Source organism: Salarias fasciatus, chromosome 1, assembly GCF_902148845.1.
Source record: "Salarias fasciatus chromosome 1, fSalaFa1.1, whole genome shotgun sequence".
In the NCBI taxonomy this organism is placed as follows: Eukaryota; Metazoa; Chordata; class Actinopteri; order Blenniiformes; family Blenniidae; genus Salarias; species Salarias fasciatus.
The window spans coordinates 21026002-21156977 of record NC_043745.1 but is presented as its reverse complement, the minus strand read 5'-3'; the positions used below and the strand labels follow the sequence as shown (position 1 = coordinate 21156977).

Genomic DNA, 130976 nt, shown 5'->3' with positions numbered 1-130976 from the left:
TGATCCATCCTCAACCCCCCACCGGGGCTCTAAAACCCCCCTTTCCTTTCCACAGAGGTTAGAGCAAAGGTCACACTCGATTCAGGCCAGCCTTTTTGGACAATTCCAGGGTCAGTGGGGCTGGGCCCGCATGGTAGTAGGAAGGCACGGGGCTCAGCCAATGGCACTGGGTCTTGGGAAAGCTGGTTCCCCTTTACCCACAACCTCTGCAGCATTCATAGCCTGATAATGACTTTTGGTCCATTGATCCGGCCGCAGAGCTTGACCCCAGTTCACACACGGGCAAAGCGTCAGTCCACCCACAAACTGTGGCATATTGAAGCCGAATTCTTGATTAATTGAACTCCTTGGGGATGGACCAGCTGACCAGGAATGAGGTCAAGCTTGCACTTTCTCACATTATGTAAGAGAGGAGTGGTGCACTTAAGCCCAGGTGATCAGTTATTGGATTATGTAATGCAATAGAAAGACTGTAAAGGATATAATATCAAACATGAGGACAATCAGGTTTGGTGTGTCTGAGAGTTTAGCCATTAGTCAAAACCATTTAACAGCACGCGGTGGACATTTTCATGCTTTTGATTTTTATTGACCGGCAAATGTGAGCAATTTATCTTTTTCAGTTTATTCATATTCTGTAAGGCATTGTATTTTATTTTATTTTTTTGCAGATTTACTATTTTTCAGTATCCATATTTATGGAATACTCACTGTTTCTAAAAAATCACTCATTTTTATATTTTTGTCAACTAAGAAAGAAGGTGTCCTCCCTACCCAGCATGAGGCCCACACCTGATTTAACAAAAACATCATCCAAAGAATAAATAATCAACCCAAACATGCATATAGGAGAAACTCTAAAGCACATTTAGACTTTCAGAGTATTGTACATCTTGTCACATTATTGGTTTCATATGTACACTCAAGGAAACAGTGTTCATTTTCTTGAGAAGGAGCAGGAGTGATCCACTTCATGCTGAGTGCAGCTCATTACATTAGATTTGTGTCTGTAGTTGTAGAGAGGACATCAAGTCTTTCAAATGAGACTTCTGTGGAGGCCACAGACAGAAAAGCAATAGATGAACTCTCCAAAGTCAAAAAGCTGCAGACCAGATCCAATAAACTAGTTCACAGAAATATCAAATCAGTGAAATTATATCTAAGGTATAAGTTCAAAGATAGGAACTTTAGGAATAATTATCACAGAACTTGATCCTTTCTCTCTTGTATTTATGTTATCATAAAGGGATCATTAGTGCAGAAAATCTGCTGACTCATATGGTAAAGCTGAAGAGTATTTGTTTAGTTACTGAAGCAGTTTGAACTTTTCACTCTCAAATCCTTGCATTTAAATGCGTTTATTTTGAGTGTTTTGCACTCAAAATATTAGTCACGTTACCCAAGTATAAGCCTCACTGATCATTGAAGCGTGCACTTTTTTCTGACCCCCTTTGTCCTTTTTTTGTTTTCCTTTGGACATCACAGCTGGGCAGCGGTCCGGCCACTGAATAATGGCTCACAGAGGGAAGAAGGGGGAGGACCTATAGGGGGGCAGGGAGTGTGATCTCCCCTCACAATAAGTGATGGACATCTGATCAATATCGGCACTGACACAGCAGCTGTCCTGCTCCTATCAATGCGGCCTCGTGATTGCAGGCCCAGTTTTAAAGGACAAACTCATTTCCATTACCGATATTTTTTTTTTTTTTTCTCAGTCTGTGGAAACCATTTGGCGTGCAGCTGGTCTATATTTCTGAGCGATCTGCTGTCATCAATATAACTGACTGGTATTGATAAGGAAAAAGTGAAAGGTTTCCTCTGGAGCGTGTGATGGAAATATGGATGCACCAGACACGTGGATAACTTGCCGATAGTGCTCTAAATGTAGTAAGCATTGATTATTAAAGAGGTATGAAACATTTTTGGGGCAATAAAGTGACAATGAAAGCATCTAAGCTCTACAGAGACGTCTGACCCTAAAATACCCACCAGAACCACCATGACCTGCTGCTGTTCTTATATTGTTGCACTGATCATCCAACTAAGCTGTTGTCGGTGCTGTACTCTGTGCAAAGCTGTATTTATTTCAGTTTTTTTTAACTTAGTTTATTCTAGTTATACTTTAACTTAGTTCATTCTATGTCATCGTATTTGAAATGTGTTTTATCTTAATGTTTATGTATTTTTGCTGTACACCGTGACCTGGGAAACTGGCTTTCCTTCTCATTATGTCACATGAGTCAGAGGTTTTCTCCAGTTACTCCAGGTCACGTCCTGTGGCCTTGGATTGGACGCAGCAGTATAAAAGATGGACAAATGGTCAAAATAGATGCATGAACCTCCATATCCGCATGCAAGTCCACCACGAAGTGTCATTAAACCTCTACAACTAAGTTGCCAGGTGTAGTGCTGCGTTCATATCTGCAGGTTTGTTAATGGTTGTGATGAGCACGAGTCCGTTCTGGGTGTCCCACAAACGCGTTTATGCACTGCGCCGGCAGATGGCGCTGTCCCACACTGTCCCAGGCTGACCAGAGGCGTGATTGATGGCCTGGATCCACCTCAGAGGAGGGAAACCTGCAGCCCTGCTCCAGTGGCCGGCGGTGCTGCGGTCCTGCGGTCAGTCCCAGCGCAGTTCTCATGGAGGCAGCAGCCAGCAGAAGAGCTGGCATGCACCACAGCTAGAGTCAATGGAGCCTGCCGAAAGGAAATTATATCAGCGTTTGCTGGTTTGTGCCGTTTTTCTTCCAATCTCAGGTAAGAGTCGCTTTGTTTGTTTGTTTGTTTGTTTGTTTGTTTTTTGCTTGTATTTCACGTGAGAGTAGACATCAGTGAGCTGCAGGTCTGAGGACTCCTAATCCCTAAGCTTCATGTAATGTTTAACAGATTCACTTCAAAGTTTATCCAGATATTTCTGAATGATTTAACAATATAAACAGTAAGAATCGTCTTTAAATCCTCTAAAACCTGATTAACCTGCTTTTACTTTTAAATGTTCTCGTTGACCAAGAATAAACATTTTTCAGTAGTATTTTCACCAGTCTCCTCTTCGTGGACCAAAATTCCTTAATGTCAAAACCAATGTGGTTTTGTTACTTTATACCATTCCTGAACAGCAATATAACAACATACTGTCAGAGCAGAGTTAAACTTTAATATCTAAACATGAAAGTGGCTCTGATTATTTCTTTACTGTCAGTCTGTGATTTTACAGTAGTAATCAGAACTGAGATTTCAAATCAGCATTGACAACCCAACCCCCCTCCCCCGCCAACAAAAAAAAACAAAAAAACTTCATAACAGAGTCATGAAGAAATGATTTCCTCCCGATGAAGTAAATCAGTGCTATTTAAAGGGATCCAGTGCAACAGAGCATGCTTTCAACCGCATCAGCAGCTGTCATAGATTTAATTAACCTTCAGTTTTACAGCTCAAATCAAAATTCATTGTGGGGACTGTGAATTAAATTTCACTGATTGTTATACATGTTTGAAGTATTTGGCCAGTGACCATGTAACAAGGTGTTTACAATGTCTGTTCCTATGTTTATACTGGAGAAAAGTGAAAGCATTATGTGGTTTAACAATAGAGTGTTTTTTATTTTTTATTTTACTTTTTGCTTTAAATGCCTGACCCAGGAGTTCTTCAACTTCAAATGGTGAAAGGCTTTGTATCCTTATATGAGTGGAGCAGATGCTCCAGTGTTACCCAGAGGTTGCTGAAACACCGTTTTCACAACTGTTAATACCTGCTATAAAGAAAATACCACATACAAAGTTATTCAATTGTTATAAATCATGTTACCTTTGGACTTTTAATGTGTTTGTACATCAGATTATTTGACTGGTCTTACTCCTCTGGCCTGATCTCCTGTAGACTCCCATCCTCTCTTCTCTTGTGCTTCTCTGACTTGTTTTGATCTTCCTCTCCCTTTACCTACAGGTGTTTTATGCTTTAGTGAGTTATTTTTCGTCAAGGAGCCCCATGATGTCACCGTCATGCGGAAAGAAGCCGTTATTTTGGACTGTCAGGCACGTGGAGAGGCACCCATTGATGTCAGATGGCTCAAGAATGAAGTGAAAGTCGTGGAGAACGAGCGGGTTTACCGGCTCTCCAACGGCTCCCTCTATATTGCAGAGGTGGAGAGCAGAAGAGGAGACAAATCAGATGAAGGGCTCTATCAGTGCCTGGCTCAGAACAAGTATGGAGCAATCCTGAGCCAAAAAGCCCGTCTTACAATCGCAAGTGAGTATCATGTTAATCATGTTAATCATGCTCAGGCACATTCTGATAGTTTGTGTTATGACTGACTGCTCAACTCCCCAAAAGTGTTTCTGCTGATTGTTGTTGTTGCTGCTCCATGTTGCAATCGGAGAAGCTTCAGAGGTTGCAGGACTGAGGACAAAGTCTTCAAAGTTAAAAATGATGCTGCTTGGACAGGGGGGAAATGTCCATTGGTGTGGTAATGAAGGAGCAGGAGATTTGAAAGGTTAGGAGCTGTCCAGGATACCGGCTCACCAACGCTAAAGAGCAGATGACCCCTATTCACTGGCTGGGGCTTTCATGTTATTGCACCCTGGTCGCTTGAGGAATTGTTCCTTTGGAATGCTTTCTCCCTCACTGCCATGCGAGCTGGCCTCGTATTTTAAGGAGGGGGAGGTATGGAAGCTGCAGGCAGGGTTACTCTTTTGGGACCTTATATCCCCCTCCTCCTACCTACAGGCGTGCATCTTGTTGTGGCACCATTGTGGTGTGCATGTTAGACATTTATCCCTGCCAGAAACGCCTTCCTATCTCCACTGAAACATGTGCTTTCCATGCAAAATGCTAACGATCAATTTTTAAACTGACTTTAAAAAGGCAAGTAAAGCTGTCAGTGTTGTGTCCTCTGTGATCCTTGTTTTTTGTGTAACTAGACGATCCAGCCGAAGACAACTGTTTCACTCTGAAGTGGTTTTCTTCTGAGAAGGAGAGAACTCATTGACTATCATTGCTTAATTCTTGAAAATTGGCTTCATAAAAAAGCTGGGTCATGCCTGTGAAGCCATTACACGGAGGGCAGCTACCTGTCACTTTTCCTATTTGATTTTTGAGTTGAATCGTTCTACATGAGCTTTTCTGATCCAGTGAACAAGCTCAGTCCCATGGCCGCTATTGCTGGTACCTAAAGACTGTCTGCAGTTTTATTAATTGAATGAGTAGTTTTCCTGCTTTATAGCTTGATGTTAAGAGGTGATAAAAGCTCCCAGTAAGCTTTACTAGTTTGTTTTAAAATGGCACTTAGAGCTGCTGGAAGGTCTATCTGGAAGCTCATAAAATTTTCACGTACCTGAGAAATGCTCATTTGAAGGGCAACAGGGATAGCAATGGGGGTTGCCACACACACACACACACACACACACACACACACACACACACACACACACACACACACACACACACACACAAATTGCTGTTTCCCAGTACTGTGGCTTTACCCTGAGTGTCTAAATGACCTCAACTTTATTGCAGGCCTCACCGGGTCAGTTGGGATTGCAGTCTTTGCACACAATTGTTTTCTGCCTCACTACTCTGGTGAAAGAGTGAAAAGCTTTTCACTCTGTTTTTGTCCACATTGCCTCCCATGCTCACACAAGAAAAGGGAATCTCTGGGGGCAATTGTTGGCCCCTGAAATCAGGGCACAGAACAGCTGGACCTGGTCATCACAGCAAGGGCTAATTACATAAACTGTAAAAGTTAAAGATTAGTGAGTCTAATGTTGGGTCTCAGGGTGCCAGCACGCAACGTACAGTGCAACCTGAGAGAATACATCGGTTGTGATTTGTGTTGGCATGGACATTGAAGTTATGAGTAAATCCAGTCTGAATAGTGTTGTTTCTTGAGACATTTTATATCTGGAGGCTTTGTCTTCTGTGGCCTAATTACCTACTTTCTCATGCTGGTTAGAGGTCCCTACTACTCCTCTTAGGTGTGACCTTCAGAAGCAGCGGACCTGCTGGTGGTTGTTGTTGTTGTTGTTGTTGTTGTTGTTGTTGTTGTTGTTGTTGTTGTTGTTGTGATGGATGTGGTGGTGATGAGAGGGCAACCTTAAACGTCGTGTGATAAAGCATATAGGTGAGAAGGGATTTGGCCTTATGAAAAGGAATGTGACACCTGAACCTCATCGTGTGACTTTTGTCAACAGAGTTTAGATTGATGGTGGTTTCTGCCTCCTGAGTTCTCCGTCCCTTTTGTCTTTTTTTTTTTTTTTTTTTTTTTTACAATCACAGGTACACTTTGCATAAAACTGAGGACATTGTCTTCTGTTTTTTACCTGTTTGAACAGGTGGTGACCATTACTGGACTTCCTACATTTAAATAAAAAAAAGGCACCGGAGTTATTCCATCAGCTGTATAGATGTGTCTCAGTTGGTAGAACGAGTCACCTTCTGGTCTGAAGGATAATGGTTTGATTCTTTATTTTATCCCTACTGGACCGAAATGGACCATGGATTTTCCACTCAACTGGTTTCACTTATGTTAATGAATGAAAACAACGCTGATTTCATTTAATATTTTCAAATGACTATAGTAGAAGAAAGCTGTTCTGGTTTCTGGTGCAGTTTTTTTTTTTTTTTTGCATTTTCAGAAGTATTCACTTTTTTTTTCAGATTGTCCTCTGCATATTTCAGTCTATAAAACCGATTTTTCTCATTTCTATGACTGGCATCCTGAAAATAGGGGTCGGTTGGCCACCGTGACTTGATGGCAACAAAATACTGAAACTCATCTTTACAAAGATATAAAGACCAACAAATTGCATTTATTGTTAGTGAAATTCATGGTGGCCAGTGCATCTGCATAATTAGACTGCAGTCAGGATGTCAGATACACCCACTGTCCAGTGAAACTAATTACATAACAGCACTGAAATGAGACGAGTGGTAATAGGGATCTTTTAATCTGTTTTTGAAACTGAGAGCAGAACCAGCCTGAATGAGGTGTTTGAAGGGGTTGCTTCAGTTAACTTGCAGAGATGTGTTCGAAGTCAGCCAGGTCAGGACCGCAGCATTAGTCTAGGTTGTGCAGGAATGCATCTGATTTGCACAGGCTTGGCACAATTAGAGGCTCTAATATGACGAGAGCAAACCTTACAGAGTGTGAACGGTGACGTGAATGATTGAAACGCCCTTAAGTGAGTCGACTCAAAGCCTGGAATCTTGTTTTTCTCCTCCGCTGGGTACGAAAGGTTACCATGGTTCCCCTGAACGGCAGGCCCGGAGGTCAAAGGTTTCTTTAAACTGCTCAATAGATGGAAGGCAGCAATACCTAGAATAGGACTTAAATCTTTCTTGCAGTCATAGCAGCTCAGGCAGTTTTATCAGTTATTTTTGATTAAAAGCCATCAGTGGTTTTGCTTCATGTTCACTGGCATCACTCCTTAGATTTCCTGCTGCATATTCGGTTATGTTTTGTTGACCAGCAGTCCTGAGTTTCCCTTGCGGTGGAAAATGATAACAGTGTTCCTAAGAACAAAGTATAGGTAATTACAGATTGACTTTTTTAAACCCTCTGCCCTGATAGAGAGGTTAAAGACAATGACGCCTCTGTCTGAGTGCAGGGGAGCTGTTGAGTGATTGGAAAACTTTGCAGTGGAGATAAGGGATTGGAGGAGTAGATGAATGCTCTTTCCAACCCTGCTCCCCCACCGCCTGTCCGGTACTTTGAGAGGTCACGCTGCTCATGGGAATAGCTCTTTGTTTAGCCAGGCCACTGGTCACTTGACTGTCCTGCAGCCTGTGTGGAGCAGCAGCACATCTGCCAGCCAGCTAGTGATTGATTTGGGTTTTTTTTTTTTTTTCAGCTTTGGCATTCTTTCTTCTTCTTGCTTTTCCCAGAACTGTTTTTCCCAAGGCCCTCTATTACTGCTCGGTGGGGTCACTGAATGCTGTGAAGCATTCAGCAATTCAACTATGATTTCAACAGTGATGCTTTTCAGTAGCACTGATGGATTTGATAGTAAAATAAGTGTTTAGGGGTGAAGCGTGTAGAACACCACAGTTTAGAAGCATCTAAGCTGTAAGAAGAGTGAGAGTTTTGAAGGTCGTTCAAGTGATTCAGTGAAAGCCCGGTGCTTCATGGGCCTCCTGATGGCCATCAATTCAGGATGCAGCCTGCAGGATCAGAAGAGGATGATCAATTTTAATGCTTCCCCTAAAGATTGGACCCTGGAGGGTGGGTTGGGTGAGGGATGGTTGTCGATAGGGGAGAAAACATCATTGTCATCCACATAACTTAACAACTGAACAGAAACTGCTTTCGTTATCCACAATGCTCAAAGCAGGTTGCGGTGAATACTCTCTCACTGAATGGTAATTACATCATTACTTGTTGTAATCTCACATTCTGCTCTTGGATGAGTGCTCCATAATATAATGTTGTGGATCCTATCAACAATGGATCTTAGAACAAATATCCTTCATCTCCATCTTTGTGTTACTACGTAGAAAGTTATGTAACATTTTATCGCATTATCACGCTAATATTATGACATGAAGTTGAAATTTTTAAAAGCAGCTTAGAGCAAATTACCATCACAAGGGATTGTGCCACTTTTTTTTTTTTTTGCAAGAAGTTCTGATTTGTTTCTAGAAATATTTTGTTATTGTGCAGCAGTGGTAGAAGTCTAGTCTTCCTGTCACTTATAGCCGGTAAGGCTCGTGCTCTGCTGTGTCCTGCTCTGGCTGAGAAACTGACCACTGCGGCCAGAGGACAGAGGCCTGAACTAATTCCTGGCATTTGTAAGGGAACCTTTGTTTGGGCCCGACCTGTCCTCTGACCTTTAGTTTGTTGAGCTGCTGACATCAGAAAGATCCATCTGCTGCAGGCTTCAGTGTTACAAATATAGATTCACGCCTCTGATTCAGGTTGGACCTATAGGATAAACTGTTCCAATAAACTAAGAAAAGCAAATAAACAGAAACCTTTTTTAGATTTTGAGCTACGCTGAACACTTAAGACACCTTTTGCTGCATTCCTCAGTCTACTTTTTTTATAAGTTTTTTTTCCTCTTGTCCTCTGTGTAACATGATAATAAGAGTATGAAGATTAAAAGCTAATTTAAAATTTATAATATTGCAATCTCTCATCTTGCAAGAGCCACACTTTGCGTGAATTTTTTTTTCTTGTTGTTCTTCTTGTTCTTAGAAACAGTGAAAAGTCACAGGTATGATGCCACAGATAAAGATGTCGTTTAGGAAACCTGATTTTAAAGCCCCACAGCCAGAAAGCGATCTAAATGATTTCTGCCCTGTTTGTCTGACAACAGTGGGCTGTTGCAGCTCTGGTTTGGGGTGGTCACACAGCGCTCGGGCTGAGCCGGGTGCTGGCCAGGATTTGTGGAGGTCAGAGGTGAAAGGTGAGAGGTGAGAGGTGAGACTGCTGGGAAGGGCAGATGGTCGGAACTGTTTCTTCAAGCTTTCGGGGAATAGGCCAAGGTATTTACCCCGTGTTTGAGTTAGGCGAGAGGCCAAAATGTCACCCTGAAGGTTTTATGTTGATATATTTTGCTGTTGTAAAACATTTGACACACATTATTCACTGTGAAAGTTGAAAAGTTATTTGCCCATTTTTCTTGGTCAAACATGGGTGATGAATGTAATTGGGTAAATCACAAAGCACTTGTTTTGTTGCTCTGTTCGTCTCCCCACACATGAGATGTCCCTGGGCAAACATCATAGCTCAAAGCAGAAAGTCAGATTCTTATTTTCAGCTTGAAGTCTCCTGGTCAGTGACAGACAAACCCGAGCATTTATAGATTTTCCACCTTGTCTCAGTAGTTTACCAATAATCAATGATCATCCCGCTGTTTGTCAATACAGAAACACATGGGTAAATTTAAAAAGAAAAGGCAGGCCGAGGAAAAGTGAAGCTCATCCCTTTATGCCCTGCAGTCATATCACTTCAACACATTAATGGCATTTTTGTAGGAGCTTCCCACACGGGAGGGGCAGGATCGGGTGGGTGTTTGCGTGTGTGTGTGTGTGTGTGTGTGTGTGTGTGTGTGTGTGTGTGTGGGAGGGGGGGGGGGGGGGGGGGGGGGGTTGAATGCCTCTCCCTGCCTCTGTCTTCACATCAAACACCCAGAGAGGAGCTGAGGGAGTAACAGCTCAAGACTAATTTGATTAAACGTGCCCATGGTGAGGAGAACTGATCCTAACAGCAGTTTGCCTCTTGTTCAACAAGAGTAGACAAATGGACCGTCTGAAAATGAAATCCATGCTTTTATTCTGAATCCAACTTTCTGTCAAATTTGACTTAACAGTTTCTGAACAGCTGCTTTTTCTGAAACTTAAAGAAATATATTTTGAATAAATGGTTTCAAGAAGGCTTTTGTGTAAACTTTTTCTCATTTATAATAACTTAGTTGTTCCTCGATTCCTGTCAAACTGAATTAAAGAAGAACCGCAAATGAATTTGGACATTTCTGTCTTTGGAATGAGATCCTTCGTTTGTTCTTGGTCAAAACGAGGGACTCTTTGCCAAAGCAGATGTCAGCTTGATTTGCAGACGAGTTGCTTATTAAATGTGTAAAAGTCATAATTCAAAGTCTGAGCTCTCCTGCTGTTTAGCACCACAACACCTGGCAGCTCCGCTCCCACACAGCCGTTCATCATTCTTCTCATACACACCACCGTGTGTTTATTGCAGTTCAGGGATTTCCTGTAGGCTTTTCTCGAAAGCTGAGTTTACCACAACATGATGGTGCTTTTTGGTCAAACCAAAAAAGATCGATATGTTATACTGCCATGTTTTATTTTTATTTTTTAATCTTTGATTTTATTTGTCAAAATTACAAGTAAAACAATGGTCTTTTTTCCTATTGATTTGTTGAGTTAAAAGTAGATTGTTTACCTTGTGTACCTGCTGGTGTGGATTACGTACAGCTTATAAAAACTGTGGAAGATCATTCATATTTTGGATGTTTTTTCAAAATGCTTATCACTTGTGACAGCAGTGGCTGCAGCTTGATTCCCTGTTTCCTGCTCCGCTGTGCTTCTTTGATGTTTCACTGCAACAGATGCAGCTTTGTGGTGTGTGTCACTCCAGTTAAAGAGCACTCACACTGCGTTTGTTGGTCCCTCACTTAGTGGTGGATTTTTCTCTACAGCGTGAAAATAAACCTACTGACATTAGAATGGGTTTTTGGTCAGCACAGATAATGTTGTCATTATACTGGGTTGTGAAATCAGTTCAGGCTCTGTTGACTAGATGGTTTTGGCTTGCCACTGATGATTTCATGTCTCTACCATAGTTAAAAGTTAGCCTGCTGCGAGTCTGACTGTTTTTCTATCATGAACAGCAGTTCAATTGATTTCTCTTAACAAATGACTGACCTCAGGCTTGTTTAGCTTTCAGAGCGGAGGGGGATGGGACCACGCTGGCTGACCTTAATGTCTTTCATTTTATGGCTCAAAAGAAACTACTGTCAAAGAGGACACTCACTGACAAAAAAAGGTTTAAACAACTGAAATCATTCTAAAATGCATGCAGTCCCGGTGTTGTATAAAAGGTCCTATTGTCGGCCGCGTTGGCTCTTATTTGCTGTCTGCTCAGCTGGTGGCTGACAACAGCTCAGTTTCAGGGAAACTCTATCCACCCAGGATGTAGCTGTTCCACTCCAGTCATCACCTTCCTGCAGCACTCAGCGTGTCTCCAGCTTTAGGTAATAGGTATCTCTGTTTTCTGACATCCACTGGATATGACTGAGATGGATGAATGTCTGAAACCCATTGCAGTGTTTGAATGGAAAACTAGAGAGTAGCTGTAAGAAACATATTGATCATTTGTTACACTTCTTATCGATGATGTAATAGTTCCTCATCGCTGTCTTCTTTTGTAATTGAATATTTAATTCTTTATGCTGACCTTGTGGCCTGTTGTAAAAGGTTTTACACACTTTATATAATTTGTTTGAACCCAGTGTGCTTCAGTTTTGTGTCCAAGCAAGGTTTGAGACCAGTCATGGAGTGAAATTTAACACTGTCTTTTACAACAAAGAACGACTGGTGGGGGGTTTCCTGTGAATTTATTTGAAAGGGCCTGCATGTCAGGGACAAAAACATGACGACTAACTTCGTTGTACAGAATAATGCTGCTTTAGAAACTTCCTAACTGGCCTACTTCTCTTCTTTTTGCCTTTTGGCCAAAATATAATCTTCATATGGGGCTGAGGCTGTGTGGTGATGCAGTGGTTAGGGTATTGTATTGCAGTGTATTGTATGTCTTTTTATCTTGTTCTGTACAGCACTATGTGATTTTATCTGTGAAAACCACTTTATAAATAAATCTTTCTTACTTATCATCCCTACGGTGGGACCTTATGTGTGGTGTTTACATGCTGTTTTTATGTGTGCAGTTATTTTCATGGATACACTTGTTTCACAATACCTCAGATATGCGAAAACATATGTTTGAAGCTAATATGAGAGTATGTGATTGTCTGTGTTTGCTCTGCGATGGGGTGGCGCCCTGTCCAGGGTGTAGAGTGCCTTTCCCCATAATCAGATGGGATCGACTCTAGCTCTCCACAACCAAGTGCTATTGAAACTAGATGGCTGGATCATATGAGGCTAAATGCATTTGTATGTGTGGCAACAAACCACTTATTACTCCATTTATTACTATTAGAATATCTTTTTTTGTTTGGTGAACCTCAAATGGCTTTGACACTTTCTTCTTTGTATTTCTACTGCAAGACACAATGAAAAGTGCTAAATTCATATTATATTCACATCTCACTCTGTTTTTGCTGCAGGTATCTCCTCTTTTGCACTCCAGCCGATGTCCATTGTGGTGACTGAAGGCTCAGTTGCCAGATTTTCATGTAAAATCAGCGCACATCCTCCTCCCATCATCACTTGGGAGTTCAATCGGTTAACATTACCCCTCACTACTGAAAGGTAGGCCTCCTGTTGATTCCACTCCATGGTATCGTTTACATATCTTTTTAAAGTATGTTACTTGATTATAATCAAATGTTTAGTATGTGAAAGCAATGTGTTATGAGTGATACATGTTGTATTGTACTGTTGTGTGCTTTGGACTTCCAGAATCACAGTCCTGCCCAGCGGTGTTCTTCAGATTTACGGTGTGCAGCGATCAGATGCCGGAAGTTACCGCTGCATCGCAACCAACATTGCCAGTCGCCGCCGGAGCACAGAAGCCACCCTCACTGTTACCCCAGGTGGGTCAACAAGCTCTCTCGTAGACAAGTTGTATATCAAATGATAGCTGTGCAAGTTTAATAACGTAGTGTTAAATCAGATCGATGTGAAGGCGAATGGTGAGTGGAGTGACTTAATTATTTGTGTGTCTTTAAAGCAGTGTGCTGGTCATTACGGTCGTTCACTAAGGCTGTTTTCCTGTGTCTCTGCAGCTCCCAGCCCCCGACTTCCCCAAAGACCCCAAATCATCGTCGGGCCACAGAACATCTCAGTGCCGCTGCACCAGAGCGCCATCCTGGAGTGCATGGCCACAGGCAACCCTCGACCCATCATCTCCTGGAGTCGAGCCGACAGCAAGTCTATTGACGTCTACAACACCAAAGTGTTAGGAAATGGCAACCTCATCATCACAGACATCAAGCCCCAGCATGGAGGAGTGTATATGTGCAGAGCCACGACTCCCGGCACGCGAAACTACACCGTTACTTCAGCCAACGTCACTGTGCTCGGTAAGGACTCCATACAGCAGTTTAGATCTGGATGTCTTGAGTTTGTTTGTTTTTTTCAGTTATTCAAGTGCCACTCTCCTTCCTCTAAAGCCCCTCCCTCCTTGATGGAGTGGCCGGAGAGCCTGACCCGCCCTCGTGCTGGCACGGCCCGCTTCGTGTGCCACGCCGAAGGGTTTCCAACGCCTCACATCACTTGGCTCAAGAACGGAGAGAAAGTTCACTCCAATGGTCGGATCAAGATGTACAGCAGGTACATTTCTTCCAGACAAATTCACTTGATCCCATAAATGTCTTAACGGGACCTTCATTACACATTAATGCATTCGTATTCACAGACGTTGTAAAGTCATATCCTTTAACCACGAGACGCTTGCTTAATGTTGGCTGTTGGCCAATTTAAAACTATTTGAATAAATAAATCAATACACTTCCTACAGTAGAAAGGAAACTGAATAATTTACAGCTGTGTAAATGGGATTTTAGTTGGTTTACCTATAATTTGCTCCTGCTCCTTATTCAACTGTCAGTGCTTGTTAAGGTAATTATAGAAGGGAAGCCGAGCTTCAGGAAGAAGCTGTCTGGGTCTATAATCTGTATCTGCGTGTGTGTGTTTGTGTTTTCTAGCAAACTGGTCATCAACCAGATCATCCCTGAGGATGACGCCATCTATCAGTGCCAGGCAGAGAATGAGCAGGGATCCGTGCTCTCCATGGCGAGGCTGATTGTGGTCATGTCTGAGGACCGACCGAGCGCGCCCAGGAACATCCGAGCGGACACGGTGTCCAGCTCCGCCATTCTACTGGCCTGGGAGAGGCCTCTGTACAACTCCGATAAAGTTATTGCTTACTCCGTGCACTACATGAAGGCTGAGGGTGAGTGATGTGCAAACAAACACTACGTACATGTGAGAAACGAAATTTCTTTATAATTTTTTTCCCCATTTGAGCAGGGGTCACTTAAAGAGGCTGTTAATGCATTTATACTATTTGTGTTTATTGTATTTGAGAAGTGAAGGAAGCTGGACAGGAACCCTTCAAAATGTTTTTTTTTTTTTTTTTCACACCAAGTGGAAGTGTCATGAGTACAGTCCCGTCTTTTATTGGCTGAAATGAAGAGAGGAAGACAATGCTGTCCACAAAAAGCACAAGAGTCGTAGTGTTGCGGCTGAAAAGCCTCAATGCCTTTCAGCTTTCCCTGGGAACTCTTGCTGTTGACAACAAGAGTCACAATTCATCATTTCAGGGAAATGCGCAGCCTGCACATTCAAGCACTGCGCTTAATTATAATGCCGCTGACTTCCACTGAGGGGGGGCGAAACGTTCGACATTTAACGAGCAAAAAGGGAAACACCTGCTGGACTTCATTGGAGGTCAAAAAAGGAAAGGAACGAACTCAAGAAGCTCTCAGTTTTGTTCGTGGGTAACTTGCGTCTGTCAAGGATTTTCTGCACTCGATACAGACTTTGTGACACAGTCTCCTCGTTCCCAGTCGGACAGAAGAGTTTCTTATTGACGCTGACAGAGTACCACACGGTACGCTCTGCACCTGAGGTTGCTGACAGGGTGGCTTGGCACCAAATCGAGGCTCGTCTGAAAGGAGGAACTAATTAGTCAGTGTGATGGAGTGTCCAAAAGTGTGCATTCTGTGAAGTGTGAATTGGACACGAAGACAAGCTTTGTTAAAGTCTTCAGAGAGGCTGAATGAGGCATTCAGAGTTTGGAGAAAGGTTTTTTTGTTTCCTCTGAAGTACCTTGTTTACAAGGTCAGAAATCAGGCTGGATAATTAATTCGGTACACATATATCTTGTGGAAAGCTTCACTAAACTCAAATTAAAGGGGTACTTGGAAAAAGCTATGGCAACAAGCTATTTGGCCTTAAATAGCAATAAATCTCTACATTTTACAATGCACTGTTAATAAAAGTGGTTAAAAAAGTATTTTGAGATTGTTTTCATGGCAACTACAAATTCATGACACCTTTTTGTTTTTTCATTTTTTGTGAACCAGAAAATGGAGGAGTTTTCAATAACCTGCCTTCAGCTTTTATATGTTACATGACCCTCCTCCAAGGAGATCTTATTCTGTCTTAATTCGTCTTGTTTTCATTTCCCCAGGATTGAACAATGAGGAATATCAAGTCGTTATTGGAAACGATACAACTCGCTATATTATCGATGATCTGGAGCCAGCTCACAACTACACCTTCTACGTGGTGGCCTACATGCCCATGGGAGCCAGTCGCATGTCAGACAACGTGTTCCAGCACACGCTCGAGGATGGTGAGGCCTGCACCCTGCAAAAATAGGATTTGTCAAAATAAACGTTGAAACATGTTCAGAATGAATACTTCATGAGAAACAGATGAAATATTGAATAGAACAGTTCCAAAGAGTTTTGTAATTAGATTTTTCACAGCAATGCACACAAGATCAAGATGTGAGACTGTGATTTGTGTCTGTTTGCGTTCAAGTAGGTTATGTGAAACATCTATGTGCAAATTATTTTCATATTGCATGACTGGCCCAAAATCTGGTACAACTCCTCAAAAGATGATGGAAGAATAATTCTTAAACTTCTTATTGATATAGTTACCAGAGAGGAATTCCTCTTATGGCTATTCCAGCCAATAAAAATGAAAGTAATTTAATAATTTTTAAAAATTATGGGCGCCACAGTGTTGCAGTATTTAGCAAAGTTTTTTTCCCCCAACAAAAGCACCCGGCTTTGACCGGTCTGTGTGGAGCTTGCATGTTTACCACGTGCCTGTGCAGGTTTTCTATTGATGCATCTTCCCACAATCCATAGACAGACTATTAGCGTAATTAGCTGCTCTATTTAGCCAGTGTGCAGGAAGGTGCATGTGTGTAATTGTGCGTCCTGTGGTGGACTGGTGACCTGTCCATGATGCATCCTGCCTTCTGCGTAATGTCAGCTGGCACTTACTCCAGTTCCCGCTTTATAACACAGTTATAAGAAAAGAAAAAGGAAGAAAACTCTTTGAAAAGTGAATGTTTAGCATAACATTAGCCCTGTTTGATTATTGTAAATGCCAATTATTTGGCAAAATCCAAGATTACTGTCAGTAAATTCTGGTGGCCCTGAACATCAGTAGTAGTCTCTATTTGGTTTGATTTGACTTTTACAGTTTTGCAGTCAGCCATTTTTCTTTAATTTTGCTATTTTGAGTGAACAACATTTTTTCTGCTCAGTCCTGAAATACTTTTCTGATCTGATATGAACAAACATCTGTCCAAATGATTTAAGCTGTAAAGCTGATTTTAGTTTGGGAATCTGTCTGTCATTAGAGATTAGTGCATGCTGAGGTACTTCGATCACAGTTAACGCTCCTCTCTTGTCGGCCCACAGTTCCCCTCCGTGCCCCAGAGCTCAGCCTCACCAGCCGCAGCCCCACAGACATCCAGGTGTCCTGGCAGCCGCTTCCCGACAAGCTGAGCCGCGGCCAGATCTCCGGCTACCGCTTGTCTTATCGCACCACCTCGGATAGCGCCGCCTCACAGATAGAACTGCCCGGAGGAAAGACCCAGCATCTCCTGGAAAACCTTCAGCCTGACACCATCTATCTTTTGCGTATTGCTGCTGCGACCGCCGTTGGCTGGGGGGAGCAGTCCGCCTGGACATCTCACCGCACACCAAAAGCATCCAGTGCACGAGGTGAAGCATTTTATGGAATAATACTCTCAATAAAATAAAATGATAACATGAAAGAGCATGAAGATGAACTACAAAAAATGTGCAAAGTTTGAAGAGTGCTTGCTCTTTAGATGGTTGACCTGAAAAGATGAAATATGACTGGCCTCTTGGGTTCAGTTGGCACCATGTGACAGAGCGAGCAATAGAGAAGCGCTTGCTCAAATAATCTTGTTAAGGCATTGCGTTTGTTACTCCGTGACCTTTGCCCTGCACTGTCAGTAACATTGGAAGGGCTTCAGTCATGGGTCATAAAGGGAGCGACTCAGGCCTCCGGGTGGGAAAGAGTATATGGCTGTGTGGAGCTACATCTGAAGCTCTCAGCGTGGAGGAGGGGAGCTTTCATTTTTTTTCTCCGACAGTCTCTATTGCCCTCAATCCGAATCATAAACTCACACGAGGACCTTTAATTGACAAACTTCGTTCCCCTCATGCCTAAAATGAAAATGTGTGAAAAGGCTCCCGAGACTACCGGTGTGCTTCGTCTCTGATCTGCACTGAGTGTGAAACAGCTGGTGAGGTAGTTTCACTTTTCAAAGTAAACCTGCTCAGGAAGCTCCCACGTCTTTCATGTAAACACTGGAAACCAGAGAGTGGACAGCTCTCAGTTCTCTAAGAACAAATCCCCATTTTGAGAAAAACTTGAATGACAAGTTTTACATTAAGACCAGTGAGGTCTTTCTTAGTTTGATATATACAGACAATGAATATTAAGAAATTGACAAACCTGTCAACGGTGATTTCAGTGTTATTGTAAGCCATTTAGCAATACCGGTTTCAATATGAAAATATTTTTCATTGTCATTTTCCCTGCAGTTCCTCTGGCCCCTGAACTGTACTTGGAGCCTTCGAACTGCACCACCATTTCAGCGCGATGGATCTTGTCACCGAAAAATTCGGCTGGCGTGCAAGGCTTCAGACTCTTCTACCATGAGGAGAGCCAGCCTGAGAGCAACCCGCTGCAGCTGCGTGCCGCTGACAATGCTCACACCATCGGGGGACTCGGTGAGTTCTGTCTGTGGAGACCTTGTGTCGCAATACCACCTGGTATTTGAGTCACACTGCTGTATTTTCTGTGCTTTATGTTCGCACCGCTGAATCGACATTTAGTGAAGTTCAGTTGCGTAAATGAGCTAGTTCAAACTAATTTCCCACAATTATTCTTAATAACTTTACTCATGTTTTAATGTGAACAATAACACACTGATACAAAAGATTGTATTCTGACTCAGGTTTCTGTAGTTTGGTGATAGTAAATTTGCTTGGATTGATAGTTTTCATGAATAGGATTGATCTATAAGCAGCTCCAGTATTCTTGACTTGTTAAGCTAGAAAAACACTGCATAAGAACATTACATGTTCACACAAAGAACAAAGACATTTTCAAACATTGTTCAAGTCAAACCACTGGTATTCACTGAAGTCATCCACATCCACAAAGTCTTAAAAGAAACAGTTTGTGTAGGAAAGACTTGGTTAAAAATTAGCATCCATTCACAACTTGAGTGAATAATTATCACATGTCTTGCAGAAGTCCAATAGGGGTGAAACAGAGCGCCACCACATCCCTCTTCCGTGACCTCTCAAAGCCTCTGAGCAACAGTTCTGTGTGACTTTCCTGCGGCTGCTGGCTGGCGTTTGAGCTGTATCACTGCTTCTCTGGCCTTTAGGTCAGATTCATTTTGGCCTTTTTTTGTGTTCTGCGAGAGGGTGAAGGGGGCTCCGGCCAGTGCAGCAGGACAACTGACCATCTGTGGCCGGTGGGGGTCAACCAGGTGGTCAGCAGCTGACTTGTAAATCAGGAAGCCATGCTTGAATGAGATGAAGGAGAAAGAAAGAAAGGGAGAAAGACGAGGTGGCTCTATAAATTACTGTAGGTGTTAACTCGAACTGCTGCAGGCATTGAGTTGGTTAGATATTTACTTCAATGAATAACTGTTAATGCTGCAGTGCAGCTGCAGTGAAGTCAGCTCGCCCTGCTGTTACTGAAACCGTTCACATTGTTAGGGATGAACCTCAGTTATACCACAAACCTCCTAAACTTACACATTTGATTATAAAGTTGTATCTGGAGTAATGTTGGCCAAGAAAATGTTTTCAAAAGTTTCCCTTTGTCTATTTCATCATGAGTTTTACTCCATTGGGGTTTTTTTTTCTTTCTTTATTGCGATTGTAATCGTGGTTAAAGTGTGTAGCCTTATTTTATTTGGAATAAAAGATATAAATAAGATAAAAGATTGAGGTCAATAGGAACCAAAAAGGATGATCTTTTTGTTCCTCTTGGTTAGGGGTGGGGGGCTGCAGGGCTGCTTTTAAAGAGAGGAAAGCTGTTTTGTGGAGCCTGATTTATCATGTGTTTTATGACTGCTCTGAGCAGTGTTGCTGGAGGAGCATTGACATCAAAGACACTCATTGTGTTTAGCTTCGAGAGCCACAAAGATAGTTTATTAGCCAAGACGTCAAGGAAATGCGGGCTCTGACCAACTGAGCTGCAGGCCAAACAATGAACACATCTTGTGGGCTTGCGATCTCGTAGCTCTGAGATTTCTTTCCCATAAATTATGTGTAGCGCTTGAATGAAGTAAGAGGTATAAAAGTTTTTGAACACCCTGTGTTGTGACACTTCCTGAAGAGAAAATATTGACTGGCAATGCCAAAACTTAAAATTATATGCCTACAGTCAACTAAATTTATTAACTTTATGCAAAAGTTATGTAGGAATTTATGTTTTAAAGGAAACTTTTAGAATCTAAGTCAAATTTGAAACGTATCCAAATGAAGAGGTACTCTACATGTAAATCTGTTTGATGAAGAAACCTGCTCTCACAAAAGCACAAATGGCAAAGAGTTGTAAACTCAGCATGCTCACACTGTAACATCAGTTATAAAGCAATTTGCATTATGTCCTCACATGAGCCTCCATAAACTGCTGGTCACACTAAGCCGAGTAATGCTAATGAAGCAAAGCATCGACGTAATGGACTGTGTTGGGTGAGGTTTTTCCAATCAATTTTAATTTCATTTTAAAAGGGAAATATTTAGCTTCTTTTATTTGAAAGGCAATAGTTCTTTACTGTGAGTATAAAATGAGCGTAGGTCATGATGATGGCACCAGTGAACGAAGAGGATCAACCAGAAGTAACTCCACGTGCTGCATTTATGCATTGTACCGTTTGAGTGATTGAACTAAGAATCACTCTGTTCTCTACTTAGAATTTATTGATGCTGACATCCCTTGGCTGCTTTAAGTAGCTTCCAGACCACAGACTATGAAATGCTGAATGTTGATTTTTCTCAGCCTTTGATCACTACAAATTAAATCTCCTTGTACTGTAAATGGCATTTCCTATAATCCACTTGGTGTCGTACACCACAGCCATCCTCTTTTTGCCAATAACATTGATCCCTGAACTGTCAGCTCTGGCAAAACTGGGTCCTGCTGATTCAGCTCCCTGGGCAGAGCGGCAGCACAACATGCTCTTAACAGGACGGCTGTTAAATTATCACTTATAACGATCCGGATGATTGAAGGCCCACCGTGAGAGACGGGAATGCGTCCGTGGCTCCGGTTGGGTAAAAATGGCACAGTGATGTGACCTTTCCTCGTGAGTGTATTCCTTCCTCTGCCCATGAAAAGAACATGTAGTCATAGCCGAAGCTTAAATGCCTCTCATAGCTGTTGGCACCAGACAGCACTGCATGCGCTGTAGATTTATCTGTGAAAACTGCAGATTGCTCTTGCAGTCGTAGGCCGTGTCGCTCTTCATCCACTTTTTCTATCAAGCGTGATTCAGAATGCGCGTGGCGTGAGAACAAGGCCCAAACGGCCGTCACCTTTAAAGGGGTATTTTGTGTTTAATCTGTTTGTCTGTCAGTGTGTGTCCGTGTGTTGATTTGTGGTAGGAGGGTCTGAAGAGAAGGAAGAGAGGGGCGGCTGGAGGGATGATAGATGCTGGTGTGAAGCTTCATGCAGGAGTTGACATTTACAGCCCCTGTTCAGGCCGGGCCCGCCACGGCCTGGGGGGCCTTTCTCAAAAGAACAAAACTTCAGGAGCCAATGGAAATGCTTTTTAGCTGGAAGAAGGAAAAAAAATAAGAGAGAAAATGAGGTGACCACAAATGGCTCAAATCTGCCCTTTAATACAGACAATAATTTATGGCTGCAAGGTCATCCCAGTGGCAGGGACGGAGAAAAGCCTTCACAAGAACGAGGTTCAAAACACAAAATGAAGTCACAGCAAGTCGTATTGCATCCATTTGTATTTTTTTTTTTTTTTTTAAACTTTGGTGTATAAGAACTGTCAACAATTTGGACGGATTGGAATTTTTGGTCTTTGCCGTGTCCTCTTATGAAACAAGTCACTGTTATACCTAAATATTTATCAACCAGAAACTATAAAAAAGTTTAAGCTGAAGCCAAAAATATCAGAAGTAGAAGGCCTCATGAGTCACTGCATAGTTTTTTTTTTCCAATTTGTGTTACCTAGTTCTCACATTGGAGTATTGTGGAGATTTTTCTGGATTGTTATGTAACAACTCTGCTTTTATCTGACTTTGTTGCTCTTTGTCGACGCGTCATCCTGTTGTTGTCGAGCGTGTCTGATGGTTGCACCGGGGAACAAACCTGTTTGCTGCGTTTCCTCTTATCGGGACACTGTGACACCCCTTATTAAAAGACCATTTCATTTGACTCGTGGTGTTTCCCCCGTTCCTCCGCTCACTTCCTCCGCTCTACCCTCCCCCTCCCCTCCTTTTGCAGGATTTAGCTTGCCCAGATTCCATGTCAAAGGTCGTGGCCCAGATGTCACATCCCCCCAACCCCTCTCGGAGCTCCTCTCTCACATAATTACGGCAGGCCCATTGTATAAGGGCCTGGGTAGAGGTGCATACTGCATGCCTGCTCCTGAGGTGGACACTGGGGTTTAACAAACTGCACAAAAACTCAGCAGAACAAGGTGGACATTGTGCCTAAATGTCGCTTCTCAAAGTAGCAGAGAGACAGACTCTGCTTCTTTTCATATAAATGAGCCTCCTGCTCCATCTTGACACAGTAAACATTTATCTCCGCCTTACAAAGTCCAACAACTCATAATAAGGCATCACCGTGCTCATAGCCGGGTCATCTTTTATCCTAAATGTCTCAGCTCAGAACTTTTCAGATGACAAATCCCCGAGTGGGGGAAAAAAAGTTCATTTCGTATTCCACACCCGTGACCTGAGATTCTTTTCAGAGTTTTATCTCGGCCTGACCTGCCGGCCCTGATGCGGCTCCAGAGAAACTCCTCAGGGCTGCACGGAGGTGCAAAACGCTCCACCCCTCCTCAACTCTGCTCAGCTCCATCAACACAATTTCACCTCCTGTGGTCTCCTTGTTCTCTCAAGCCACTGAAAACCTGAAAGCACAAAAGAGAAGTGTGTTTGTCCAGCAGGACACAGAGGACTGAGATAGCAGTAGCTGGATCAAGAATGATTTTGTCTTCTATCGGATGTTGTATTTCATATTCAGTCTACACATTTGTGAATGCGTTCCTTAAAACTAACCAATTCGCACAAATAATCGTATCTCAATAACAAAAACGGACAAAAGCACGTTCATTCAACCAGTCCTTTATGGCTCAAATTAAATGTAACACACTAACACATTAAATGTTTTCAGCAAAAAACTATTTTGTTCCTCAATACATTGTGTCAAGTTGTTGGAAAGAAACTGTTGGAAAATGTGTGCATCTCATTTGCATCTTTTATACAGAAATATCTGTAATGAATGCAACATTTAAATTGAAACTTGATTATTATTTCTTTTAGAGAGTAAAAGGGACATTTGGTCAGATGGCTATTGTTTTGCAGAGGGTCTTTGGGGTCACTGAACCCTGCAACTTCTGTTGACCATCAGCGCCTCCCTTCCCAGGGGAGGTCATCCCTAGATTCAGGTCGTGAGTCGAAGCGGCCACTGATCACTGACCAGCAGGCCTGACCGGGGCAGGGCAAAATAGGGGGTTTCTTATTTGCATCAAAAGAATCGGGGTGACAGGGTGATGGATCTGTCCTGCTGCCCCTTGTCCTGTGGAAACTGACCAAAGGACTCGCACCAACACGCATCTGTTCCCACCACACCACCAGCCCAAAGAAAACCCCACTGACCCCACACCCACACGGTCCAGCTTCCTTTCAGATAGCACCTCTGTTCCTCAATGGTTTAGGGTTAGCCGTACCCCTCCCCTAATGGCTGCAGGGATGGCAGTGTGATGTGACACAGTGCTGATGCCCCCAGATTTACTGAAAGCTGAGTATTAGTAAAAATCAGCCCCGGTAGGTGTTAACTCACTTTTCTCTTTGTTTTCTCCTGAAGATCCAAGAAAGAAGTACCACGTTAAGCTTCTGGCCTACAACGCTGTGGGAGACGGCTACCAGGCAGACCAGACCATCAGCACGCCTGGATGTGTCTGTGAGTCCCGCCGCGCTCCGGGGAGATAACCTGTTCTCAGTGCTTCCAGCGAGCTAATTCAGTCATCATTCACTCAGCTGTTCGAGATCGCCTCGTGCCGCCGCCGCCTCCTCCGCACAACGTGAACGCCAAGACCAACAGTTCAACCACAGTGTTTCTGCAGTGGGGCCGACCGGCCTTCACCTCCAGCCACGCCATTAACTACACCGTCCGCTGCAACCCGGTGGGCCTCCAGAACGCCTCCCTGGTGCTCTACCTGCAGACGTGAGTAGTAATAGTTTAACCACACGTTTCACACAAGACTGACCACCTGTAAATAGTGCAACACAGGAGACAAATGCTTAATTTTTTTCAGGCTGAAATGAGATCCATGAGAAAAACACTGATACCCACATCATGATCCTCATGATCACCTCCACCAAATCACCTCTTCCTCACTGTTTCTTTACAACTCTTCACATTCAAAATCTTCCTCCCACATACTGAGGAAAGTTTGCAGCTCCCTGGTATTTTCTCTGTAGTTTCACTGCCTTCACGGGCAGCAGAACTCCACATCGCCACCTGCTGGTCATTTATACAGGGCCAGTTCACCGAATTTGAACGGAGACAACTTGAGCGATCACATCAAAAATGCATGCAATGAAGTTACGGCTCTTTTGATCTGTACCACCTTCAAATCATGGTAAATGTGTATCCATGACCATTGTCTGTAATGTTTATTTTCTCCAAAGACATGAGCAGAACCTGCTGGTGCGAGATCTGGAGCCGAACACCAAGTATGAGTTTGCCATTAGGCTTCATATTGACCAGCTGTCCAGCCCATGGAGCCCTGTGGTCTATCAGAGCACTTTCCCTGAAGGTGAGCTGGACAACATTTTAGCAATCTCCATGTTATTTCTTATGTTTTTAACAAATGTATTGATTTCTATTGGTTTTCTCTGTTTGTTTGTTTTTTTCTCTCTGTCTCTCTCCTCCCAGCTCCCTCTCGACCACCTTCCAACGTCAAAGTGACCCTGATTGAAGAGGACACAGCGCTCGTTTCGTGGAAACTCCCAGATGAACCCAATGTAGCTGTGACACATTATACCATCCTGTATGCTGCTAAAAAGGCCTGGATAGCCGGTGAATGGCAAGTGCTGCAGAGAGAAGGTGCGGAACAGAGAGAACAGATGAAATGAATTCGATGAAAAGTCTTTTCAGGCATGCAGAAGATTGAGACAGATGAAAAACAAAGCTATCGTCAAGTCACAGTCAAACTGTTTATTGAAAAGCAGTAACTCATTTCATCCTCTAATCCACGTATCTGCCTACTGTGACCAGAGAATTGTCCGGGGTCGAGCGCACTGCTTTTGTCTCATTGATAAGAGACAAGTTTGTCCAACAAAGCGCTTCATTTACATGGTTATTGAATATTTTCACAGACTCAGATGTCATGTGTACATAACCATGGGCTGTTTCTGGTCCGTGAACCAGCAAAGGGTTTTTTTTCCAGATCATATGAGCATTTGAAAAAGACATAATCCCTCTGGTGCTGGCAGTGGAGTCAAAAGTGAAGCTGTTCCTTCATGCGTAGTACTCACTTCTCTTCTAGTCCCCTGTGAGACCCTGGTGATAAATAGACGAGGTGGTTCTTGTTAATCCACAGAGCTCCAGCGCCTCCCTGTCATCTAGTACCTCATATGTTCAGTATTTTGGAAAATGCATGTAGTTTATGATTTTTGCTTGCAGTGTCATATGGCTACCATACTTCAGCTTTTTGAAAGTATGATTATACAAAAAAATGCAAAAAGTAGTAAAGCAGACAAATGCATTTTATTTTATTCATCTGCATCCTTTAACATAAATAATGGAAAAAGGTAGAATTCACTTTGGGTTTTTTTGCTCTATACATAATGTGCTTATATGATCTGTGACATGTGGAAACACGTCAAAATAACCTGAGTCTGTTGATTGAAATGAGCACTCACTTTGATTAAACAATAATTTTGTTTTATTTAAAGGCCGTTTATTATATTCTTCATCATTCTAAGGACAGTCAAATCTCCAGATTAGTGAAAAGCAGATTATCAATTTGCTCATTTTCTGAAAGACGCCAGAGAACTGAATCTGAATTGCCTACTGTTCAGCTGCTTTAGTCACAGCAGAGTCCTGTCTCAACAGGGAGCATCACCATGACACTGCTGGAAAACCTGAAGCCAGGACAGATCTACTTAGTGAAAGTTTCCGCATCTAACGACATGGGTGACGGGCCGTTCTCTCACACGGTGGAGCTGATGGTCCGAGCAGATCTCTCCACCAATGATGTCCAGCTCTCCAGAGGCTCCACGCACTCAACAGGTCAGAGGGAGGAAGGTCACGTTAAGGTCAAGTTCCTGATCAAAACATCCCATGATGATCTGACGGTGTCTTTCCACCAATCTGCCGCAGCCTTCTCTGAGGGTTTCTACCATCTGGACCAGAAGTCCATGACCGGTATCAGCGTGGGAGTCTCCATCGCTCTCATCTGCATCATCATCTGTGCTTTCATTATTATCTGCAGAGGCAAAAACAGGTACTGATTCTGTATGGGTACAGCAGCGCTTACTGCCCTCCAAGATTCCAGGTCCCTCGACCATCGTGGCTCACATGGTGTCACAACTCTTTCCCTCCAGAAAACTGTCAGCGGCTAAAACGTTCCGAGAGAGGGTCGGGGCATCTGCTGAGGCCGGGGGGCAATCAGGCTCTGAGAGACAGGCAGAGAGTGCTGATGTGACCGTGCCCATGATAAACCAAGGCCATTATCTCGATGCCAAGGTATGTGTACCATGATGACACCGAAGAAAAAAAGTACAGGAAAATATCCATCAGTCGTAGCCATTAAGGAAATTTGTATATTGCCAAGCATTGTGCAGACATTGAACTTAAACTGATGATGAAATAGTAGTTCTTTTTTTTAGTTCTTACGATAAACCTCTTCAATAAAGAACTGTTTTTCTTATAGGGTGGAACAAGTCTTTTGATCAATTCTCTCGGCCCTGTTCAGCCCAACACTGAGAAGAAAAACAAATGGCGTTTCTTCAACCGTAACAGGAAGAAAGATGGTAAAACAGCACAGGTGAGATTAAATAATACCTTTTTTCTTTACTTTAGCTAATGAGATGAGTTCAGCTACAAATGTTTCTTCAGCAAAACAAATTAAGCGGACAATCGTTTTCTCTGCATTGCAGAACGTCAGACATGGAGCCGTCTCCTACCAGGCGGGCACCACGGTGTTGACGTACGAGGACGAGATGTCTGCCAGTCCCAGCCAGCCCACCGGCATGCAGGCTCTGTTCGGGCCACCCGCCGACGCCGAGGGGTCCTCAAACAGCGAGGGCAGCCACGCCACGGGCGACTCGGGCCGCTATTCCCACGACGAGACCGAGCTGACCAACCTGTCGTCCGGTCACAGCAGCCGCCCCTCGTCTCTGACCGGGGAAGACAGCGCTGACTCCGAGTGCTGCGGCTCTGCCGAGGAGACGAGTCTGACCGGCGTGAAGAAGACGGGGTCAGTCGATGCCGACTGCTGTCGTCACCACGACCAGAGCAGCTCTCAGGCTGCACTGTCTGTCATGTAGGCATATCTGTCATTTTGAGTGTGTGTATGTGTGTGTGTGTGTTTGAAGACAGCAGTACACTTACTGAAAAACATGATTTTACTCAAACAAAAATCCAACAAAGAACACCACCAGGAACCAAACAGGAATGATTTTAATTAGCAGGATGAGTTAGAAAAGAAGCTAACGCCCTATGGCGTTACAGAACATGCTCGTTCAAAAATACTGGAAACTATGGAAAATCCACCAGACAGCTCAGATCTTATATGTTTTACCTGCGCAAACACCCCAGTGGTCAATTTATATGGTGTCTTGTGCTGACAACATTTTAGACACGGCACAAGAAAGAGGATCACATGTTTATTTTTTGGACATACTAAAGACATGTAGCATGCTTTAGCCAGTCCGATATCCTCTGCAAAATGGATTTTGTTGTGTGTGCAAATGCCAATATCTCCTGAGATAAACAAGCATTTTTTCTAGCCCCGTAATAAAACCTACACAGAAAACAGTGATCACAGTCTTCTCATCTGAAAAATCAATGTGAAAAACATTCAGCTAATCCCTTTCTTTTATTTAAGTGCAGCAAATAAAGGTAGAGCAACTTTGGATGGGTTTGAATTTTTCCAACCAAACCCATAGATGGCTTTTTTTGTAAGTGTGCTGCAAGTCTGAATGTCAGTGTGACTGTGCCGTGTGTGAGAGACTTTCTTTTTTAAATTTGTCCTTTTTTTTCCCCCCAACACATAAAGAACACAAACCCAGCCAAGGCCTTTGACAACACAAAACAGTGACCAGGAGGGTCACCCTGTTTCATTCCATTCTTTCTTTTTCTTTCAGTGATGTCTTTTTGTGTGTGTGTGTGTTTGTGTGTGCGGGTGTGTGTGTGTGTGTGTGTGTGTGTGTGTGTGTGTGTGTGTGTGTGTGTGTGTGTGTGTGTGTGTGTGTGTGTGTGTGTACGTTTGAAAGAAAATCTCACCCACCATGAATGTTTAAAACAGATTGTCGAAGTGACATTTCTGACCTTATTTAAGAGAGTTTATCACTGGAGTGAAAGGGAAGAGCGAATCCTCTTCGCTGATTATCTACCTCAGTTTGCCTCTGGGTAAACTTTCCACTGTGTATTTAAGAACTACTTTTACCTATGTTACGTGATGGGCTGCTTCAGCTGCATTGCATTTTATACTTCCTGATGACTTTTTTTCAAAATGTCGTCCTGTTTTTTTTGTTGTTGTTGTGCTTGCTTTTTTTCTGATTTGATCTGGATGGTAAGGGTACCACTGCTTTTTTTTTTTTCCTGACTCTCCACCTGTTGTGTGGACTGAAGGATGTACAAAACACACGTGCAGTTTGTTATTTATGTCCTCGGATGCTGCTGAGGGACTGAGCCAGTATTAATAATATTATTTGTTCACTTAATCCATTATTGAGTAATGGCTTAAAGGAAAATAATGAATGTCTGCTTCTTTTTTTTTTTCCTGCCAGTGAGCAGCTGCCCTTGCTATTCCTGTTTTATACTACCTCATTTAAGAATTAATTTTATTGTCCTATTGTTTTCCTAAACTCAGGGAACAAGGTTTAGTACATTTGAAAAGTCATGTAGTGTTACATGGTGAACTGACAGGGTATCTTCTCAGTACTAAACTGCTGTAGTGTGTATTTACCTAATAGGAAATGAATGTATCTCTGACATTATGTGCCAGTAGCCCAGAAGTCAGTGCTGCTCCCCGCTCCACAGATGGAATCCTCCTCTGTATTTCAACTCCTGTGATGTCTGTTGTTTTATTGTTTTGTTTTTTTTGTTTACTTTCTTTCCAACAAGCAGTCGCGTTTGTGCCCCCCACTCATTTTATTAGCGTAATGATTCACACCAGAAGTGCTTGCAGTGGCATGTCGGTCTAGAAAAGCTTTAAAATTGGCCTTAATGTGGAAAGCGTCCCTCAGACACCCGAACCAAAGCCTGATGAATCTCTCTGAGGGAGAGGCGCCACGTGAGGATGCAACACATGAAGAGTGGTTGTAGTCAAAGCAATGAAAGTGTTTAATCAGAGTTTGAAGTGAAGAATCAACTTTTACACCAGCTGTTAAAATCTATATTTTTATTAGATAATAATGTACTTCTGAGTACACTTTGTAGTCGCTCTTCTTTCAAGTCTTTTCCTTTCTTTGCCATAGTGTAGAATGAAGATTAGCACTTGTCTGCCAGGTAGTTTTGTACGATAGGCCAATGTGCAGCGGTGACTGTGACGCTATTACCCAAAGAGTTGTTTGCGAAGTGAGTTTATTTTTAGCCTCTCGACTAATCTCCTCACCGAAGAGTGTGAAATAATCCAAACACATGAGACCAAAGATGAAACAGCCACCCTCAGAGATTAAGTCGAAGCCCTCAAACAAAGCCTTGCACAATAGTGGCCTTGACCCGTGACACACAGAAAAGTGCAGAGAGTTGCGGGTTCAAACTCTGATCAGGTGCCAGCAGGATTCATGGGCACTGAATGGCGATGGAGTGACAATTAATAATCAATGTTTATGCACACTAGCCAAATAGTCCTGACGCAGACCTCCTCCAAAACAGTCACGCGCAGACATCTGTACATTGTAGGAGAGTATTATAAGAGATAATTACAGTATATTATATTGTTTAGTGGTCTGTGGCGTGACAGTGCAGTCATGTGTAGATGTGCATTCGCTGATTTTTCTTGGCATGAATGAGATAAAAGTAATTTACAGGAAAATATTAAAAATGTGTTTGAGAGACGTCCTAACTATAAACACTTTTTTTTTCTCTAAATATTAAAGCGTATTAAGTATATTATTCAGATTTGATATATATATATTTTGATAATGCTTAATTTTAGGTTTGTCATAAATGGAAATTCTTAATTATTTTATAGAACGAGAGAGACCCAAGAAATATCAGCGGTGCACATTTGTACTCACACGTCTGTTTTTAATCAGAGGAATAATGCAGAGGACTCAATCATGGGAATGCTTTGGGATGAAAAGTGACACAATCAATTTAACTTTCTTTTAAAAAAAGCAAACAACGTAAACCAAAGATTTTTGTTAAGGTCACCGTTGCATGTTGGCACGAGATCAATTTTAAAGCATCCTATATTTGTGTGAACTGTTGAGATTCTAATTGTTCTCATAACCTTTTTCACCTGTATAATGTGTCGACATGTGAAAAAATATTCAGAAAAACATGTTTTCCATGTGCTTTTCATTCTCTCTCATTTAAGATCATTTGATTTTGAAAAAATGGAGTCGTGTCAAGGAAACTTAAAGTATTTGAGATTTTATTTAAATGTGCTCATACCCTGTATTTTGAGATCTTTAAGACTCCAATCCTGAATCCTGAGACTTTTAGCTCATTCACTAACCAGTGAATGTTTGCTGTACAAGCTGTTTATGTTTCAGTCATGCAGGGCTCCGAATTGGGGTTTTACAGTTCTTGCAGGTACATACAGTTCCGCTACCTCATGCTTTAATTTTTGGTGTATTTTTTGTTCTAAATGCAGATGAAACACACTTGTGTTGTTCATGTTTCTGAGATTAATGGGAGAATTCATCATCTTCAAACATGCAGCTCAAGGCGTTGATCTGCTGTGTTTCACCTCATTCATGGAATGTTATGTTGGAATTATGTTCCTGTCCCATTGTGTGAATTTAAAGGGATGAACCGCAGAGTTTGGTGTGAGCCAACCTGCTCTGCGGCGTCCTTTTTTGCAGTAATGTTTGAATAATGTGCAGTGGAGGGCTGCGGGTCATTTACAGTCTGACTCAGGGGGACCCGCAGTCACTTCTTTTCTAGGAGAATGCAGGTCTTTGAAATGAATGTACCTTTCTTGTAATTGTTATTTTACCTGATATTTTCTGTTTATGTTTCGTTCCATTTTTTCCACATCAGAAAAAAAAAGAACATTTCTAGCAAGTTGGTTTAGTTAGGAATTTTTAGACAGTGAATAATTATATATAAAATTCTGATTCTCAGTTTAAATAAAAGTTTAAAAAAAGGATTGACGTCTACTTGTGTTGTTTTTTCTTCTTATTTGTAATGATATCACAAGAAGAGAGGCTACTGTTGGAGTGATGTGATCTCTCCTGCTCGTTCCCATCAGTTCTCTGGCCACAGCTTTTTGAATCAGCTGAAGATTTCTTGAGCTTCTTCTCATCCGAACACACTGATGAAAGGGAATCCAATAAGTAACAAACGTATGGATCAATTTTTCAGTGTCACTCAGAGGCAACATGTTCCTGATCTCAGAGATGTGAAAAACGCAGGTGAGAAAAGGCAGACCTGCAGACTTTTTTTTCATGTGGAAGTTAATCATTTCTGTTCAGAACTCTCAGGTTCCCCACAGTGGAATACCGTCCAGTGTTACTATGTGTTTAGATAACTGGTCTCTCAGTAGTTTTGGGCCAAATGTAATAACTTCTGCTTTGTGTGAGTGCAAGAGCAGGAAAGCCTTTTATGACTTTTCTGTTTGTGTTTAAGACAAGCTTTTAGTTTCAAAAGTTGATCAGTGCCATTAGGCTTAAAAAGAAAGTTAGATTTCTGTATCATCTGCATAACAATGGAAGTTAATGCAGTGTTTCTTACTGATGTGCCATCTAGGTGAAATGTACAACTTAACTAAATTATGGGTTCAAAGACAAAACCCTGTGGAATTTCATGGTCTGAGCTGGAGAGTCATCCTAACATCAGTGAGGTGGAATCTTTGTAATAAATCATAAAACCAGCTTAGTGCTGTACTTTTTATGCTGATGATATGTTCCAGTCTGTGTTGTTGGGTGTTATGATCAATAGAATACAATGCAGCTCCAACATCTAACAGGACAAGAAGAGAGACCACTGAGAAGACTATTACAAACTTCAACAGGAGCTGTATGCTTCGATGAGCTCCAAATCCTGTTTGAAAAGACTCCCAATAGATTTTTTGTGCATAAATGATCACATAGCCATAGCCATAACACGATGTTAAAAATAAACGGGTTAGATATTGGCCTGTAACTTGTTTGACCACTTGGATTAAATGTGGGCTTTTAAAGAAGAGGTTTAAGAACAGAACATTCAAAGGCCTGTGGTACACAGTCTGTTACTAAAGGAGAAGTCATTCAATCTAGTATTGATATACTACGCAAGACAAAAACGTCTTGAAATGGTCAAGTTGAGATTAGATTGTTTAGATGAAGTCATAATAACTCAGACAACCCAAGATGGAAGCTATATAACTGTATCTCGGAGCAATTTACATAAAACTACTTGGTTCATGAGAATAATAGGTGCTAATTAAGCCAGCTTAAATTAAGTAGCTTCAGCCATCATGCTGTTTTCTATGAAACATCTTCATACGCCTCAAGAAATCTATGGGAATAGTTCTGAACCTTTGATTCTCAGAGGCACCTTTTCTGATCGCTTTTAAAATAAAACTGCAAGCTCATGTGCCATATCAGGTGGTCACTGAGGTTTTCTCTGGCCAGTGTACTTAAACAAGAAAAGTGAATGAAGTTCGGACCTCTCCTGGTAACAACTCATACGATCAAAACAAGTTTTTAGTTTGAGTTTCTTTAACGCAAAAATATGTATTTAGTTTGTCCATCTGATCCTCTATGATTAGATTTCTGATCAAAATGTAACTGAGAATTAAAGTAAAGTAGCAAAAAGTGACCACAGATTAAATAAAACTAAAATAAATAGATTTTGCAAAAAATTCACCAATAAAACGTGATTATAAAGTGCTTGTGAATTCATTGCAAAATTCATTACAAACAAATGCAATGTCCAGATTTCTTTATTTCTTTACTAGAGAAGCAAGTTAAAAAAAAAAATTCTAAATATTAATAAAAAAGGATCACGAGGATGACTGCTCACAAGCAAATGGAGCAACAGTTAATTTATTATAATTAACATTATTTTTATGAAACCTGCAAAGTGAGGAGCAGAAAGTTGCCACCTCTGGTTGTGCAAAGGTTTCTTCCTTTTAATAGGGAGTGTTTCCTTTCTACGCTTCTGCTTGCTGATGTGGAACAGCTGGGTTTTCTCTGTAAAAGTTCAGAGAAATGACTGTATTGTAATTGGTGCTCTATACACATTGCTATAGATAAGAACTGAATCGAATCGAATTGAATCGAATCGAATCGAATTGAATCGAATCGAATCGAATCGAATTGAACTGAAGAGGAGTCGGTTGCCATGTCAACCGTGATGTCATCAGAAGAGACTGTTGCTTCTTTCTGCCTCACTTGTAGAAAACAACCCCAGGCGTTCGGTCGCGTTCCCAGTCTCAGGAACAACACAGTTCAAACGCAACGACAACTGAAAAAGGACATCCCTTGGCAAGATGAGTGCAGTTTATGAGGAGCTCCGATCAGCTGGAACTTTTTGTGACGCCGTCCTCAAAGTTCAAGACGCTGAATTTCAAATCCACAAAGTCATTCTGTGTGAATGTTCTCCGTACTTTGAGTAAGCTGAAACAGAGAAATAATGTTTGTCCCTCTAAGTTCTAAGTTTCAACTGGTATAATGAATAGAATATGAAAAACTACTGAGCATTTGGTAAATTGTACTTATTTAGAAAAAAATGTGCTTGGCCCAATAATTTGATTGAGGTTTGAGTTGTTGTCTCCCTGCCTGCTTCTTTTAACCGTTTCACAAAAGTTTGAGATGTTTTCGTTCTCTTTTCTCCCTCAGAGCTCTTTTTGTGCGGTGGTCCAGCCCAAACCAAAGGGATTATGACATTCAGGGCATCACTCCGGTCATCATGGAGCTTATCATTAAGTTTGCATACACCGGCTCTGCTCATGTAACGGCGGACAATGTGCAGGGCCTCATGGTCACGGCCAATCAGTTTGAAATAATGGATGTTGTACAAACCTGCAGCCGTGTCCTGGAGGAGCAACTCTGCCCAGAGAATTGCATAAGCATTTGGAAATTCATAAGATTCTATTCTATCTCCAATCTGCACCCTAAAGTCTACCGCTACATTCTGGATCAGTTTGAGAAAGTGATCTCCAGTGAACAGTTGCAACAGCTCACTGTCCATGAATTTGCTCATTTTCTTGAACGAGATGGCCTTATTGTAAGGGCAGAGAGCATGCTGTATGAGGCTATCATGACATGGATTGGCAATGACCCAGATCAACGAAAAGGACACCTCTGCTATCTGATGTCGAAGGTACGGTAATCTGTGTGACTCATACTATTCCTAAGCACTCCGTGGGGAAGTATCTGATAGACATGATTCCATGTGTTGTAAATAGTGTTATATACAGGTAAAGCCTTACAAATAAAGACAAATAGAGATGACTGACAAGTGCCATGGTTCACAAGGTAATATTCATAAAACCTGTCCATTTCATTGCTGCCTAGATACGACTGTGTCTGATGAGGATGCGGTACATCATGGTAACTGTGCTGTCAAATGATCTGGTGAAGAACGACTCTCAGTGCCTCGCCATGGTCACCAAAGCCTCCAGAATGCTGCATTACCTCTACAATAACTTTGGTGGCAGTACGCTCTCCAACCCCTTTGTTCGCCCGCGCCTACCAAGTGCCATTCTGTTCGCCACTGGAGGCATTACTGGAGACAGCCCCATCGATAGCGTCGAGGCGTATGACATTCGGCTCAACCGTTGGCTCACGTTCACACTCATTGCAGAACCCCGTAGTTACCACGGCACCGCCTTCCTGAATGGATCCATCTATTACATCGGTGGCTACAGCGGAGAGGGGTTTTCCAACCGTGCGCTCAGATTTAATCCTGCCATGAAAACCTTTCAAGAGGTGGCGCCGATGCATACGTGCCGCTGTTACGTCACTGTGACTGTGCTGAAAGGGCTCATCTACGCCCTGGGAGGATTTGATGGGCAGATGCGTCTCAGTTCTTCAGAACACTACCAGCCTGAGAGCAACCAGTGGACCCTCATAGCACCCATGCGCCAAAGCAGGAGTGATGCAGGTTGTGCAGTCCTCCACGAGAAGGTGAGTGACTCCAAAGAGCAGCTGAACTGAAAGTTTGATCGTGTCTATTTGCATCTGACAGGAGATGGAATCTATTATGACCTCTAGTAGTGAAATAACTAATTTATTAATTTTTTAAAATTTCCTTTTGACTTGTTTAGAATACTAATGATGATTACCATAATACTGTAGCTCCACACTGACACAGGACACATTGACAACACTTGTGGCCTAAAATGTAAAATGACTCCCTGTCCCTGCTTCAATCTTCAGATTTATGTTTTTGGAGGATTTGATGGGTGGGACTGCCTGCAAACCGCTGAGTGTTACGACCCACAAACCAACCAGTGGACAGTGATTTCCAACATGAGTAGTCCCCGCAGTCAAGTTGGAGCCGCTGCTTCTAAGAATCTCGCCTATGTGGTAAGTTTACCAAACCGAGCTGACGCTCAGGTAACATGTAACTCTCATAGAACGTGTGAAGCCCTGGATGAGCTAGGGTTTGAATCTGAGTTAGTAATATTATTTATCCTGACCACAGATGTAGAAAATCAAGAATTTCTAAAAATATCCATTTATTTATACAATTAACTTTTTTTTTTTAACTACATTATTCCTTTTTCTTTCTGAAGGTCGGTGGCTTTGATGGCAACAACTGTCTGGCCAGTGCTGAGGTCTATGATCCAAGGACCGACACCTGGAGCGTCTTGCCCTCCATGATAACCAGGCGCTGCAACTTTGGCATCGAAGTACTTGATGATTGCATCTTTGTGGTTGGCGGCTCTGACAGCTTTCGCGCCATCCGTGCTGTGGAGCGCTTTGACCCGGTGCAGAATCTGTGGTTTGATGTCTGCGACTTGCATGTCTCACGGAGAGCTGTGAGCTGCTGTGTGGTTTACGGACTCCCCAACATGGAGGACTACACCTTAATTCGAGACAGCTTGCCATTCTTTCAGTTAGACCAAGAGATGGAGAAGGAGGAGCGAGAAGATAAGGTGGTGGAGGATCAGGAGGAGGAGGAGGAGGAAGAAGAGGAGGAGGAAGAAGATGATTATGATTAGGTGCCAGAGTAGGAGGAGGAGGAGGAAGAGAAGTAGCGGGAGGAGTCGGAGTCACTTGCCCGCCCACTACTGACCCTCACTGCCCACATCTATCAGCAATTACTAAAGCACAAGACAGTTCTAACAATGGCCGCCCACCGATAAACCAGCAGAAAAAGAAAAACCTTAAAGAGCCATCCACATCCAAAGGTGCCACAGCCCATGTCTATGGTTAGCCCTACACAGGACCGCCCCGACCCACACCACGGTCCAGGAACCATCGTGCAGGGCTTCTACCATTCAGGCCAGAGGAGTCAACAGAATGACATCCTCCACAGGCAGACCAGACACAACTCCCCATGTGGAGGGCCCCCATAAAGATACACTGCATGAAAAATAATTAAAAAAAAGCATGAAGTTAAGATAAGACAGCGTAACATATGTCTTATTTGCACGGGATAAGCATCACCTAGGCACCTCTGTTCATTTATGAATTCCTCCCTGATGTGTGTGTTTCTTACAGTGCATTCGAACGGGACGGAACTGTGTTTTACTTGAATTTACAGACAGATTTGTGTTGCGTTCAAATTATGTTTACTGTGTAGACTGTTATGGAGTTGGATGCGCCACAGGTGGGCGCTGTTGGATAGCAAGAACAATGTAGAAGAGAATGTGCAGAAAGTTTCTGCTACCACTAAGCGCTGACTGCGCTTCTGACTACCAAAGGGAATAACCGCGCTGGACTTCGGCCAGGTAGTCTGCTCGTCTCGTGGAGTTTGACTGTGATGTTCAGCACAGGTCTGGCATGCGGAATAACGTTACTGATTGCCTGTCCAGGCTACTCCCTGCAACTGATGTGTACTATGCTGAGACTGTGTGTGTGTATGTGTGTGTGTGTGTGTGTGTGTGTGTGTGTGTGTGTGTGTGTGTGTGTGTGTGTGTGTGTGTGAAGGTGATTTCCTCCTTCTCACTGTGAACTTGGTTGTTCACTGATCAGCACTATCTCAGGTGGGTGTCACAGTCCGTGCGTTCCGCTTCCCCTAACACTGAGCAAGTAGCTTTCACAGACGTTATTTCCCGGTGTTTTGACACTGCAGTGGGCGGGCCGCCTTGTCACGCTTCCTTGTTTAGGCTTTTTTTTTCTCTTTGCCCACAAATTTGTCTCCACGGGGTTTGCGCCACCGTCTCAGCCTGTTTGGCGAAAGCGTTGGCTCATGGGAAATGTAGTTCCACTGGTTCGACTACCCACTTGTGTTGCGTCACGTGCAACTCATGGTAAAACTACATTTCCCATGTGCTGTCGGATTCGCTGTGTTGTTAACGGGTAACCTGGGCTGTACTGCAATAACTGTGGGTCTGTCTGCAAGCAGCTGCTTCGTCGCAGAACTCAATCCGCCGGTAAGTAAGTACAGCTTCTCCTGTAGTTTGTAATAATCCGGTCATGCCAAAGGATTGTTAAAAAACAACTCACGCTGTTGAGGCGTCAATATTCAACTGGTCGGACGATGTTTGAAAATGTATCACTCCTAACAAGCCTTTGAAGTGAGCCAAATAGCTCCCAATATGTCGCTAACTTCCGTCACTGAAGGCGGGTGGAAGAAGATAAAGTCGTGCGCAGCGAGCAGTGTCTGTGTGTGAGGCTGAAATCTGTGTTTCAGATGTAAACAATGACTGAGTGCGGTGTCAGGCCGCCCTGGCTGCATCCTTCAGGAGGTGCTAAAGAGGCCTGCGACCACCAGGGGGCGCTGTCTCATCCCTGTGTTTGTTAATGTTTGTACGACAGCGTAAACACTCCTTAGCACCTTGTGCAATCTGAGGATTATATAGTGGTATTTACACGGTTAAGACAAGCAACCGGTGTATAGGGACCAGGGTGAAAATCACCAAGACAACATGATATGTTCAGGTTTGGTGTAAATAAAGCCCTCTCCAGGCTGCTAAACAGCTTACAGAGGCTATAATCATAGAGGACTTCAAGCAGCTGTAATTGCTTGGTCATTGCTGACTAATTCACATTACGGCTCTTATTTGTTTTGCAGCTCAGTTTTTATCTGATATATTTTGGAGTAGTTTTATATTTTATATGCTGTCCTTGAAATCTATTTTATGGTTAGATTTGCATTGCAGTTGGCATGAAATAATTTCATGAAATCAAATGGAAACGTGTTCTCAACATGTGTGGCACAATCAAAACATTTTGTCTCATGTCAAAGTCAAGTAAACACACCTAATTGGTCTTTTCTCTTAAAAAGTGATTAATTGAAATGTGTCATATTTGCATAAATGCAAAAATAAAAACTACAGAGCCACAGATGTGAGCAGGAGCAGCAGGAGAAAGACGAAAACACATCGTTTCTTCACAACAGTAGCTCAGCACTCGAAATTTATATTTGAACTTGTCACATAGGTAGTTAATTGTCTATAATGACATTGCTATTTTTGTATGAGAGTTGGTGAACCTAAAATAATACTCAATAGTTAGTGCCTGATTTTCATATCAACCACTAAAGTGCTGTGGTCACAGGAGGATAATTAGTGAAGATTATATAAAGACAATAGGTTGGCACAGTTGATGAGATGCTCTCACCTTCCTGTCTTGGCAAGCCGACTCGTTTGGGAGACATCGCCATATCTTCTGGGCCTACTCACTAGAATACATACTATAGTATGTGCAACTCAGGCAGGGTGTGTCTGAACAGGTGGTAAGCAGCTCAACTGTCACCTGCAGAAACTCTCAGATGACAGTAAAGTTGTTGGTCAGTGGGGAGACAAAGGTTTTGTACTCGATGGAAAGAGGCACAACAGACATGATTTAAGAGTGAGCTTGTGCATCATGATGGTCTTCTGCCATGCCATTATTACAAACCCAAATATGTTATTTCTTTATGCGCTGCAGCAGTAGCCTTAAAATTAAGGTTAATAATAGTTTTTGTTTTGTTTTGTTTTGTTTTGGTATTTTCAGCTCATAGACCAGGAGCAGATTGGGGTTACTTGCTTAATATTTAACATTTTCTTGTGATAGCACCTCGGTCAAAACTATATTGAGAAAGACAGCTCACGGGTGTGACATATTTGGGGCTGTACAGCATGTTGTGTTGTGTGGACAGTTAACATTAGATCTTCCCTGCACAAAGTCACCAATAAAACAATAAAGGAGGGCAACAATAATCTTGTCTCCTCGTTGATTTCTCTACTTCGAAACCCATGCATGTGGAGACTATGTGTATCACAGCCCCATTAGCAACCTATCACAATCAAATCACAGCCGTGTTCCTTCATTTTCAACCTGTGAGATCCCTCGACTTCTTCCAGTCATTATTGGCCCCTTCCTGGAAACATTCACACAGAAAATACTCATGTGTTGACCCTTGCACTTTGGTTGGAGTTCATTTTAAAGGGGGGAAATCTGATTAGAAACCCTGAGAGTTTGTTCTTTAAGAAGGATGTTGCACAAACTCGCTGGACTACTAAAAAGCAGCTCACATCCACCTACTGAGCAGACTACAGTATGTTTCTACCCGGAGGCTCCCTCAGCTGTAATGAGGCCACAGAGAAGCAGCCGTCCTCCAGTCTTACCAATAGATAATAAACCATAAGTGGAAGAAGCAGTTGAAACCAGACTACCATGCTTAGATTGTACTCAATTATATGCATTCTTGTTAAAAAAAAATAAATAAATAAATAAAGTTAGTCTCTTTCTCAAACTCCTCGGCCAAAGAAAATTTCTCAAACGATAAATTTTGCACTTTGATAAAAGGGGTCCTGATATCTTTTTACGTTTTACACAGAAGTGAATTGTACTTTTGAAGGTAGATTATATGGCTTATTTTAGGTTATTCTTATATATGAGTATAAATATAAACTTAAAAATTACTCCCAAAATTAACAATACCCCGCTATAACTTATTTGTTAGTTTAATTCCAGATAATAACCCCCACCCATGTACTCATCAGACTCTGACATACCGATTGTCTTTTTCTTTTCATCAGGACAGAATTTCTAAAATGCTAATCCCTCTCTCTTTCCAAACTGCTGTGTAGTTTGTGCCAGCTGGCAGAAATGTCGGAGACCTCAAGTGATGCGGAGTCGTCCTGTGGATGGACCATTGTCAGTAATGAGGTAAAAAGTCTTCTCCCACCTTTCATTCGTCACACAGTCAGTGACCACTGAAGGAAGTTTGATGTGTTAAAATGCATCTACCAGACCTTTTTTTTTTTTTGTCTTGGTGACAAATTATTTCACTAAATAATTGCAACTTTTAAAGTGTTCAAACATAAATGATAAATGGCTAATATCTTTGCTCTCAAGCATTTCTAAATAATGTGATAGCAGTAAGGCAGATACAGACACACACTCACATCCATACCTACAGGTAACGAATGGTCACCTAATAGTCTGAGTTGAACAGAAGAAACCGTAGTGCCCAAACAAGACTCAGCAACATGGAGAACATGTAAAACTCTGCACAGAAAGGCTGACTACATATATGTCCATATGATATCTTGGGATTTTTACATCCCGGTTCAGAAATAAGTTTTCTCATTCGCGTATCTGGCTGCTGTGTTTAGGGCTCAGACATCGAGACGTTGGGTTCAGAGGTCGCTGTTGAATATGGAGTGGAACCATTAGAGTGTCCTCACGTTGAAGAAGCAGAGCTGCAGGATGCACAGGCCTCTGCACCGGATGGTAAAACGATCATGATTTCATTGTTCTGATTTTGAATCAAGAGCGCTTACCACTGCACCACTTCAGCAGAAAGTTTTGTAATACTACGTTACAATAGTATCCTTCGTCTTCAGTGCAGTGAGACTCATTTCACATAATCTATGCAGGAGTTTTATTTTCATCCAAGAATATTTTCAATACTAGATGATCAGATTTTGTCATCTGGAAGAGTTTTTAACATGATAATGTGATGGAAGGAAATTTTTTATAAAAATCACCCTTGTCAGTTGACTTTATTCATATTTATCTTTACCTCACAGTGAGCTTTAAATCATAATGATGTTTTCAGGTGTGTGTGTTGGAGAGGCTGCCTCAGTTGAAAACACTGTGGAAGAACAAACCTTAGACGAGACACTTGAGGCCTCAAAGGTAGGAGGAGCTGAAACCAGCATGCAGCAAAATTTGGAATTAACCTGCGGCCCCTTGTAGATGCTTCCTTTACAGTCCCTCTCTTGAATCTCTGCTCCTGCAGGCCGCAGACAACACTGAAGGGAAGGAGCACATGTTGTCCTTCAGTGACCACTCCGACATCGTGACTCTGGGGGACCTAAAGGATGACGAGCACACGGAGCAGGAAGCGGGAGCCGCCAACACTGAGGATTTGTATCTGGGCTCGTCCAGCAGCAGCCAGTACACCTTCAGACCTGCAGAACCCGGTACGACTCACACAATACTGGTTCTTCTAGAAAGCTGTTTCCATTCCCTCACACAGCCAACCATTCAGCATTGAAAAACCTAACACGAGGCCTTTCTCCTTTGCCGGGAGCAGGTTTGTTGTACAGTCATTGGAAACTTCCTCAGAGTCTGATGAGGTTAAGCTGCCGTCTGAGAGGTCATCTCACTGGAGGCCGCTCTTTTACAGGTGGCCTGATTGTAAATGGAGTGAATCCAAAATAGTGCTAAACTTTTCGTTCAGCAGCGCTATGAGCTAACCCCGATAAAACCTGAGAGTGCCAAGCTCAAGAACTGCTTTCCACTGTTGTCATGTCTGTCTGCATGAGCAGATTTTTGTGGTTGAATTTCTGCTGGGATGCCATTTGTGTCTTTGATGAATTGAAATAACCCACAAAATGCACCCAGAGCTTTTAACAGTAATGCTCAGCATTATTGTATGCACGATTAACTGCTCTTTGCGATGATTTTGCACTTGTTTCTGTGTTTTATCTTACAAACATTTGTCTTTTTTTTTTAATTTTCTCAAAATATTTTGCTTTTCTTGAAATGTTACGTTCCTGTTACAGTTTTGCCAGTTCAGCCGCCCACAGTGACGAACTCCAGCAGCAGTGAGGACGAGCCCGAAAGAAGTGCCAGTACCATCGTACGAAGACGGAGGTTGAGAAAAAACACAATGAGCCTCACAGCAGACCAGGAGGAGGAGGAGGAGGAGGAGGAAGCACTGCTGGTGTCACACCCCAGAGAGGATAAGCAGGAAGAAAAGGTCAGGGAACAGGTGCACCAGCAGGAGGAGCCGACTGAGGTCAAGCCAGCTGCTGGGAGGAGACGGCTGCACAGCATCTTCATCACATGCATCCTCCTCGGCCTCCTTATAGCCGTCTGCATGGGCTTTGGTCACTTCTACAGTAAGAACTCTCCCCAATATGTTTTTTTCATAATGTTGGTAACAATGATGTTGAGGTGGGCCTTCATTTGTGTTGTTTTAGTATTTAGTTGTGTAGTACGGGTTTCAAGAAATGTTTGATTCTCCTGCTTTTGATAAAGACAGTATTTGAGTTTTAAACGTTTGTTCTTCACAACAAGTCATATGTCAGTCACCGAGAAATCTGCTTCTGCAGGTGAATAATGTTTTAATCTCCTTCGCAGGTAAAATGTTTCATGATGACCCTAGAGACGAGTTTATTTGTGGCGTAAGTACTGATGTAACTTTGTGTACAATGACTGCTTTAAGAGTTTTTTTTGTACTCCACACATGAAGCATTCTTACTCATAATCATAATAAAAGATAATTTTGTCAATTGTGAGTTATTGTAATGATATAAACCCAGCTGTAGAGGAAAAATTACAGGTAATTTAGTTTATTTTCAATGAGAAAAACAATATCACTTTAATTTTGTGAGGGTTTGATTTGTTTCAATTTACTTTAAACCTCAAATTCCATGAACTATAACCATTGTTTTTGCTGTGCTGTTTTAGGGCGCTGACTCTTTTCATTTACACGACTTGGAGCATTTTCCTTCTGAGGATGATGACTTTTTTCCTTGCGTGAGTGATGAGTCTGGCATCATCGAACCACATGACGAAGACATCCACCAGCTCAGACAACAAATCGAGAAGTTAAAGAATGATCATCTGGATCTTGTCCTCAAACAAATACAGATACAGGTAACTTTGTCGTCTGTTTTCTATCAAAACGCAAATGTCAGTATTAGATCAAGTCAAAAGTGAATCAAAAGGTCTGCATATAAACTTATTTTTTAACCATAATTTTGCCTCCATGTTCCTTTTTTTTTCTTCATCAAGGCTGAAAGAGATGACCTGCAAACATTACTGCAACATGAGGTTGATGAGAGGATGAGCGTCTTGTCTGAGCAGCAGAGGCTGTCAGCAGAAAACCAGCTGCTGAAAAACTCCCTGGAACGGGAGGAGAAGTCTTTGGCCGCGCTGCAGGAGGAGCTGAGAAACCTGCGCTCGCAAATTAAAGAGCTGGAGACGCTGGGGGCCGGAGCGGACTCCCTGCTGCTGGAAAACCAGAGGCTGAAGGAGCAGCTGGAGGAGGAGAAACGGCAGGTTCGAAACGTTCACGGCCAGAGGGAGAACATAATGGTGGAGGCACAGACGCTGAGAAAAAAGCTGGAGAAAGAGAGAAAGGCCACAGACGAGCTGCGGAGAGAGCTGAGCCACCTGAGGAGTCGCGCTGAGGGAGCCGGGAAGGAAGCGAGCTCGGAGCTGCAGTCCCGCCTGATGGCGCTGGAGAAGAGGCTGAACTTCGAGCAGCAGCGCTCCGACCTGTGGGAGAGGCTGTACGTGGAAACCAAAGAGGACCGAGCCAAAGGAGACGTGGACGCCAAAGTCAAAAAATCCAAACGAGGCGTGGCAGGGAAAATGAAAGAGACTTTTGATGCTGTAAAGAACTCCACAAAGGAGTTTGTTCACCACCACAAAGAGCAGATCAAGAAGGCCAAGGAGGCCGTGAAGGAGAACCTCAGGAAGTTTTCTGATTCTGTCAAATCGACTTTCCGGAACTTCAAGGATTCAGCCTCAACCTTCATGAATAAAGCCCGAGGATTTTACAACAAGAAGCGAGATGAGAAGAGTAGCAGAGAGTCGTGGCAGCACAGATCCCACAAACCTCACCACAGGCACAAGCCGGACCCCTCCCAGAGCAGCCACAACACCCGCAAGTCAGGGGGCAAAGTTCACGAAGACCGAGGACACAGTCACAGGGCAGGCGTGAAGGGGTGCTCCGGGGTTTTCGACTGCGCCTACCAGGAGTCCATGAGCCTCTTCAACAAGGCCATGGAGCCGATCAGGGCCGACGAGTTCCACCAGCTGCTGCAGAGCTACGTGCATCAGGAGGTCGACCACTTCCACCACTGGGAGGAGCTGGAGACGTTCATCAGCGGCTTCTTCCACAACGGACTGTTCATCCACGACCAGATGCTGTTCACGGACTTCGTAAGCGGCGTGGAAAGCTATCTGGCGGACATGCACGAGTATCACGGCCTCGCCGACGACGTGTTTAGAGACCTGGACGACTTCATCTACAGACATTTCTTTGGAGAATCGTATGACAAAAGGTACGGTCCGAGGTGAGTGTTGAGGAGGATGGATGAGAAACTTTGTCTCAGGATTGTGAGAGAGAGTTAATCTGAGGGCCGACAGAGGCCTGATCCTCCGAGGGTCATGCTGTGTTTGGATTCAGTTTCACTAAGCTGCGCAAACAAAAGAATATTTTGACAAAAAAACAGATGCTGAATGAGGCTCGAACTTACTGAGATGTGTCTTTTGTGTTGAACCCAGCGGGCCATTTGAAGGACCCAGCACAGACTCCAAGGAGGAGTCGCGGGCAAAGCACCAGCAGCGAAAACAGCAGAGAGCCAGAGCTCGAGCGCAGAGCGAGCGCAAGTGGAGCCGGTCAGGAAGAAACGCAGACAGACACATGGCTGACGTCAAAATAGAGCTGGGCCCCATGCCGTTTGATCCAAAATATTGAAACTCCCTCTCTGCTAATCGATTGCATTAGCTGCACATTTTAAGTTTTGGGTTCCCTTTAGATGCAAAACTGTTTTACGTTGACTTTTATTGCTACTGAACGTCCTTCAGCTGTTTGTTGTGTTTAAAGAATTACCTGGTTTTACGACGTGGCGTATTTAATTTCTGCAGCACATTTGTAACATGAGGTTAACATTTGACCAAAAATTAACTGAAGCATTCTTTGACTTTTGCCTCATAAATTTATGAAAATCAATGTGGTATCACTAATACTTTAAAAATTTAAAAATTAAACTTCTGTCGTTTACAAAACCATTTTATGGAAAGTTAAAGCTGTGTGAGAATGTGTTGATAGGGTTTTTATTTGCTGCTAATGAGGTGTGTGTGAGATTGTGTGTTCCTGTTTTTCTTACATTCCACCTCCAGCTTGTTTAACTGGATCTCAAAGTATTTTCACTTTAAGTTGACTGGAAAGATGCCATCCCAAATCATTTAATTGCACATGAAAAGAAATGAAAATATTTATTTCTGTAGCACATTCATTCCCTGTCAGGTTCTCCCAGGGGCAATTCTTTCATAAATAAAGATGCTTCCTCCAACTCTTCCTTCAGGAAAATGAGTGTGAAAGATCTCTTCTCTTGACTGGTAGTTATTCCACTTTAAAAACTCTGAGATGTCCTGCAAGAGAACAGAAACGTTAGGTGTGTTTCCAGACATTTTAATTAGAAGAACTGTCACCTGTACCTTTTCCAAAACGTCAAAAAACACCAGATGTGACGGCAGGGAGGCTGCGTGTGAGAATGAAGTCCTGAGCCAGAGAAGAGGAGCGTTGTAGAAATCTTCAGCTTCGTCGAAGTAACCGTCCTGTCCGAGGTCCGGAGGACACTCCAGGAACCTCATCCTCAGCGGGCAGTGGATGTGGCTGCAAGGAGAGCGTGTCGAGTCAGACTTAATTCAGATTAGAGAGATAACCAGGTCCAAAACGCCTTTTAAATGGGAAATATTTTGAAATGAAACTTTTCACATGCCTGTGCATGTTATGACCTGCAGACTTCATTTACATGTCACAAATACATTACTGAAGAAAGTTTGTTCTATTACACTACACTTTTTCATTTCTTAAAAAGTGTGTGAACACATTCAGTTAAATATTTTAGGGACTGAACTTTTAACAGACTTTTTTTTATCCAAAAACAGTTACTTCAGTGAGGAACAAACAAAAACACACTCTCACTACGAGCCTCAGTGTTCTCTCTCGTTCAGACTCCTGCAGGATAAACGCGCCAGAGCTTTCGGCTCAGGAATTCAAAGCAGCGTCGGGGAACCTGCTGTGCAGGTCGGAGAAGGTGAGCTGTACCTGTAGAACGGCGTGGAGTGGCACGGCGTGAGGAAAAGGACGCTCGGCACGTCGTGGGTGGAGTCGCCGCTGACGTTGCAGAGCTTCTGCAGGTGTGCCATCACATCCAGGGAGCCGCGCTGGTGAACGAGGCCGGTGTACAGAGCCGGGGCCAGGTTCGCCGCCAGCAGGAAGGCGGCCGCAGCCCGACGCCACGCTCCCAAACGAGAGACAGACGTCCCTGTGGTGAAGAGAGAGATGTCGTACAAAAAGACATCTGTGTGGTAGAAGGTGTGATTAACAGTAGAGGCATGGAGGGAGTAACTCACCACAGAAGACCATGCAGAAAGGAAGCACAGGGTAGATAAACCTGAACTCCTTATGAGGAAGCAAGCTGAAAAGAAATCAAATAAATGTCAGTTTTTTGACAACAGAATGGAATCTGACTTTAATCCACCCAGTTAATTCTGATTTCATTTGAATGTTTTTTTATGATTCAGTTGTACATATTGTTTGCCTGGTAAACTGAAAGCATTATGTGAAAACTATTTCACTAAAAACATCCTTTTCAGACTGATGAAAAGCCTTGCTCTCCAGAAGTGTTAAGTGGATTACTTTATGTGAAGTGGATTCTCTCAGCGAAACTGAAAGTATAGGGCATGTTCATGTGAAATTGGTGTGTTCATCAAATTCTACCAAAACCTGTTAAACCGAAAAGGCATAATTCTCAAAACCCAGACTCAAACCCACAGCCTTCATGCTTTGAAGCAAAAGAGCTAATCACTCCATCAAATCACCAAATGTGAGTACCACTACAAGCTTTTCAGGCAAAAATTATAATCTGGAGATTATTTCACTTTTAATTTAGGGCTAAATAACTAGACATCAAAAACATGAACACTGAACTTAATATACACCGGCAACACTGAAAGACTAATCATCATAATCCTCCTTCAAACGACCCGAACGGTTCCTCTCAATGTGAAATAGTTCTACCTGTAAACCACGATGGTCCAGATGATGGCCGCCAGCAGGATTTTGTATCGCCTGAAGGCGAGGCTGCAGCCGTGAAGAAAGAAGGGAAGATGAGGGCCGATCACCACGACGAAGCCCTGGGTGAGGTACCAGTGCCAGGGATGGGAGCCGTAGAAGTCAGCCACACCGTGGAAAATGTTAAACTTGAGGAAATTGAACTGAACAAGAGTCCACTGTGGAAAAAATAAAAAAAGAAACTACAGCTTTTAAAACTGACTTCCAATACTGCAGAGAGAATGAAATGAAAACTCTTTACCTTTCCATAGAACACGCAGTCTATCAGAGTTGAAATGGTAACAGCGAGCAACCTGGAAATGAGGAAATTATATTGAAATGACAGAAATTGGGAGAAAATTGGCGTTTGAGTGGATAAGAGGCTGAAAGTACAAACCCTATAGGAATATAGTTGTGTGTGATGAGTCTCAGTTTGTTTTCTTCCTGCCAGAAATGGTAGATGAGCAAGGGAAACCAGACAATCAGCGCAGTTGGTCGAACAATCACAGCCAAGGCCACCAGGGCCAAATACTTCACACTGGAATAGGAAAACACAACAGTGTGTGTGTTGGATCGGTGTTTCAGAGGTCTGACCAAACAGAAATGAGACAATCAGCTGTGATGGAGACCTGTTGTGTGTTTTGGACCCTGGCAGAGGAAAGTGAAAAAGAGCCAGAGAGGTGAGGGCGGTCTCTGTGCTGTTGGTTAAAGTTCTAGTGCAGCAAAACCATGTAAACCAGGAGCACATGTGACAGAAAAACTGTTGGAAAAACAAAACACAGCATCAACATACAGAGTTAATATCACTGCATAGTTCCTTTCTTATTTTCTTGTTTGTGTTCAACACTGATTTTCATATTTTCATTTAGTGATGTATTGTCAAAGGTGGCGATCTAATGTGTTTATTATACAGCAGTCAGCTGACCTGTACAGTGATATCATTTTCATTTAAACTATCTTTCATACAACAGAAAAAAAAAAAATCTGCGGCAATCACTGCTCAAGATGTTTTCAATTAAAAATTTCCTGCATGACACCTGAAGAAACATAAAATATTATTTCAACTGTACCGTCCAATTAGCAACGTCCTGGTTTTCCAGTGTACGGAAAAGGGAGAAGACTTTTACATCTACATAGGCCGCCAACAGTGCCTGAATCACTCGCGGAAGCCAAATCTGCAGACGGAAGAAATCAAGTGGAACCTTATAAAGGTGAGAAACTATATGCTGATGAAAAAAGGACAGAAAATAAAAGAGCTCACCAGGAGGTAAACCGAGTCATAATCTAGGAAGTGCAGTATCTTATAAAATAATGCAAAGAAGAGCGGATATGTGAAGCCTCTTATTCCTTGCTTCCATTCCCAGGTCAAATACCCATAGGTCACACTGTTAAGGTTTCAACTTTACAGACTTTAAGAACAAAAAGACAGCAAAAAGGTTAACTAACATCCCCCACAAGAATATTATATGCCCACCTCTGGCTTACTCTTCATTCTTTGAAGTACCTTTAAATGATACAAGTCACTGCTTGGTGCAAGTTGGTGCAATCTTAATCAAAATTCAAACTTTTGAATTTCATTTTTGTAGCCAATGAATATATATTTGAGAGGAAAGTTTTGCTTTAAATCAGCATTTTACTTCATTAGAAACATACATTGTCGCTTTTTTGTATTTTGTGTGTCTGTAGTGCTTAAAACACCTAGATAAACTGAAAGGAATGCCGAGCCATAAAACATCCAGTGGTTAAAAAGTAACTCATGCCCCAGATCTGTGTTTGCTTTTAACAACTGATTTGACACATATGAGTGGAGTTGAGCCACTTTCAGTCCTGCTTCCAGCTGAACTGCTGAGAGGATATTTGAAGACCATGTGATGGGAAACCTCCAGAGACTGCCAGTACTCATCAGGGACGAAGCTGGTCTGAACCAGGGAGCAGTTGATCAGTCTGAACACCACAGCAAACACCAGCACTCTGGCTCTCAGCACACCTGTGGATAAACACACACACACTCACTCACTCCTTCATTCATTCATTAGAAACACAGCACAGTCACTATTTTCCATTATGTTTTAAACCTACCGTCGTTTAGGGAGCTGTCATCGTCCCTGGTGTACAACTGAGATTTACGTTTCCTCAGCTTCACATCCTTCGTTTTGCTCTCAAAGCGGAGTCTGAGGTTCTCCATCAGGACATGCTGGCTTCAGACTTCAACTCTTCTGATGACAGCAGGTGCTCATTTACCCGAAACTTGTCTCCACGAGGCTCATTAAAACTGGATTCATTGGAACTTTCAGCTGCACACCCACAGCCTTTCGCAGAATTCACACAACGACTGACAAAGCAGTCTTTATGAAGATGCAGGTCAATATAAACACATATACAGAAAGCAAACTGTCCAACTGCTTCCGCCCTCAGAGCCCACTTCCGCCCTCAAAGACCCGAATCCGGTGCAATGTTCAAAACAAACTTCAGTATAAAAGCTTCTTTCTTTCCTCGCTAGACTCTTCTGATTCAGATAAGTAAAGTGAAAACTACTGAAATACCGCCACCCAAGTGCAAAATAAAATACTTCCCTATACTGGTAACAGCATTCTTATAAACCCACTATTCAGTCAAAGACGTTTATGGTATGGTTCATTCTTTAAACAATATAAATCATGTAAACAACGTAATGACTCGGGAAATGGGAACATTCAGAATTTTCGTTTTCAGTGGGGGCGGGTGGGATGGGGGGTAAATTAACGGGAAGCAAAATTTTAAACATCTATCTGCCCTCACAGCTTTAAAAACATTACGTTTTTCTTTTGAAGAGTGAAACTGGAACAGACTGACGGGGGAGCTCAGGCAGTGTTCAGCCATGAAGCAGTTCAAACAGCACTAAAAGCGATCACTGCATGTCCCCACTGTTTGAAAGAATAAAATCTCTCCATCTACCCATGCTTTTATTTGGCCTGTTCATCTCAGGGTCTGGCGTGTCAGTCCTCTGAATCAAGGGAGATCAGTTTTTTTTAAAGGCAGTGTTCGCCCTTCTCCGCTGGGGGGCGCTGCTCCGCCGCCTCGCTGCTCTACTGCTCTGCTTCAGGTCAGAGTAGAAGAAGAGTGTCCTCCTGTCCTCAATGGGGGACATGCTGCTGCTCTTTTCTCTGTTTTCACCCGTTCTTTCTGTGTCCGTGTGTTTCTGCTGAGGTCCTCACAGACACGTTCTTCACGCCGCGTCCTCGGTGAGTCAAAAACCTCACAGAAAACTGTTCACGCAGCGGATGAGACCTCCTGTCAGACTCGTAGCTACATGCAGTTAGCGCCTGTAAGTTAGCATACTGGATGGACTTGTCAAAATAAGAGTCCCTAAAATACCCAGTAATAGTGTCAGAACTCACTAGTATTTCATTGAATACTCATTTACACAGACATTTTCATAAGACCGTCAAACTCTAATTCAGTACATTTATCTGGGAGCATCATCCAGACCCAAGTAATGTCACTATCCGTATTTCAAAGCAAAATTTAACCCAGAATATTACTTGTGTGTGTGTGTGTGTGTGTGTGTGTGTGTGTGTGTGTGTGTGTGTGTGTGTGTGTGTGTGTGTTTAACATAATGAATGAACACTTCATTCGCAAGGTGTCATGTTATATCATTGATTGTGTCCTTTTTTTTTTTTTTTACAAATTAAAAGATTTTATGTTTGGTCTTTTTGTGTAAAAAAAATTAATTTTCATATTTTTAATGGAAGTTCACTTAATCATTCAGTAATGAAATTGTTCCCGACAGTTTTACCATAATATCAGTTTAGTTTTATTAATCTCATAGTTCCATTATGTGTGTATTTAAGTCTGATATTAAGATAGTTAAGTTTTAAGTGGTCTATAAAATTGCTATAGATTTGTGGTATTGCTGCCCTGTCGGAATCGTATAGCTCCAAAAATTCAGCTTCACGAGCTCAGACAAACAACTACAGTATTCTTATTTTTGAGAAGGACAATTTTATCTACAAATAAAGGAATGCTGTGTCTTTCAGTTTATCAGAAATTCGATCACCAAATGTTAATATACGTGTTTTTCATTGGCTCAGAAAGGAATGAAGAATTATTTTCTTCATATTATAACTTCTGAGGACAAGAGTACTTTTAATTTATTAGTTAAGAATTTACTTCTGGGATTTATAAAGTGTTCTATTTGATTCTGTGATTTCTCTATTTATTTTGATTTGGAAATACAGAAAAACAGAATACAATGATATATAGAATTGGTTTATATATTTCCAGTTTTTTGTGGTTTTTTTTTCTTTTCGCAAATCCAGTATCTCCTAACTCCAACCCATTACACTGATGGACACACTAAGATATATAACAAATGAAGTTGTAAAATGTTGCAATAGGAAAAGAGGCTCTATCAGTCCACAACCCTCTTAAATGTATGCATAACTATTCCATTATTCTGATTAGAGTTAGTGTGTAAAATTAGATATTAGATCTATTGTTCTTCAAGTATGAGTTTGCATAAAAGAAATATTTAGACAATGTAGAGCACGTCTCAGTTCACGTATTGCTACATTAGTCCAGCTCTGGTGTCTTGGATACTCCTTATGCTTTGAAAGAGCACCAGACCAAGTAGATTAAAGATGTTCTTTGACTTTAAAAGACTTTTACAGATACACACAAAGAGTCGTGTGACTGCTCACTAACAGAGTAAATCATCCAGATGTTCATAGTAGAGAATCTTGTACGAGACCATGTTGTAGTTCAGTCGTGGTTATTAATGTAAAAGTATTTCTTTAGTAGCTTTGGACCTGCTGTAAAATTATTGAATTTCTTCAAACCCGGTCAGCAAAACATCACTTTGCTAGAACTGGTAACAACCTACATGCAACATGCTCTAAATGTGGCAAGAACATGTAACATTCAACAGAGCGTGAAGTAGCTAAAGCCCCATAAAGCTTTTGAATGGAAGTGTGTTGAGATTGCATCGTTTCTCTTTCAGGTTGTCCAGTGTCTGAAGTCGGAAAAGTCATGTTTCGACGAAGACTGCCATTCACACAGCTGGCTTTGGCCGCAGTGCTCGGAGTGTGTGGCGGTATTTATATCTACAGGCCGTATTTCGAGCCAGTGCCAAAGACCTCAGAGGAGCACGGCCAGGATGTGCCAAAGAAAGAGCGTGAAACAGACTGAAAACATTCATCACTCTCAGGAAAAACTTCACAGACAGAAGCCAAAAACAATCACAGGCTGCAGGACTGTCACAGCTGGAGCCCAAACAAACCAGAGTGACCTCTTTATTCCAGTCGGCTGCATTGTGTGGTTACAAAAGTATACAAATGAATGTGTAATTGTCCATTTTGTGCTATCACAAAAGAAATATTGTCACATTTTTCCATACCAGTTTTCTTTTCAAATGTTTGAAAAAGAATGCAAAAAAAGAAAAAGCCTCAATTCAGTTTGCCTTATACTGTCATTTATGCTTTCTTCTGTACATGTTACGATGTAACAAATGTATTCTATAAATAAATGACTTAGAAAATAATGCCCCTAAATGTGTTACCAAATGGATATTTTATCAAACTGGAATGTCAGGCCTGTAAAGCTCTGTAGCGTTTACAATGGTACTGAAGGACCATTGGAACGACGTTGAAAAAATATATAAAAAACCTGCTTGTTATTTAGTCACGAGCTATACTGTTCCCAGGTTTATTAATGTATCAAAAATTACATCTGTTGTGCACAGAATCAAGAAAGAAGCAACATTTTTCTCTACAAAATGAAATGTGTCTATTTTTAAATGTTAGTCACATAAAAATATGGTAATTTATTTAGTAAAACGTTCTTATTGTGTCCTCCGTTAGGATTTTTGAGGAAAATGTAGTTGTTTTGGTGTCTTTCTACCAGGCTTAGTTTTTCTTGACCATGTCTCCACCTAACCAAATGGCATGCAAATGACATACAGTGAAAAGCTTCTGACACTCTGTCTCCGATGCCTCTGGTAAAAAGTTGTGAAAACAACTTTTTGGATTGTAAACTTTTATTTTTAAGTCAAACGTGTCAGGAGAAGGTCACGGAAATGGCACGGATTTCATCAGGATTTGATTTCAGATATTGATATTTACTAGCAGCAGGTGCACAAAGGCCCTATTTATACAAAAACATCAGCTGAAAGAGCATTTTTTTCTATTTTTGTTTCAGAAAATCTTTGTTTTTTTAAAGGCGGCATTATTATAATGATCACTGTTCATGTGAAAACCATAGAAACAGTGAACATGGAGTAGTTTTCATACTAGGCCATTGAAGTTTTGTTTTTGGAATGTGACTCATCCTCATGTGCACAGTACGGTGTAAGCTCCTTTACGGTGTCCTCTGTCATATGGGCTCACTTAGTATTTGGTAAATTTGAAACATGTTTCACTGATCCAAAAAGATGTAGTTCATGTACACAATGCCAGGAAAGTTCCCAAATTAAGAGAATCAGCAGCTGAAACACTCAGAAATCCTGTACTGTTTTTATTGCCGATCGACTTGCACTTGTGCACAAGTGCACAAATTATTTACTGTTTTGTGCAGATGCAATGATGTATTACAGAAAAAAAAGGTTTTAGAAAAAAAAACATTACACTCTGGAAAAAATTTTAAAAAATGTTCTCTTGAAAAACTTGCGTTAACAGTGTCTGACTTAAAAGTTTCAACATGAGGGGCCCTTTATAGGTAACTCCTGCCTGGGGCCTCCAGAGTGTCTGGAACTGCCCCTGCAAGTGAGTGCAGCAAAGTTTTTCCACTTTTTTTTTCAATTAATACAGAAAGAATTTCACAAATCACATGGGTGAATTAAATTGTTGGGTTTGAGGTGTTGCAATCTGCTTTTAAACTCTCACGGATGTTTCTGTTTCGTAATCGCAGCCTCGGATCTGTTCGGCTCCTTTCGGTCACGTTCGGTTCCACTCGGCCCCGCTCGGCGGAGCTGTGTCTCCGCGGGGAGGAGCTGTTTCCTTGCAGCCAGCTCGGACTGTAAGGTGGTGCTCCCCTCTGTTAATGAGGCTGCTCCCATGTCTACTCAAACGGACCGGCAGCAGCAGCAGGAGCAGCGGGGACAGAGACAGTAAACCCCTCCGGGTGTTGTTGGGGAAAGATTTCGGCTGACTTTCTGAGTTCCTCCGGCGGCAGCAGCAGCGGGAGCAGCTTTCACGACGCCCCGGGGCTGGTGAGTACTTTCCTACCAGAGTTTTCAGGAAATGTCAAGTCGCCGAAAGCAGCCTGTAGATTTAGTTTGGAGTTCACACGAGTTTGGGGGACCTTTTTTAACCTCACTTCACGCTCGTATTTTTCTTGAGGAGGGGCTTCTTTTCGAAGTCCCCTCACGAGGTTACCTTCTTCCACCTGCCTGATCCTCCTGCTAGCTGAAACACACTGTGCTTTGAGGCTTTCTCCCAGCAGGAAGTATGAACATGTTTCCCACTGCTCAAACAGGCATGCAGCAGTCAGAGTGCCCGAGGGAGCTGTGTGAAGCTGGCACCCCTGTTATCCTCTTGGCAGGATGAAGTGAAGTTTCTTTCCTCAGAGGTCACATGGCCGGCAGCGACAGCCACATGAGGACCAGCTGAGCAGCATTACATTTTGTTTGGGCTAATTGATTTTGGGTTTTTGCCTCAGCCTGATGATGGTTTTCCATGAGCAACACTGTTTGCTGCTGATGAATGCCCAAATGGAATTTTAAGGACTACGTGGTTATCAGCCTGTTTTGAAGATGCACGCTCAACACCTCCATCACCTGGCTGGTGCCAGCCTTATCTTGACTGGGTGAGGTGAAGTTTACAGTGTTTGCATGTCCGGATTTTCCCAAGGAGCCAGCCCCCCTTCGAGTTGGAAAGTTTCCCAGGGTGGGTCTTCCACTCTATCCGTGACCAATGATTAAAGCAGCTTTTTATTTGCTACTGGGGGGGGTGGTGCTGAAGAAAATACCAAAACACACCAAGGTACAGCTCTGAGTTTGCTGCGCTTAAACTGATTTTAGGGAGTTTACAGAGAAACTACATAACAAAATCTGACCAACCTCATGTGTCAGTGTGACCATGAAGTGTCAAATAATAAACCAACTCAAGTGCTGTCAGTCTTCATGCCTGTGTTGAGGCGGGCAACTTTTCTTTAGAGTCCAACTACAAAAGATCCTTTATGAAGTGGTCTATTTGATTCCATCGTCTAGTTATGTTTTAAATAAGCGTAGCATTCAGACATCCTCTGCAGTCTTATCAAAAGATCATCATCATAGTTTTACTCAGTTTGTCAGTTACTATATTTGAGAACATGATTAACTGGAGAAGAACAGGCAGAAATAGCGTTCCCTCCTTTTTCAGCACATTGTTTAGTTGTTTGTGTTGAATACCTGAACACATTTGTTTTCTAACTTGCCCACATTCAGCTTGAGCCACAGACGGTTGGAAACTTGATCTTTTGGAGATGATATGATTAGTTGATACATAAGTTAGATAACTGCTTATATCTTTGTTTTTAAAAGTAAGAATGCTTGTTGTATCATGTTGTTAGTCGTTACTATGAGAGTTTTTTTACTGTTAGTAGTATAAAATACATATTATGTTTGGACTTATTGAACCAATTGGAAGCATATTTGTGCTTTTCAGAAGTTTCTTTTCTCAGGGCCAGACATATAGCCTGGTGATTCCTCATTCACAATGGCTGGTTGATTAGAGAGCCTCTTTCTCTAATATCTGCTCAGATATTCAGTCAGACTTAATAGATCGGGCACTCAGAACTACTTGTGTGGTTTCAGATCTCTATATAGCGGGGTTCATGAGTTTTATTGAATCAATATTGTTTGGTATGTTTTTCTAAATTTTCTTTCTTCTTTGTTGTTTTTTTTTGTTGTTGGTTTTTTTTTTTGAGTTGTATGCATTGATTTGGGAATATTATGACCAGTAATATTAACGCCAATGAAGAGTTGCCTGTTCTGATGGTTTGTTAATACAGCTAACCCGTAAATGGGGTCGATTACAGTGGGAAATGTGTGATTATTGCATCACTGTTAGAGTTATATCTGTCAGTGTTCTGTACCATGTTGTGCTTTGACTGTGGCTGGAGCAGATCCCTGCTTACGACTAAAGGCAGGATCCAGGGGAAGGGGAAAAAATAGACACGCACCACAAAATCACGTCAGTGGTCAAAAGACAATTCATAAAGCACACTGTGCTTGTACTGTGGGAGTAAAGTGGTACACTAATGTAAAACCATGCATGCACTTGGAGAATATGCAAATTTCACACAGAAAGAAGCTGAGGATCCTCTCTGTGTGCTGATGTCTACAACACTGCAACCCGAGTGTTTCAAAAGTCCTAAACATTCAGTATGATCGAATATGGGTGAAACCCTGCGAGGTAAGACTAGTTAAGACTCCTTCACACTTTCTTGTCACAACATGCGTCAGAGGATAATCCTCCGCAAACACAGCAGTTGTTTCTGTCCTACATCAGATGGTGGTGGTGGTGGTGTATTTCTGGGAAATAAATGTAATGAAGTTAAAGGTAGGCATTTACTCCTCCGTTTAAACACTGCAAGACCTTTTTCTGCCGCTGAGGAGCTTGGTATTATGTGACGGTTTTAAGTGAGAGTACTACAAGGAGCCGTTTGTTGTCGCTTACAAGGTTGTGGGAAAAGTGAGACTTCCCAGTGTTATTCCTCCTTAACCTCAAGTTAGTTTAACCCTGATCACTAAAAGGTAATGAGGGGAAGTGACTTTAGATTTTTTGATAGACAGATGTCTGGACGAGGAGGCCTCTTCAACTTTTAGTTTTCTCTTTAAATGTTGTTTCGGAGAGGTTTGTCTTGGAGGCAGCGCTGTAGACAGGTTCTCATGCTCCTTTTGTTTGCTGCATTCAGTTTTTTCCTTGCCCAACAGCAGACAGTCATGTTCTGCCATCAGAGCTGGTTTCCTCCTCACCCTGTCATGGCACTGGGAGGTGCAGTGTAATGAGGAAATGCTCTCGCAATTTTAGATTTTTGCAAATTGCACTCAACTGACTTCACCTCGAATAGGCATTTACTTCTGTGTCTTTAAACCATCGCTTACAAGATTGTTGGTTTTTTTTTTTAGATTTTGTATTTCAGTGGGCATCAGTTTTCTTATTAGCCTGATAGCAGTCGGCAGAAATTTGCAAATAAAACCCGCCCTCATTGTGGTTTTGCATGTTTGTGTCACTTCTGATATCTGTTGCTGCAGAAGCACATATTTTATTATGACTCAGGATTTTAAAGATGCTAGGAACTCGGGTATAGAAGTGCACACAAGTTAGATTAGGTTGCAACTAAGCTCTTTTAATGCCACTGTTCACTTCTTCAAAGTGTCTTTAAAATCCAAATGCATGAATGGAATCAGAGAGATCTTAGTTTCCAATGTTTATTTCATAAAATACTGAGTGCAATGTTCACATTTAATGTGAACCATTTTTTCGTCTGAATGTTGTGGTGATGCTGATGTACAGTACTGTTTCCATAAAAAGTATTCAAAATTATTCATATTTCACATAATGACTCTATCAACCTTTGACTGTTCACATATAAAATGACCCAGATTATTTGTGAAACCTAATTAGTAACCTTGAACACACAAAGCACACAGACTGATGTGAAAATATTGTCCATACTGTGATAATACAAGCACATGTCTTTTGTAGTCGTATGAATTGAGTTTTCACTCAGTTTGCAGAAGTGCCTGACGGCGTGTGTGTCTGGACTCAACCAGTTTCGGTAACGACTGTGATGAAAGTTTCCTCTGTGTGAAACCTGCAGTGAGTCTGCATTAGGAGGAGAATGAGCTAATCGTTTGCCTCTTTGGCATCTCGCAGGGTCTTCATGGGATTTAGGTCTCTGTTGAGGCAAACTAAGTCATAATACTTGAGTTTTCTCCTGACAAAAACATTATTTCTGCCAGAAGCTTGTTTTCTTTTGATCATTTTCCACTGATTCTCTTAAAAAAAAAAACCCTCATGAGCACTAGTTACACTCATTGTTTTTTTCCTATTGTTTTCTCTTTTGTTGCAGTAATTTTCACTAAGAAATTATGCTAAACATACCTCTGCAAATCATTTTAATTTGTTATTAAACTCCGTTATGTCTCCAAATGAGTATTTTACCAAAAACTGAGTCAGAAATGAAAAGCAGAAATGTACAACATTGTCCAGAGTTGAGGGTAAAACCAAATGAATTAAAAGCTGATATGGATATTACACCCAAATGCTTTAAGCACAAATTAAATCCAAAAATGTTTTAATGAAATGTAATGATGATGATCATTAAATACACTATGTAAATGGGCTTCACTGTTTAACAGTAAAGCTTTGTTCATCCACTGGAGTCAAAACTGGTAAATCCGCCGTTGTTGGGTTTAGAGGAGCCACTTTACCATTTTTGGCCACATTAGTGCTTGGAGCAACCATTTCCATCACGGTGCGTTGACCTTGGATCTTGATTTTGCACGAGACCTTAAGCTGCTTATGGCGCCAGATGAAAGGTTCAGTGAGGGATACAGTTAAAGAATGCAGACTCCCCCCGATGCTTTTCTTCCTGGTCGTCACATGATGCATCTGCACCTTGCTTAAACTGTTTTTGCCCTGATCACTCAAGTACCGCAAATGAGGATGTTACATTCAGTTGTCTGATTCGACACATAAACGGTTCACCTGTGCTCTCATTTTCTTCACCAGCGTGTGATTAACAATTGTCTTTTAATGACCAGAGTGAAGTTAAGGTTACTGAAAGGAAATGAAAGGACCAAATACTTGTGTTGGTAGTATTGTTTTCCGCATGAGAGAAGCCGAGGAATTTAAAATACTTCCTGTTACTGTGTCGGCAAGATGCAACAACTCTTACGTCACAGTGCGTTGTCAAAGATGCAAATATATGCCTGCAAGTAACATGCCACTGGAAACGTTTTAAATTGTTTTGTGTTTCCTTCTTCCAGCGGTTTGTGATCTGTAGTTAGATTGACAGTACTAAGGAGCACACTCAATAATTTCATGATCTCAGCCAACACATAGATTTTTTTTTTTTTTTTAAACATTGCATCTTTTACACTAAAAACACAATAATATATGGCAAATACATATACATACAATCAAGTCAGTAATAATGAATGAGTGAGTGGTCTTTCAAGGTATAGGACAGATATTTTTTTATTTATTTGCATCATAACTCTTAACCAGAATTGTGCAAAAGCATAAAGAAACTGAAATGGGCTTCTTTCATCCCTGTGCGCCGTGGCGGAGCAGCACGTTGCTCACCGCAAAACAAGGAAATAAAAAAATATTTATTCTTGTTTATTTAGCACTGCGCTTTGCTTCACCGCTTTTAAAGGCGAGGAGAGGCGTTCATTTGATTGTTCAGGATTACACCCGGCTGGATTAAACCCACTCTCGCCATCTCTCCTCCCTCTTTACCGCTTGTGCCGGTGGGAGGGACGGAGGCGCCAGGGCTGCCAGATTCATGACTTTTTTTTGTGCTACCAGCACACGGAAACATATTTGAACAGATTTTTTTATGTTGATAGATGAGATTATTGAGTTGACAAAATATTTGCAACTTCAGGGCTCATTTTTTGGTTCATCAATAGACGTGTAAAGAAAAAATCCTGAAGAGACTGTCTGCAAAAGTTTGACCCTTTCATAATTTATCCAGGTATTTGTGAATTTGACCTCTTGGTTGTTGTTTTTCAGAAACTAAGGACTCACAATGTCTGATGGGGAGTACGATTACCTCATCAAATTCCTGGCGCTCGGCGACTCTGGCGTGGGAAAAACCAGCTTCTTGTACCAGTACACAGATGGCAAGTTCAACTCAAAGTTCATCACTACAGTGGGAATCGACTTCAGAGAAAAACGAGTGGTGAGTTGAAACCGTTTCCTCAAGCCAGCTTTGGAATGTCTGGGATTCCCTCCATTCAAAGCCACACGTGAATTCATGCTGCAGAGCAGCGATGCAGCATTTCCTCATGTCCATAGGTGCCACGAGCATTTTCAACTCCCCGATTAGGAGCTTAAATACATTCCCTAAACATTAAGTAAGACTCCTGCAACAAAGGGCCTCTGATGAATGTTGCAACTGAAATCTGAGTGGTGACTCACGAGCAGCAGGCAGCACCCTCCTAAAGAATAAACACTTGAGAGCATTGGCAAACAGCTCCGCCAAATTTACACTGTTCTCTCTAATGTTTCTTCCAGCTCCTGGAAATACAACCAATCGATCATATTGACCCTGTAGTCTTTCCTGATTTTAGGGGTTTCCGTTGTTTCCAAGGAAAACATTTTTAAAGATTCTGTTCTGCATATGTCAACAAATGATGCATATGGAATCATGTGTATTACAGTTGTAGAATATATTTAAAGGATATCATAGAGACATTTTTATGACAAACGTAGGTTCACTTTGAATTTCTATAAATCATCACAAAAAAGGTTGTTAAAAAGCCGTGTTTATTTTTGTGTTGTAAGATCAGTTACTGCAGTTTGAGGAGAGCGTTGTTGTCCCATTCTCATGTGAGCTCTGATTCCAGCACATCAACATTTCTTAGGCTTCTTTTCTGAAATTCATTTTGTGTCTTTTGCCAGATTTCTTTGTATTGATGAAAGGTTCGGCCTGCTTTTCCAGCTCAGCCAGCAGACTTCTCCGACATGGAGCCACGTTTGTTTTGAATGCAGTATCTGGTCTGGCATTGTCCTGCTGAAGAAGAAAAACCTTTCCTCACAGAGAGCGAGAACTCTTAAATCGGAATCAGAATATGTTGATTGTCATCATACTTTGTCCATCTTGCTTTGTTTTTGCTCTTCATTTAAAGAAGCCAACCGCATTGCAAGTCTGCATGCAAACTGAAGCGTTTCTCACCTTCCCATGTGTACTGATCAAAACATACAATCTGCACCCCTAACTTTTCTAAAATGAAAAACGTTCCTCTTTCCAGGTGGTTGTCTCCATGTAAATCTGGCCTAAAGGCCGGCTGTTGAACAGCGTCTTGACAGACCTGGATGGTCTTTAACCACCCTGTGTTCATGACGGAATTGTCAGTAATATTTATCAAAGTCTCCAAGCTTGGTTTTAATAGATGTGGGATATGTTGACGTGGTATCAGCTTGTCATGTCTTAAAACAGATACCGAATTATACTGCAACTTTTTGACCATATTATTTTTAAAACAAAAGATAACAGATATATTTTTCATTTCCCTCAGATATATAAATCTACAGGTCCTGATGGAGCTTCGGGGAAAGGACAGAAGATCCACATGCAGCTGTGGGACACTGCCGGACAGGAGCGGTAAGTGACCCGCCTCTCCTACAGTTCACTTTTTTTTTAATGCGTCTCATATTTATAATCAATTTTTTATTTCCTGAATATCAGGTTTCGGAGTTTGACAACAGCTTTCTTTCGAGATGCGATGGGTTTCCTGCTTCTGTTTGACCTCACGAACGAGCAAAGTTTCCTCAACGTCAGGAACTGGATGAGTACGTCTCCTGAAGAATAAAAACAAATTTAATTTCATTGAGAGAGTAGAAGCTCTAAATATTGAGCACATGGTTTATGAGGAAAAATAAAACTGCGTTGGACATTTCATGTAATCAGTTTACAAAAAACAAACCATGCAGAATTCAAAATGAATGTCACCTCTGCTTCTGAACATCCTTCGTCCTAAAACAGGAGCGCTAACGTATTTTTCAGGTCAGCTACAGATTCACGCGTACTGTGAGAGTCCAGATGTCGTTCTCTGCGGCAACAAGTGCGACCTATCAGAACAGAGAGCCGTCAGCGAGAACGAAGCCCGTGACCTGGCAGAGCAGTATGGGTATGTGTGTGCGCTTCCACCAACCTCTCCCTGGAACGTTTGTCAAAAAGGCAGTGGCTGTATTGTTTGCCCAAGTCTGTGCAGGAGAACCTAAGTCTAAATTGGTCCTCTGTGAAAAGCAAATATTTGTGCACTCATGTAAAATATCCTGTTTCTGCCCCCATCAGACACACCTTTACTAAAAACACAGTTATAGGACTGCAGTTTGTAATGTGTCTTTAACTACTTCCACACAGTCGTGTGTGTCACCGTGTTGTACCGTCATGCAACCTGCTGCTGCGCTGTTCATTTATAACATCCCCAGTTTACGAATCACAGAAGTGCCTTTGTTTGCATTTATAAAACAAACTACTGAGTTTCAAATTACTGAGGTCTAGACTTTATTTTGTTGAGCTTCATGGAAGCTAAAAATGATTAAAAGGGGAAAATGAGCACCGAAACCCAGAAGGTTTATTTAGCATTGCGTCTGGTTTGTGGACAGGATCCCATACTTTGAGACAAGTGCGGCCAACGGGCAGAACGTGGGCCAGGCTGTGGACGTCCTGCTGGACCTCATCATGAAGAGGATGGAGCGATGCGTGGACAAGTCCTGGATCCCCGATGGAACCGTCCGAGCAAACGGGCCAACCCACCTGGATCTCTCAGAGAGCTCCGACAACAGCAAATGTGCATGTTAGAGCAGGTTTAGTTACACGTCTTTTGTTCATGTTATTGGTGGAAATAGAAGAATGTCTCCAAGTATAACAAAGTGGGAGCTTGTGTAATATATTGAATGTTAGGTGGAACTTAACATGACTTGTGCCTTTTGCCCACAGAACCAGCGGTTTATGGATTTTCTGCCACTGACATGTTGGGTTGTTTGTCAGTATCAAGGTGAATGCCTTTTGAATTTGGGCATTTAATTAGAATTCAAGTCTTTTCATGAATGATTTCTTGGTTGTTGTGAGCTTGGGATATTTATTTCTCCTGTTGAAGATGCCGTTCGTATATTCAGGTTTAATCTTTTTTTCTTCGTTTGCGACACCGAAAAATGAGCTGCTGTGCAACACGTGCCATAAATACACTGTTAATAGTCTGAACCTGCTGTAAAAAAAAAAAAAAAAAACACTGCTCGTAGATGTAGGTCAACGTCGGTTATATACTACTGTGTTTTTTCTGAAATGTCTGACTGAATACTGTTATCTCACTGCTGTCACAGAGAACACAGCTCACAATTGATCAGACAACATTCACTGGATGGATAATGAACAGTCTCTTATTTTATTCAGAATCTTTTGGGCTGTTTTCCTATTGAACATACATCAATGAATTCAGTTTGACCTAAACAGTTTTGACCATCAAGGTTAGATAAATGGGGGGAAAAAAAGGCTTTAAATTTACAGTAATTCCTAAAACTCATCCGGCAAAATATTTGCATTTAGTCATGTAGGAAAAAATGATGTACCACCAAAACAACTCATTTAATTTGAACCACTGGCTCCTGATGACATGAAAACAGATGTGCTTGAAGACAGCGTTTGAGATTGATGAAGAGAAGATCTCGCTGTAGGAGTAAATTATTACAATAGGATTTATGTTGTGATGCTTGTATGTTTAATCAAAGAAGCTTCAGGTTTACAGGCTTGTCAGCATTATGTCTTTCGCCACTGCCACTATGATGAAAACCATGCATTTAAAAAGAAAGTTACAGCCAGAGGAAAAAGCTGTTTCACAGAGCAGATCCCCAGATTTTAGGAGTGTGGTCACTCATGGATCAGATGATAAATGTGGATCTGGGGGATTTTCTCTCTGCCAAACAGCTTTTTCACAGAAGCTCTGTTTATGAGTTGTTAAATCTAGATGTTGTATTGTAAAGTTCAATAAATATGGCTATAAACACACAACACGGTTGTTACAGTGAACACAATTATTTATTTTGAGAATACGAAAGCACATTTTAACTTTTTTAAAACACTTTTGACACCTAATTTCATGTTCGTGTTACACCACCATTCTGTCCTGACTCGAGGTTTGTATTTTTAGTTGAGACAAATGAATTTAGTCTTCCTCCTGTCATTTCAGTTCATTCAGCAATTTGTGTGTCACTGTATCAAATGCATTTCATCACATGAGCAAGCCTAAATGATAGGATATTATTTTTCTCCACTGTGCCATACTTTGATGTTTTTGCAAAGCATGTAAATCAAGTCAATAATAAAAATTTGTATTTCTTTATTAATTGAAGCCATGTTGCATTTTTATAACGATGTGATTATGACTAACTCTCGCAAGCTTGATGTAGTTAAAGTTGTGCGGGGTTTCTTTAGGTTGTTGATAGATATTAAAGCTGTGAAAAATTATCCAAGAAGTTTGGTCGAATGCCATAGCTTTGCAGAGGTGCAGAGGCATAAACACTCCCATAATCGTGATCAAAAGCATGAATGGATTACAAGACAATAGATTTGTGGGTGGAAGTATGTAAGAGACCGGTAGATCCACTCCTGAGCCTGGGCCTACTTTGCATACTCTCTAATTATAGTATGCAATACATTTCTGATAAAGCAGATCATTTACATACATTTTACACCAAGTACACGTATATTGTCATACATGTTTTTTTTTTTTTCATAATTAAAAAAATTCATGTTAGAGTTTTCAGTTTTTTATCAGTGTATGTGGGTGAGTGGCGCTCTTGTTGGGTCAGAATAAGGAAAGAGTTTGCCAACAAGTGAATGAATTTATTTCAAGGAGTGACTCAGGGTATTTTATTTTTACAGATGGGTCCAAGGATCCAACCTCAGGAAAAGCTGGCTTTGGAGTTTACATAATGAATAAGGAGATTAGGAAAAATATGCGAGTATCTAATAACGTGTCTGTTTTTTCTACTGAACTGTTGGCAATCTGGTGGGTCTTGGATTGGATTGAGTGGAATAAACCTGAGCTATCGTACATTTTTTCTGACTCTTCAGCTGCAATTCATTCTATAGCTGGTGGAATTTCAGGAGAGCGCTCTGATATAATCCTTGAAATTTTGAGTTGCTTGCGTAGAATTGAACAGTCTGGCTGTGCGGTAATTTTTGTGTGGATCCTTGGCCATTCAGGTATATATGGAAATGAAACTGCGGATAATCTTGCTAAAGACTCTCTTCTTCATAGTGAGGTGGAATATGAAATGGGCCTTGGGAAGCTGGAGTGCATCTCTCTTTTTAAAAATGAAATAGACAAACAATGGCAAACAAAGTGGGATAAGGAAACTAAAGGTAGAGTATATTTTAGCTGTCAGCCCGGAGTCAAAAATTGTAGGCCACTGATGGACAACAGAACTAGTCAAGTAAAAATTACTCGCATAAGACTGGGGCATTGTGGGCTTGCTGCCTATTTAAATGTATTAGGAAAGCATCAGAGTGGCTTGTGTCAGTGTGGGGAAGCTGAAACCATTATCCATGTATTATTTTCTTGTGTGTGTTACAGTGTGGAGAGGCGGGTTTTATATACAGAACTATCTCAATTTGGAATGACAGTCTTTTCTTTTAAGTCGTTATTTTCTGCTGGTAGCAATTCTTGCTTGATTGACAATGCTGTGATTAAGTTTTTGCGAGCCACCAACCTCTACTCCAGAGTCTAAAGTGTGAACTGATGTTTACTACTTAACCTGAAGGGGCAGCATTGCGCTAAATCAGCGTACAGCCTGCCGGAAATCATTAGAAGAAGAAGAAGAAGAAGAAGAAGAAGAAGAAGAAGAAGAAGAAGAAGAAGAAGAAGAAGAAGAAGAAGAAGAAGAAGAAGAAGAAGAAGAAGAAGAAGAAGAAGAAGAAGAAGAAGAAGAAGAAGAAGAAGAAGAAGAAGAAGAAGAAGAAGAAGAAGAAGAAGAAGAAGAAGAAGAAGAAGAAGAAGAAGAAGAAGAAGTAGAAGAGTGGCGCTCTGCAGTAGCCACTGATCTCCAGCAGGGGGCAGCAGCGCAGCGGCAGCTGCAGCACAGCTTGTATCGAGAAGAAGAGTCTGGGAGAGCCGGAAGGTAGCGAGACTCATTTCACACACTTTTAATCTGTCTTAATCACTATTTCTATAAAATTCTTATACATTTCAGTGCCGTCGTCATATTTAGTCACCCAGAGCTTTAAGTTCACTATGAGGGGATGTTTATGTGGTAAATTGCTTCGCTGTATTTCTTTGCAGTTTCTTTACATGAAATAGAAAACATTTAGTTTTGTCTTTAATTCTCAGCTGAAGGCGACAGACACATCAAAGCGGCGTTATATTGATATGCTCTTAATCTTTAGGTTCAGTACAGTTTGTAACTTTAGAGTATTGCTTTAGTCGATGGCTGCAAGCTAATGGCGCTTCGAGCAGCTGGGTAGTGTTACTTCATCTACCGAGGAGAAGAGATGTAGTGTGGAAATCAATATGCTTCTGTATATGCTGCTCCCATTTTTTATTCATATTTATTCACATATCGAACAAAAAAATGATGCACCTCAAAGTGCTTCAAAAGCATTGTCATGTGTCCTATTTGGACTGGCACAAAGCCATCCCATAGTTAGTGACATAATGCTCTGCTGGACTTAGATAAGAGCCATAAAACACTTAAAGTTTCATTTAAGAGGAAAAAGACGTACGTGGCTGTCTTGATGTGTATCTTCAGTAGATGGCTCATTCTAAAGCAAAACAAGTTTATGGTTCAGTTTTTTCAGTGATATTTTTTTCCTGTTTGAATCTTTCCTGGTTGGTGAACTGAATGTGTTCTGAGTCTGCACTGGTAGTCATGAAGGATTCAGATAAAACGAGACAAAGCAACACATTTCTTTTGGAGATATAAATAAAATACAAATACTATATGATGATGCTGAATAAAAACGGGTGAGGATAGATGTATAATAATGTATTTCCATTCTTGCAGGATGCCTTTCCACTTCTGCCCTCAGTGTGGGGTAAAGTTGCAGCCAGACTTCAAATTTTGTCCGTCATGTGGCGAGAAGCTTCCCTGTGCCGCTGATGAACCGGAGCCTCTGGCCGCCGCCGTGTCAGCATCTGTACTCAGAATGAGTCCTGTGCAAAGCACAGAGCCAACCCACATTCAGGGTAAATATCTGAGTTGTTTGAAAACTGTTTGTGCGGAGATCTTGACACTTGTACTACCTTTCATGCCTGTGTTGCTTTCAACCTCAGCTTCAACACGTCCCCCACTACGAAAGACCCGAAAATCTCTTCGCTTCAACAGTGAAGCAAATCCTAACATCCCAGATGCAATTCCATCTGTAGAGTCGTCAGCTCATCCTCTCAAGGATGACAAAACTCAAGGTATATTCATTCATACAGGAAAACTGTTGACTGTGGTTTTGTCATGAGACACAATAGTGTGATTAAGTTTTAATTTCACATTTTTACACATTATTAGATTACAGCCGAACTCAACGACATGCTGGGGAGCTTTCATGGCCATAGATCATTAATTTAGATTAATAAAAATTAGTGATATGGTGAAAACAGCAGTAATGGTTCAAACCTGTGGTTTGTGCCAGCAGGTCGTGGTGTTGTACCAAACGTTTCCTCTTCAGAACAGCACACAGTCACCTTTAAAGTCGACCCAGAGGTGGAGCCAGCCATGCAGTCGTCACCCTCTCCCGCCAAAAAATCGCTTCGACCCGGTGAGCTGCGACCGTGTGATCGTTGCATTGAAACAGCGCTTTCTGAAAACTGCAGCATCTCCCAGAACAGCTGTCTTTAACTCAGCATGATCTCTGCTGGGTCTTTGTGCAGTCAGGAGAAAATCCAAACTCTCCACTCCAGAAGGAAAAAGACCGTCTGAAGCGTCAGAGGTTGACGGCTCCTCTGTGAACGTCTCCACTCCTCCTCCACCTCTGAAACTCATGTCTCCTTTGAAAGGTGAGCTCCTGCGTTCACCCATCCTCCTCCGTCTGTGAATTAATTCCTTTGTTCAACTTATGAGAAAGTTTGTTTTCCTCGGTTTGACCCTCAATCTTCGTTTTCACTCCTATATTAAATATCTGTTATGTATGTGACTCTACAACAACAGGAAAAAGCAAAGCCAAGAAGGTGAAACGTGCATCCGCCGTGGAGAAGCTGCAGGAAGGTGAAGAAGTGACAGACACAACAGGAAAGAAGTGGAAGCTGATGAAACTGCTCAGTCAGAGCTGGACGGAGCTCATATACGAAGGTGAGACTCAAGAGATTACTTCACAACACGTTTACATTGTTTGGACTCAGTTACTTTCTAGAATCCGTCAAACCGGATCTCATTTTTCTGGAAACAATAAGTTTTCTAACAAAATGTGAAGATTAGTTTAGTCCATTAAATGAATCATCAGTTATTTTCAGCAAGAAACCTCATGTCATTGTAAACTAGTTTAATGTTTAACGCAAATATGAACACAAATGGTCTTTTTCAGTGTCACATCCCAATGCCAAAGAATCCAATCACGTTCTCAAACTGGTAAGTTTTTATCCTGCAGGTGCCAATGATTTGGTATCAACATGCTTTACCATCTGTCTGTTTTCTGTATGTCTTCTAACAAATACACCTTCACTTCTTTGGCTTTTCCATATACAGCTAAAAACTCACAATAACTAGAATAACATCTGCCATGTGTTTGTTTCTGTCAGGGAGCAAATGATGGGAGAGTCTTCAATGAGCAGAACTTCCTGCAGAGAGCAGCCAAACCTGCATCAGGTGAGAGGTATTCTTTGAAAGTGTGTCCTCTTCTTATGCTGCGTCCTCCTGGAGTCTGCAGTCTGTGTGTCTGGACTCACACACAGGTCTGGAGCACACGGACAAGATTTCAAAGAGGCGCATATATATTTATTGGAAATGGTTCCTTTTGTAAATATATTCCGAGTCCTGTGGTAGACAGTGCTCGCCCTGAGAATAAAGATACAGAGAGGTTTGAACTTTTTGATAAAATGGAATTGGCATTGAGAATCCTGATGGTTAAAGAAAGAAGTCAGTCTTTAAACCTCTGAAGGTCTGAAGCACAGCAGCACTTGGAGACGAGACCTGGTCGCTGGAACCAGAAAAAATATCTCCTCGATTTCATATTACGCTCAGAGGAAGGTCAAGGTCAACTAATTGAGCCACATCTTTATTCTCTCACTTTTTAATGGCAATGCTGGCTTGTCCTGAGTGTAACAATGTGCACTGCTTCTGATCGTGCCTCTACAGTGGAGAAATGGATCAAACAAAACAAGATGGACTTTCTGGGGATTCCCTCCTGTGTCGGCTTCGGCCGCCATGCAGACTCTTACAGGTGTGACGTTTTTCTTTGCGAACACTCTCGTTAAATTGCAGCCTTTCACACTGACTCTGAGACGCTGTCTTTCTTTGCTTTAAGGTTTCTGATTTTCCCCAGCATGGGTCAGTCTCTGCAGTCAATCATTGAGGAAGAAAACAAGCTCCTGTCTGAGAAAGTCGTCCTGCAGCTCGCCTGTAGAATAGTCAGTTCTCTCATGTCCACTTGAATTACTATTAACCCAGCCCACAGGTGAAATGCTGGTCCTTTTCAAACTTTAGGAAATTTTTTTTTGTCTTATTTTGTTACAGTTAGATGCGCTGGAGTATCTACACTCAAACGAGTACGTCCATACTGATATTAATGCTGAAAACGTCTACATTAAGCCAGGACAGAAATCCCAGGTGAGGAAGACTCACACAGCGTCTGCTACAGCAGTGTGTGTCAAACTGACTGTGTATGTGTGTGTGTGTGTGTGTGTGTGTGTATGTGTGTGTGTGTGTGTGTGTGTGTGTGTGTGTGTGTGTGTGTGTCTGTGTCTGTGTCTGTGTGTGTCTGTGTGTGTCTGTGTGTGTCTGTGTGTCTGTGTGTCTGTGTGTCTGTGTGTCTGTGTGTCTGTGTCTGTGTCTGTGTCTGTGTGTCTGTGTCTGTGTCTGTGTCTGTGTCTGTGTCTGTGTCTGTGTCTGTGTCTGTGTGTGTGTGTTCAGGTCTACCTTGTGGGCTACTGCCATGCCTTCCGCTACTGTCCAGGAGGGCAGCATGTGGAGTACCGTGAACACAGCCGCATGCCACACGAGGGCGCCATCGAGTTCATCAGCCTGGACGCTCATAAAGGACTAGGTGAGCCTGTCAAATGCCAACGCCGGCGTCCCTGAGGCGAACGTCACTTTGTCGTGGCTTCTATGTGAACCAAATTGACCACGTTTGTTTCCCCCCATTCACCATCAGCCCACACACCACCTGTTAAACACAGAGCTGGTGTTGTGCATTACCTCTGATCTTGTCTTGATCAGTAATACCTGAACCTGTAGCTGGTACATACTGATATAAAATCAGTATTTTATTAAAAAAAAAAAAAAAAAAAAGCCTACAGTGTGAGGAAAAGAATTAAATAATGCTCCAGCTTCAGCGTCAATCTGCACATCACTGATTGGATTATCTCTTGGAAACCTGAGTGTTTTTTAACGCCAATAAAAGAAACATATTAAATATCCTGACCGTGTTTCAGGTCCGTCTCGCCGCAGTGACCTGCAGTCGTTGGGATACTGCATGCTGCACTGGCACACCGGCGTGCTGCCGTGGGCCGAGCTCACTGAGCCGGAGCAGGTCGCCACCCAGAAGCAGCGGTAAGGCCGAGCGTCTCGTCACCTCTGAGGCAGAGAGGCAGCACCGTCAGCCGCCTGAACTTCAGTCATACAATGCAATCAGTGTTTTATAGACGTGCCATGTTGTTATCAGGGCCGTTTCTTCCTATAGGCCAACTAGGCGAATGCCTAGGGCCCCCAAGCCACCAGGGGGCCCCAAAGCTGCATGTTCAACCTCTTCTGAGGCTAATTGAAATGTCCTGTTTTTATCTGTAGCTAGCTCTTGTGTTTATTACACCTCTTACATGCTTAAACATAAACATCGGATTGGATATAAATGAAATAAACTGCAATGATAAGCTGTGGCTGGTGCTTTTGTGGCATTTGTTTGCTGGACCGCTCTGTCACACAGCAAGTGACGTCATGTAGCGGCCCACCGACAGGTGCGATGGGAATGATAGACAGCTACCAGTCATTAACAAAACAAACCATAATGGCATCAAAAAGAAATTATCCCAGCGGCGCGGAAAAACGGAAGAAAAAGAAGACTGAGGAAGAAAAAAGTTCAAAGGATAAAGGTAAGTCATCCAGACCGTAGACCCGTTTATTCAGATTATAAGGAGCGAGGACATGTTGTTGTAGACGTCTGCTCTGTCATTGTTCAGTGGAAGTTGTCTCTCACATATTTTACACTTTATTTTATGATTAGTTAGAATTAATTTACTAAGTTTAGTGTGTATTGTATTGGGCTCTAATTAAAACGGTGCCACTTTTTTTGTTTTTAATTTAAAGAACTATTTCAAAGGTTTGTTTTTTAATCGCTCAATCAATCAGCATTTATTTAATAGAGCCCTTTACATACAGTGACCAAAGTGCGTTCCAAAAAAACTTCAAGTATATGAATAAAAATAACTACATAATTTAAAACAAAAAAAATAAATAAAACAATATTAAACCAATAAAAACAAATACAAGTAATGTGTGTCTTAAGTGATGTATACATATTAGGCATGGTGTTTTATTCTTATTTTAGACTGTTATGGCAGTGATTCATTTGTCTTAGTTTTATTAATTTAGTACAATTGGTGAACTAAACTAATGCAGAAAACTTAAAAGTGGTAACTTTGTAACTGGGTAGGGGAGAGCGGGGTAATTTGTGCCAAGGGGCAAGTAGTGCCACCCCTATTATTTAGAAAACCATAGTTTTTGGTCATGTGACCACATATTTTTGAAGAGGCATCCATTCCGCTCATCTTGCAAAAAAGGAGACACATGGCTGGAGAGGTAAGCACATTTAAGTTCAAAAAACATTTTTTTTGACCTCCAAAGTAAAATTTCCATGGTTAAGGTTTTTTGATTGCTGTGTTTGAACAATTATAGAAAACTTTGAAAACATTTCACACATGTTTTATTGCTTTCGTAAGCTACTTCATGAGTCTATACAGTTAACATGATGCCAGCTCAGAACAGCTGGGGGATGGATTTTTTTCAAAATGGTGGGCCTGGGGTAATTTGTGCCAAAGGACCTGGGGGAAGTTGTGCCAGTGGCACAACTTAACCTAACTTATGATTATTTACTATATATTACTTTTTTGTATTTTATTGTTATTGTACATCTTATTCTTCCATTTGATCACTAAAACTATGAGTCATTCTTAATTTCAGATCAGAATCCATCATGTCACGCAGATACAAAAGGAAGACAGACAGGGCTCCAACTTTTCAAAGTTTCTGAAGCAAAGTTATGAGGCCTGTTGATGGAAAGTCCATCTTCACATTTAGAGAGAATGATGAAGGAGTCATCCCTCGAGGTGATGTGCTTAAAAAATTTCCCACACCATAAAAGCGTGGTGATAGAGCCAGAAGGGAGCGCAAGTTCATATTCCACTGCAGCACTGACAAGTGGAACGTCCAGTAGGTCGAATCTGTGAAGATATTCAGATGCAGTCAGGTGCTCATTTTTGATTTTTTAGTTTGTTCTTAGCAGGTGTTGATGTGGCACTGGGCCTTGTTGAAGCATATTGGCCTTTGATTATGTTAAAACTTTAAATAAGCATTAAACAAGTACTTTTGTATTGAATTTGTCTTGTTTTTATCTAGCATTATCATTTTTATATAAACTTTATTTCAGACACAGTTGGTCCATATGAAAAATACAAAAAACATTACAAAACACTAAATTTTTATTTATATTAAAATTATCTTTTTTACTTCAGTTATCAGTGGCACAATTTACCTCAGTGTATTCTGACTAATGGCACAATTTACCCCGCACTTGGGGTAAGTTGTGCCACAAAACCACTTTTTTTTCCAAAGCTATATTTCTCACACAGTTTATTTAAGATCCAAAGTGATTGCTCCCAGGGATGCACAACATCCTAAACTGTATGAACATATTTTAGTTGCAGGCATTCCTGTTATCCCCTTGTGTAAAAGGCACTTTAAGTAAAAATTGGCACTACTTACCCCACTCTCCCCTACAAACTTTAAAGGGACACTGTACATCACAATGTTTAATATAAAAACTGATTAATTTTAATTTTCTGTATTACTGCAACAACACTGTAATAATAAAATACAATATGTACTCAGGATCTATTTTTTGCTTGATAACCTAATGAGCTTTGTCTTTGCAGGAGCAATTCTAAAATATTTTGAAGCTCCAGACATCGAGCCTGAGAGATCGTCTGAACATCCTGACCAGGAAGCTCCAGGGCCATCACGAGCCTCTGAACCTCCTTCTGTCCAGAAAGCTCCAGAACAATCACTTACCTTAGAACCTCTTTCTGCCCAGGAAGCATCAGCTGCACATTTAGATGGTCAGCTGTCTGTTTGTGATCCAGCTGACCTGCCAGTGGCCGTCAGTTTTCTCTGATTCATTCAGAACTGATATAGTAGGCAGAGGGCCATTTCAGATCAGTTCTGTTTTTACGTTCGTCAGAAAAGAAGATGGCAGAAAGCCAGGAAGCAGACATTTTGAACGCAATACACTGTGACTGTTATTGTGAATAGTGTGTTATTAGCTGTTGTGCTGAGTGTGAGACTGTAGTGTTAAGTATTATTTTAAGCGGTGGTTTGTTTTGATTGTTGAACTTTAAAATACATGTTGATTTGTTATGTTTTCTTATTTAAAGTAAACTTTTTTTTAAATAAATTCTCAATCAGTTTTATTTATTGACACGTAGAGGATGGTTTTCATTGTATTATAGTTTTATTGGTTTAACTTACCTGAGTGGCTCAACTCTTAAGACATTTGATTTTTTGATTTTAACTGTAGTCTAGGCTTAGGAGATCATCTAAAGGGTTAGAAATTTCTTCATTACAGTCTGACAAAATAGGGGCCCCCAACCAACATCTTGCCTAGGGCCCCCATGAAGCTAGAAACGGCCCTGGTTGTTATTATTTAATTCTGTATCTATCTGCAGGTTCTTGGGTGACGTTCCTGCTCTGTTACATCTCTGTTTTGGGAAGAACAAAGTTTCGAGTGAGTGCGAATGTTTCTCCCATCACCTCCAATAGCTGTGCGGTGAGTCGTGTGTGTTCATGTGCTTCTTCGTTGTCGTGCAGCTGCGTTTCAAAGTTACCTGACCTCTGTGATGGCCCTGCACTACGCCGAGCAGCCCAACTACTCAGCGCTGAAGTCTGGACTCAGCGACGCTCTGCTGCTGCTCGGCGGGTCGGTGGAAGAGCCGCTCGCTCTTTAGGTGAGGACTCGGCACTCCAGACCTGCTGCCCGGCGCCACCCTCAGGTTCTGGTTTTACACCGAAGGATTCTGACCGGTGAGCGACTGGAGCAGCTCTTTGTTAAAAAGCCTTTCGTGGCTCTTAATTAAGGCATGAAATGAAATCACATATCACCGAAACACCTAGTTTGTGGCATTTATCATGTTGTCTTGTCATGAAAAACTTGAGTGAAATGTGAAAGGACCGATAAAGTAAGATATAGTATAATCCATATAATTTCTGTGGTGTGGTTGAATTTTTGCATCATTGTGATAAATATTTCAGTAATTCAACACTGAGGACAGAAAAAAACAAATGCAAAGGACTAAATTAAAACTGTGAGAAAGAGGAGAAACTGTTTAAATCATCTGTGCTACCTGTGTATGATATGCTTTTAAGTTCTTTTAAAAAAATGATTTTCTTTTCTTTTTCAGGAAGCCTCAACGAAAGAACACTTTTTTTTTTTATATCTGTTTTTATCATGTTGTGTTTTAACTTGTTTTAATGCACTGAATATTGACTGGGGCAGAGTTTAGTGTTTGTATCACATTAACTGGCTTTAACTGACATTTCAGATTCAAACATTTTGCTGTTCTCACACTGGTTGATCTGTTCACATTATGAATGGTGCAAAGGGTCACGGTTTCTCAGACACAGACTGTGGGTGATGGAGTTTTTAGGTTCACTGTGTTTCATGCGTTGTTTGACTGTTTGGTTTTTGCCATTTCAACTGTTTGCTGTGTTGAATCGATTTTAATAAGGTTGTGAGCTGCACTGACAAACTAACCTGTTATTTTAGGTTTTTCTTCTCATCTCTGTGCACCCCACCACAAGATTGTGCATCAACCTAATTAAAAGGTTTATATTTTGATCTCCAGGCAGTCCTGCAGCATTCTTTGATTCTCCAGTATTCATCGTTCATCAGCGCTTCGGTGATTCTCATCAGGTTGAGTCCGGAACAATAAATAGTTCTAATCTGGAAGATATTTACGGGACACTCATTCAACACAACCGGCGCACTGATTTTAAAGAAACCTTTATAAAGTCTGAACATTTCTGAACATAAACATTTGAACATTTCCAGACATATACAATCCTTTATATGAAACAGTAAATATCTCTTATTGTGCACACTCTCGAAGTAATTCAGAAAATAAACACTGTTATCTTTAGCCTGATCTCTTCTGTCGTGGCATTTAAAACCTTACATCTCTGTCACTTGAGGCACTTTCTGAATGAAGAGGCTGTTGAAGAAACATGTAAAGCACGACGCCGTGAGACTATAGCGCCCCCACGAGGCAGCGTTTGGACACAGTCACAGACCAGATGGCTTCTTTTGGAGTGGAGCCTAGCTTACACACTTAGAACTGAGCAGTTGAGCTTCTCTTTTTCTTTTTCTTTTTACACAGACATGCTGGCAATGTGAGGCAGCTACACATGCAAGCTTAAATATATTTCCACACTGCAGATTGTTATGTAAAAAAAAAAAAAAAAACTGGACCAAAATGAGCTCTGCGACAAAACTCAACACTCCAATCCTTCAAGTTATCATAAAACACGTGTTCCGACAGCTTTTAACAGTTAAATGCAACTTGTGGTCTCCATGTGTGTCTCTGAATATTCTCCTGAAACATCTCAGATGCTTCAAATTTCAAATAAAAAATAAAAATAAAAATCCTCTCACGTCTCTGGGTGCATTCCTGGTTTGGAAACGACTTCATGCCCTCAGACAAACATCACATGCTCATGAAATCTTTCCCTCTGTCGATGAGAGCGCCGTGGGCCGTACACTCACTTAACACTGAAAATATTGACCTCTGCAGTCTGTCACGTCCACAAATACTGATACAGCTGGGGAAAAACTTGTAATGCAACTTGGTAAATGATTGTAAGCTTCTCCAGAGATTTTTTTTGGGGAAAAAAAAGACTTGAACTTATAAAAACCATGTGAAAATGATTAGATCACTTAAAAAAAAGCACTGCAACGCGGCTGAAACAAGGCCCCTTTCATCTGCTCCCGGCATGTCCTGGACAGCCAGCGTTCACATGACAGGAGCAGCTCCCAGAAGTGTAAACATAAAACTTTGTCCCCACTGTAACCCAGGCGACGCGACGGCGGTGTGTTTCGGCGTGATCGGAGGGAGGAGTGTGTGCGCGGGAGGATTTCCAGTCATGACCGGGATGCGGGGAAACTCCTCGGAGTTTGTGGATCCTGGTCGGAAGAAGGCAAAAATGTGCACAAACTCCACCGTTAGCAGGAGAGCCTGTTTGTCTGAGCGGCGGGTGAAACGTCCTCAAGGCCTCCGGTCCCCGCGGCGTGTGAGCGAGACGGGGGCGAGATGGCACCGGTACGTCGGGACGGGGAGAGATGGTCCCGCCGTGTCGTCAGAAGACAGTCGTGGCCAAGTGGGTGGGAGTGGAGGGACAGTCCTCCTGGTCCTGTGACGCTCCCGCTCCTGAAAGAGGAAAACCAGGGAAAACTGAACCCGCGCTCGCACGAACAACCGCCGCCTCTGTTTCCTGATGAACTGCTCTCACCGCGTTCTTCGTCTCCCTTCTTCGCCTCGCTCCGCTCCTCTTCCTCGGCCTCCTCTTCCTCGGCAGCGGGGATTTCCAACTGACCCAGATCCTGCAGGTCTGCCACGCTTGACTCCTTCACCAGAAATACATGTTAACCCACACGTCTTGCTGAAGTCAAAACGGCAGCACTTCTGCTTCAGCAGGCGTTGGGTTACCTGTGACTCACAGAAACAATCCTCATCTGAGTTTCTAAAGCCTTCAGGAGCCTCCATCAGGATCTCCAGACCGTCCACCTCCTCCACCTCCTCGTCACTGCAGAGTCAGACAGACAGCAGACTGATGGGATCCGCACTTCAGTTATTCCATCAGTTTCCCTTCATTCACTCCCGAAACTCAACCATTTCATCAGATACAGATATTCTGCTTAAACTTTCGGCTGGTGTCATTTAATGCCACTTATCCCTCATGTAATATTAGCAGGAAGGCATCGACACGTTGAAATAAAATCTCCAAACACACAATCAACACAACGTTCAGCATAAAGAAGAAGTGGTCCTGGGAGTGATGTGCCCCCCCCCCACCCAGATCCCTGACCGGGGTTTACATGAAGAGGAAGAACCTAGTCAGACTACATTCAGGGAAATCTGTGTTTAGCACTTCAAGATCCTTTAAAAACAAACAAACAAACACAGAGTTCTAGTTCACTGTCGGTTGCATATAGTGATAAACTCGATGTAAAAGTAGCTTCATTTCTTTCTTTTTAACAAATGCACGAAATGCAAATTCATGCGTTCTGAGTGTTGAAATAATGAACTGTTCCAACTTTTCTCAATTGTGCGTGCACGTTAAAGGAGAACTCACTCACTAAATGACTCAGTGGCAGCTTCCACAGTACATCAGGCTAAGAATAAACACGGCCGTACTGAATCACTCTGGCTGACTTCCCCATGTGATATTTTCCACTCAGCGATCTCCACACTTGATTTCTTCTACTTGTTTGGACACTGCTGCTTGTTTGTATCGTTCAGAAATCTGCAACCTGCGGCTCTGAGGCCACATGTGGCTCTTTCACCATTTAGCAGTAGCTCCCTGAAGCCTTCAGTAAAGCAGTCCTGCTCCCACTGACCTTCCTCCAGAGTAGAGGATCTCCATCGCCTTTTCTTCCTCCTCTGTTTTCTCTGTTTTCACTCTTTCCTCTGGTTTCTCTGTCTCCGTTTCCTCTGGTTTCTCTTCCTCTGCTGGGTTTTGGTCCTCCTGTTCTTTTACATCCTGCTCCTCCTTTTCCCCTTCGTCCTCTTGCGGCTGCTGTGGCTCCTTCTCCTCGTCCTCATCTTCATCCTCTTCATCCGAGTCGGCGCAGTTGAGGAAGTCGAAGCTTTCGAGCGCCGTCTCCACCTCCTGATTGAAGCTGATAGAAGTGGGAAAAGGAGCCTGAGGGAGGAAACGGAGTGAGGAGTTCAAACATGGCGGTTTAATCGTCAGACTTGACGAAGTGGTGTGACGGTGTGATTCTGACGCTCACCGCTGGAGCGTCCTCCGCTCGCGCCGCCTCCTGGTCGGGCCGACTCTGCTCCGTTTGCGGTTCCTCCGCCGATTCGGCGGCGCCGTCCTTTGACGTCGCTTCGGTCGGAGCCGTCGAGTCCTCCGTCGCCTCCTCCTCCTCCGCGGAGACTCCTCCCTCCTCCCGCGACGACCCGGGCGGCGCGGCGCAGACGTCGGGGCAGGAGCAGCTCAGCTCCTCCGACCGCACACACACCCCGTCGGCGGCCGTACAGTCCGGGCTGCTCTCCCCGATGAGGCCGAGGGAGCACAGCGTCCGCGGGTGGCCGTTGGGCACCGCGTCCGCGGCGGGGAAGACCTCGCCGCCGTCCGCCTCGTCCTCCTCCTGATTGGACGAGAGCGAGGGCGTGGAGGCGCTGGACTTGTGCGGCGTGGACGAGAGCTGGGCGGTGAGAGTGGTCTGCAGCATGCTGGAGGCCGTCAGCCTCTGGGCGTGGTGGGCCAGCGCCGGGCTGGACGAGTCGTCCGACGACTCGGAGGAGTTGGACCACACCGTCCCGTTCTCCATCTCCCCCTGGCGCTTCAGCAGAGACTGAGACGAGAGCAGAGGCGGCAGGTGAGCAGGAGGCAGGGGAAACGACCACAACGTGAAGTTATCACACAGCTGATTGATAAATGTATCGATCTTCAAACTGAATGGAGGGCAGACGAGGACGCGGAGCTGAGTTCCAGTCTGTGTGTTTTTACTTGGTGACTAATCCCACATCACACTGATTTGGTGCCAACGGGTTACAAAAAAAAAAAACACCCTTTGAGTCGTGAATGACTCAAACAGTAAAATCAGATGTGAAGCGCAGCTGACGGATTTCTGGCCGCTGAAACTGAAAATCTGGTCTCGACTGGAGTCAAGAAAATGTGACGGGCTGTTCGGCAGCGAGGTTCTTTATCTGAAGAGTCAAAGTAAACGTTGTTTTGACAGGTAAACACTCCACACAGAGACGACTCTGTACTTTGTTCCCTGTATCTCAAACTCTCAGATTACATTTACTGTTTATTCATTTTGCTTAGTTTTAATACTTATTTTACTTTTATTCTTTTGTCTTTCTCACTTATAAGTCTCATTTTTTTGTAATCATTCCGCATCATTTTCATTCATGAGTAATGGTAAGTGTTCTTCCAGCTTTTTTTTTTTTTACATTAATTGTTTCACACAATAAATAATTAACGGAGGATCAAATATGATCTTTGCTTTTAAGAGGCCTGACAGAAAAACGTCCACAATGTAAACCAACCCGGTCTGAGTGTTAACAGCATCTCATAACAAACTTCATGAATTATTCACAGTTATTATTTCACATCAGTTATCAGAACTCTGCTCGGCTCTCAGCTTTTACTTCCCAGGTTCCCCGAATCATGATCTGCCAGTGATGTTTGAATTTTCCAGACGGGGCGTGTCGTGTCATGATAACAGAAGATATTGGTGATATAAAAGGCTTAATGATGGCATTACAGCATAAATGTAAAGTGAACTGAAACTCAGAAATGTCCCCACTGTAGCATCTGAACCTCATTTAGCTTTACTGTGTTGTTTTTAAATGCGGACGAGACAGAACACGTCTGACTGTTGATTGTGTGTGATTGTCTCTCCTCTGGTGACGATCAAATTCACAGAAATCACTGTTTTTACAAGAAAAAAAAAAGCTTACCATGTTAATATATGATTTAGGGTTTTGATCATGTGATCATTGATCGTTGCTAAACTACTACTACAGCTACGTCGCAACACACCGGCTGTACTGCGGTCAACTGTCCAGTCGTGCGGCCGAACTCGCAGCGTACGGTCGCCGCCCGGCCCCCCACCGCGCTGTGGATCGCCTCCGCCAGCAGGCGACTCTGCCGGGTCCCGCCGCGAGGCACGCTCTTCATCGGGGTGAGGAAGAGGAGGCACATATTGGAGCACTACTCAACCACTATCAAACAGCTACAAGGACCACAGCTGCGCTCAAACATGCTGCCGCCGGCGTCACGCACGCCGCTACCGCTATCATTCAACCTCCGGGCATCAGGCACGCCACTCCCACAACCACAAGTCCTGACACACAGCGCCCGGTGAAAATCCTCGCACACGTCAGTGCTACCACTACAGACACAGCAGCCGGGGAGCAGCTGAAATAGAACAAGCCGGTAAAATGACAGTAATGATGGCGATCAGTGAGACAGAGAGCAAATGAACTGCAGAGATATCAGTGTAATTCAGCAGGAATGAAAAATTGGCTGATTTATGAGACAAATGTTTGACATGGAGTGTGAGGCGGGGGCGGGGCAGGGGAGGAGTGAGGGCGGGACTCACATAGAACACCTGCTCTCGCATGGAAGGAGTGTCGGGGGGGCTCTGATTGGACAGCAGCCGCTTGGAAACCGTGCTGGTGGAGGAGGTCTGGTCATCCTTGTCAAACGGACTGAAAGAAGACAGACGGAGCGGCAGACAGAGCTGAAGACCAACGAGGTGAAAACAAAGCGGCCAAAGGGTTTTCTGTTGAAGTTTTGGTACCTCCAGGTGACCTCCAGGTTCAGCTTCACCGTCCCGAGGTCGTTGATGTCTACGGCGAGCGTCTGGGGCAGCGGGCAGAACAGATCGAGCATTTCACACGACACGCTGCCAACCACCACGTGATTGGCCAGGCTCTTCAGCTCCGTCACCTTGACAACACACCAGAGCGAAGCTCAATGGGATGCGGAGCGGCAGAAACCAGACACTCGGTAAAAAGTGACCAGTATTTAGATTCAGAGATACGCCGAGAAGCACGTCTCTCAGCTCCAATGGTCCAATAATAACAATGATACTATTTGTATATATTGTACATATTTTCAGGTATTTCTACTCCAGCATGAAAGCAGAATGCTTACATTTAAACACAGCAACAAATACTCCCTAATACTTAAAAGCTGGTCTTGGAAGAGCAAATCTGTCGGGCACAGAACAGCAGCCAGACCTCCATTCTGCTGCTGCCATGCTGGACGGGACAGGTAAAAATAAATAAATAAAAAAAAAACTCCCTAAAAGTTTCATTCATTCATCACTGCTGTTCCTGCAACACCCTGAAGGATTACAATTAAGTAGTGAATTGAATAATACCTTTATTACTGAAGGAGGAGAAAAAAACACAGGAACACAAAGTAACGAACTGTGGATTTAAAAAACAGTTCAATAGCGATGTGTTTTTAGGATACACATCTTCAAACGTAGCAAAATGTCGAGTGTTGCACCACAAATGAGAAACACTTTCAACAGTTTTGACCTTCTGTGAGGACTTGGATGGTTTAAGAGCTGCGCTGTTACCTTTATTGACAGCAGCTCTGCAACCAGAGGCAGGAAGATGTACTCCTCACTGTCCCATATCTGCTTGTTGCTGACCTCCACGCGACCTCTGAGCCTCCAGCGCTGCCGGCCGTAGCGCATCAGGACCTGACGGGGTCGAAGACGCCCATCACCATGAGGCAAACACACCCGGGGTCGAACAGAGAGGCGGCTGTGTGTTTGTGTGTCTCACCTCATACTGGTCGCCCGCGCACAACCGTGCAAATCCGGCGAGGCCTAAAACGGACCAGAGAGAAAAAAAAAAAGAGAAGTGGATCGACGGTGAGACGAGCGATTGGGAAGTCACATGAACGCAGACGGTGACTCACCCTTCATCTTCACATGAAACTCTCCCATCTGGCTTTCTAATTCGCTCTCAAGTGAGCACATGTGCTGGAGAGACGCAAACAGAAACAAATTCGCTTAATGTAAGAAACAGTCCATTGCTTCATCGAACAGTCTGAAACTATTTCAGCCGGTCGATGATTCCCATGAAGGATCCATCGATAATGGATGTTAGATGAGGCTCTGATCACAAAAAAATATACATGTTAAAACATCATATTAATAGAAACTGAATTAAAAAATACAAACAACCAACTTCATTGGCTTTTCTGTGCTGGTGTTATTTTAGTTTCTTTTTGAATCTCTGCTTCTTTTTTTAAAACATTTACGCTAAATGTGTGTGGAAACAAAATGGAAGAAAAGTGTCTATTTATAATCTATTGAGGGATTTACATATTTGTGTGTGAGTGTTTTTAGAGGTTATTTTGCCATGTGATATCAGAGTCATTGCATTACACGTGCAAACTTGGCTTTTTTTAATATCAAATAAATATTCAATATTACATTTTTATTCACTTGAATATTTGTTCAAACTCTGCTTGGGGGACTTGGTTGGATTTTCATATTGTCCATGTTCAACAAGGTTTCCTTTATTCCCATTTGCATGTGACACATCACAGCTGATTGTGTACTCTGGGTCAGATGCATTCTATATTAAAAGTCTCTTAAATAATAACTGACTCCACTCAATAATATCAATAATATAATACAGTAAATGTGAATGAACTGTAACATATTTGGCAGTGGAAACACTTTGTAAACACTCCAACATCATAAATATTATAAAGTGATGCAGAGCGGAGCACACGCTGCATCTCTTACCTCTGTGCATTCCCTGTAACCTTTGTTGGCTTCACTGAGGCTCTCTCTCGCCTCCCTGCTGCCCGTGGCTGAGTTAAAAGCCGCCACCATCTTACTCGCTCCGTCACGCAGTCGCCGCTGGATGCAGTAGGCATCGTAGAGCTCCTCAACCTGGGTGAGCAAATATTGAAACAAAACAAAAAGGTTTCAACCGATTACGTTTCATCAATCAACAAACAGAAATTCCATTCAGTCAGATGTTTCTTTTTGGGAAGAATAAATGAATTGAAGTCCAGTTTTCACATTGCAGGCAGTTCTGCTATCATCTGTGTCCTCCTGACAGCATTTCAGCCTCCTCGGTGTTTCACCAGCCAAACACACACTTTGTTTCAGTGCTGTTTGGTGGCGAGCCTGTTGTGCAAAGTGGGCTTAGCGAAGCCGTGTTGCTATAAATAACCTCCTACTGCTTATGAAAACTGGAGAAATGAGTGTGAGCAAAGACAGCGAAGTTATATCACTGTATAACCAAAACTGCAGGCAGAAACAGACCAAACTTATCATGTTTAAGGAAAAAATACTATTAATTGGTTGTTTTTTCTTTCGTTTCTTTAGTCATACAAACTGGGTAAGGAAAAGACATTTCTTGTCTACTTATTTTTTTTTTGTTATTCATATTGTATGTTTCTACTTCATGAAAATCCTCAATAAAGCAGATTAAAAAATATATAAATATTCCATAAGATCAGATGATCAGATCTTTTCTCAGCTGTTATAATTGTCACTAACCTTGAAACTTTTTAGTTCTGAATGATAAAAAAAAATTAACTTTTCAATTGTAACTTACTTTCTAGGTGCACCTGTTTGTTTTCTTTTAATAAGATAAAAGACCATATCAGTTCAGTTTAAAAACAGAAGGCATTAGTTCTTTATTCAGTCAGTAATCTATGAATAAATAAATACACACCTTGCTGAGATGGAACTCCAAGCGACGCATGAACCGCTCTATGGCTTTCACTTGCTACAATAAAGGAAGCAGTTAATGAGCATGACAGCTTGGAGGCGTTTTCTTCCACCTGAATACGCAACAAATGCGAGTGAAACTCACCTTATCCTGCTCATACAAAGACCCCTGCAGAGAAAATGATAACAATCAGAACATTTAGGATCACAGAGAAACAAGCGGAGCGATGGCCAGTCCCGGCGCGACCGGTCTGACGGCGTTCGGGCCTCACCAGGCGACCGTTCCTCTTGTTCTCTCTGATCTGCTGACCCAAACTGTCCAGCTCCAGCTGGTGGACCTGCAGGTACGACCTGACGACACAGATACATCGCATGCTTTAGCTCCCGGCCCGTGGACAAACAGTCAGTCTGAGTGCGGTCTTCCACCTGGCAGCCGTCCGCCGGAATCGATGCAAACAGAGCCTGGGATGTGTTTACTCACTGTAAGCCTCTGCGCAAGGCGGCGTACACTTCATCCAGCCGCTCGGGCTGGGGGGTTTTAGCGGGTGGTAGTTTGGTGGAGCCTGTGAACATCCTGCTTCCTTACAAGGCACGTTTCTCTCAGATCAAACAGTGCTGGAGTGAGAGGAAACGGAGAGCGAGAGAGAGAGAGAGAGAGAGAGAGACAGAGAGACAGAAAGAGAGAGGGGTCAAGATCAGTTCTGATCGGGTCTTTGCGATTGTTTTAATTGAAGCGCGCTGAAAATGGCATGGGTATGGTGGCAGCGGCTCACCTGCTGAGTGGAGCGATATGATCACTGCTGTGGCATGCTTGGAGAGCTGCGTGTAGCACTGTGGGTTTAAACTGAAGGACATGACCTGTAATTACACAAAACGGAGACATCAGAGGCAAAAATAATGTCCCTCCGCGCCTCATACCTCACTGTACCTGTCAAGGATTTTGCCGCTCTGTGATTTTCAAGGATTCTGATAATTACAGAGGTCCTGGAGAAAAAAAAAAAAAAAAAAAAAAAAAACTGAGGCGAAGAGGAGATGACACAAATCACTCTTTCGCTTCCTCAGTTTGTCCGCAGCGCTTCGCCAAAGCCCTGCGAGGGACATGCGAGCAGCAGGGAGTACAGTCTGCCTGAGTGTCTCTTCCCCTTCCTTCCCCACTGCCTCTCCGCCCCCACCTCCACTACACATCCAGCGTCCGAGCACAGGAAGTCTCATGGCTGACTCTACACAGGAAGCGCTACACAGAAGTTTGGCCGGAGCGTAAAGAATCCATGCCTGCAGCAGCGTGCGGAGTGCGAGGGTGTAAAAATGTGATCCCTTTTCTTTTCCTATCGACGCTGTGAAACGTGCAGATTAGAGCGAAGCCGCGGCCGGGTGGGTCAGAAACTGTAGGAAGTGAGAGGGTCGTGCCTGGGCTAATCTAGTCACAAAAGAGATTACAGACTTAAAGCAAACTAAATCTGCCAAGCGGGAGCCAAACCCATATTAACACATGGGATTCGTGGATGAGCTGCAGGACGCAGCGACTGGTGGCATCTGCTCCGCATTGTCCTGCTCTACACTCACAAACAGGGAGGCAGAAAAGTGTCTTTCTGCAACAGATGGGACGGAGCACTCCACCTGTTGGAGGTGCTGCGATGGAAACGCAGAGATTACGGTTTTATAGCGATCAAAGCCTTGTTGGGAACAAGGCGGCCGACAGCAGATCGAAGCAGAACGTGCACGCACACCGACGCCCTGCTGACTTTCTGCGGTCACATTGCAGGACGCGGCCCCGGGGTGCACAGGGGTCAGGGGTCCAGCTCAGCCGCTAATCTTTCTGCTGTACCCTGGAGAGATTAACTGGAGCTGGTGGAGGAAGGGAGAAGGTGCAAGAGCAATGTGGTTTTTCAGAGATAAAACACCCAAAAAAAGCAATAAGCCTTTTAACGAAACATGGAGCAGGAGTCTGCAGCGAAAGTGCAAAGTCATCATGATAACATGCACAGAAGGACGGAGAGAGGAGTGAGACAGAGTGAGAGAAAGAGAGAGGACCCCAGTCTTACTCACTCCCACACTTATATAAATAGCTGTACATTAGGCCCACGCATGTTCTCAACAAGCTTCACTTATATTGATCATTACGTGAGCCAGTCTCCTCTCTGTCAGATGTGCTTTTATCCTTTTCCTTACATTAGAGATCATTAGCGGGATTAATCCTCTCCGCAGAGCAGGGCCGAACAAAGAGGACACTGTTCCCAAACACCTCACAAGACTGGAGTTTTGTTTGAAAATAAAAAAACAAAACAAACCCATTAATGCACTGGCAGCACGCACGAGCACATATAGCGATGTTCAGGGTCAGACTACGATTTTTACTCACTAGTTATAGAAAATAGAATTAATCAAGTATTGTATACATCCACAATAAATGATAGATGTTTAATGAAGGAATGTGTTTAAAAAAATGATTCAAAACATGCAACTGTATTAGTGAAGAAGCTGTAATCAGTGAGTCAGTGGTGTCATTTCATAATAAATCACATGAAACATTAATCAGTTTTAATTTATCTGATTAACGACTCAGACAGTAAAACACTAAAAACAATGCTGAAGATGAGCGGGATCTGAAAGTTTTGCCGTTTAGTAATATAAAGGCAGAGCGATGAAATCAAATATGAACAGGTGAAAGTGACACATCATCTTTTCTGCAACATCCTGCAAATTTCATCATCTCAACTCTGCTGTTACTTTTTTCCACATTTGCACTTTTTGCAAGTATCCATTCGCTGAGACAAATAATACAATCATATAGTAACTGAAAAAAACTCTGGGTATGTTTTGGAATATTTACACTAAATGCAACTAATGAATTCTCAAATCAGCAATTATTGTCTTTAATTTGCTGTTAGGGTTTCAAAATGCCAGAGAATAGTAAAACATCACATCTTTCTTTCATTAAAAAAAGACAAACTACAGTCTAGTGTTTTATAATTTCACATGACATCTTGTTTATTACTAAGGATGACTAAAGAAACAACAGAATATTCATGTTTAGGAAAGCTGAATAAGCAAATTAACTTTAAAACATCAGAGAAAATGTAAAAATGTTGAAGTGTGGATCACCAGTCCACAATGAGTTCTTCATAGTCAAAGAACATAATCGCATTTATTAAGCCTGGACCAAAGAAATTTTGGTATTCTAGGAATTTTAAATTAACTATTTATTAAGTTTCACCTTCAGATTAGAGAAACAATATTCTAAATGACAATCAAAATCAACAGTTTTGCGAAGACAAGACAATTTTCAGGCCAGCCAAACAGTTTCTGTACTAATTTCTTAACTTTTCTTGAAGTTTATGAACTGAACGTTCACTTTCAGACGACTTCAATTATAACTCTGACTCTGAACATCAATGAAATCACAGAGTAAACAGCAGATTAATATGACAATAAACCAGACAATAAAATACAATGACGGCCAATTCATTATTAATCATTCACTTTTTAACAGAGTGGGTTATTAGTCATAGCAGAGAGGCGCACACCATCCATACTTTGTGTTGTAGGGGGAGGAGGAGGGAGAGGAGGAGGAAGATGAGGAGTAATGGTGTTACAATAAAATGCAACCACCTCTATTCCAGATTACTGGATTAGTGTAACCCGGCGGCAGGAGGCCACTGAGAAGGATCAACACACCGCACCTCAAGGATCCTTTCCCCCCTACAAACCCCGCAGGATGGAGCACAACAGGAGGAAAGAAAGGAAGAAGAAGAAGGGAGAAAAAAAAAAAACTTGTGAGACGCCTTCCAGGCAGATTTTGTATTCAGTCCATATCCCACCCCAAACCCCCGGAGCTCATCACAGGCCACAAAAAGTCCAGCCCGTCCTCTCTCTCACACGCACCAGGACCTCCACCCTCCTCCGTGGGGGGGGGGGGGGCTCAGCCCTCCAAATCACCACCAAAAAAACCCCGGCGGAGGGCAGAAAAGAAAGGGGGAAAGTCGGACGGAGACCCTCTGCTGGTACATTTCCAACAACATCAAGCAACTTCACGTCGGACGGACTCGTGCCCGTGTAGAGGAAACGGTCAGGATTCTTCTGGTGACCTTGGACACAAAAAGCAGCTCCAGCCCTACCTCGGAGCTCCCGTCCCGCCGCCCCGGACGCACGACCCGAGTCCCATTTCCAGGCGCTGCTGGCCGCGGTTCGCAGAGGGTGACTGTTATTCTGGGCGCTGTCCTTCTCCTTGATTTCGCAGTTTTTTGTGAGCGCAGTCAAAACAGCAGCAGGCAGCAGGGACCACTTCCGGTCTGTGGGCTTCAGTGTAAAAGCTCCTGGAGAGGGTGCACACACGCGCGCGCGCGCGCGCGCTGTGAACCAGCTTGACCTTTCAGGTTCTCAGAGTCAAATCTGTTGTCCTTATGTGCAGGGCTAAAAGATTTGGTGTGTAGCTTTTCATCTGACGTTGCACAAAGCTCGATTAATCTGTGTCAAGACCTGACGCTCAAAGTAGTGTAACCTTTAAATGGAAAGATAAGAACCAGCACCTTTAACCCTAGTTGTGTATAGATAATCTGTGATCAATAAATTCTTAATTTAAGTATTTACCATATGTTTATTTTGGGTTTTTTTTTTTTTTTGTTTGTTTGTTTTGCCCTGATCTCCAATTTAATTTTGCTCATTTTCCACATTATTTTACTTTGTCCTCAATATGTTTAGTCTTTCAGGACCTATGTTTCTCATTGCATAATACATCTCTCTAATTTTACCACATTGTAGTCATTGCTTTTACTTTTGGAATATTTTTTAATGATGGAATTATCAGTCAAAATTTCTCTATTCTGAGAAGAAAAATACTGAAGTTTTTTTGATTTAATCATTGTGATCATTATAAAATGTACAATGACACAGGAGAGCTGCTCCTTTCACAGAATAAAATAATAAAATGTAACTAACAAAAATCGTGCTATATGGGGATAGGCTCACTGACGTTTGACACTATATTTTGTGATGTGCAGAGCATGATCAATTTAAGTAATTTTGTTTCTGGATAAAAAACTGTTTTTTGTGTGTAGAGGCACTGATACACCCATGGCACCTGCCAGAGAGCAACAGGTCAAGCAGGTAGTAACCAGGGTGTGAGCTGTCCTAGATAAAATTATATCACAATTTATAAATAAACATGCAGCGTTTTGCATTGGATTGTAAACTAAAGTAATATACTAATCATAAGTTATTTATATCCTATGGGAAATGTCTTTCTCAGCATGTACCTAGCCTCTTCTTAGGTTGGGGTGTGCAGCCACAGCGGAGCTGGTGGGAGTCGATGGTCTCAGGGACTCACAGTGATGACCAGTCCACTGGCGGAACTGATCCTGCTATCATTCAATCCCATATCCACTTCTGTAGACTCTAGTCACCATCAAGATACGCTACTCCGAATTACCTTGAGCTAATTCACTGATCATATAAGGGGTCACCTATGCCAAACAGGTCAAAGAATGGAGACCAGATAAAGAATGATGCCCTGGTCTCCCAGATTGGACTCGAACAGCAGATCAACTTTGTAAAACATTCTTTGGTCAATGAAGCATTCACAGAAAATGTAATGCAAAGAAATATGTTGATCAAAAGAATATTAATAGAAATGAGTATTAATGTTCCTACAAAGTGGTGGGCTCCAGGCTGAGAAATGGATTTGTGATCAAAGTTTGCAGGCTAAATTCCCACAGACAGGTCAGTGCTGTGAGTTCCTGAGCCAGAGTCTGTCTAAAACCACATCAGCTCCCCAACGTATTGTGATGTGGCTGCTTGCCACAAGCTTGAATCTGGATGGGTCAACGTGAAAAAGGGAATTTCAAGGGAATTAATCGAGTATAGTTAATTATTTAAAAACATATGCGCATCTAAAACATTTTGAATACAGTTTGCAGTTTTTACAAATAAACTTCACTGAACTCGAAAATATCAGAATATTTCAGAATCCCTACATTTGAAACGTGAAAAAGGCTTTAACCTTTTTTTTGGTTTTATTTAACAGAAAACCTTCTCGCTCATGTTGTCATTGTTTGACACGCACCTGTGTACACCGTCTTATTGTGAAAAGCTGCTGCTGCGGCCGGAACTCGTGCCTCGGCTAGTTGCTGTGGCAACAGGGATGTCCCTCCGTGTGTCACCGCTCTCTCCCCGCTGCTGGCGACGCTGCCTGCCGCGGTGAAACCAGCGGAAAAAAACCAGAGAAGACGGAGAAAAGTGGCCACTTTCTCCAGCCACAGCCGCGGCGTCCCCCCCCCCCCCCCCCCCCCCCCCCCCCCCCCCCCCACCCGGCGGCTCTGCTCCAGTTAAACGTCTTCCTCGGTCTTCCTTATCAGGTGCAGCCGCTTCAGCGTCAGGGTCGTTTGTCCAAGTTTGACCAAAGCCGGGGAAGAAGGGGCGGCGATGGAGGAAAGCATGTGGCACTTTTTCTTCCAGACTTCCTCTCAAAACAGGACGCTGCAGCTGGCAGCACCGAGAGAGCTGCTATTAATCTGCCAAGGTCAACAAAGCTAGTTTAAATGACGGTGAAAGAGCCACAGCCGCTTCATCGTAGCCGCTTATTAACGATAATTTGACAGTGATGGCAGATACAGTAGTAGGAAAGACAGTGGTGTAGTGCCACAAAAAACATTTAAACAGCCAGCTTAACACTACGTTAAATATATGCGTTTTCGGTAAGGTGTTTGTTCCTGGTTGCTAATGAGTTTTGCAGCTAACATTACAACGAGTTAAAAAAAAAAAAAAAGAAAAGTATTGCATGAGAAGGAGGTTCCCCAACCTCAGAAACCACCAACTCTCCGAAAATCTGAGTCAGAAAAACAAAAAACATGGAGACAAGCACTTCTCTCACGATTAACACACACTGAGTAATAAAGAAAGCACATTATAATAGTTACTTTTTAGTTCCGCTTCATGTCATGTGATAAACAAGGAAGAAACTATGAAATTGTTCTTTTTTTTTAAAATAATTAATTGGAACTACTGGAGACTCCAAGTGGAAGTTCCTTGAAATGCCAAAATATATGATATTCTTTTATAAACATGTGCTACAATGCAATAAATAAATTGAAAATATCAGGAATTTAATTAAATATAGATTAAAACTGAGTAACATGTATATATTTGGACTAACACTGAATCAAGTCTGTCTTTATTTGAGCAGCACTTTTCACACAATAAAAAGTAACAAAATCCATCATAGCATTTAAAAATATTCCAAGATAAGACAAGAAAAGCCGCCCCTCCCACCTTGCTTCTTCACCTTTCACCTTTCCACTTCGACTTTGAGACAACCACCTGTTGAAAGGATGGACATCACGTCACATTTTAAGTTGAGCCAAGTTTGGAAAATGATCAGTTGATTCTAAATCAATTCTAAAACGCACAGGGAGCCAGTGACTGAGAAGTAAAATGCAGAACATTCACTCCTTCTGTGGTAATTACAGAGGTTTGAGATCCATCACATGGAATGGAATTAACATAATTATGGATTCTCTTACAATTATGACACCATAGCAGCTGTAATGATGAAATATAATTTTCTACAATCATTTCCCTTTTCAAATACACAGGCAGATTCTGATCTCAGCTGTATTTCTGTTTGCTGGATCATCACTGTTTTTTTGTTTTTTTTAATTCCTTGTGGGGATTAGTGTCCAAAGGATGGTCCCTACACTAACGCATCAAATTCTTCAGTAAGCGCTGTAGTTCATTGGTTGGAGTGTTGAATTGTGGACTAGTAGGTGGCATGTTTGATATGATGTGCTCGCCAGATTCTCTAGTTTGTGTTTTTATTTTAAAAGCAGCAATTGCAACATACTCATCTCATTGAGTTTTGTTCTTCCAATTCTCAAATCCTTGTCTCTGACCTGACTTCTAAAGAAGCCTGGCTCAGAACCTAATAACATCTGTCACATTTTTGATTTGTCATTTTTATGTAAGATTCTAAAAGGAATGTTGCTCTCCAAATCCACTGTTGCCTCTCTAACAACCTGTATGAACAGTCTCAGTCTGGTGTCCATCCGCACCACAGCATGGAAATAGCTCTACCTGAAGTGACCAGTGACTTTCTGGTTGCAGCTCCAGGACTTCGTCCTTCGCCCCATTCTTTACGTCGTTTATCAGCTTCCCCAGCCATATTTTTCAGAAACACAATTTTTTTTTTCAACCAATAGAACAGCGTTATTCTAGTTGTTTGCTGATGACATATTAACACTTTATCTGAAACTGATTATTGAAACTGCCTGATAACAGGATTTTTAAAACACTCAACTTTATAATGAAGAAAAAAAAATCCTGCATTCTTTAAGGCAGAACCATTTCTTATGGCATTAAAACAGTGCAGCTGGTTTTGCTGCTGGAGTATAAGACAGAAGGAACGTTATGGCACACTGGAATTAGCCTCGACATACTTTTCTCACATGACATGTCACATGTTGAGTATCTGGTCACTATTTTGCACGCCAACTTAACGCCTGATGCCTACTTAACTAAAAAATTAATACAACTGTGGCTTCTTGAATGCTGACTCAAAATTCTCTTTAATGTCAGATTGGCATCTGTGTGGGTAATGTGTGTAGTTACACCATTATTGTGTAACTGCTACCAAGTGTAGGAAAGGTTGGCATTATAGTGATTCATTTTTGTTTCATAGGCATCTCTATTCGAACCAAACTGCACTCCATTTACAGCAGCTGCAATTAATCCTGTTTTACTTCAACATTGGTTGAAAATCCTTGGCTTAGTCATGTTTTTATTCAAATTCAATTTGATCATTCATGTTTGGAAATGTATAACTCACCAGTGCGAAAATATCTATTTAGGCATATGAATAAAGACAAACAAACCTTCTGTTTAATAAAATACATTTGTCATTAAAGTACACCAGCACGTTTCCAATCAGTCTTCAGTTAATGTCCATAAACCGTAACTAAAGCTGGAACTGCACCTCCAAACCATTCATTTTGTTTTACTGCTCCACAAAAGTCACTCTTGTCTACTTCTCTTTTTATTGGTTGTGTTGTCATACATCTTTTCTCATCATCCACACAGTTTTTTTTTTTTTTTAAAAGGTCATTCAAGCTGCTACGTAGCATTGCATTGCCAGTGATACAAAAGGAAAAGCATCAACCCAGAGTGGAATGGCTACACAAAAGAGCAAAACAACGGTTTTTTCCTCGCACCAATGGGACAATGTTAGGTACATACACATTATCTACGGGTGTTACAGTAGCAAGAGAAGAGCACAAGATAAGCAATCCATTAAGCTTTTATAAACTAAAAACGTTCAAAACGAAAAAAAAAAAAGGGGGGGGGGGGGGCTAGCCACAAGAAAACAAAGAAATATTCAAAAACAACTTTCAAATCTTGACATGGCTGTAATTAGTAGCAGTATTTTCTTCACCCTCACCTGAATATTTTACCTCGAAGCTATTCAAGTTTACCTTACCTACAAATGACTAGTGTAATCCTTTAACCCTAACTCAGGTAAAAAATAAAGCCTCTCTAGGTTTACCCTAGTCATTATTTAGTGGTTTATTTTTGCATCAGGAATCAACCTTTAAAACGTAGGTGAACAACATAATCGTCTTCACTGTGCAACTGAATATAGTGGATGGGGGATACTGCAGTTAGTTACAGCCACACCAAACACAAATGTACTAAAATGCATTTTTGGTAGGTCAACCTTATTAAAATCTTACTTTCTCAACTTATTTAACTCACTCTGTTGAAAAAAAAAAAAAAGGAGGAAATTTTAAATTAGGTCAGTGATGGTTGCTTCTGTGGAGATGTAAATGTCCTTTATCCTAATTGCCAAGAGTTAAAATCAAAACGTAAAACAAGGTGTCTGGGTGTTTTTTTTGCAGGTTCAACCATCATCGGTCCATCATGCTGAGGATCATCTCAGGAGTGAGGTCTCCGTTAGCAGGAGCCTCGGGGAGCTGCTCCTCCTGTGCCGACCCCTCTTCCTGAGACAGCTCCTCCAGCTGAATGGTCGACTTCCCTCCGACCACCACCTCCTCCGCCTCGCCCTCCTCCTCCTCCATGCCCTCGTAGTCGTGATCGCATCCGGCCTCACTCTTCACCACAATGTCGTCCACCTCTCCCGTGGTCTCGTCCTCCACGCGGATGACAGCAGTCGCCACTGAGAAGGTTTCAGGTTAGACATCGCTGCTTTGAAAGAAAGCTACACCGCATACTGGCTGCTCAGATTCCTAAGCAGCTCCACTGGTTCACGGCGGGGAAATACTGAAGAAACACTGTCACTTACTGGTTTAATCTTGGGGGGACGTCCTCGTTTCCTCTTGACCGGGGGCTCCACCGGGGCTGGGATGGGGATAACCGCTGCGGCCTGTTCCACCTCCAGCTCACTTAAGACCTCGTCTTCCTCCTCTATCTCGTCAAGTTCGTCTTCTGCGCAGAGCCGCACAGACCACAAGCTGGTATCAGTTAAAGAAGACACTCGTGCGGCAACTGCAGATTAAATCTCAGAGCCAAATTAAAGCTAAAAGAAAACTCCTGAACTGGCATCGAGTGTTTTCATTCTCAGTGAAGTCAGAATATGATACAATACCTGTGTCATCCTCATCACCCTTCCGACTCTGCATCTTCCGCTTTCTGCCGCGGCGACCCTTTTTGACCACCGGAGTTCCATTTTCATCTGCGATGATTTCTCCTGTGCAGCTGTCTGCATGACGCAGCATGGTGTTCTGAGGAGCACACAGACAGATCTCACACCTCAATGCCACCAAAACACAACAACAACAACAACAAAAAAGAGCGGCTGCTTTCTGCACTTTCTAATCTCAGGGCTCAGTCTTACCCGGCGGGGTGAAGGTCTTCTGACATTTACTGCACACAAAGGCAACGGGGACAAAGTTGGGGTCATGGTAGCGCTTGAAGTGCATGTCCAGAAGCTGCTTCTGGCGGAAAGTCTTGTCACACTGGCTGCAAGCAAACGGCTTCTCCCCGGTGTGTGTACGCTTGTGCATTATCATGTGGCGTTCCTGTTTGGTGGAAATAAGAGTCACAATCATTTAGAAGTAAAGGGAATGAGAAAACGACACACATCACTCATTTGTCCTTGCAGGACACGTCTGAGAGACTCAGATGTTTCGCCCGGTGTCCCCATGGCGTAGTCAGTGTTACGGTTCTGGAATACAAACCTGTCTGCAACAGTAGTCACACTGGTCACACTTGAAACGCTTCTCATTCTTGTGAGTCTTCTGGTGTTGGATGAGAGCGTAACGCTCATGAAACACAGCGTCACAGTAACGGCACTTCTCCCCGTCTCGATAAACGAGTGCTGCTTACGCAAGTGAACGCCTGGGAAGGAAGGACCGCAGACACACTCGTTAGGCAAATGATACAGACTTAATGCAAGAGAAAGGACAAAAGATGCTCTACAGCCTTTCAACCTGGGATAATGAGATTCCTGAAGTTCTTACTCATTTACTTAAGAGAAGTTTACTCGTAGTAAACTTAAAGAATTATATTAAAGTAGTGTCCTGGTTTACAAGGTGCGAGGGTCATAAGATATAGGCTTTCAGTTCTGTGATTACTTCAAACTATCAGACTGTTCTACTCTGTATCTTCATGGCATGCAGAAAGCATGAAATACGAAGGGGGACCCAAAAGAAATGGACAGTGGTTATAACTTATTTTTTTATTTTCGCATTTAATCAAAACTGTCACGCGAGCCTGTTTCTGCTCCGTGGTTAAGAGGCGCGGGACCATTTTGGCAGCGACCCGCCTCAAGCCCAAATCCTCACGAAGGATCCTCTGGCAGGAGCTCCAGGAGATCCCGGTCAAATGCTCGATCTCATCGATGGTCCTGTGTCGATCTGCCATGACCACAGCTTCTATTTTACGGACATTTTCCTCTGTGCGGGAGGTGGAGGGTCGGCCGGAGCGAGGCGAGTCTTCGATGGACATCTAACCACTCTTAAAGCACCCATAACCACTCGAAGACCTGCGATCTCCCCAGAGCCTCATCTTTGTACGCGGTCTGGATCATGGTGAGTGTTTCTGTTGCCGTTTTTCCCAGTAAAAAACTAAATCTGATGCTAGTGCGCTGGTCTCGCTTATCAATGGGTTCCGCCATTTTGGGATTTTTTGAAGAAGGGAGTGGGACTGTAATAACATAAACACTGTGTGTGAGCTGCCTGTGTGTCTTTGGGAGGTGAAATTTTTCACAGTTATGCTTAAGGCTATGCCATAGCGACATATAACGGCCAAAAGTCTGAAATCATTGTTGTTGTTCTTTTTTATAACCACAGTCTGGTTTCTTTTGGGTCCCACCTCGTATAGGTTTTTAGTTCTGTGATTCCCTTAAACTATCAGATTGTTCTACTCTGTATCTTCATGGAGTGCAGAAAGCATGAAATGGAAGCAGATCTCTCACCAAGGTCACTCTTGCGTGCAATAACAGTATCACAGTGTGGGCAGTGGAACTTGGCCACGTTTTCCGTGTGTTTCTGCAGGATGTGCATCTTCATGGTGCCGCTCTGCGTGAAACGAGCGTGGCAGATGTAGCACTCGTACGGTTTCTCACCTGCAGCAAAAGACAGGAAGTAGTGAGGGATATGCTTTCTTTTTAAGTTAGGAGAAAACGTTGCTCTAACAATGAGCGGAACTTACCCGAATGCGTCCTCATGTGTCTCTTGAGCTTGTAAGTGTCTCTGCTAGCATAGCTGCACAGGCTGCACTGGAAGGGGCGCTCCCCCGTGTGAGAACGAATGTGCCTTTTTATTTGCTCACCTGAGTGGAGAAGGATAGTTTAAAAGAAAAATAAGACCTTTGGGGCAAAATGCAAATAACAATGTTGACGACGGCCAACACTTGCCTCCACGCTGGAATAGTCACACATGGAGCACTTGAACGGCTTTTCGTGTGTGTGTTTGTAACGACGATGACGCACCAACTCTCCGCTGGTCACAAATGCCATGTCACAATCGGTACATTTGTGTGGCCGAGTTCCTAAAAAAAAAAAAAAATAAACTATTCAAACCAAACGCATGTTAACTCATTCATCCCCAACCTGTCACCACTGACACATGAAGACTTCATGTCAACATTCTGAGGTGTTGAATGTTTCCTTTACCTGTGTGTGTGTTGAGGTGGTTCCTCAGCAGTGTGACGGTTTCTGAAAGCTCTTCCACACAAGTGACATTTATGCGGCCTCTCGTCTGTGTGGCTCTTCATGTGTCGGTCAGGTTAGAGCGCCTCGGACAGGTGTAGCTGCACAACTCACACTGGAAAGTCTTCTTCACACCTGAACACAAAACAATTACATCCATATTTTGATTTGTTTGGTGTAATTTTGAAAGCGTGTCCCCACATTTGAGTGATAATCCAACCTTTTTTCTTGATTTTCGTAGGCTTTGGTGGTTTCATGTTGCCCACAACTTTCTCGGCATTCACCTCCGACAAAAGCCCCTCCTGCTGCTCTTCTTCAAAGTCGTACACAGACACATCCATGTCCCGATCTCCCTCTGCGTAGCGCAGACGGCTCTTTTTCCCCTTCTTCCCTTTGCGGATGGCTGCAACGGGCTGGTAGGTTGGGTCCTTAGACCATTCAGGGTCTTCTTGCTGGTGTATGTCTGACTCGACTTCTGCAGACTCTTCCTCCTCCTCCCCGTCTGCACCTTGGAGCTCATCATGAGCGGCCTGAAGCTCCTCCTGTTCTACAGTCTCCACCTCACCATTGGCTCCCACTTTGACCACCTAAAAGATAACAGACAATCAACTCATGTGACTTTCATCAGCGAAAATTTCCAGGACGTCTTAAGTAGAGGACAAAGACTAAATGCATCAACTTATTTATCTCTCACCTGGAAGCCTTCAGGTAAGGGAAGAGTGTGACAAATGACTGGCTCTCCATCTTTGTTAGTTGTTTGTGCTTCAACATAAGTAGCCTGGATCCCGTCCACAGTCGTCGTCGTGACTGGTACCTGCACGAGCTGCAGCTGACCCAACCCCAGCGCAGCTCCTGCCTGCTCCTCCATGTTCACCACCTGCAAATAGGAAGGCAACTTTACAACTTGAACACACACATTACAAACATTCACAACAAGGTCAACTACTAATAGTTCGACATTAGACTTCATTTGCACCCTATACAACCTGCAGTGTGTGATGATCTGGCCTCGTCTCCACCAGTGACGGTCACTGTGCTGGCTCCCTCCAACACCTCGGTCTTCATTTGCAGCAGAGTCGGATTTAGAGCATCCATCACCATCATCTCCATGTTCCCTGCTACTTCGCCCTGCGTTCCTTGTATCAAGGCCTCTCCACTCTCTGTCAAGACCTTCCCATCAGATGTCAGGGCAGCGGCCTGGGCCGTATCGATAGACACCACCTCGCCCTCCATGGCAATGGGCCAACCAGGGCTCTGAGCAGAAACAACATCAACAAGGAGTTCAGAACTTGAATGTTTTAACAACGCCAACGGCAATATCACATTCCTGGAAACAACTGGTGTTAATTCCAACCTCTATGTCAACATGGCAAACAAACAAAATTAAACATGTGTGAACTTTTAGATACTTAAAGTTATAGATGACCCTATAGATGAACTTAAAGTTACATTATATAGATATACACTGCATAAGCATCAGTCCAGTGTGTACCTTAGAGCTAAATGACAATGTCCAATGGAAAATATTTATCTGGCTGATTTAGTATTGCAGTAATAGATGTTAACATTGAGCGGGTTACCCTTCGGCCCTTCAGTGTTGAATCTTCCCACGTACTGTCGGTTTAATACAGACTATACTTTCGTAGTGTCGTGGCAGACGCTTCAGTAAAGGCAGGTGTGTATGACACAGTTCCCACTGAAATATGCGATATCATAAACCACAGAGCCCCAGGAAGCCCTCATCTCACCTGTTTTAACTCTTTTAATGTCTCCTGGCTGAAGCATGTCTCATTCACATGAATGGGGCTATAATGTGTTATTTGAAGATATTTAATTATTTCTTTTGTGTACTGGTTACTTAAAATCAAGACAGAAAGTTTTGAAATTTGCAGTTTTGTTTACATTCGATCTTAGTTATACAAGCTGAGTAAATCAGGTTGATTGCATATAGATCAGATTTTTTGTGGCCTAAAATTAGGTTAAAACCATGTAAATAATGCACAGTACTATTTCCCATCGCTTCTTTCATTGCATGGAGCAGACTGGAAACTTATGTTCGACCTCTGGTGTTTGACCGCTCACCGAAATTGAGGCTGAATGTTTGCCAACAGTACAAATTACAATCGGTCGACCAGGAGTTACAAAACACCGTCGTTCTGTGAGTTGTTACCAGCTCGCAGTGTTTTCCTGCAAGCATAAAGTGGAGTTATTCGGTAGGAACTAGTTGCAGATTGTTGGGTTAGTTGGTTTAACTCGAGAGGCGCGAGTACGTCTGAAAACAGGAAACAAAGGGCAGGAGAGATGGACGTCAGGCTGAACTAACTTAAAACAGAAATACACCAATCCCGACCATCCTCCAGCTATTACCGAAAAATATGAGCCGACGGGCACCAAAATACCCAATGGAGACGGGGAGTTACAGTTTATAGACAGATTAGTGCGTTTTGGATAACGTAGAGGGAGACAAACACCCCCCGCCAGCCGCCTGCCGGTAAGCCCTACCGTGACACCTAGAGGCCGACGACGGCTCCTACAAAAACCTTTCCCGTCTGGACGTGGAGCCGCGGCTTCACTCACCCCCCTGTGGCTCCGCTCTCCGTATGTTCGCTTATGTGTTCGTCCCTGGAGTTCGCTCCTCTCAGCTCCGCTGCGGGCCGCGGTGTCTGCTCAGTGCCGAGCTAATAATTTTCTCCCGCTTTGGAAGAGTTGGCCTACTGACACAAAATGGCGGTCCTCAAGGGCCACTGCGCCTGCGCATCCCAGCTCCTGGGGGAGTGGAGGGGCGTGGCCGGGCCGCGGCTCCGGCAGATGGGCGCCAGATTTGAATTTAGGCGGGGGCGTGGCGACCACGATCATGTCGAGCTGTTGAGCAGAGATGTGTTTGATCAGCTCTCTGATGTGAAGCTCCGTTTGACCCGCAAGCGTCACGTCCCGATTGGAAAACAATCAACCTCATCGATGAGGCCGCTTCATGACTAACGAGCTGTGGAACACAGCAATTCATAACATCAACCACACGAGGGCAGTGTGGGTGTTGTGTGGGATGAGCAAGAGCGCGCGCTCGCGCGCGCACACACACACACACACACACACACACACACACACAAGTCGTGATTGAGCACCATTCTATCAGTGCACCTCTGAAGACATGCAAAAATGTTTAATGTGGAATACCTGACCATTTTTCATGACTGTGTTCATTTCTAGCAGAATGTCTGATTCAGCCATACTGGAAAGAACAGCAGCACACTAAAGAGTCAGTCAGTTCCCTTTTTGAGCTGTTTGATAATGAGGTAACAAGTGAGGTTCGAAAAAAGCATCTTTTAACACCAAATTAATAAAGAAAGGATTCTCTGATTACTTTGTTTAGTGCCTGTGTTTACGTTTCTCAAATTTTTGGTGCAGTCAAATTAAAAAATTGCTTTCAAGAGATGCCATAATATTTTCCCTATTCTAAAGAAAAATTTAAATTTCTTATAGGAAAAATGGCCCAAATGTTTAAAGATTTTCCTGTGAAAATACAAGTAAGTTGAAGTCAATACAATATATGGTGTTCAAAACTAATTTGCTCCTTTTTCAGTTGATTGGTTCACAATAAGAAAATAATAAAATACCAACCACAGAAAAGATGTGACTAACACCCAAACACACACTCAAGCTTTAAGAAACATTGTGATCCATCTTTCATGTAGATTGCAATAACAAATGCAGGTTGATTCATCTGCACCTGAGTCCCTAAAACTGCTGACGTCATATTACTCCATGTGGAACAGCTGATTCACAAGTGGAAAACAAGTTATTTGCTGGGTTACGAAATAATTGATGTGACTTTCACATAAAATATGTAAATACGCTTAAGAACAGAAAAGACATATGCATTTACACACATTAATTACACAGTAAACCATTTCGTCCGGTTTAATCATCAACTATTCAAAGCAATATCAAATATTCAAACCAGGCATCACAATTCCCAAGAAAGTGGCTTTACAACAGGGGAATTAGCAGTATAATTAAGATATATAGCCGTGTGTGTGTGGTGTGTGTGTGTGTGTGTGTGTGTGTGTGTGTGTGTGTGTGTGTGTGTGTGTGTGTGTGTGGTTCCTGGATGAGTCTTCCAGCTCATTATCATAGTCTCCAACCATCCTCTCAAGACTACAGGACAATTTTCTTTTAGCACTAGTGAGACGTCTTGTTATGTTGTAAGTGTGTGTTTCAGTACTTTTTTTGGTGAATAAGCAATCTACTAGGTCTGACTGTCACTTACAGCCTTTCAGAGCATCTTGTCCGCATTTAAAATAAATTATTAATTTGTTACATAACCAGTGGAACATTTTGTCCATGCAGCTTTATATGATGCATTAGAATCAAACCCAACATTTCCATGTATCTCTCAGGGCATGGACGCACGTATGGAACACGTTAGTGTGGCGACTTTATCTCTGCCTCTCTGCCTCTTGTTATTTGATCACCATCTTTTTTCTCATGGTTTTTCTCTCTCAGAGGGGAGGGCGCAGAGAAAGGCGAGGTCCTGTTGTCAGATCTGTCAGTCTCGCCAGCCTGGCCCCTCCCACCTCGGTGGAGGCATTACATACTGCTGGTGCTCGTGCTCTTAGCAACGGTGCCTCAGCAACAGAGCCACGGCAACAGAGCTCCACGGCAACAGCGTGCCGTGTCTCCCCAATGGAGCTGCCATTGGGCGGACCAGCGCTCAGGCACTACACCCAGAGCAGACCGAGACCTCACCGACAAAAACTGAACTACCGTCCCAGCAGACCACAGGTACCGTGAAGGAGAATCAGGGAGGCTTCGTGAAAATGGGGTGTGAGTAGGGAAAGGTGATGTGTGTGAGGAGTGAAAATGGAAGGGAGGGAGAGAGGAGAGATGCAATAGGGTACTGAGGGGAGAGGCAGGGGGAAGGGAAGGATGGAAGGGGAGCGCTAAAAGATGCCTGATCCCTGCTTGAATAAGGCGGTCCCATTGTACCGGTCACCGGCTGTTTGATCAATCCACTCTATTCTCGGTTTGTGAGAACGTGATGAGTTTATGTGAGGGCGGGCAGCAGTCTCATCTGAATGTCTTTTCCTGCTGTCCCTAAAAAATGAAGCTAAGAGCATTTTTATTCCTTTTCAATGACTGTATGAAAATGTAGAACGTGTGTGTGATAATTCATTTTTCACTGAGCTGTTCATGCTGTCACAGAGCTATTAGTCTGTGGACACTCAGTCACTCCCTTGGAGACAAATGGCTTGGGAGACAAAATTCAAGCAATTCCCCTAACAAGATATCATGTAACGGGGACTTCTGCTAAATTTGTGTTTTGCAGTCCGACTTTCATTGCTACTTGTGGGCACAGATGTTATTATGATCAGGATGATGCAACTTTGTACACCAGCAATTTGGATATCACATTACCAACATTGGAAAAATGAGCTATCTTGCTTTCAACTGGCATGTAAAAATCCTGTGACGCCCCCCCATTTCACGTTACTGAGCAACTGACTCCCAGGAGGCCTGGGACGTAGCATAAATGGACGAGAAAATCAAACTAAAATACACCTATAGAGGTAGGAGGGGCACTAGTGCCAATGTGTGTGGGTTTTCCGAGTTGATAGTTATGTAATATAAAGTTACATATAATCTACATTGCTCCTCATCTTGTTTGTTGATCTTCAATGCAAAGTATCAGTGTTCTCTGTTTCTGTGTGGTGATCAGGAGACGATAATTGAGAGTGAAAATGAAACCCTTGAGTATATGGGACGAGTGGATGAAGGAGTTGAAGAGTTCTTTACAAAGAGAGTACTTCCTACTGATACACTGTGAGTATCACTGCTGACAGATTACCTGCTTGGTATTTGGAAAATCTGAATGATGAACAGTTGATAAATATAATTCTTCGTATAGGAAACAGCAAGATGAAGAATCTATCACAGTACACGAAGTGGCTCCCGCCAGCTCTGCCCCTTGTCCACCTCCAACAAAACACTCAGAAGGAAGCTTGGTGATTTCTTTACCCTAAAAAGAGACGTGGTTTGAAATCAGAGACGAGCCATGAGGGGCGTCCCAAAAAGGCCTCCATTGCTGATCTGATTCGCCCTCTCAGGGAGGTCGCCAGATCTGAGAAGGACAAAGACAAGGAGCGAGTGAAGGAGCACGACAAGGAAAATGAGAAGGAGAAAGCAAAAGAGCAGCCCTCTGCTGTTACCGGAGAGTCAGGTGTAAAGGAGACACCTGTTTCTGGTGCTCCCCCTCTGAGGGGGGATGCAGCGCCTCCGCGACGAGCTCTCAGAGAAGGGAAGTCCCAGTCACTCATCCTGCTCTCTGGATCTGCAGCTGCAGGGACTACTAATGCCAGAAACACTGCTAAGGTGAGTTTTACTGGCGTTTTGCATATTTTCATAATAGCAAACAAAATTTAAAGAGGATTTATTGATCTGCTGGTTGATTCCAGAAACAATTTGAAGGCCAGCACAGTTTTGAACAGAAACTTCATCTCATGCTTCAACGTATTGGAGTTTCCAAACCACAACCAGGGGAGACACAGGTATGTGAATGTATGCCTTCCCATTTAGTTTGTTTGTAATGTTGGGGTCTTACAAAGTGTCAAGACAATTTTTTTCCCCACTCTTGTAGAATCCAGAGGGAGAAATGAAAAAGGCTGATTCTGAAGGTATGTTCTTTCATCTATAGAATATTTAATCTATGTATAAAAGGATCTTATCTGGTCAGGCTTAGTGTTAATGAAGTTAAATTAATCTGAAATTTAAGGACAACGGATCTCAAGAGTTGTATCATTTCTCTGTCACGACAATTTTAAAATCTCATGCAATGAGCCAAGGTACTTCATTTTCTTTAGTAAAATAAGACTTACATCATGTTTTTGCTTTAGGTACTATCATTGACAGTAAACCTGAGCCACCGCCCACTTTTTCAAAACCTCGAACGATGTCTGCATCCTCAGGTAAAAAAAAAAAAAAAAACCTATATTAACTCTCTTGCATGTAAAAAAAAAAAAGTTCTAACAAATTAAACCATATCCACCTGTATTTGTTTTGTAGACACACGGCACCAAATCCGGGCAAGTGTGTCAGCACACGAGGCAGCTGGGAAACCTGCTTTGCCTCCAAAACCAGTTATCAAACCAGGTCCACCTCCTCCAACATCTGGCCGCAACACACCTGAGAATGAGCTAGCCCAAATAGAAGAAGCTGAGAAAAACACGCCTACTAAACCAAGCCCTGCTTCAACTCCGACTGCTCCTGCTCTCACCGCTGTCACCACCTCCCCTGTACCGACAATCTCAAACTCTATTCCTGACTCAACTGATCTACCGGCTTCTGCTTCAAGTACTGTAACTCCCTCTGACAAAGATATATGCACTGAATCTGTTAGCCCCACCACAGCAGCGATATCACCCACTAAAGACACAGTGGTCGACAGCAAAGCCTCTATCCCCGAAACTAGTGTATGTACCACTGACCTGCCCAGTACTACCATCACAACAACACTCGCAAGCACCACTACACCCACAGAGCCCCTTCCAGCTGTCTCAGTAACTTCCACCTCCTCAGAGTCCATTACTCCAGTCGTCTCTGTCAGTTCCACCTCACCAACAACCACCAGGCCTTCCATTACCACCTCGGAAACAGTTTCTGCTCCCAGCAGTGAAAGCTCAGTAACAACAGCATCAACAAGTCTGCCAATTAAATCAGATTTGCCAGAGCCAAAAGGTATTTTACCAGCTGATGCCACTGCTGCTAGCGATGCAGCTATTCCTGTCATCACTGCAGCTTCTTCTCCTTGCACCAGCGCATCCGATATGCCATCAAGCTTGTCTGCCCCCCTCAATTTAATTAGCGAGGCTATTGACGAATCCACTTCGGTTACTCCAGTTTTATTAATCACTGAAACAACATCTTCTCCTCGCTCAAGTGATATCACCACAGCTGCAGTTTCATCTGATGCCCCCATCACCACTTCATCCACTGCCATCTCTGCTACCCCTACTTCCGCCGCCTCCACCTCTTCATGTATTCCTGAAACTATCAGTCCAGCCTCCAGTGACTATAGGAACTCTGTCCCTACATCAAACATTCTCCTTTCATGCAGTGACCCCAGTGATATCTCTGCTCCCTCCACTTCTTCCAGCGAGACAAACCCCACAGACACCACTTCCACCGCCACCAGTTTAAACTGCGTAGACACTACTTCCACCTCTAGTTCAGCCACAACAATGGCTGTCAGCACTGCAGTCACTACTGACTCAGAGCCACCTTTGTCCAACAATGTCAGCACTACTCTCACACCACCGAGCACGAGCCTGACCGCTGCTGATAATTCAAGTGCTACTTCTCATCATGTGACCACTCCAGCGCCCTCAAATGATAGTTTGTGTCAAGATGACAGTTTATCTCCTGAGGAAAGACCTGGGAGGGAGTCTGCGGAAAAAGACACTGGTGAGTGTTATACCCTGTAATGAATTAATGCATGCAATTTTACTGTTCCACATGTATGCTGAATGGTCTGTTTTTTGACATTTCTAGCAACAGCAGATGGGGATCTTGATGTGATTCATGAGGCCAAATTAATGGAGACGGGTGAGAAGCAGGAAGCCGTTGATAGTGAGAAGAAGAGTGATACCGACGATGAAAAACAAGCTCAAGTCAACAGTGAAGCCACAAGACGAGAAGCCCGGGAAGAAAGTGTGGAAGTAGAAGAAGACACTCTTTCTAAACCTGCATCAGGGAAAAAGGATGTACAGAGCAAGGATGAGGGAGTGGCAGAAAGTGGAAAACAAGAAGAAACGCAGCCAGTGAGTGACAAGTAATTCAGAAATAAAGAAGTTGCTAAAAATGGGACCAATTACTGTGACAGGTGCAGAAGAGGCCACAGTAAAGGGTAAAAAAGGGGGGACGATCCATGGCACTTCCTACAGGGACCACCACATTACAGCAGCACACAACAAACTGTGGGCCACTGGACCAAAGAACTGAGATCCCTTTGGTGTGATGTAATCAACAAATCCAGCAGTGTCTTTGTCCTTTTTTAACTTATGTTTGAATTTTTTGCATTGCACGTATGATTATGTACCATAAGAAAACTACTGTGGTAAAAAACACCATGTTTACAATAGATGGATAAGAGACATAATTATGATTATTAAATGGAATATTCAGTTGACTCTGTCATTCTTTTCTGTTTTTTCATCTCTTAATGTGGCATTTCTGACTAGTTTTCACCAGACCTTCTGAAATAAACTAGCTGTAGTTTTCAACCTATTTCCCAGTCTTCCACATTTACAGTGGAGGTGCAGGACCTTTAATAATGTATCTATTCAACAATCAGTGTTCATTTTCTATAGGTATTCTCCAAAGGCATGGCATTGATTCTGGATATTGTGAAAGAACTAAACTGGTCAGCTAAATAAAAAGTTGCAAGCTTGAGTTATAAAACAAAAAGAAATCGATTTCAACAGGCAATCACAACATTCTTAAATGATAATATTCAAATTTCTTAAATGATAATAATCTAGCTTTGTAATAGTCAAAGTAAGGATGGAAAATTCATGTAATTAGGGATAGTTGAGAAAGTTCCAGTTATATCCGCCTATATGCTTTCTAACACCAAATTTAGTTGAATTCGTTTTAATTTAATTTTCAATTAGTGATGTAAAGCGAACAGCGATTACACATTTTCAAATGGCTTTAGGACACCAACTTCGTTTATGAGCGCAGCGGTCTCTCATTGATGATATGATATTTTTGATGTGTATTAGTTTTTGCGTACCTGATTGTTTGATCTTTTCCTCACACAACTCTTGTGCTCTGGACAGGTAGGAATCACCAAGCTTCTCTATCAGTTTTGCATTCTTCGTGCTACAAAACTAATTAAAACACACACAGCAGCAATGGCACTAAAACAGGCGTACCCAAGCAGGAAGACTTAATGAGATTGTCGCTAATCACCCGGACCAGCAGGGGTCGCTGGCGGACACTTCAGGCCCAAAGCCCTCCTGACCCGGAAGAGGTGGGCTCGGGAGACAGACGGTAGATAAACTGTTGTAGTGCGTCTTCATTGTTTCCGTAGCATTTTATTCACCCAGTTTATCCGCTGGGCGAAGCTTTGAGCAGCGATACCCCTGCAGGAGGACTTCGTGTAGTTGAGCAGTCTTGAGATATGTCGGTGGTTCCTCCCAGTCGTTCGTCCACCGGATGGCCGCGCCGAGGAGACGTGCAGTTCGCTAGCAAATACCACGGCGGGCCCGCGAAGCCCCTCACCCTGGAGAGGACCATCAATCTGTAAGTGCAGGACGCCCAGAGGGCCAGACACCACACTACCCCTCCGCCCCGGGGCACATGTCCCCGTAAACTAACTCACCTGAGGGACTCGCTTCATTAGGGCCGACAAGGCCTTCACCGAGACCCGTTGATTTCTGCTGCTCCATCCACACCAACAGGTTCACACCCGGAGCTGCAGTTGAAGTTGTTTGTGTCATCAAACAGCCCTTTTGTTTTTTCAGCTAATTAGTTTATTCAGTGAAAATCTGAAGAGGTTGAACTCAAACTGATCCATCTATCTCAATAAGTGATTAAAATTAGCTTCAGGCAGGAGAAGGCTTATCTGAAATGGTTTGTTGATTTATATTCAGTCTCAGTGTGACATCTTTTATCATTAGAAATGTCAAATATAACATTAAACTTCCTGAATGTGATCATTTGTCACATTTCCATATTGTTTTATTATGTCTGGTGTTTGGGTATGATGCTTCAACAGCATTGTACTTTTAGCAGTATTTTGGGCAAGTTTGTCCAAAGGCTGCATTACATTTAAGTAAAAATAGAATGTTACAGCTTTAGTTTTGGAAAATTTGACTTATTCTACCTTCTCGTTTCAGATATCCACTCACTAACTACACATTTGGCACCAAGGAGCCTTTGTATGAGAAGGACAGCTCCGTGGCTGCCAGGTTCCAGAGGATGCGGGAGGAGTTCGACAAGATGGGCATGCGTCGAACCGTGGAAGGAGTTCTCATTGTTCATGAACACAGGCTGCCTCATGTGCTACTCCTGCAACTTGGCACAACTTTCTTCAAGCTGTGAGTGGTTAATTTTCTGACAATTGCACTTCTGTAAACCTGCAAAAGGCTGTTTTGCAAAATTGACAGTTTTTCCCTCCCGCAGGCCAGGTGGAGAACTGAGTCCAGGAGAAGATGAAGTGGAGGGTCTGAAGCGCCTTATGACTGAGGTATGTACAGCTCAGTGGGAGGGGGTTTCACCACTGTGAGGGCTTGGATATTGATATCTTTGTTTTGATTTGTTATTAGATCCTTGGACGGCAGGATGGAGTGAAACAGGACTGGGTGATTGATGACTGTATTGGCAACTGGTGGCGCCCCAACTTTGAGCCTCCACAAGTGAGAAGACATTCAAAAACATTTCATATTACATTTTCTTATAAATACAATATAACTGCTAAATGCTACATTTCTCAGCAGCTTGGAACGTTTGGCATGTTAGCATCCCACTACATTCTGTAGTATGTCCATAAATTTCTTTTTATTTTTTTAACACTTTTTGTAGTTCCCGGCAATTTACATGTCTCTGTAATATTGCAAATCAACCCTATTGATATTAGATAAAGGACAAAGTGATAAAATTCATAAAATAAATTGACAATATTTTCTTGAGGACCTTGGACAGTTATAAAAGTTTGAGTAGTTAAAGATTCCCACATCATAGGGATAATATAATTTCTGTGCAAAGTCTGCATAAACAGTTTTTCCCTTGGTACTCTGAATTTCTCTTTCAATACCAAACCACTATTTTAAGGCCAGTGTGCTCTAAATTGTCCATAGTTGTGAATATTTGCATATCTGATTATCAATTTTTTCGTGTTTGGACTGACCAGGGTATATTACTTCATCTTCAGCCATAGGCAGCTGGTATCAGCTTCAGCATCCTGCAACTGTGAATTGGATAAAATGATACAGAAGATTGTTGGATAAGTAAAAAAAAAAAAGTTGATGTTTTTTCAATCCGAAAATAAATGAAATGACTATTCTGAAGCTATTTTCCACAATGTGTCCACAACTGAGACGGCACTTGCAGTCTCAATTTCTGAATCTCTATTTTGATGTGAACTGATCTGACACTGTCTTGCAGTATCCGTATATTCCCGCTCACATCACCAAACCGAAGGAGCACAAGAAGCTATTCCTGGTTCAGCTGCAAGAAAAAGGTCTGTGTCACACCGTCGGATTTTAATCTTCGAGTGTGAATGATGAAAAATGATTTCAGTGAAATTTCTGTTGCTTGTTAGAGTGTACTACTAGATAAATGTCGGCTCATATGAAATACTGTTTGATGTTTCTACAGCGCTGTTTGCTGTTCCGAAGAACTATAAACTGGTGGCTGCACCGTTGTTTGAACTGTATGACAATGCTCCCGGATATGGACCCATCATTTCCAGTCTACCGCAGCTATTGAGCAGGTGAGTTATTCTCATATTTTTATTGTCTTTTACCTTGTTTAACACATTTATTCACTTACTTTGTTAAATTATAAATTGAAGACCCATCAGATATGATGATTGTCCCTGAACAAATGTGGAACAGTCCTGAGCCAGCAAGTCATTACTTTTCTATGTGAGGCTGCCGTCATACAATAAAACATGTTAAATATTTTATGGAGATAGATATTGGAGACGATTGAATATTGCCACCTATGGACTCCCACATCTAAGAAATGTGTAGTTCCTTCATGTGATCTTGGCTTCAATGCTTCTTTTTGTAGATTCAACTTCATCTACAACTGACCAGAGTGAACAGCGATACGTGTGGCTGTCTCCGTGAGCTCAGCCTCGTCCAATCCAAGGAGCAACAACTTCAACCTGTTTCTCAGCTTTCACTTCAACACTTCCCATGTCTGGTATTTTGACAGTCCACAGGGAGTTTATACTGGTGTTAGATAAAAATGTCATGTATTTTTTTTTTTTGTTTTTGTTTTTTTTTTTATCTTGATAAACTTTTTTTGTAGTGTACAAGTTGTTGATCCAGCCTGTTGAAAATTTGATTTTAAGTCCTTTCAGTGGAGGTCAATGTTTGATTAAACCAAGTACAACATTGAGTTTCCTGTTGTTTTAACCTGTAACAATGCTGTGATTTTGTTTTTAATAAAATAATTTCGGGTATGTTTTTATAAAGTCCAATGGGCAGCTGACTGGTGTTTTTATTTTATTGTTTGTTTTTTTTTTTTTGTTTCCCCAATGTATTTGAGACCCTTCTTTTGGTTTAGATTTTGCTTAAAATTTTCCATTTACTGCTTATGCCATTTCAACAGAAAGTACAAATTCATAATCTATATTCCAAACGTTTGTATACCAGCACATGCATCATAAAGCAGGGTAAAATGATGGCAACTGCACAAACTTAAACCAAAATGAGCTCATTTTGTTTTTCTTTCTGACTCGTTCACATCCATCCATATTTGAGTTTTTGGCTAATGTAAGCTTTTTCTTTTCTTTTTTTTTTGCTATTTACATCTTCTGCTTTGGCTCACAACTTGTCTTTTTTACTTTTACAAATGCATTTATAGCAATCATTTAAAGTAATTTAGATCTTTTTGATGTCTGCATATGCAAAGACTGGGCTAGTGTCCAATCTGTAATCGCTGTTCATCTACAAGTGTTTGCGGGTTTGCAGTTGACACTGATGAAATTCAATGTATTTTCATATAATCAACTCTGAGCCTCATTTGAATTATTTTATACACCAGCACTAGGGCAAAGCTTCTTGATAATCCGTCGGGTCTTTGATTTTAATAGCACTAAACAATTTAAGAACCATGTCTTAAAATTCCAGGGATTTTTTTCTAGGCTATTCTTTAGCAGTTTTGAAACCGGCAGTAAATTGTTTTTTTTTTTTTGTTTTGTTTTTCCATGTCTGTCTTCTACTCAACATAATAAATTGCTCTTATCTAAACGTCCTGGTACTCAGACCTGTACCCTCAGTACTCTGCTCCTTTAAGCGACTCCACATAGGATGTACATTTTAGACAACAGACTGACTTTACTTGTTATCCTGACATTCCTAACGCTGGGCAGACCTCTGACGTCATCACCACGCGCCGCTGCTCTTCACACGACACGCTTGTGCGCCGCGTAAAGAGAGTCACGCTCGCATCTGTGGGCATGTCTGTGTTTTCGGTTTGGAGTTACAGAAAGTTTCTGTAAGAATGGCCTCCAAACGGCGGCAGGAGTGCGGCAGCGCAGACGGGAAGAGGAAGAAGAAGAGCTGCCCCGCAGAAGCGGCGCAGTTCGGTTCAGCGGTGGAAGACGAGCAGGTGAAGAGAGCCGTGAAGGAGGCATGGAGCCGCCGGAGTCCGTACTCGGAGGGTCAGTGCACTGAGTAGCTCTCCGTAGATTATCACAACAGGGCAGAACACCCCGAATGTCTACCATACTGAGCAAAAACACGTCGCGCATTCATTTAAAATGAACCCAATAGCCCGCAAATTCAACATAGAACGATTTTGTACATATTGACTAATTAAAGCCTCTTTAGCCTCTTTATGGTTAGAACAGTTGAACGATAAGAGTCCCCTTCCTTGTTGTCTTAATTTTTTTTAAGTTATTAATTCTTTCCCCCTTCTTTGATCCTTCAAATGCTGCTTTATTTTCCCATTTTCCTGTTCTTTTTCAGTTTGTTTTCCTTATTTTAAACATTTTTCTTTTCTAATAAAAGCCTTATAGCAAATTTAACGTTTTTATCTTTATTAACCATTTTTCCTGTAACTTTTTTAAATTGTGTCATGATCCCGTACAAATGAGGTAGGACTTGATTAGAAAAGATAAGAGTTGCAATCAAAAGAGTAGATTTTATTATGAAACAAGAAAATAAACAATGTGACCATCTTCCAAGACCAAGCAAACCAAAACTCCAAATATAACCCCTTCTTCCAATCTAACTAAATACTGGTGGGTCATGTGAAAGAAACTAAAGAAAGGGAACCATCACAAAAAAACAGGACTAACCACAGGTGCCTCCAGTGGGTTGCAGACTCCTTGTTTACATCATGTCCTCCTTTTCCTTAGTTTTTAAGCATGCTTCATTGATTTCTCTTGTAGACATTACTTACTTAAGTAGACATTACTTACTTAACTACACATGCTTTATATTGTCTTTATTTTCACACAAAAAAACTGTTTAGAATAACCAAAAGCACAAAATTGTAACAATATTTTTTGCAGGAATAAAGATCAAATGTTGTGAATCGTCTTCCCCATCACCAGAACAAGTCATGTAAACACCCAAAAAAAAAAAAAAAACAGGAAAGAGAATATATAAGGTGCATATATCCGTCTTCTTGAATACTTTTTTTAATTGCCAGGTGAGAGCAGGATGCATGTAGACAAGTCGTCACTCCATCAGAGCAAACATCGAGACAGACAACCACACACTTAGATCCATCCACATCTAGGGGCAATTTCGAGTAATCAAATAGCCTCACATGCACACACACACACACACACACGAAGAATGTACGTGCAAACTTCACTCATTTGAGTGATATTTGAATCCATGACCGATCCATCACATGAATCCATCACAGTTTTGCTGTGAGGCATGTATGCTAACTGTGCAGCTTATCAAAGATACAATGGAAAATATACTGTGTGCACTGAAATTTCTTTAGATGAAAGATCCCTTTTACAGATTTGAATGACTTCAAAGCTGAGCTTACTGAATTCCAGACATGAGGGCCTCTAAATATGATGAAAGCCTGATAAATATGAGATGTATCCAAAAAGGTTTTGTCTCAGATATATAAAGGTAAACATGAATTACCTTAAATAGCTTGTGATCTGAATATATCAGTTTATTTTATGGAGAAGATCTCCGGTCTATATCTGCATCTGTTGACAAATCAAAATGTAGATTTTATTCTTTTTTACCTGTGTGAGCATTTAGTATGTATTTCAACATAGATATTTAATATTGAATGTACCGGTAATCAAATATCAGATAAAAAAAAAAACAACTGAAACTTCACAACATTTTTGAGAAGAATGTTATGCACTGTCACTTGGATATTTTTTAATCACGGTTGTAGTAACCATAACCATCCTACTGTACTTAAACTTATTTTGAGTGTCTTTCTCCTCATTTTTGCATCTATTTTTAGCCACTCTATCTTTTTTGGGATGTTTAGCCTTTAAATATTGTGGTTTTGTATTTGATTTTCTCGGTATGTGTTTGCATGCACATAAATACATGGAAGCTGTTTATGTTAAACATTTCTTTAGGGTGACATCAACCTGTTATGTATTATGGGGTGTATTATGTTAATGTGGGCAAAACAGGTGCAGAAAATTAATGGTTTGAGTCTGTTTTCTTGATGTCTCATATCTTTTACGAAGATAACATTCAAATGGTTGTTTCCATCTTTTCCTTTGTTATTTTCTTTGTTGAATTTTAATTTAAAAATGGACGTGCATGTTTTGATGAATACGCCTCATTTGATTTCTTTTTGGAGTGAAACACAATGCAGTAAACACCAACCATGTTTACTGCATTTAAACATTTCACTCCTTGCTGTGAGTTTAAATTCAGTCGCTGCAGCCATTCTATTTTGGTTGTTAGGATTAACAAAAAGCCAGATGCCAGTTGAACAGAAACAGCTGGAATTTGTGCTGCTGTTTGCAGGCGATCTGGAGCTGGACTGCTTCCCTTTCCCTCACTGCATCATCAAAAACTTCCTCAGCAGTGAAGTGTTTGTGGAAAACCTGCAGAAAGAGCTGCTGGGACTCGACTTCCATGAGAAGTCAAATGATCTGTACAAATTCAAACAGGTGATTGTTAAGAAAATCCTCACACTGATTTATTACAGATGGTCAAAGTCTTTGTGTGATCCTTTTCTTCTTGTGCTTCTCGTCCAGTCAGATGACTTGAAGAAGAGAACAGAGCCGCATATCGCAGGACTTAGGTAACTAACAGCTTCACTTTATTTGTGCACCTGAACGATAAATACTGTGAGACTGGTTAGTATTTTAGGTAGCAGATTAAACCTGCTAAAACATCATCTCTGCATCAACTCTACAAAACCCGACAAATAATGGCCCATTAATCTGCTCCACTCGCCCAGCCATAGTTTATCCTGGACTGCAGGCACACAGACCTACTTTCATTCAAAACCAATTACATTCATACCTGTAGGCGGGTTTGAATCACCAGTTAACAAACTCGCATGTTTTTTGGACTGCGAGAGGAAACTGATGAACCTGGAGCAATCACCTGCGCACACAGGGAGTACAGGCAAACTCCACACATGAAGTTGTGTTTGTGTGCGTTTCTACAGCTAAATGAGTGATCAGTTAGTTTATTGAAAAGTGAATCAGTGATGTGGTTTAAAGCAGGCAAGTGTGAGGTATAATAGGCTAACAGAAAAAACTGATCTGGACGTGCATAGCAGAGAGATGCATGACTGAGAATTCCCTCTGGAGTCCCAAAGAGACCTGCTAGCTCTGTACCATAAATACTGTCAGGGTCATCAGCGTCCAGCAGCAAGCAGCTCCGCCCACAGGCAGCCTATGGAGAAACTCATATCATCACATACAACACAGGAAATTAAAGCGATAAAACATAAATATTGCTTCTAAGTGTTTCCGGTAAGTATTAAAATTACAGATGGATCAAATCTCAGAGGTATAGAGGGTGTATATCAGATCAGATACATTACTGATGAATGCAGTCAGTTTTTAAGCAGGTGAAATGGAAGTCAGACAGTTTCTGCACTCTGAGAGGATTTGCTGCCTCTTTGGGTCAGTGCATGTTTGTGACCTGAGCACATACATCCATTAACCTTCAGCTCATTAAATTCTACTGTTCTTGTTTTGAAAGAACGAGAAACATTTTAAACATATTTATTGTTATTGCTGTGAATTGAAATATAGATGATTTAGAGTGATTGCACCAACCACCAGTTTGTTTTTCTCACTACTTGTGTGTGTGCTGTTAAATGAATGTAATGGTGGTATGTGTTTGTTTTTATGTCCAGCAGGTGGCGCCAGAGATCATATCTGCCTTCTAATTAGCATATTTCTTTATTTAGTTTTGATGACTGTGTTTGTGAACATTTAGATCGATTCTAAATTATTAACCTGAAACAAAATTCAGCTTCTCACTCTGTCAGACATGGTGATTTGTTTCCCTCGTTTGTCACTGTTTGACAGCACCAGAGAAGGAAACACACACACACACACACACACAGAGTGCCATACTTGGCAGTGAGTGTGAGGCGAACATGCTGTAGATCATCATAACAGTATAAATGCTGGAGTGCCCAGACCAATAAGTGGAAACACAGCTGTTAGTGAGAGCTGCCAGAGCTGCCAAGAGGTTCAGATTGGAGGCCAGTCCAAGAAGAATTATGGTCTCAGTTCATAAATCAGAAGTAAATGAACAGAGACTCAAATCAGAATCCAAGTAAGTCGATACTTTTAAGACGCCTTGGCTGAAATTAAAGCTGTAACGCTGTCTTTATGAAGAAATAATCAACATTTTTTAATATACGTTTCATTTTCTGTGAAGAGTCTTCAGCGTACAGCTTTATTTCTTCTAAATATGTAATTGTGATCATACAGAGAGGTATACATGCTGCAGCTCTGGAGGATAAATGCTGTAATTAAATACACAATAACAGCCTCCCCTTGTGATCATCTATTATTTATGTCTCAACAAAATGTCATGGTGGGCTGTCAGGCCTGCAAGCAGCCTGTCTGTGTGGCGGCAGCTCCCCAATTTCTCATTGTGAGTGTGATTGTCCGTTTCGCAGGATTTCACAGTGTCCATGCTTCTGTCCTCAGGGAGGGACTGTTTGGGCGTTTCCGGTCCTGGCTCGGGGAGGTGCTGGGGGTCGAGCTGGAGCCCACAGTAGATATTTCTTGTGCCAGATACGAGCACACTGGTGAGACTATTTGAAGACAGCAGAAATGGCTGTCCTGCCTTAAGGGTTTAATTTTTATTTTATCACTTGTTTCTTCTTTTTTTTTTTTTTAAATATAAATATCACATTATCTGTTTTTTTGTAGATGTTCTCTTGTGTCATGATGATGAACTGGAGGGACGGAGAGTTGCTTTCATCCTCTACCTTGTGCCTCCGTGGCAGAGCAGCGACGGGGGAACTCTCGATCTTTACTCAATAAACAGTAAGCGTGTGTGTGTGTGTGTGTGTGTGTGTGTGTGTCCCTCCCTCCCTCCCTCCTTGTTTTTCCGTGCTACTTCATGAACCAGCCTGACTGCACACTAACCCATAGGGACTCTTGTCACTGTAGGGACAAAAATTGAGGTCCCCATGAGAAAACTCATTAATCTTTTAGCCGAAGACATGTTTTAAGGTCAGGGTTGGGTTAAGGTTTAAGAATCAGGGAAGCTTTAGTCGCAGCCAGGTTTAGCTTAAGTCTGCTGGAAGTGAATGTAAATCATTTTAATGTCCCTCTATTGTACATATTAATTCTTTTGTTAACCTTTATTACTGTTTTTGGGTCCTAAATCTCTTCACTTACACACAATATGGTTCCATTTATTGTGAACAACACTATCTAAAGGTGGACGAGGACACATTTCAGGGCTACTCTGAGGTTAGGGGCTGGGTTAGACATCTCACTTACGGTTTAGAGAGAGCCCACAGGAAATGAACACAAGTCATTGTAATGTCCCTAGAAACACTGTGTGTGTGTGAGTGCTTTCCTCCTCCGATCTGATGGAACATCAGCCTGATTGCGTAGTGACTTGTCTCACTGTGGGGACAAAAATTATAATCCCCCCGAGGATGGTCATGAATAATAAACATAGTTCCATGTTTTAATGTCATACTAAGATTATAAGGAGGCAACTAACAGCAACAGTATAGATTAAGAATGCAGGAAATGAATGTAAATCAATATATTGTCCCCACAGGCTGTATTGTGGCTGTGTCTATGCTTCTCCACCACAGAGCTGTGTTTCTTACCACCAGGTAATTTCCAGCCGCAGAGCATAGTGAAGTCGCTGGTCCCCTCCTGGAACACACTCGTCCTGTTTGAAGTGTCTCCAGTCTCTTTTCATCAAGTGTGTATCCGCTCTTTTTGTATTTATATCACACAATTAAATTAGAAATCTGGAGCATGTCACGTGTTTTTGTTTCTCCAAGGTGTCTGAGGTTTTGTCGAAGGACAAGTGTCGTCTGTCTCTGAGTGGCTGGTTTCATGGGCCGTCGTTGGAACGTCCTCCCCGACACGTGGAGGCAGCCGTCCCTCGAAGTCCACACTTACCAAGAGATGTGAGTTCTGTCTGTCCAGGAGTTTGTCCTGCTGACTGTCTCCTGACTCCAGCTTTGTCTTAACAGAAAGGCCAGAGCATCTATTTGTGTCGTGGATGAATCACGTCTCCACCACTTGTGTTTTTCCACAGGAGACGGTGCTGCTGGAGTGGGTCAATCCTGCCTACTTGGATATCTCCTATCAGGAGCAGATTCAAGAGGAGTTTGAAGACAGTTCTGAAATTCAGCTTAAAGATTTCCTCAAGGTCATTTTAAGCTTCTGCAATTAAAAATGTTTCTGTTTGTGATTATTTGCAGTGTAATATTGATGTGAACTTTCAGGAATGCCTTCAGGAAATATTAAATTACTGGCTTAAATGTCTGACTTTTGACCATCAGGTCACCTTCAAATGAAAGTAATCTTGTGAAAGATGCTAAGAGACGGAAACTCTTTGAACGATGTGCTCCTGAGACAATTTCCCACAGATATTGAGAAGGGTTATACACCTTTTAATTCCCACTCTGTGAAATCCGTCTGAAAGAAACCAGCATGTTTCACAGAAATTAGTCACTGAAAGCCTCCCAGCGCAGTGATTTACACTGAATGTTGGTCTGCAGGAGGAGAAGTTCAGGGAGGTGAGTGAAGCTCTGCGACTCACTGAGATTGAGTGGATGAGGAAAGGTCCGCCCAACAAACGGTGAGTCATGGATGACAGATTATTTGACATTTTTGATTTTTTAAAAATCTTTCATGACCTCTGATTCATTATATGTGCGCTTTCAGATGCTATGAAGCAGCATCTCTGGATTCCCTGCCTCCGTGTGTGAAGGCATGTTGGGAGCTGCTTCATTCAGAGGCCTTTTTCCTGCTGCTCTCCAACTTCACCGGCCTTCGGCTGCACTACCTGTGTCCTGCTGATGAACGACGATGATGATGGTGATGAGAAGAAGGACGAAGAGAAAAAGAACAAGCAGGAGGACGGCGGAGCCACTGGGTCGTCGACAGACTCGGCAGCGAATGCGAGCAAAGAGAAAGGTGTGTGACAGCACGAGTGATTTTTCTGGTGTCAGCTGCGCGTTTCTGTGTTTTGATTGGTGTGAAATTCTCAGAGCCCAGTATACCAGTGTGCTGTGGTGAAGTACGGCGATGGTCTCATGGGAGCTATACACTGTTGCACGACGGAGAGGCAGCACAGGCGGAGTACGCGCTGGATCTCGTTTTACCGTTTGGCTGCACAGGTGAGCACACAGACACATGCAGGTTAAGATGAGACCAATACCAATGTATTTCATTTTTACTCAAATTACTTTGTCTTTCACAGACTGGCAGTCTGAGTTCGGGGGTTTGACGTGTTACGTGGCCAATGAAGAGGACGAGGAGGTGAGGCTTGATGAATTTACAGATATTAGGATACTTGACTGAGCAGTAATCATTGATTTTTCTTTGCTGTTTTCACAGCTTCTGACCATCTACCCAGAGGAGAACTCCCTCGCTCTCGTCTATCGAGACAAAGAAACCCTAAAATTTGTCAAACATATCAACCACAAAAGCACTTCTGCTGGTTCTTCACCCTGCAGAGGATTTTATGACTTCTCCTTTGTCTACTACGAATAAATATATCTAATTTTGATGTATGTTTGAGAGTTTCATAAGTCCTTGTTTCTGATTTGTTTCTACTCTTTATATTAACCTATGTCTTGCACTTATGAGCATGAGATCAGGATCCTAAACCCACCCTGCACATTGACTTTTAGTGGTCATGAATTTAATAAGTTTTTGATTCCATCAGATTCTAGGCTGTAAGCTTGAAGTTTGCTTTGCTTTAATAGAAATGTGCCCATACATTGCTTGAGCTCAGTGTGCTCAAAACCTGCCGAGCATTTTTTGCAGAGATCATTTCCATTTTCTACATTCCTTTAATGAGAATGGAACCTTAAACTTTGATTAAAAATGATGTTTCTACTAGCCCTCATGGAACTTTTGAGTAAATAAATTTGGTGCTTTCAGGAATTTTTGGCCTTTTATTTTTAAAGAAGAAATTATAATTTTCTTTTATTGCTGTCCATATGATCATGAGATTCAAAGATGAAAATCTTAAATCAAAGTTTAGCTGAACAACATGCAGTGCAGGGGCACCCTCAGGACCAGGGTGACACTGAGAGCAAAAATAATCTACTGACCCGCTTTATAATGATTATTTTAGCGTCTTCTTTACAGCTGCCATCATGAATTAAACAAAACTAACACGGTGAGGAGTGAGACACAATCTGAACAGTAGGACAGTGGACATCAGTTTGTACCTAATTCTAAGATAACGAATTCCTTAATACATTTAGTCATTGAAAAAAATGGTGTTGTTGTATTGTACTCCTGTCTAAAATGTGCATTATGTTTCATTCTTTCCCAAACAAAACAAAATGAAGATATTTTTTGGAATTATCACGGACGTACAGATAGGCAGAGGTTTGGCGATTTTGCCACAGACGGTTCAAATACTGGCTCGGCTTATCGATCTGAAATTTACTATGTGTGTGGGTTTCCTCCCACAGTCCAAAAAGCATGAGGTGAGGTTTGGTGATCCTGAAAGGCCATTCCCGAAGTGGGAGTGTATGTGGTTGTCCGTCTCTATTTTGTGCTGATGGACTGGATCCTTGAACCCTGAACAGGATATATAAGGATGACGACTGGATGGAATGATCAACCTCAGAGTTCATTCACTTTTTCCGCACTAGAAATGTGAAATATTTCATGGATGTGTTCAGTGTGTCTTGAGGCATTAAAGAGCAATGTGATTGTGTAACAGATACTTTGTTTTGGTATATAATCATCTTTTGGATTCAGGTCAAGTAACAGTTTAGGGACTCTAAATGCAGAACAAGGAAAAAAAAATCATAACATAATTTTCCTCAAACTGTTCTGTCTGTAGACTTAATAAATAAACAAAGTTAACTAAAGCTTCATGACCTTTGTTTTAATGACTGTTTCAGTCGTTGGTTATGTTTAAGCCATATACAGACGTGTACATTACACACAATAACATAACTGAAAAAAGTGTAATTCCCATACAGAAAGTCTGCGTTACAAAAAAAAAAAAAAACTTCCTTCCTGTTATCTCCACAGACAGCCTGTTGTTTTCAGCCCAATCAGCGCTCGTTCGAGTTGCGCTCAGCCAATGGGAATGCAGGACGCTGGGCGCGTCAGTGGGTGTGACGCGTCAGGAGGAAGCGTCATCGAGCAATATACAAAGTTTTAAGGTAAGTTTGTTTCGATTTTAATAAACTTTAACTTCAAGTCAGTTTTGCCAATCCGCTTGTACACAAATATTCAGTATGTCTTACCACTCTGTGAGCGCCACAGCCGCGGGTTTGTCCGTAGTGTGGGTCGAAGTTTTTACGGCAGTTGTGTCTACTGTACGTGAGGCTGGTTCTCTCAGTTACAGCCGACCTCATTTATGTCTTCATTCTCCCAGCGCGGGGCTGTGAAATGTTTAAGTGCCTATTAATATAATGCCGATATGAAACGTGTGCTTAAAACTACTCTTGAAGAAGGATCACCAGCTAACTTGACCGTTTCTCTCCTAACTTCACCTGTACCTCTATGTCTGGGTCGCGTAGCAACCACGCAGTTAGTTTATCTCCGTCCAGGCTACACCACAGCTTAAAAAACTGTTTAAAACCTTTTAAACTCACACTAGGTTTGAAACAAACGAGAAATAAATCAAGCTTGAAATTTAACTTCATCAGCATGTCAACGTGATGTTTCTATTGTTATCTTTATTCTTATATATCTATACCACCCTCTTTACGTTTCCAGGGTGTTTTAGCAAAAAATAGTCAAAACAATCAGAATTGCAACATGTAAAAAAAATAAATAGTATAAGTGGCATTTAATGTGAAATGAGTTTTGGTGCTAGAAGGGCTTGTGTTTTGGATTTCACAAACTATTGATCTACTGAGATTTTCCCATGCATGTCTTGTCAATGGCTTAAAAAAACTGAAATTATGAAGGATAAAGATACCTTGTTGATGCCAGAGGTGAAAGGGGAGAATGGACAGTGTGGTTGGAGATGATACAAAGATAAAAGTTGCTGAAATATTCTTGTATTTGATTACGGATAAGAATACATCCAACTTTGAAGTAGGTGAAGATCACAGTACACTAAGACTGAACTCAGAGCAAGAAGTTGTGAAATTCAAATTCCTGATTCATAGATTTGAAGCCGAATGAGCCAGTTAAGAGAGTATAATCATCAGAAACACTTTGTGCCAAGACAGCCTTTATTAAAGGTGTGGGGAAGTCTTGTCTCTTTGGTTTGATTGTTTTAATTTTAAGTTATAGTAATCATCCTGCCAACAGGAATATATATTTTCATGTATTTCTTAGTAACTTTATTGGTCCTGACCACCATAATCAATTCAAGAATGTTGATGCTTGAGGTGGGTTATTGACAACCTGTCTGCCAAAATATTATTCCATAAAATGGCCTATTAATGAAGTTGAAATACAACATTAGTAAATTATTCATTAACCCACAGTCTATGTATCCATCTTGTACTATGCTGCTTATCCAAGTCTGGGTTGTTGGGTGAAACTAGAGTGCCCTGACAAAACTCACACTTGCTCAACAAGAACAGACAAATTCCCCACAGAACAATCTACACTGATCTGGCGAAGTGATGTTTATCACCTGTGTTTGTTGAAGAGCTTCTGCCATCTTCCTGCAGAACTTCACCTCATTCAGAAAAATAAGATCTGCAGAAGTCTGATAAAGGTATATTCTCCTCAATCATTCAAGCATCTGTAGTTTTAGAGCCTGTTTTATGACGACTGAGGGTCATAAATACCTAGCACCATTACATTATACTCACAAAACAATTAAATGGCACTTAAACAGTGGTCTTTAGTTGAACTGCGACCAGAATCATTCAGAAGATCCTGAAAGAGGTTGTTCGGACATGAGTTTGTGACCTCAAGCTGAAGCACACTTGGGTTCTGCAGCAGGACAATGATCCAAAACTAAGTTGTCACTAAGTTGGTTTTGAATCGCGTAAAAAAAATTGACCAAACAAACAAATGAAGGTTTTGGAGCATTGCAGTCAAAGTCCAGATTTGAATCTGATTGAAATGCTGTGGCATGATCCTAAAAAGTCTGTTCATGCTAAAAAAAAAAACCCATGAAGAGTGGTTCAAAATATCTGTACAGAGAAGTGAAAATGTTCTTGGCAGTTATACAAAACTCTTTATTTCAGTGTTTGCTGCTGAGGGTGATCCATCCAGATAGGTTTAGGAGGTAAGTAGTTTTTCACACAAGGCCAAATGAAAACATTGCATGAGAAGAGTTGGACCTTTTATTTCCTATAGACCTAAAAATAATATCTCATTGTATGGGGAAAAGAAAACATGAGGTTAAAGTCTCACATTCAACCAGAGATCAGGACTTGTGAGAGATATGACAGTGAAGTGTCAGCGATGTGGCTGAAGCTCTGTGGAGGGAAGCTCTTACTCCCACACTTAGAAAACCCCTTATTGGGAGATCACCATGTTCTATATCCGTATTGTTACAAAAGGTAAGTCCCTAGTTCAAAGACAAAATGCTTTTTTTTCCTCCAGAATACTCTTGTTTATTCATTCTCTGCTTTTAAATATGACTTATATATAAGCTTTACAGATAGAAAAATACTTAAATAGTTTTAATCTTCCTTTTTTTACCTCTCTTAAAAAATGTAAAACCTTATGGATAAAGCTGTTTTCTTATTGCACATAATTTATATTTGAAGACAACAAGTTAACTGACATGAAGTCTGATTTCACCGTCACACAGAGGTTAAGTTTCTGACTTGTGGAGGACGTGTTCATGTGTGAATCCAATATTTTGTGGCATCAAGCGGGCTGTCCAGGGAATACTAGAGGTTTTCCTTTTGGCAGCAAAAGATACATGACATATTTTAAGCTCTTGATGATCACTTAATCCTTATGCAGCTGGTGAACTAATCTCACACTATCCTTCCAGGGGACTGATAGATAGGATAGCACATAATTACATACTGGCTGAGTTGTGGACGTTCCTGTAGACCCAGTAGCCAGGCACACAGTGTATTAGTGATATATGAGGATATGCTTATAATCCAGCTCAGAGGATGCTCTTTCCACGCAGAGAGCTTCCCAACAGGGTGCATGGAGACAGCACCAAGACAGACAGAGCAGCGCTTCATCGGCAGCACAGGAGTGAGGGGCTGCACTGGGGGAGGGGAGGATCCAGATTAAGCATGTTTTTACGTAATGAGTGTTTAGAAAGGAAGCTGAAGTTATTAAAAAAAAAAAAGGAGAAGGTGGAGCAATGCCGTGTCCATCAGCCACATGGATGAAATATTTTATGGTTGTTGCCGGTCCACGCAGTTAGATTTTGAAAGGTTGTATGGTGTTTCATTTCGATTGAAGGAGATTAGAAACAGTATCTTCTGCTACAAATAAAAGAGGAGTTATAAATAACACTGACCTGGAAGCATCAGCTCAGGTGTAAAGCAAAGATTAACTGCTTTTCACCCCAGTGGCTCCAGGAGGTTTTTCTGCATGTGACTTTGGATACATTTCTTCAATTTCAGATATGTCAAATATCTCAAATATATAGTATTAAAAAACACAATTGATTCATATGATTAAGTGCCATCTGGATTCATTAGCCAACCAAAGCACGGACATTTCAAGACGAATCAGCAGAAAGCAGTAAATTGTCCCTTTCAACAGGCCCAACCATCAAATCAGTGATAACTTGTTTGAAAATTCTTCCCTATTTTTACAATCCAAATCATTTGTTTTTCAAAACCCTTCATCAGCTTTGTTCTTTTGTTAGTGATCTCTGGTATTCAGTGGATTTACTCATTTGCATATTTGTTTTTTGAAACTTTTTCTCCATCAACATTGTCAATTTGAACACGTGTCACTGTGAATGCTATGTCGATGTACCTCGATGTCAGTGAATGTCTTTGGTTTGAAAATTCTTTTTTTTTTTTTTTTTTTTTTTTACAAGTTCATGCGATTCTTCTCTTCCAGAGAATAGGCATAAAGCTAGCTGAGACTCTGAGAACTGCACTGTTTGTGTTCAGATAATGGCGGACAAGGTTGTGGCTGGAGGGCCATGGACGGGGTGTGCCGTCATGTTCCTGCGTTCGCTCTGCCCCGACGTGAACCTGCTCTCCCTCTACAAAGCCCAGCAAGAAAAGTTCATCATTTTCAAAGTCATCAAGCTGACGCTCACAGGTGAACACTATCATTAACATGCAGCTAAATCCCAAGAATATTTTCAAACTTTTTTTGTATGTTTAAGAATGCAACCTTTAATTGGTATTTTCCTCGGTCAGATTCTGCAGGAGGCCTGCGTGGTTATGAGATCCTAAAGATCCACGACGCCGATCCTTTCCTTGGCGTGGAGGTGAAGTTTGTGGATGTGACGGTGTGTCAGCAGTTTCTGGAGAGCTACAGCTCTGGAGCGGTGCGTCAGTCTCTCTCCCAACACGCCTGCCGGCTCCTCGCTCTGTCCCAGGAGTTCAGCCTGGAAACCCAGCTGAAAGCCAGCACGCACATCCTGGATCACTGTCTGGAGAAGCTGGAGCTCTGCCTGCAGCACATCCACCTCTCACAGGTGTCCTTCCTGTTTCTCCCTGCTCAGTGATGACCCCCCAGATTAAAATGTCATGTCAGAGTTTTCTACTCACGTTGGACCTGATTTGCTAGGATCCTGTACGGGCTAAATGGCATGCTCACGCAAATAGATTACGTTTTCAGTTTGTATGTGATCAACTAAGAATAATAGCATGAGTGAGATCACATGCAAACAGGAGTAGACCCTTTTAACACTAAAACAATTTGCTGGAAACGCTCCCGTTTTCGTGTTTGTCAGCTTGTGTTCTCCGTGGAGTGATTGGATGGAGGGGTGAGCCCTCACAAGCACAAAAGGAAATATGACATTATGGATTGAAAGTGTTCTTGGAAAATGAATGTGAAGAAAAAAACTGCAATATATTAGACGGTCTGTCATAAAGTCAGAGCTGTAGGATGAAAAGATTCAGAAAAGATAGCAAGATTTAAGAAAGGGTACAACACAGAAAATGTCTTGAGGAAATGCTTCTCACCGTAACAGACTGAGGGGATTTGTACCTCCTTTTGAAAAGTTAAAAACAGATGCAGTTATGAACAAATCAAACCTTTTCTGAGCAGACATTAGGCCCTTTGGATTTACATGAGTTAAACTTTCACCAATCATTTTACTCTCCTTGCTCAGATACAGAAGCTGTTGTGAACTTTTTCACTCTGTTTAGAAGAAAATGTAAGCCTGACTGAATCTGCATTTTAAAAAGCTGCAGTTCAAATAATATTAGGCACCACATGTAGTCCCATACACTTTTATCTGTTGATGTTAACGACTAAATAGCTTTAAAAGAGAAAATTCACAACTCACTGAACAAGTATTCATACTTCTCTTGTTCAGGTGTACAGACAAGTCAGTGTGTGAGTGATGTTTCTGAACCCTCACCTTGAACGTGTTGTTTGTTTAATATGGGGGAAATGTGTTGCTTGGTGTCAGCCGGAGCGCCTGCGTGACGAGGAGATTGATCATCTGGAGCAGGAGCTGCGGAAGCATGCCCTCGGTCCCGCCCCACGCTTTCCCACCATCATCCAGGAAGAGTCTCCTCTCCCCAGCAACTGCTTCAAGTTTCAGAACAGAGTGCTTGGTGAGGCCACACAGGCACACTTGGTCCACACTTTTCATCCTAAAAAGAAATCAAGGAAGATATTATGGTAGAGTTTATATTTGATTAAAGTATCAAAATATAGTGTTGAAACAGAAAAGGAATTAAACTGAAGTTTCGGAAAAAATAAATTTTAATGGCTTTTAATTAATCCAAGTCGCCCATCATCTAAAAATGACCAAAATGAACTTGTTTCTCTTCTGTTCACTTCCTGCAACTCTGTTGAGTGATTGACTGTTGGCCGGCAGTGCATCACCCAGAACTGGAATAACAAAAAGCGGCATCAGATGGGATGGCTTTCCTTAAAGGGACACCTTGCTATGGAACAAAACAATGCTGCCCAGCAACCGAGACGAAATGCTGCTGCACACATTAACTTTTTCTCCCGGGGTTTGTTAATTAATGTTGGTTGTTGTTATAGATTCAGTGGAAAGTGAGACGCTTTCATTTACAAACAGCATTCAGCAGATGAAAGACCTGGCAGTTTTATGTATTGAAATCTCATCGCTGTTCAGTATTTGATCATGCAAATGTACGACCTCAAATCTGCGTTAATCACTATTTTCATATTAACAATGAATCCGTCAGTGGAAGGGAGAGCACAACCAATGAAAGCTTTGAGTGCATTTTCTCTGAGCTTCACCGGGTTATTAAGCATCTATGAGGACACAGCTTTAATTTTTTCAGTTCATGTTGTAATGACGGAGGGTTTCTGTGTGGTAAAGCTTTTTTTAGAGTTTAGGTCACTGTTTATGTGTCAGACCAGTTTGAAGCCCTCCTGTAAATATGAACAAATGAGAGCCGGAGCAACTAAATTAACATGAAGAGCTAAGCGATTGGCTGTAAACCAAGCTTACTATTTTCAGAAATAATTTGTGATCTGCAAAGAAAGCAGTGACCCCCCCCCCCCAAGCCCCTTGTCGCCCATGTTTGCTTTAAGGATTGTTTGAAAATCAAAGAAATGGTTTTTAAAAATTGATATTCTCTGATATTACAAAAGTATGTTCTTCAAGTAGTTTTTTCCCAGTAAAGAATGTTTTGGCAAGTACAATCTGGTCGTAATATATTTTAGATAAAATGTTGGAGAATCATTGCATTACAGAAGTGTTTTTCAAGCTTTAGCTATAACTGATACCGACAACAATGTAACATAAGATTAGAAAATATCTTGCTGGTGTCCTTTGAGGTTACAGTGACAAGCGATTATGGAAAATGTTTATTGTTTACACATGCATCATCTTATAAAGCATAGTTTATATAATCACAATTAAGTACCATTTCTATTAATGTTTTCCCTTCATCCTTTATCCTGTGGCCTGACAGAGGATCGAATGCTGACAGCGGCAGATGTTCAGAGCTTTTCCAATGGAGTGGGCCGTCAGTGGAAGTCCGTGGGGAGGGCCCTGGGGAAGAGCTGCCGCGCCCTGAGGAGCCCCGCCATCGACAACCTGGCCTACGAGTACGAGCGAGAAGGGCTGTATGAGCAGGCCTATCAGCTGCTCAGCCGCTTCGTCCAGGCCGAGGGGAGGGCAGCCAAGCTGAGCCGACTGGTCAAATCACTAGAGGACTGCAAACTCACCAGCCTGGCTGAAAGCATTCTGGGCATACAGCCGCAGGAGCAGGAGTAAACTGCGTGTGTGAGTCGTGAAAACTGACCAGGACGGGTCCAGGGGTGACTCTGTCCTGCTTGTGTATATATATATATATATATGTTCTCCACTGTCGCCCTCATGTTCAAAATCATTCTCCATCGTGTGTTTCTATGTGAGTGTGTTTATGTGTGTGCATGATTCAGACAAATTGTGTGGAAACATGCAAACATCTGTGAAACTGATTTATATCTTGATTTGTTGATCAATTATTAGTATTATGGATTTCATTTAGATGAAATGATCTGTTGTCACTGTTAAAAACGTATGCTGTCATGAGTTGGATGCACTGTTAAACTGATTTCATCACGTACCTCTCGTATTTCTGTCCATTTACAGATGGAACCTGTTGGGTCCTGATTCTATTGAGTGCACAGTTGAAGGTTATGGATTGTTTTTTTTTTTCTATAAAATGGGTGCCTACAAATTAAATGGTTGTTTAAAAAAAAAAAAGGCTCAATGTTTGTGTTCGATGCATTAGTGTAATTAAAACTGAGAACATTATTTGGTCAAAATTCCCTCAGGTATAATTTAGAGTTAATCCCCCCTCCCTTCACTGCTGTCACTCACACACGTGCACAGGCCCGTTTGATCGAACGGCTGATGAAAATGTGTGTGAGTATGGCTGCTGGAGTCACGTTGTGTGAGATTCGGGGCCAGAGAGGTGTGTGTGTGTGGAGGTTTTATCTCAGCCCGGGCCGTCAAAGAGCAGATTCACTGATGGATGGATGGAGGCGCTGCAGTTTGAGCTGTGCTGCTGGTTTCATTCAGCCTCTGCTGGAAAAGCATCCACCCCCCCACCCCCCCCCCCCCCCCCCCCCCCCCCCCCCCACCCCCCACACCCTTTTTACTCCACTTGACCATCCATCCAGATGTGATGTATGGATTAGAAGCTTTTATCAAACACACAACCATACTGCTGTATGGTATGGCTAAAGCCCCCGACACATTCTTATAAGTTGTGATAAACACACATCTCAGATCACTGGCTGAAGTGAAATCACACCCTCCACCCCCCCCACCCCACCACCCCATTACTTTATTATATAAACTAAAACGGTAACTGTGCTGATTTTCTAACATGGATACCAACAATATATAACACACAAAATCTTAAAATGTCATTATTTTGGGGACCTGGTAATGTAGAAATGTAAAATTTACCATTAAATACTGACTGTCAGTGAGGCAATGAGACACAAACAGGGCATCTTTGATGACATTAGTTAACCACATGTAGATACACTACAGTATATGCACACAGCTCTGTCTGTATGTTTAGTTAACTACTTCATTTATAGAATTCCATTAATTTACATTCATTTTGCAGGAAAGGATACATTTTAGGATTCACAAACAAAACCTGTAGCCATTTTATAAAATATGATGCAGTGATACTGATGATTGCAGAGTGGTATTGTGGTGTTTAGTGCCAACTCCTTATAGTAAGAATTTTGGAGTATAGGTTGGGCCTGGGGTCCTTTCTATGTGGAATTTTCACGGTGGCGCAGTGATTAGCGTTCTTGCTTCACATCCTGTCAAATGCCGGCCAATACTTTGGGCCTTTCTGTGTGGAGTTTGCATGTTGTCCCCATGGTTGTCTGTCTCTATGTGTTGGCCCTGCGACAGAGTGGCAAACTGTCCAGGGTGGACCCCGCCCTCATCCATATGAAGCTGGGATTAGCTCCAGGCCCCTGTGACCATGACAAGGACAAGCGACAATGAATGAATGAGGTTCACCCCCAATCAACAAGGATTTATATAGACTGGTAAAGTATGGATGGTACCAAACCACAAAGAACATCACCGACAATAATACAGGCAAATATATCAACAAGATAGAAGTTATCAAGAGGCTGTTAATACTGGTAACATCCACTACTTCTGAAAGCTGGACAAGAAAGTTGGCCATGCTTCATTTTTCCTGATATATTTGGCTTCCATACAGTGTTTATCTTCTTTGCTTTTCTTAATGTCTGTTGTCTTTTTTAGATTCATAATTTAATTACTTGATTTCTTTAAATAAAGTATATGATGCAGAAATTATTTACACTTAAAAAAATAATTTTTTTGTTTTTATTTATACTTATTCCTTTTAAAAGCTTTATATCTTTTACTATCTTATATTGCGAGAGAGGGATCTCTATGTCCTCCTTCATTACCTGTCGTCTCAGAGGTCCTTCTCTTTTGATCCTATCGGTAGCTTCATCTCAAACATACATCCTTCTTCTCAGGGTGCTGGAGATGATCCGAGATTTCAGCTTGCAGGTCCTGGACAGGTCAGTTACAGCAAAACAATCACTCACACACAAACAGTCACACAACCTTCCATGAACATGCAAACTGTTCACAGTGAGGCCTGTCTCTCACTCGAACCCACCACAAAATACTTTGTCCAATACATCCACTAATTCTCCATCTCATCTAAGAGGCCTAATAATGAGAAAAAGAATTAAGTGGAGATTAGAACATTTTTTCAAGAAATTAAAAAAAAAACATTTGTCAAAACAAGACATCTTCTAATATTTTTTGAAAGAACATTATTCATTTTCTTTTATCTAGTTGAACAGAAAGCTTCTTCGGTTCAATGTAAACTAAGATTTGGAGGAAATTGAATGTTGTCATTAAATAGCATTTTATATAATCTATCCAAGTTGGCTTCATACAAGGAACTGCTACATCCAGACATAAACTGAACTGAGTGCAGTGGTTTTGCCCGCGCAATTTTTACACTCATTGATATGTATTTCTTAATTATAGGTCTTTAACACCTTGACCGCTTCACGGTGTTTTCGGTGTAATTAAGTGTTCTGAAACGTGCGCGCGGGCGTGTGTGTGTGTTTAAGGGCCGCTCCACGACGTCCCTGACA

The 130976-nt window shown here is 42.1% G+C and overlaps 12 protein-coding genes and 1 pseudogene across 21 annotated transcripts; 10 read left to right on the top strand and 3 right to left on the bottom strand.

The window, feature by feature from the left end:
- Positions 1-2690: 2690 nt before the first annotated feature.
- On the top strand, positions 2691-27464 carry prtga (protogenin homolog a (Gallus gallus)). Its single transcript, XM_030095164.1, has 19 exons — positions 2691-2757; positions 3943-4245; positions 12798-12942; positions 13093-13226; positions 13419-13715; positions 13806-13965; positions 14340-14587; positions 15830-15994; positions 17082-17387; positions 18240-18428; positions 23773-23868; positions 23946-24132; positions 24600-24727; positions 24847-25017; positions 26029-26205; positions 26296-26419; positions 26520-26661; positions 26849-26962; positions 27075-27464. The coding sequence occupies exons 1-19, from the start codon at positions 2691-2693 to the stop codon at positions 27462-27464; spliced, it is 3543 nt and encodes a 1180-aa protein (XP_029951024.1).
- A 6323-nt stretch (positions 27465-33787) lies between these two features.
- Positions 33788-36823, top strand: LOC115391055 (kelch-like protein 10). Its single transcript, XM_030095153.1, has 6 exons — positions 33788-33909; positions 34137-34620; positions 34815-35426; positions 35679-35828; positions 36038-36400; positions 36656-36823. Exons 1-6 carry the CDS (start codon positions 33788-33790, stop codon positions 36821-36823), a joined length of 1899 nt encoding a protein of 632 aa, XP_029951013.1.
- A 610-nt stretch (positions 36824-37433) lies between these two features.
- ccpg1 (cell cycle progression 1) lies at positions 37434-45946 on the top strand. 4 transcript variants are annotated; one of them, XM_030090821.1, is made up of 10 exons: positions 37434-37453; positions 40487-40565; positions 41015-41132; positions 41461-41540; positions 41644-41827; positions 42413-42751; positions 42993-43036; positions 43323-43511; positions 43650-44938; positions 45150-45946. In XM_030090821.1, exons 2-10 carry the CDS (start codon positions 40506-40508, stop codon positions 45340-45342), a joined length of 2496 nt encoding a protein of 831 aa, XP_029946681.1. In that variant the 5' UTR covers positions 37434-37453; positions 40487-40505; the 3' UTR covers positions 45343-45946. The 4 variants fall into 4 exon arrangements, with proteins under 4 accessions (XP_029946681.1, XP_029946686.1, XP_029946667.1 ...); XM_030090826.1 differs by lacking the exon at positions 37434-37453 and adding an exon at positions 37763-37843 and having other exon boundaries at positions 43650-44926; XM_030090807.1 differs by lacking the exon at positions 37434-37453 and adding an exon at positions 37763-37843.
- On the bottom strand, positions 45874-50122 carry pigb (phosphatidylinositol glycan anchor biosynthesis, class B). Its single transcript, XM_030090837.1, has 12 exons — positions 49786-50122; positions 49564-49693; positions 48968-49085; positions 48777-48881; positions 48336-48466; positions 48104-48244; positions 47969-48020; positions 47674-47885; positions 47007-47071; positions 46699-46918; positions 46086-46263; positions 45874-46019 (listed from the first exon to the last, which is right to left on the bottom strand). Exons 1-12 carry the CDS (start codon positions 49889-49891, stop codon positions 45891-45893), a joined length of 1587 nt encoding a protein of 528 aa, XP_029946697.1. The 5' UTR covers positions 49892-50122; the 3' UTR covers positions 45874-45890.
- Positions 50123-50798: 676 nt separating this feature from the next.
- Positions 50799-53658, top strand: pigbos1 (PIGB opposite strand 1). Its single transcript, XM_030093164.1, has 2 exons — positions 50799-50927; positions 52685-53658. Exon 2 carries the CDS (start codon positions 52714-52716, stop codon positions 52870-52872), a length of 159 nt encoding a protein of 52 aa, XP_029949024.1. The 5' UTR covers positions 50799-50927; positions 52685-52713; the 3' UTR covers positions 52873-53658.
- A 1020-nt stretch (positions 53659-54678) lies between these two features.
- On the top strand, positions 54679-63696 carry rab27a (RAB27A, member RAS oncogene family). The gene is made up of 6 exons (XM_030097436.1): positions 54679-54889; positions 60408-60576; positions 61916-62001; positions 62086-62189; positions 62404-62527; positions 63009-63696. The coding sequence occupies exons 2-6, from the start codon at positions 60424-60426 to the stop codon at positions 63202-63204; spliced, it is 663 nt and encodes a 220-aa protein (XP_029953296.1). The 5' UTR covers positions 54679-54889; positions 60408-60423; the 3' UTR covers positions 63205-63696.
- Positions 63697-66329: 2633 nt separating this feature from the next.
- Positions 66330-76426, top strand: vrk3 (VRK serine/threonine kinase 3). 4 transcript variants are annotated; one of them, XM_030088147.1, is made up of 16 exons: positions 66330-66521; positions 67404-67585; positions 67673-67804; positions 68026-68151; positions 68264-68389; positions 68541-68681; positions 68914-68957; positions 69128-69194; positions 69684-69768; positions 69853-69955; positions 70062-70154; positions 70458-70590; positions 70979-71096; positions 74480-74538; positions 74622-74834; positions 75212-76426. In XM_030088147.1, exons 2-15 carry the CDS (start codon positions 67405-67407, stop codon positions 74756-74758), a joined length of 1545 nt encoding a protein of 514 aa, XP_029944007.1. In that variant the 5' UTR covers positions 66330-66521; position 67404; the 3' UTR covers positions 74759-74834; positions 75212-76426. The 4 variants fall into 4 exon arrangements, with proteins under 4 accessions (XP_029944007.1, XP_029943940.1, XP_029943860.1 ...); XM_030088080.1 differs by lacking the exon at positions 66330-66521 and adding an exon at positions 66628-66653 and having other exon boundaries at positions 68029-68151; XM_030088000.1 differs by lacking the exon at positions 66330-66521 and adding an exon at positions 66628-66653 and having other exon boundaries at positions 74622-74758.
- LOC115384248 (rho family-interacting cell polarization regulator 1-like) lies at positions 76159-104675 on the bottom strand. Of its 2 annotated transcripts, XM_030087308.1 has the most exons (19): positions 104664-104675; positions 102006-102011; positions 88377-88383; positions 85035-85119; positions 84743-84876; positions 84534-84612; positions 84407-84430; positions 84266-84319; positions 83323-83472; positions 82485-82548; positions 82349-82392; positions 82138-82263; positions 81349-81497; positions 81148-81256; positions 78820-79389; positions 78424-78728; positions 77513-77609; positions 77316-77430; positions 76159-77233 (listed from the first exon to the last, which is right to left on the bottom strand). In XM_030087308.1, the coding sequence occupies exons 5-19, from the start codon at positions 84832-84834 to the stop codon at positions 77163-77165; spliced, it is 2049 nt and encodes a 682-aa protein (XP_029943168.1). In that variant the 5' UTR covers positions 84835-84876; positions 85035-85119; positions 88377-88383; positions 102006-102011; positions 104664-104675; the 3' UTR covers positions 76159-77162. The 2 variants fall into 2 exon arrangements, with proteins under 2 accessions (XP_029943168.1, XP_029942705.1); XM_030086845.1 differs by lacking the exons at positions 102006-102011; positions 104664-104675 and adding an exon at positions 90320-90498 and having other exon boundaries at positions 88377-88574.
- Positions 93255-100143, bottom strand: LOC115386123 (transcriptional repressor CTCF-like; annotated as a pseudogene).
- LOC115390921 (flocculation protein FLO11-like) lies at positions 102022-105607 on the top strand. Its single transcript, XM_030094972.1, has 8 exons — positions 102022-102196; positions 103131-103234; positions 103320-103783; positions 103867-103959; positions 104049-104085; positions 104305-104376; positions 104474-105445; positions 105564-105607. Exons 4-8 carry the CDS (start codon positions 103912-103914, stop codon positions 105605-105607), a joined length of 1173 nt encoding a protein of 390 aa, XP_029950832.1. The 5' UTR covers positions 102022-102196; positions 103131-103234; positions 103320-103783; positions 103867-103911.
- A 1834-nt stretch (positions 105608-107441) lies between these two features.
- Positions 107442-110617, top strand: nudt21 (nudix hydrolase 21). Its single transcript, XM_030098285.1, has 7 exons — positions 107442-107713; positions 108310-108510; positions 108596-108659; positions 108739-108828; positions 109577-109652; positions 109790-109904; positions 110207-110617. Exons 1-7 carry the CDS (start codon positions 107592-107594, stop codon positions 110226-110228), a joined length of 690 nt encoding a protein of 229 aa, XP_029954145.1. The 5' UTR covers positions 107442-107591; the 3' UTR covers positions 110229-110617.
- A 969-nt stretch (positions 110618-111586) lies between these two features.
- Positions 111587-119345, top strand: ogfod1 (2-oxoglutarate and iron-dependent oxygenase domain containing 1). The gene is given in 14 exon segments (XM_030098615.1): positions 111587-111806; positions 114118-114263; positions 114351-114397; positions 116277-116377; positions 116502-116618; positions 117428-117519; positions 117602-117730; positions 117862-117975; positions 118328-118407; positions 118494-118638; positions 118640-118745; positions 118820-118948; positions 119032-119090; positions 119169-119345. Coding segments are annotated over 14 exon segments (1581 nt in total). The 5' UTR covers positions 111587-111646; the 3' UTR covers positions 119325-119345.
- A 1533-nt stretch (positions 119346-120878) lies between these two features.
- Positions 120879-128517, top strand: tradd (tnfrsf1a-associated via death domain). 3 transcript variants are annotated; one of them, XR_003931206.1, is made up of 6 exons: positions 120879-120964; positions 124814-124967; positions 125069-125349; positions 126292-126439; positions 127781-128147; positions 128184-128517. XR_003931206.1 is itself a non-coding variant. In XM_030088372.1 (6 exons), the coding sequence occupies exons 3-6, from the start codon at positions 124817-124819 to the stop codon at positions 128083-128085; spliced, it is 885 nt and encodes a 294-aa protein (XP_029944232.1). In that variant the 5' UTR covers positions 120924-120964; positions 122960-123000; positions 124814-124816; the 3' UTR covers positions 128086-128517. The 3 variants fall into 3 exon arrangements, 2 of the variants coding, with proteins under 2 accessions (XP_029938011.1, XP_029944232.1); XM_030088372.1 differs by adding an exon at positions 122960-123000 and having other exon boundaries at positions 120924-120964; positions 127781-128517; XM_030082151.1 differs by having other exon boundaries at positions 127781-128517.
- Positions 128518-130976: the final 2459 nt, after the last annotated feature.

Coding starts and splice junctions, on each gene's coding strand:
- prtga (XM_030095164.1), top strand. CDS start 2,691: ATGGAGCCTGCCGAAAGGAAATTATATCAGCGTTTGCTGGTTTGTGCC. Junction 13,716..13,805: donor AGCCAACGTCACTGTGCTCG/GTAAGGACTCCA, acceptor CTTCCTCTAAAG/CCCCTCCCTCCTTGATGGAG. Junction 13,966..14,339: donor CGGATCAAGATGTACAGCAG/GTACATTTCTTC, acceptor TGTGTTTTCTAG/CAAACTGGTCATCAACCAGA.
- LOC115391055 (XM_030095153.1), top strand. CDS start 33,788: ATGAGTGCAGTTTATGAGGAGCTCCGATCAGCTGGAACTTTTTGTGAC. Junction 34,621..34,814: donor TCTGCTATCTGATGTCGAAG/GTACGGTAATCT, acceptor ATTGCTGCCTAG/ATACGACTGTGTCTGATGAG. Junction 35,829..36,037: donor CTAAGAATCTCGCCTATGTG/GTAAGTTTACCA, acceptor TTCTTTCTGAAG/GTCGGTGGCTTTGATGGCAA.
- ccpg1 (XM_030090821.1), top strand. CDS start 40,506: ATGTCGGAGACCTCAAGTGATGCGGAGTCGTCCTGTGGATGGACCATT. Junction 42,752..42,992: donor GGGCTTTGGTCACTTCTACA/GTAAGAACTCTC, acceptor TCTCCTTCGCAG/GTAAAATGTTTCATGATGAC. Junction 43,512..43,649: donor TCAAACAAATACAGATACAG/GTAACTTTGTCG, acceptor TTCTTCATCAAG/GCTGAAAGAGATGACCTGCA.
- pigb (XM_030090837.1), bottom strand. CDS start 49,891: ATGGAGAACCTCAGACTCCGCTTTGAGAGCAAAACGAAGGATGTGAAG. Junction 49,694..49,785: donor TGACAGCTCCCTAAACGACG/GTAGGTTTAAAA, acceptor GTTTATCCACAG/GTGTGCTGAGAGCCAGAGTG. Junction 48,021..48,103: donor CACAACTATATTCCTATAGG/GTTTGTACTTTC, acceptor CCTCATTTCCAG/GTTGCTCGCTGTTACCATTT.
- pigbos1 (XM_030093164.1), top strand. CDS start 52,714: ATGTTTCGACGAAGACTGCCATTCACACAGCTGGCTTTGGCCGCAGTG.
- rab27a (XM_030097436.1), top strand. CDS start 60,424: ATGTCTGATGGGGAGTACGATTACCTCATCAAATTCCTGGCGCTCGGC. Junction 60,577..61,915: donor ACTTCAGAGAAAAACGAGTG/GTGAGTTGAAAC, acceptor CATTTCCCTCAG/ATATATAAATCTACAGGTCC. Junction 62,528..63,008: donor GACCTGGCAGAGCAGTATGG/GTATGTGTGTGC, acceptor GTTTGTGGACAG/GATCCCATACTTTGAGACAA.
- vrk3 (XM_030088000.1), top strand. Junction 68,390..68,540: donor ACTCATGTCTCCTTTGAAAG/GTGAGCTCCTGC, acceptor CTACAACAACAG/GAAAAAGCAAAGCCAAGAAG. Junction 69,195..69,683: donor AGCAGCCAAACCTGCATCAG/GTGAGAGGTATT, acceptor GTGCCTCTACAG/TGGAGAAATGGATCAAACAA.
- LOC115384248 (XM_030087308.1), bottom strand. CDS start 84,834: ATGTTCACAGGCTCCACCAAACTACCACCCGCTAAAACCCCCCAGCCC. Junction 82,549..83,322: donor GTTACAGGGAATGCACAGAG/GTAAGAGATGCA, acceptor GCGTCTCTCCAG/CACATGTGCTCACTTGAGAG. Junction 81,257..81,348: donor AACCTGGAGGTCACCTGGAG/GTACCAAAACTT, acceptor GTCTTCTTTCAG/TCCGTTTGACAAGGATGACC.
- LOC115390921 (XM_030094972.1), top strand. CDS start 103,912: ATGCTTCAACGTATTGGAGTTTCCAAACCACAACCAGGGGAGACACAG. Junction 103,960..104,048: donor CACAACCAGGGGAGACACAG/GTATGTGAATGT, acceptor CCACTCTTGTAG/AATCCAGAGGGAGAAATGAA. Junction 105,446..105,563: donor CGCCGCCTCCACCTCTTCAT/GTATTCCTGAAA, acceptor CACTTCTTCCAG/CGAGACAAACCCCACAGACA.
- nudt21 (XM_030098285.1), top strand. CDS start 107,592: ATGTCGGTGGTTCCTCCCAGTCGTTCGTCCACCGGATGGCCGCGCCGA. Junction 107,714..108,309: donor CTGGAGAGGACCATCAATCT/GTAAGTGCAGGA, acceptor TTCTCGTTTCAG/ATATCCACTCACTAACTACA. Junction 109,905..110,206: donor CTACCGCAGCTATTGAGCAG/GTGAGTTATTCT, acceptor TTCTTTTTGTAG/ATTCAACTTCATCTACAACT.
- tradd (XM_030082151.1), top strand. CDS start 124,817: ATGGCGGACAAGGTTGTGGCTGGAGGGCCATGGACGGGGTGTGCCGTC. Junction 125,350..126,291: donor AGCACATCCACCTCTCACAG/GTGTCCTTCCTG, acceptor GCTTGGTGTCAG/CCGGAGCGCCTGCGTGACGA. Junction 126,440..127,780: donor GTTTCAGAACAGAGTGCTTG/GTGAGGCCACAC, acceptor GTGGCCTGACAG/AGGATCGAATGCTGACAGCG.